Source organism: Myotis myotis, unplaced genomic scaffold (assembly GCF_014108235.1).
Source record: "Myotis myotis isolate mMyoMyo1 unplaced genomic scaffold, mMyoMyo1.p scaffold_m19_p_3, whole genome shotgun sequence".
Taxonomy (NCBI): domain Eukaryota; kingdom Metazoa; phylum Chordata; class Mammalia; order Chiroptera; family Vespertilionidae; genus Myotis; species Myotis myotis.
This window is the reverse complement of record NW_023416335.1, coordinates 103,643,632-103,787,810: the sequence shown is the minus strand read 5'-3', so window position 1 is coordinate 103,787,810 and position 144,179 is coordinate 103,643,632. Positions and strand designations below refer to the sequence as shown.

The 144,179-nt window shown below is 41.5% G+C and overlaps 2 protein-coding genes across 8 annotated transcripts; one reads left to right on the top strand and one right to left on the bottom strand.

Annotated features, from left to right (window-relative positions):
- Positions 1-40,837: 40,837 nt before the first annotated feature.
- On the bottom strand, positions 40,838-72,904 carry NHLRC3 (NHL repeat containing 3). 3 transcript variants are annotated; one of them, XM_036297801.1, is made up of 7 exons: positions 72,564-72,900; positions 71,587-71,739; positions 71,140-71,287; positions 48,916-49,116; positions 44,757-44,848; positions 42,342-42,454; positions 40,838-41,237 (listed from the first exon to the last, which is right to left on the bottom strand). In XM_036297801.1, exons 1-7 carry the CDS (start codon positions 72,645-72,647, stop codon positions 41,006-41,008), a joined length of 1,023 nt encoding a protein of 340 aa, XP_036153694.1. In that variant the 5' UTR covers positions 72,648-72,900; the 3' UTR covers positions 40,838-41,005. The 3 variants fall into 3 exon arrangements, with proteins under 3 accessions (XP_036153694.1, XP_036153695.1, XP_036153696.1); XM_036297802.1 differs by having other exon boundaries at positions 71,200-71,287; XM_036297803.1 differs by lacking the exon at positions 48,916-49,116 and having other exon boundaries at positions 72,564-72,904.
- Positions 72,905-73,122: 218 nt separating this feature from the next.
- PROSER1 (proline and serine rich 1) lies at positions 73,123-142,825 on the top strand. Of its 5 annotated transcripts, none has more exons than XM_036297796.1 (13): positions 73,123-74,060; positions 76,952-77,017; positions 81,013-81,081; positions 85,422-85,516; positions 86,492-86,585; positions 94,835-94,945; positions 100,824-100,907; positions 102,261-102,339; positions 102,917-103,012; positions 119,750-119,794; positions 138,553-140,329; positions 140,810-140,960; positions 141,512-142,825. In XM_036297796.1, the coding sequence occupies exons 1-13, from the start codon at positions 74,016-74,018 to the stop codon at positions 141,632-141,634; spliced, it is 2,835 nt and encodes a 944-aa protein (XP_036153689.1). In that variant the 5' UTR covers positions 73,123-74,015; the 3' UTR covers positions 141,635-142,825. The 5 variants fall into 5 exon arrangements, with proteins under 5 accessions (XP_036153689.1, XP_036153690.1, XP_036153691.1 ...); XM_036297797.1 differs by lacking the exon at positions 73,123-74,060 and adding an exon at positions 77,797-77,951; XM_036297798.1 differs by lacking the exons at positions 73,123-74,060; positions 76,952-77,017 and having other exon boundaries at positions 81,017-81,085.
- The last annotated feature ends 1,354 nt before the right edge of the window (positions 142,826-144,179 follow it).

Below are 144,179 nucleotides of genomic sequence, written 5' to 3'. Positions count from 1 at the left end.
TCGCCCTGTGGCTCTGTGTGTGACAGGGGGCGGGGCCACAACCTCCTTATCTGCCCTGCTCTGTTCATGACAGGGGAAGGCGCCGCAACCCCCTGATCCGCCCTGCTCTGTGTGTGACAGGGTGCGGCGCCCCAACCCCCTGATCCGCCCTGCTCTGTGTGTGACAGGGGCAGTGCCCCAACTCCCCTATCGGCCCTACTCTGTGAGTGACAGTGGGGAGCTCCTCAACCCCCTGATTGGCCCTGCTCTGTGCGTGACAGGGTACGGAACCCCAACCCCCCTGATGGGCCGTGCTCTGTGAGTGACAGGGGACAGCGCCCCAACCCCCTGATCGGCCCCGCTCTGTGCATGATAGGGGGTGGCGCCGCAACCTCCCCATCAACCCTGCCTTGAGTGTGACAGGGGGCGGTGTCCCAACCCCCAATCGTCCCTACCCTGAGCGTGACTGAGGGTGGCATCGCAACTCCCGATCCGCCCTGCTCTGTGCATAACAGGGGGTGGCGCCCCAACTTCCCAATCAGCCCTGCTCTGAGCCTGACCAGGGGCTGCACCTAGGGATTGGGCCTGCCCTCTGCCACCCAGGAGCAGGCCTAAGCCAGCAGGTCGTTATCTCCTGAGGGGTCCCAGACTGCGAGAGGGCACAGGCTGGGCTGAGGGCCCCCCCCCCCCCAGAGTGCACAAATTTTTGTGCACCGGGCCTCTAGTGAATTTATAAAAGTCTTAGGATACAAAATTAATATGCAGAAATAGGTGGCATTTCAGAGAGGAAGGGAGAGGGAGAGATAGAAATATCAATGACAAGAGACAATCTTTGATCATCTGCTTCTTGCATGCCCTTTACTGGGGATGGAACCCACAACCTGAGCATGTGCCCTAACTAAGAATTGAACCGTGACCTCCTGGTTCATGGGTGCAAATGCAACCACTGAGCCACACCAGCCAGGGTAGCATGGCATATTTTACATCCTATATAATAAAAGCCTAATATGCTAAGTGTCTGGTAGTCCAGTCGTCCGTTCAACCAATCAAAGCATAATATGCTAATGATATGCTGAGGCTGCTCAACCACTCACTATGATGTGCACCGACCACCAGGGGGTGTGCGCGGAACATGACGGGTGTCGGCAGCAGGCGGCAGAGCACAGAACATGGTGGGCATCAGCTGTGGCGGGATGGTGGAGCAGGTGAGCAGGGTGCCAGCCACACCAAGGAGGGGCGCTGGTTGCTGTCATCCAAGTGAGCCTCTGATGGTTACTGAAAATTTGTTGCTCCCACGTGCCGCGGTCCCGCCTGACACTGGCACCTGCTGCTGGTGCCAGAGCCGCCACTCGCACCTGTTGCCAGTGCCCAGCGCTGGTCCTGATTGCTCGGCACCATCAGCAGGTGTGAGCGGCAGCTGCCAGCCCCCATCGTCCCTCAGGGCTTTTCCAACTCCCCCTGCTACCGAGGGGTGATCAGGGCCAGAAGCCACCGCTTGCACCCACTGATGGCGCTGAGTGATCGGGACCTGCAGCGGGTGCGAGCGGCAGCTCCAGTGCCAGCTGCGGGTGCTAGTGGGGCCGTAGCCGGCAGCAAGTGCGAGAGGCTGCTGCTGGCCCAGATTGACCCTCAGGAGCAGGGGGAGTTGGAGAAGCCTTGAGGGGCGATGGGGGCTGGCAGCTGCCGCTCACACCCGCTGATGGTGCTGAGCGATCAGGACCGGCGCCAGGCACCAGTAGCAGGAGCAAGCGATGACTCTGGCACTGGCAGCAGGTGCCAGAGCTGGGCAGGACCGCGGTGCGTGAGAGCAATGAATTTTCAGTAACTACCAGAGGCCTGCCCCGATAACAGCAACCGACACCCTGCCTTGGTTTGGAATCCCCCCTCACCTGCTCCACCATTCTGCCGCGGCCAATGCCCGCGATGTTCTGCACTCTGCCACCTGCTGCCAACGCCCACCATGGTCTGTGTGTGCCCACTGGTGGTCACACACATCATAGTGACCTGTTGCTTGGTCGTTCAGTTGTTCCACCATTTGGTCTATTTGCATATTAGGGTTTTATATATATATAGACTAAAGGCCTGGTGCACGAAATTCGTACACTGGAGGGGGGTCCAGTGCCCAGCGTGCCCCCTCTCACATACTGGGAGCCCTCAGGGGATGTCCTACTGATGGCTTAGGCCCACTCCCTGCTCCCCTTGGGGAGCGGGCCAGTCACCGCTGTCGAGTGTTTCCTTCCACAACCCGCGTGGAGTAGGGTTCAGTACCTGAAAGAGGAGCCGCACAACAAATGAGAGAAAAAGACACGAGATAATTTTGCAATATTGGAGGTCCAGGTGGGCAAGTCCAACTCAAGGAGAGGGACTTCCTCCGTGCTCAGGCCTCACCAAGCTTTTATTGATCTGGGATGCACCCATAGCATAGCCCTTAGGCAGGTGACCCCCTAGTAACAAGCAGACTAGCCCATCAGCAAGGATTTACATAATAATAAATGGGGGAGTAGTTTCAGCTACCACTGTCTGGACAAACAGAGGTGGCGCCTAGCTCCGGGCTTTGCTAGGGCTTCAAAGGCACCCAGCCTTCCGGGGGTTTCGGGGAGTTCTCTGTCTATGCTTATCAGATAGTGAAGGCAATAAACAGTTTCCCACACACTGCAGCCACCAAGGTGTTTTCATCAACCCAGACTCCAGCCCCTTTACTATGAAAAAATGACAACTTTCTTTAGGCATTTTCAAGATGTGTCTTTCATAGGATATGACATTTCTTTCTCTTTTTTTTTTTTTTTTTATCCTCACCTGAGGATATGTTTCCATTGATTTTTAGAGGATGTAGAATAGAAAGGGAAAGACAGAGAGAAACATCAAAGTGAGAGAAACACTTTGATTGATTGCCTCCTGCATGAGCCCTGACCTGGGCCCCAGCCAGGGAGGAGCCTGCAACCTAAGTACATGCCCTTGGTCAGAATTGAACCCAGACCCTGCGGTCGGAAGGCCAAGGCATTATCCACTGAGCCAAACCAGCTAGGGCAGGATATGACATTTCTTAGCCCTCCAGCAGCGGACCTTTGTTTTTTTCTCCAGGAGTGTGGTGAAAAACCCTAGATCACCTTTTTGGATTCATATTACCCAAGTTACTAAGAATATTACCAGTGATATACAGGGAGCTTAACCAATGAGGGTAAGAAAAGGTGTTTCCTCTGTAGTTCACTCCGATTGCCTGCTCGGCCCCTGCCCAGACCTAAAGCCAATGGCCAAGGCTTAGGCCTAGGCAGGGGCCCCCAAGCTCCCTCCAATCACCGGCTCTGCACCTGCCCAGGCCTAAAGCCTCGGGGCCTGGGCAGGGACCCCCAGACCCTCCGATCGCCAGCTCTGCCCTTGCCAGGCCTAAAGCCTCTAACTGAGGCTTTAGGCTTGGACAGGGTCCCCCTCAGCTCCAACCGCAGGCGCAGCCCTGCCCAGGACCCCCTGGCTCAGGCCCTTCCTAGGCTGCTCAGGGCCCACACGGGGCCTACTTTGGAGTGACCTGGATGCCGATGATGTTCCCGGGATCCAGGCCGCTGGGTGCCTACTTATGCAAATTAACCGCCATCTTTGTTGGGTTAATTTGCATACTCAGGTGGGCATAGCAGAGTGCCACCAATTTCCATGTTTCTCTTTTATTAGTGTAGATTCTTGGAGTGTTTTCTTATTTAATCAAATGTGAACACAAGAAATAATATAACATATAACTTATCCGTTTACAGTTTTCTCACCCAAACCTCACACAGGTACAGTCAGAGCATTCTTCTCAGTCATATTCTGATTTTTGGGCTTTCAGCATTATTTTCACTATCCTTTCTTTTTTCTCTGTTCTCAGCACCTTTTATTTACTATTCTTTCTCTTTGTGGTCTCTCTTTTTTTATTCTTTCCATTTCATCTGTTTCTTTCGGTTTCTCTATTTACTCAGTTCAATCTTTGTTGTCAGTTGTATTTTCATTTCCTGTTATGTTTTCACTTTGTTCTGTTTTTTATGTTCTGTCTGTTCCCATCTGTTATTTTTCTTTGTTGTTGCTATTATCATTTTTCTCTCCTTTTTCTGTTTCTCCTATTCCGTTTTGTTCTTGAGTTATATATCATACTTTTATTTTCTCTCTCTCTCTCTCTTTTTTTTTTGTTGTTAATCCTCATTCAAGGATATTGTTTCCATTGATTTTATAGAGAACTAGAGGCCAGTGCACAAAAATTTGTGCACTCGGGGGTGGGGGGGGTCCCTCAGCACGGCCTGTGCCCTCTCGCAGTCTGGGACCCCTTGGGAGATGTCCACCTGCTGGCTTAGGCTTGCTCCATCCCTCTGGCAGCCTGGGAGCCCTTGGGGGATGTCCATTTGCCAGCGGGGAGCAGGCCTAAACTGCAGTTGGACATCCTTATTGCTGCTGAGGAGGCGGGAGAGGCTCCTACCACCGCCGCTGTGCTGGCAGCCATCAGCCTGGCTTGTGGCTGAGCAGAGCTCCCCCTGTGGGAGTGCACTGACAACCAGGGGGAAGCTCCTGCATTGAGGGTCTTCCCCCTGGTGGTCAGCGTGTGTTATAGTGACCAGTCATTCCCAGTGGTTCTACTGTTAGTGTCAATTTGCATATTACCCTTTTATTATATAGGATAGAGGCCTGGTGCACGGGTGAGGGCCGGCTGGTTTGCCCTGAAGGGTGTCCTAGATCAGGGTGGGGGTCCTGCTGGGGTGCCTGGCCAGCCTGGGTGAGGGGCTGAGGGCCATTTTCAGGCTGGCCACACCCCAGGGTGGGGGTCCCCACTGGGATGCCTGGCCAGCTTGGGTGAGGGCCTGATGGCTGTTTGCAGGCTGGGAAAGCCCTCCAGTGGGGACCCTCACCCCATGGGGGTGTGGCAAGCCTGGGTGAGGGACTGAGGGCTGTTTTCAGGCTGCCCACACCCCCTTCAGGGTGGGGGTTCCCACTGGAGTGCCTGGCCAGCCTGGGTGACGGGCTGATGGCTGTTTTCAGGCTGGTCAAGCCCCCCAGTGGGGACCCTCATCCCATGGGGGTGTGGGTCCCTACTTTGGTGCCTGGCCAGCCTAGGTGAGGGGCTGAGGACTGTTTTCAGGCTGCCCACACCTCCTGCAGGGTGGGGGTTTCCACTGGGGTGCCTGGCTAGCCTGTGTGAGGGGCTGAGGGCTGTCTTTAGGCTAGCCACAGCCCCATCAGGGTGGGGGGGTCCACTGAGGTTCCTGGCCAGCCTGGGTGAGGGGCTGATAGCCATTTTCAGGCTGGCCATGCCCCCTGGCAACCCAAGCTCCAGCCTCTCCTTTTTTCCTGTTTTTCAGCAGGTATCTGGGATTTATTTATCTTCTATAATTGAAACTTTGTAGCCTTGAGTGGAGGCCAGGTCGGCTGGAAGCCTTGGTTGCCAGGCTCCCAGCCCCTCCTTGAGAAGAGGCCACAGCAGGATGGAAGCAGGTATCTGGGATTTATTTATCTTCTATAATTGAAACTTTGTAGCCTTGAGCAGAGCCCAGGCCCAGCCAGGGAAGGTGGGAAGCTTGGCTTCCTCCATCGCTGGGGCAACCCAAGCCTCCTGCTCACTCCAACTCCATGGCCGCTGCCATATTTTGTGACAGAGTGATGGTTAATTTGCATATTGCTCTTTTATTAGATAGGATGGAAGGTAGAAGGAGAGAGAAATATCAGTGTGAGAGAAACACATCAATTAGTTGACTCCTCATCAACCCTAGTTGGGCTGAGGACTGAGCCTGCAATTGAGTGAAATTACATGCCCTTGACTGAAATAAACCCAGGATCCTTCATTCTGCAGGCTGATGCTCTAACCAATGAACCAAAGCAGCTTGGGTCTTTTATCTTTATTCCTTGTTTCTTCTGTACTTGTTTTTCCTTTGCTGCATTCATTTTATGCTCTCTTTTTAGTCTTTATTTTTGTTTTCTCTCTACTTGTTTTATTTTGCTCTCTCATTTTTTCTCTTTTGCATTTTTATTTTTTTGAAGTTTTTTTTTCTGTTTTGTCTGTTTGTTCAAATGTTCTCATCATTCTGATTTTGTTTTTGTTTTCTTCTTTCTGTTCTTGTATCTTCTTGGTATCTTCATTCTCTCTTCTGTTCTCTCTCTTGTTGCTTTATTCTCAAAGTATTCTCTCCTCTTTTTTGTTTATTTTCTGTGTTATTTTTAGTTCTCCATTTGTTCATTTTCAGTTTCTGTTTTATTCATTTTCTCCTTATTCTCTCAATTTTTTTCTCTGTTCTGACTGTTACTTTTGTTATATCTCTTCACTCTGTACTTTTTGAAATAATGTTTTATGTCTTCTCTTTCCCCTGTTTAATATGTTCTTTTCATTTTGCTCTATTAGTTTTCTCTGTAGCCCATTTTCTTTGTTCTTTCCATTTTCTGTTTTTTCCTTTTTCTTTGGTTTCTTTTTGCCTTTGATCTGTTGCTTTGCTTTATTTACTGTTTCTCTTTGATATTTTCATTTTTTTCTGTTTCCTTATTGTCTTTATCCACTTTGTTCTCATTTTATCAGTCTGATTTCTTCTCTTTCTGATCTTCCATTTTCCATGTTCTTTACATTTTGTCTATTGTCTTTGTTCTGTACATTTTTCTGTTCTCTGTTCACTCTTTTTCTTTGTTCATATCACTTTCTAAGTTTTCTCTTTTCTCTATTTCTTCTTTATTCCTTGAATTTTCTCATGTCCGTTTATTTAAAAAAGGTTCTTTATTTATAGTGAGATAGGGAGGGAGAAGGATATATGTAGAGAAAAAAAAATGATGTAAGAGTGAAACAAGAATAAGGTTCCTCCTGCATGTCCTATTTGAGGCATGGAACCCACAACAAGGGCATGTGCACTGACTGGGAATCAAATTGGTAGCTTTTTAGTGCATGGTACTATCCTAACAAAGTAAGCTACACAGACCAGGCCTGTACTCTCCATTTATTATGTTCTCTCCATTATTTTATTTTTTTTTTTGTCCTCTCATTCCTCTCTGTTCTCTATTATACTTTTCTCTATTCTTAATTTTTTGATTTCTCCTTTTACTATATTTTACTTTCTTCTTTCTAGTTTCATTCTATTTAAATTGTTGTTGTTCTCTTTTTTCTTAATTGTTTTTGTGTTCTTAGTTCTGTTTTTATTCTGCTTTAGCATTTTTTTGTTCTTTGTTTTTCTTGTTCTTTCTGTTCTCACTTTGATCAATTTATTTTGTTGTTTACTTTGATTTTTCAATCCATTACCTTTTTATATGTATGCCATCTGCTTTTTCTCCAGTTGTTCTCACTGCTTTTTCTCTCCATATTCTCTTCATTCATTCTGTTTTCTCTTCTTATTCTCCAGACCTATTTTCTCTGTTCTCTTTGTTCTATATTTTCTGTCCATCCTGTTATCTGCTTTTACAATTTTCCTTGTTCATACAGTTTTTTTCTTGTTCTCTCCATTTTCTCTCTTACCTTCTTTTTTCTTTCCATGTTTGCTCTAATTTTTCTTTGTTCTCTACATTTTCCTTGTTCTTTGCGCTTTCTCTTTTGATTCTTCACATTTTGTCCAATTTCCCTGATCTTTCAATTCTGATTTGCTGCTTCAATTTTCTTAATTTGCTCTATTTTCTGTTATTTTTTTGTTCTGTGTTTTCTTAGTACTTACTGTCCTCTCCGTTTTTTGTTTCTTTTTCCTTCTCTTCTTTTCTCTGTTGCTAATTTTTCTATTTGGTCTGTTCATTTTCTTCTTTTCTTGTACTAATTCTTTTCTTCTTGTTGTCTTTGTTTACTTTGTTCTTACATGTTATTCTTTGTTTACACTTCATTCATTTTGTTTTCCACATTTCTTGTTACTTAATTTTCTCTGGTCTCTGCATCCTTTGTTTTCTCCTTTTCCCCATGGTTTTATTAAATTTTCTCTTTTTCCTCTTGTTGTCTCCATTTTCTGTTTTCTTTTTTATTCTCTCCATTACATTGGTTCTCATTTTGGTTCTGTTTAATTCATCCTTTGTTCTGTTTTCATTATTGTTTCTCCATTTTCTCTTTTATTGATTTCCCTTTTTATCATGTAATGGAAATGTTTAATTTTTAAATTTATTTTTAATCTTAATTGTTGAAAAAGTATTACATATCTCATTTTTTTCACCATTGGCCTCCTACAAACCACCCAACCACCAGCACTAGGCCTTCATCACACCACTGTCTACATCCATTGGTTATGCATGTATGCATAAAAGGTGTTTGGTTGATGACCTCCAACTCACCCACCCTCCTCCGCCTTTCTTCCGTGATTCCACATACTGTCCCATGCTTACAGGTCTGCATCCAGTCTGTTCATCAGTTTATTTTGTTATTTAGATTCGATATGAGTGGGATCATGTGATACTTGTCTTTGACTTATTTCACTTAGCATGATACTCTTCATGTACTTCCATGCTGTTTTAAAGGGTGAAAGATTCTTTTTCTTGCTGCATAGTATTCCAAGGTATAAATGTACCACAGCTTTTTTATCCACTCATCTCCTGAAGGGCACTTGGGCTGTTTCCAGATCTTACCTATTGTAAATTCTGCTTCTAAGAACATATGGGTGCATACATTCTTTCTGATTTGTGTTTCAGATTTTTTAGGATATATTCCTAGAAGTGGGATCACTGGGTCAAATGACTCTTCCATATTTAATTTCTTGAGGAAACTCCATACTGTTTTCCATAATGGCTGCACCAGTCTGCATTCCCCAAAACAGTGTCCTATGGTTCCCTTTTGTCCACACTCTCACCAGCACATGTCATTTGTTGATTTATTGTGATAGGCATTCTGACAGGTGTGAGGTGGTACCTCACTGTTTTTTTTTTGCTTGTATCTCTCTGATGATCAGTGACTTTGAGCATTATGTCATGTCTCCTGGCCATCTGTATGTCCACTTTGGAAAAGTGTCTTATGCCAATGTCATATCTGATAAGGGCCTAATCTCCAAAATTTATAGGTAACTCATACAACTTAACAAAAGGAAGATAAACAATACAATCAAAAAATGGGCAAAGGACCTAAACAGACACCTTTCAAAAGAGGACATTCAGAAAGCCAAGAGACATATGAAAACATGCTCAAAGTCACTAATCATCCGAGAGATGCAAATCAAAACAACAATGAGGTACCATCTCACACCTGTCAGACTGGCCATCATCAACAAATCAACAAACGACAGGTGCTGGAGAGGATGTGGAGAAAAAGGAACACTTGTGCACTGCTGGTGGGAATGCAGACTGGTGCAGCCACTATGGAAGACAGTATGGTTTCCTCAAAAAACTAAAAATGGAACTCCCATTTGACCCTGTGATCCCACTTCTAGGAATATATCCCAAGAACCAGAAACACCAATCAGAAAGGATATATGCACCCCTATGTTCATAGCAGCACAATTCACCATAGCTAAGATCTGGAAACAGCCTAAGTGCCCATCAGTAGATGAATGGATTAGAAAACTGTGGTACATCTACACGATGGAATACTATGGTGCTCTAAAAAGGAAGGAACTCTTATCATTTGCAATGGCATGGATGGAACTGGAGAGCATTATGCTAAGTGAAATAAGCCAGTCAATGAAGGAAAAATACCACATGATCTCACTCATTCATGGATAATAGAGACCATTATAAACTTTTGAACAATAAAAAAAAGAAAAAAAAAAGTGTCTTAGATCCTTTCCCTATTTTTGAATTGGATTCTGTTCCTTCTGTTCAGTTTTATGAGTTCCTTGTGTATTTTGAATATTAACTCTTTTTCAAATGTATCATTGCGAAGTATGTTCTTCCATACAATGGGCTCCCTTTTTGTTTTGTTGATGATTACTTTGGTTGTGCAGAAGATTTTATTTGGATGTAATCTGATTTGTTTATTTTAACCTTAGTTTTCTTTGCTGTAAGAGATGTGTCCATAAACAATGTTATGAGAGATGTCTGAGATTTTGCTGTCAATGATTTCTTCTAGGATTTTTATGGTTTCGGAACTTACATTTAGGTCTTTTATCCATTTTGAGTTTATTCTTGTGTATGAAGTAAGTTGGTGGTCCAGTTTCATTTTTCTTCATGTATGTCTCCAATTTTTCCAACACCATTTTACATTTTTATTTAAATAATTCTTTATTGTTGAAAGTATTACATATGTCCCCCCCCCTTTTTTAAAAATATATTTTATTGATTTTTTACAGAGAGGAAGGGAGAGGGATAGAGAGTTAGAAACATCAATGAGAGAGAAACATCGATCAGCTGCCTCTTGCACACTCCCTACTGGGGATGTGCCCACAACCAAGGTACGTGCCCGCAACCAAGGTACATTCCCTTGGCCATAATTGAACCTGGGACCCTTGAGTCTGTAGGCTGATGCTCTATCCACTGAGCCAAAGTGGTTAGGGCCCCCCTCCTTTTTTTACCCATTGATCCCCTTCAGCCCATGCCTGCTGCTGGCCCAGGCCTCAAAGGCACATTATCTGTGGCCATGGGCCATGCATATATGCATACAAGGTTTACTAGTATGGTTGATTACTTCCCACCCTCCCATCCACTCCTGCCTTCCCTCCGATATTCTGCACTCTATTCTATGCTTCCATGTCTCTGGACCCATTTTGTTGATCAGTTTATTTTCTTACTTAGATTCCACATGACAGTAAGATCATGTGATACTTCTTACTCTGACTGACTTATTTTAATTAGCATGATACTCTCCAGGTCCCTCCATGCTGTTTTAAAGGATAAGATATTCTTCTTTTTTACTGCTGCATAGTATTCCATGGTATAAATGTACCACAGCTTTTTTATCCACTCATCTACTAATGGGCACTTGGGAAATTTCCAGATCTTAGCTATTATAAATTGTGCTGCTATGAACTTAGAGGTGCATACATTCTTTCTGATTGGTTTTGGGTTTCTTAGAAGTGTGATCACTGGGTCAAATGGAAGTTACATATTTAATTGAGGAAACTCCATTCTGCTTTACACAGTGGCTGTACCCATCTGCTACACACCAGCAGTGCAGGAGCGTTCCATTTTCCCCACATCCTTGCCAGCATTTGCATTTGTTGATGGTAGCCATTCTAATAGGTGTAATGTGATATCTCTTTGTCATTTAATTTGCAGTCTCTGATGATCAGTGACTTTGAGCATTGTTTTATATGTCTCTTGGACATGTCTATGTGCAATTTGAAGTGTATATTTAGTTCCTTTAGAAATTTTTAAATTGGATTATCTGTCTTCCTTCTGTTAAGTTGTAAGAGTTCCTTATGTGTTTTAAATATTAACCTTTTACCAGATGTATCATTGCCAGATTCGTTCTCCCATACATTGGGATCCCTTATTGATCTATATGACTGTTCTTGTGCCAGTACAAGACTGTTTTGATTACAATGGCTTTGTAGTATAACTTGGAATCTGGTATTCTGATTCTTCCAACTTTGCTCTTCTTTCTCAAGATTGCTGAAGTTGTTCTGGGACTTTTTTGTTCTATATAAATTTTTGGAGTATTTGTTCTAGATCTGTGAATTTTACTGTTGGTATTTTAATAGGGATTGCACTGAATCTGTAGATTGCCACTGGTAGTATGATTATTTTAATGATGTTTATTCTACCAATCCATGAACCTGGAATATTCTTCCAGTTGTTTATACTTTCTTCTATCACTTTTTTCAACATCCTATAGATTTCAACATCCTATAGTACAGGTCTTTTAACTCTTTGGTTAAGCTTACTTTTAAGTATCTTAATTAATTTTGTTGTAATGGTAAATGGGATTTTTTTAGTTTCTCTTTCAGATAATTCATTATTGGTGTATAAAAAAGCAATTGATTTATGGGTGTCGATTTTGTATCCTGCTACATTGCCAAAGTCATTTATTAAATCTAGTTTTTTTTTGTGTGTGGAGTCTTTAGGGTTTTCTATGTACAGTATCATGTCGATGGTGAATAGTGAGTTTTACTTCCTCCTTTCCAATTAGGATGTCTTTTATAACTTCTACTCATCTGATCACTATGGCTAGCAATTCTAGTACTATGTCAAAGAGGAGTGGTGAAAGTGGGCATCCCTGTCTTGTTCCTGTTTTAAGAGTAAATGGTTATAATTTTTGACCATTAAATAGTATGTTTGTTGTATAGTTATGTATGGTCTTTATCATGTTGAGATATGTTCTATCTATTCCCACTATGCTTAGTTTTTATCAAAAATGATTTCAGATTTTATTGAATGCTTTCTCTGCATCAGTGATATGATCATGTGATTTTAATCTTCCAATTTGTTTATGTATCAGATTTATTGATTTGTGAGTATTTTACCAGCCTTGCATTCCCACAATTAATCCCACATGGTGTATGATGGTTTTAATATATTGCTGGATCTGATTTGCAAATATTCTGTTGAGGATTTTAGCATTTATGTCCATCAGGGATATCTGCCTGAAATTATCTTTCTTTCTAGGGTTTGTATCTGGTTTTGGATTAGGGTAATGCTGGCCTCATAGAAAGTGGTTGGAAGTTCTTTCTACTGAATTTTGGGAATAGTTTGGGGAAGATAGATGTTAGTTTTTCTTTGAATGTTTGGTAAAACCCTGTGAAGCCATCTGGACGTGGACTTTTGTTTGCTGGGAGTTTTTTGATTGCTACTTTTATTTCATCAGTTGCTATTGGCCTTTTCAGATATTCTGATTCTACCTGATTCAGATTTTGGGAGATTGAATTTTTCTAGGAAATTGTGCATTTCATCCACATTATTCAGCTTGTTGGCATATAGTTGTTCATAGTATTTTCTCACAATCTTTTGTATTTCTGTGGTTCCAGTGGTTACTTCTCCACTTTTGTTTCTGATTTTCTTTATTTGGGTACTGTCTCTTTGTTTCTTGATGAGTCTGGCTAACAGTTCATCAATCTTGATTATTATTTCAAAGAACCAGCTCTCGGTGTCATTGAATTGTTTTGTTTTGTTAATTTAGTCTCTAAGTCATGTATTTCTATCCTAATCTTCATTATTTCACTAGAGACCCGGTACATGGACTTGTGCATGGGTGGGGGGGAGGGGGGGGCGGGGGGCTGGCGACAACCCCTCAGCATGGGCTGTACCTTCTTGCAATCCAGAATCACTCAGGGGACATAGCAGTGCACCAAGCAGCAGGTGGCCAGGGAGGTTTCTGAGATGGGGCCGGGTGCTGCTCACGCTCATCCCGGCCCACTGCGACTGCCTCCACTGCTTGGTAGTGCTGCCACAGTCAGCAGAGGCTGCCACTGTTGCGGCTGCGCTCGCCAGCCATGAGCCCAGCTCCTGGCTGATCAGCACATCCGCACCAACCACCAAGGGGCAGCTTCATAGCGACTGGCTGACTGGTCATTCTGGTTGTTTGGTCGGTCATAATGGTCACTTAGGCTTTTATATATTTAGATTCCTTCTACTTAGTCTGGGTATTTCTTTTTCTTCTCTTTCTAGTTTAAGTTGTAGGATTACATAGTTTATTAATTTCTCTTGTTTTTTGAGGTAGGCCTGTAGTGCTACGTACTTCCCTTTCAGAACTGCTTTTGCTATGTCCAAGGTATTTTGGGTTGCTGTGTGTTTATTTTCATTTGATTACAGGAAGTTTTGAATTTCTTAATCTCATTGGAAAACCATTCATTGTTTAATAGCATGCTATTGAGCCTCCGTGTGTTTGAATATTTTTCTTTTCTTTTCGTTTTCTTTTTTTTTTTTTTCTGGTTTAGAGATTCTTTCTTTATTTTTTTATTTTATTTTTTTAGTAAATCTTTATTGTTGAGATTATTACATTTGTTCCTCTTTTTTTCCCCCATAGCTCCCCTCAACCCAGTTCCCACGCCACCCTCTGCCCTTACCCCTCCCCCCCCCCCGCCCCACTGTCCTCATCCCTAGGTGCACAATTTTTGTCCAGTCTCTTCCCGCATCTCCCACACCCCTTTCCCCACCAAGAATAGTCAGTCCATTCCCTTTCTATGTCCCTGATTCTATTATAATCACCAGTTCATTCTGTTCATCAGATTATTTATTCACTTGATTCTTAGATTCACTTGTTGATAGATGCACATTTGTTGTTCATAATTAGTATCTTTACCTTTTTCTTCTTCTTCCTCTTCTTAAAGGATACCTTTCAGCATTTCATATAATACTGGTTTGGTGGTGATGAAGTCCTTTAGCTTTTCCTTATCTGTGAAGCTCTTTATCTGACCTTCAATCCTGAATGATAGCTTTGCTGGATAAAGTAATCTCGGTTGTAGGTTCTTGGCATTCATCACTTTGAATATTTCTTGCCACTCTCTTCTGGCCTGCAAAGTTTCTGTTGAGAAATCAGCTGACAGTCGTATGGGTATTCCGTTGTAGGTAACTGAGTTTCTTTCTCTTGCTGCTTTTAAGATTCTCTCTTTGTCTTTTGCTCTTGGCATTTTAATTATGATGTATCTTGGTGTGGTCCTCTTTGGATTCCTTTTGTTTGGGGTTCTCTGCGCTTCCTGGACTTGGAAGTCTATTTCTTTCACCAGGTAGGGGAAGTTTTCTGTCATTATTTCTTCAAATAGGTTTTCAATATCTTGCTCTCTCTCATCTTCTGGCACCCCTATAATTCTGATGTTGGTACACTTGAAGCTCTCCCAGAGGTTCCTTACACTATCTTCGTATTTTCAGATTCTTTTTTCATTTTGCTTTTCTGGTTGGGTGTTTTTTGCTTCTTCGTATTTCAAATCATTGACTTGATTCTTGCAATCCTCTAGTCTGCTGTTGGAACTCTGTATAATATTCTTTATTTCAGTCAGTGTATGCTTAATTTCTAGTTGGTCCTTTATCACAACCTCGAGGGTCTCATTAGATTTCTTGTAGGTCTCATTAAGTTTATTGGCAGTTTCTAGAAAATTCTTGAAAAACCTTAAAAGTGTGGTTTTGAACTCTATATCCAGTAGTTTGCATTCCTCCATTTCTGTCATTTGTGTCCTTTTTCTTTGTCTCTGCATTTTTTATGCTTCCCTGTGTGGATAAAGTGTTTTTCTGTGCTAAGTGTCCTCTAGGGTCCAGTGGTTCAGCCTCCCCAATTACCTGAGGAGGACACGCTTGGTGCACCCCTTGTGGTCTTTGTGCACAGTCTTGTTGTAGTTAAGCCTTGATTGTTGTAGGTATCACTGGGAGGAATTGACCTCCAGGCCAATTGGCTGTGAGAATCAGCTGTTTCTGCAGTAGGAGAATTTCTGTGCTGGAGACACCCCTCCGGGGTAAGACTTGCTTCAATGGGTCTTTGGTGTTCACTGAGTCTGCCCCCTGAGTATGTCCTTTATGGTTCCATGGAACTGCAAACTGGATGGTCCCACTCTGACCTCTGGTTACACTGGCTCCTGGATCTCTAGGGAGGTGCTAATCTAGCCTCTGCCTTTGGCTATCCAGCAAAAACCTCTCTGCAGGGCTTGGGCAGGGCGGGGCTAGCAGTTATGGCTGCTCTCAGAGGCTCCACTTCTCAGTGTCTCGGAAATAGCTGCAAGCCCCTCTGAGAGAAAGGTGCCCTCAAGTTCCCACCAATGCCAGACAGTCCCGCTTCTCCCGTATGAGTCTGGGTCCCCAGAGACTCGCCCGGAACTGGAGCTCAGAGCCTGAGACTCTCTCCGGATTGAAAATGACAGCCACGCCCTCAGCCGCCAGTCCACTCCGTGTGCGCCTCTGTACCTTAGTATTTTACTTCCCGGCTTGTAGCTTTTTTTTTTTAATTAAATCTTTATTGTTCAGATTATTACATTTGTTCCTCTTTTTTCCCCCCCATAACTCCCCTCCTCCCAGTTCCCACCCCACCCTCCGCCCTCACTCCCCACCCACTGTCCTCATCCATAGGTGCACGATTTTTGTCCAGTCTCTTCCCGCATCTCCCACACCCCTTTCCCCCCCAAGAATGGTCAGTCCATTCCCTTTCTATGTCCCTGATTCTATTATAATCACCAGTTCATTCTGTTCATCAGATTATTTATTCACTTGATTCTTAGATTCACTTGTTGATAGATGCATATTTGTTGTTCATAATTTGTATCTTTACCTTTTTCTTCCTCTTTCTCTTCTTAAAGGATACCTTTCAGCATTTCATATAATCCTGGTTTGGTGGTGATGAAGTCCTTTAGCTTTTCCTTACCTGTGAAGCTCTTTATCTGACCTTCAATTCTGAATGATAGCTTTGCTGGATAAAGTAATCTTGGTTGTAGGTTCTTGGTATTCATCACTTTGAATATTTCTTGCCACTCCCTCCTGGCCTGCAAAGTTTCTGTTGAGAAATCAGCTGACAGTCGTATGGGTATACCCTTGTAGGTAACTGAGTTTCTTTCTCTTGCTGTTTTTAAGATTCTCTCTTTGTCTTTTGCTCTTGGCATTTTAATTATGATGTGTCTTGGTGTGGTCCTCTTTGGATTCCTTTTGTTTGGGGTTCTCCGCGCTTCTTGGACCTGTAAGTCCATTTCTTTCACCAGGTGGGGGAAGTTTTCTGTCATTATTTCTTCAAATAGGTTTTCAATATCTTGCTCTCTCTCATCTTCTGGCACCCCTATAATTCTGATGTTGGTACGCTTGAAGCTGTCCCAGAGGCTCCTTACACTATCCTCACATTTTTGGATTCTTTTTTCATTTTGCTTTTCCAGTTGGGTGTTTTTTGCTTCCTCGCATTTCAAATCATTGACTTGATTCTTGCGCTCCTCTGGTCTGCTGTCGGGAGTCTGTATAATATTCGTTATTTCAGTCCGTGTATGCTTAATTTCTAGTTGGTTCCCCAATATAAGATCGAGGGTCTCATTAGTTTTCTTGTAGATCTCATTAAGTTTATCGGCGGCTTCTAAACAGTTCTTGAGAGACCTTAAAAGTGTGGTTCTGAACTCTATATCTTCCATTGACAATTTTGTCCTGTTTCTTTGTCTCCGCATTTTTTATGCTTTCTTGGTGCACCCCCTAGTGGTCTTTGTGCACAGTCTTATAGTTAAACCTTGATTGTTGTAGCTAATACCAGGGAGGGTTTGACCTCCAGGCCAAGTGGCTATGAGAATCAGCTGTGTCTGCAGTGAGAGAACTTCTGTCCTCTAGGGAGGTGCTAATCTAGCCTTTGCCTGAGGCTATCCGGCAAATGCCTCTGTGCAGGGCTTGGGCGGGGCGGGTCGCGCAGGATCAACAGGGTGGGCTGGAGAGAGCAGTTATGGCGGCTCTCAGTCCTGTCCCCAGGGGCTCTGCCTCTCTGAGTCCCAGCACCCGCTGCAAACCTTGGAGAGAAAGCTGCACTCGCTCTGACCGAAGCCAGACAGTCCCGCTTCTCCCGTTTGAGTCTGGGTCCCTAAAGACTCGCCCGTATCTGGAGCTCAGAGTCTGCGACTCCCTCCGGATTGAAAACAGATTGAAAACGCCAACCGCGCCCTCCGCCGCCAGCCCGCTCCACGCACTCTGCACCTCAGAATTTGACTTCAGCACTGCGCCTCCTCTGAGTGTCCGTATGCATTTCTCTTTTCTCCTAGTTTAGGACTTCCACTCAGCCAGCGTTCCTGTGGTTCTGGGAGATGTCCGTTCCGTTTTTTAGTTTCACTTTTGAAGTAGTTGTTCAAGGCAGCAAACTCCGGCGTTAACCTATGCCGCCATCTTGGTTCTCTCCGGCCTGTAGCTTTTGATGAGAGTCAAGTGTCAGCCTTATGGGAGCTCCTCTGTGGGTAAGTTTGCTTTTCTATTGCTGCCTTTAATTTTTTTGGCATTTTAATTATTATGTGTCTAAGTGTGGGCCTGTTTAGGTTCTTCCTGCTTGGGACTCTATGTGCCTCCTAAACGTGTTTGAATATTTCCTTTACCAGGTTAGGGAAGTTTTCTGCCATTATTTCTTCAAACTCATTCTCTATCCCTTTCTCACTTTCTGCTTCTTCTGGCTCACCTACTATTTGAATATTGTTATGTTTCATGTTGTTCCACAGCTCACTTAAGCTGTCCTCCTGTTTTTTAATTGTTTTTTCTTTTTGGTTCTCTGATTATTTTTTCAAACCTATCTTCTAATTTACTGATTCGACCCTCTGTTTCCTTCCCCTCATTTGCTGTGTATTTCTTCCAATATGTTCTTTATGTGTGCTATGTCTTTATTTTTGTTTTCACAGTTACTATATCTTTTCTAATGCTGCTGAGCATCTTTACCATCTTTATACTGAACTACATATCAGATAAATTTCTTATCTCCATTTCATTTATCTCTTCTGGAGAATTCTCTTGTTCTTTCTTTCTGAGGTTATTTGTTTGTCTCCTCATTTTGGGTGACTATTTGGGTTTGTGGCTATGTATTAGGTAGATATGCCAGGTCTCTCAATCTCTAGTGCAGGACAGTGTCAACTGTTGTTTCGTTTCTTAATAACTAGATCAGGCAAAGTCTCAAATCCTGCAGAGACCACATTTGCCTACAGACTGATAGGTTTCTGTCTTGAATAACCCTCAGGTAACCATCCACACGTGAGATGAGAGTTTTTCAACAGGGTGAGGCAGTTACTTCTAACTGGAGATTGTTATTCTGTCTCTTAATCAGCCTCAGAATCTCTGCACCATGGGGCAAGGTATTTTCCAACATGGTGTGTAAACTGTCTCCCCTCTAGACAAAGCCGCCTGTATAACAAATGTCTGCGTCAGAAAGATGACCTCCACAGTGTAAGGTAATGACAACACAGGAAACTGGGGTTTCTCCCTTCTGAGCCCCAGAAGCCCTAATCCTGGCTTCTAATCACAGACCTCCAGTCCACTCTACACTACCTCTGCCAGAACACAGGTGAGCAGCTCTACAGGGAATTTTATGTGTTGGCCCTTTAAAAGGGTGCCTGCATTTTCTGCCATCTCTCCCAGGCAGACATCAACTCTGTTGCTTTTCATAGCCAGATGTTGTGTTGGTACACTTCCCAGTTTGATTTCAGAGAGGAAGGGTGAGGGAGAGAAAAATCAATGATGAGAATTATTAATCAGCTGCCTCCTACAACCCTCCTACTGGGGCTGGAACCAGCAACCCAGGCATGTGTCCTTGACCAGAATAGAACTTGGGATTCTTCAATCAGCAGCTGACACTCTATCCACTGAGCTAAACCAGCTAGGTCACCCGTCATTTCTGGTGCTCTTTCCTGGGGAGGGGGGGCAGGGGGGGAGAGGGTGGCCCAGGTTGAGGATTAGATCCCAGAGTTCTCAGTGGCAATCCCCCACAGCTAAGATATCTCTTTGGAACTTCAGTTGCTGTCTGTGGGAGCCTGGCCAGCCCTTTTGTGCCTCCAACCCTCCTGCCAGTATCTATGCAATCTGCATTTTCAATCTTTACTTTTCATGTTTCTCTCCAGGGAGTTTTCAGTTGATTATTAAGGAAGTTTTTCTGTATTTTAGTTGTAATTGCAGTTTTGTCCTGGGAGCATGTCCACGCTGCATCCACTTATTATGCCACCATTTTAAGTCTCATATTTTCTCCATTCTCTTTTTGCCCCCCCCCTGATCTGCACTTTTATCTCTGTTCTCCATTCTCTTTTGAAAATCATTTTCTTTTTGTCTCCATTCTCTCTGATCATTTTTTCTCTGTACTCTCTGTTCTTTTTTCTTTGATCTATGTCATTTTTTTTACTCTTTCCTCTTCATTTTCTCTGTTCTTGTACCTCTTCTATTTTCTCTCTATATTTTTCTACTTATTCTGTTTGAATTCTCTTTGTTCTCTCTGATTTCTCTCTACTCTCTCCATTTCCTATGTTCTTTCTTTTTTCTCTTAGTTCTCTCCATTTTCTTGGCTTCCGCTGTTTTAACTTTACCCTGTACCCTGTTTTCTCTTAACTTTACCCTGTTCTCTGTTTTCTCTTTTTTATATATTCTCTTTGTCCTTTTTGCTTTATTCTGTTCTCTGTAGTTTCAGTTTTCTTTCTGTAAGGTTTTTTTCCTTCACATCTTTGAACTCACCATTTCATTTGTTCTCTTTTTACTCTTTGTCACATGTTTCCTTGTTTTAGTCTTTGTTTTATCCATTCTGTTTTTCTCCATTCTCTGTTCTTATTAATTTTACCATTTACTCTATTCCATTTATTCTGTTTGTTTTGCTTTTACTTTTCATTTTTGTTCTCTCAGTTTTCTCTGTGCAGTTTCTCTCACTTCATTTTCTCCATTTTTTTCTCTGCTTTTTAGTTTTGTTTCTCTTTTTTTCTTTGTACTTTCAATTTTCTTATTTGTTCTCCTGGTTTTCTCTTTCCTGTGTTTTCTTTTCATTGTTCAATTTTCTAGGTTAATCATATTTTACCACTTTGTTCTCTACATTTTCTGTTATCTTTGTCCTTTTCTTAAAAAAATTTATTCATTTTTTAGAGATAGGTTGGGAGACAGAAACATTGATGAGAAACATCAATTGGCTGCCTTTAGCATGGGTTGCAACACAGATCAAGCCCCAAAGATAAGCATGTGCCCCAACTGGGAATCAAACTGGTGAGCAATTCAGCAACACTGAGACCTTTGTTCTCTTTTAGTATTCTCATTTCACTTTGCTGTATATTCATTCTTTCCATTTGCTTTCTTCCCTCTACTCTTCTAGAATTCTGTTATCAAAGTACTCTTTGTTTTCTTTATTCTTTCTGTTTTCTTTTCCATTTTCTTTGCTCTGTTTTCTCTCATCCCTCAGGTCTTTGTTCATATTTTCTTGTTCATTGCTCACTGTTTACAATTTTCTCTCATCCCTTGTTATTTGTTCATTGTTTACCATTTTCTCTTTTCTTTCTGTTATATTATTTTTCAATTTTTTCCTCTTATTTATTCTTAATCTGTTTTATGTTTTTTTTCTTCCTGTTCTTATTGTTCCTTCCAGTTTGTAGCTCTATTCTGTTTTTTTCCTTTGCCATTTTTCCTGTATTCTGATTATTTTTTGTTCTGCTACTTGTTTTTCTCATTATTCTTTATTGTTGTTTCTTTTTTGTTATATTTTTATATTCTTTGTTCTCTTATTTTTTTCTATTTGTTCCCTCCATTTGCTTTGATTTTTTTATTTCTCCTTGTTCTTTGTAATCTGTATTTTTTTTCTGGAGATTTTCCTCTGTCCTATCTCTGTTTTCTCCATTCTCACCATCTTCCATGTTTCATCTATTGTCTTTTTGTATTATGCAATTCCCCATTGCTTGTTTTTATTTTTTTGGTTTCATTTGCTATTTTTAATGATCCCTGCATTTTCTCAGTTCTCTCCTTGATCTTGGTTCTCATTGCTACCTCTGTTCCTTCTGTGTTCTCTCAATTTTGTATGTTCTATGTGTTTCTCCATTTTCTCTCATATTCCTTTATTGTCTTGTTCTTTGTTCTCTTAATTTTCCGTATTCATTTTGTTCTCTCTATATTTTCTCTATTTTAGTTGATTTCTCTGTTGTATTTTCTTATCTCCATTTACTCTTGGATTTTTCTCTCCACTTTTTATGTTTTCACTTTTATCTATTCTCAATTTAATGTGTCCATTATCTCAATTATCTTTGGGAAATACTTTTTCTTTTCTTTATATTCTCTCCATTTTTTGTTCCGTTTGTTTTCTGTTCACACTGGTACTTTTTAAAAAATTAATTAATTTATATACTTTTTACTATTACATAGGTGTCCTCATCCCCCCATTACTGCCCCTCCCGCCAAACTCCCCACTTATGCCCTCATCCACCTGTTGGTTAGGCTTATATGCATGCTCTCCTCCTTACCCCCACCCCCCCTACCTCCTCTCTGAGGGTTGGTGGTCTGATTGATGCTTCTCTCTCTGGATCTGTTTTTGTTCATCAGTTTATGTTGTTCATTATATTCCACAAGTGAGTGAGATCATGTTATATTTATCTTTCTCTGACTGGCTTATTTCATTAGCATAATGCTCTCCAGTTCCATTCATGTTTTTGGAAATGGTAAGAATTCCTTCTTTTTTACCGCAGCATAGTATTCCATTGTGTAGATGTACCAGTTTTTTAATCCACTCATCTGCTGATGGACACTTAGGCTGCCTCCAAATCTTAGCTATGGTGAATTGTGCTGCTATGAACATAGGGGTGCATATATACTTTGTTATTGGTGTTTCCAGCTTCTTGGGTTATATTACTAGAAGTGGGATCACAGGGTCAAATGAGAGTTCAATTTTTAGTTTTTTGAGGAAACTCCATACTGTTCTACACAGTGACTGTACCAGTTTGCATTTCCACCAGCAGTGCAAAAGGGTTCCTTTTTCTCCGTATCCTCAACAGCACTTGTCGTTTCTTAAGTTGTTAATGATAGCCATTCTGACAGGTGTGATACCGCATTGTTGTTTTGTTTCTCTTGGATAATTAGTGACTGAGCATGTTTTCATATGTCTCTTGGCCTTCTGTCTTCTTTCGAAAAGTACCTATTTAGGTCCGTTGCCCATTTTTGGATTGGATTGTTCATCTTCCTTTTGTTAAGTTGTATGAGTTCCCTATAAATGTTGGAGATTAAACCCATATTGGTGATAACACTGGAAAATACATTCTCCCATGCAGTGGGCTTTCTTGTTGTTTTGTTGATGGTTTCCTTTGCTGTTCAAAAGCTTTTTATTTTGATGTAGTTCCATTTGTTTATTTTTGCTTTAGTTTCCATTGCCCTAGGAGCATTATCAGTGAAGAAATTGCTTCGCCATATGTCTGAAATTTAGTTGAGGACCAGTGAATTGACTCTGTTTCTTATCATGTGCGTCTGGGATCCCTGACTCCAAGTGCATTCACACTAAGAGCCAATGACTCCAATTCTTGGTGCATGTGCACACAGGGACCCTGATTCTCAGCATGAGGCAACATGAAGCAACAGAGACTCTGATACTGAATTCTTGGTGCGGGCACAGGGGAATTCTGACTCCTGGCACATGCTAGGGGACTCGTGCATGTATCTGACCATCAAAAATTAATAAATGAATTCGGCAATGTAGCAGGATACAAAATTAATGCTAAGAAATCTATGGCATTTCTTTAAACCAATAGTGAACTTACAGAAAGACAGACTAAAAAAGTAATCCCATTTACCATCGCACTAAAAAAATTAAGATACCTAGGAATAAACTTACCTAAGGTGATAAAAGACCTATATGCAGAAAACTACAGGACACTGAATAAAGAGATAGAGGAAGACATAAACAGGAATAAACCCATATGGCATGTATCTGACCATGTATCCCTCCCTACCTTCCTGCTGGTCACCATCTTCTTTCTTCCCTCACTCTGCTCTTTTTAATTGTACTATTTACTTTGTTCTGTATTTCCGCTTTTCACGCTGTTCTATTATTTTTTTTTACCTTGTATTCTCCAATTTTCATCTTCATTCTATTGTTTTCCTCCTCTTTTTCTTGTGTCTTTCTTTTGCATTTTGTTCTATGGGATTATTCTGTTCTTTTATCCCTCTATTTTCTCCTTTTTCATTTTGTTCTATTTTCTCCTCTCTCTGTTTGCTCATTTCATTGTCTATGTTTCCTATTTTATTTTCATATTTTCTAATTGTTCTCACCAGGTTTTTGCTATTAGGGATCAAATCAGCAACTGGGCATGTGCTCTGATAGGGAATCCAACCAGCGATCTCTTGATGCATGGGACAATGCTCAACCGAACAACATCAGTCAGGGCTTTTTTTTTTTTTTTTTTAGTTTTCTCTTTATTCTTTCTTTTCTCCATATCTTTTTCCCTTTGTACTTTTTTCTCTTTTACCATTTTTATTCTCTCTACTCTTTATGCTTATTGTTCTGTTCTTTCTTATTACTATTTTCTTGTAATTTCTCTCTTTGTTGTCATTTTTCTCTTATTATATTTTCTTTGTTCTTTTAGTGCTCTCTAGTCTCTTCTTTGTTCTGTTTTCTTTTTCTGTTTTTCTGTTCTCGGTGCTTGTTTGGTTCTGTTTTCTTCATTTTTTTTTTTTTTTGGTATTCTTTGATCTTTATATTTTCTCAGTTTTTTTTTTGTACTATCAGTATTCTTTCCTCTATATTTTCCATTTGTTGTTCAAAATTTCTATGTTCCTTTTTTTATTCATTTCCATGTATTTTTTTACTTCTTTTTGTTTCTTATATTATTTTCTTAGTTTCTTTTTCATTTTCTTCATTTATTGTTCTCTATTTTTTGTTCTCTTATTTCTGTTCTCATATTATGCTTTGTTCTGTCTACTTTTCTTTCTTTTTTTGTTTTGCCTTTGTTCTCTACATTTCCATTTTGCACCCTCTGTTTTAACTGTTGCTTTTTTCATACTTTTCTAATTTCTTTAGGTTCTCCCTTCTCATTGTTCTCTCTGCTTTCTCTGCTCATTTATTTTTTTTTGTCCCCTCCCTTTTCTCTGGTTTCTATTTAATATTCTTCCCTTTTTTGTTTTCCCTTTATCACTCCTCCTAATTTTTTTCTTTGTTCTCTACAATTTCTCTGTTCTCTTCATTGTCTTGGTTCACTTATTTCCTGGTTCCTTTCCATTTTTTGTTTTTTCTCTTTGTATTATTTTTATTGCTTCTTTCTTGATTGCTCTATTTTTCCCTTTGTTCTTTTATTTTCTGCTATTACCATTTTCATTAGTTCTCTTTGTTCCCATTTTTCTTTGATGTTTTGATCTTTTTGTTACCATTTTGGTTTTTCTTTTTTTGTCCTTTCAATTTGTTGTCATCTACATTTTCTCTATGTTTCTGTTTCTTTATACCTGTTTCCTCCTACTTGTTTTGCCTTTTTTCCTTGAATTTTCATAGTTTTTTGCTGTTTTTGTTGTTTCCATTTACACAAGTTCTCTTTATGTTCTCTATGTTATTTCTGCTTTTTCTTTATCCTATCCATTTGCCTTTTTCTGGATTCTCTTTGCCATCTCCATTTTGCTATTGTCTGTTCTTCTTTTGCTCTTCCCCTTTCCTGTGTTCTCTCCATTTTTTTTTTCTGGTTGGTTTTTCTTTCTTTTCCCCAATTTCACAACTTTCTCCATTCACTCTTTGGGCTGTCCATTTATTGGTCTCTTCTTTTTTCTGTTCTTCAATTTCTTAATTTTCTCATTGTTCTCTTTGATTTTCTATGCTTTTTATTCTGTCCAGTTTTCCTTGAGCTCTCTTTATTCATTCTCCCTTGTTTTCCCTATTGTCTTTGTTCTTTGTTTCGTCCATGTACTCTTTTCTGCTCCCTATTCTGTTTTCTCCATTTTTCTCTACTCCATACTTGTCATTTTCCCTGCTCTCTTTTTTCTGATTTCTGATCTTTGTTCATCTATTCTGATATTTTTGTTGTATTAATTTTTGTTTCCTATGTTGCATTTTCCTGTTTTCTATTTTTGTTTCCTCTTTCTTCTGTATTTTTCTGTTCTCTTTGTAATGGTTTGCTCAATTCTATTCCTTCCTTTTTCTGTTTTCTGTCCCATGTTCTCTTTTTGCTACCTCCATTCTCTCTGTTCTGGTTTCCCTTAGTTTTTTCCTTTCTTTTAGTTTTTTTTCTTCTATAGTTTTCTGTTGTCTCTTTAACTCATTCCTTTTGTGCTTTGTTCTCATTATTGCACTTTTTTTTTCTGTGTTCATTTTTAGTTCTCAATTTCTATTTTGTTTCTTATTTTTTGTATTGTTTCTTTTTCAGTTGTGTTCTGTCCATTTTCTCTATTCTCACTTACTTTGTTCCTTTAGTTTTTTCAATTCTGTTCTTTTGATTGTTTTCTTTATTTGTACTTTCTTATTTGTATTCTCTTCTTATGTTCTTATATCATAGACTAATTACTTATTGAGAATGTTTCACTCTTCAAAGAAATTCATAAGTGAACCCAGTATGTGGAATGCTGGAATCTTATAAATACTAGTATAGAAAAACAATGAGTTTTACAGGAAAAACATGAAGGTTCATTCAATACATATTAAGTAAGTATAGTCTCATGTGAAAACAGTTTGCCACAATACTGCTTGGTATGATTAATTCTAATAGTGTCCTAACACTTCACTGCACTTTTTACAAAGTACAGAGCTCACTGAAACACTAAATCTAAGCTGTTCTAAATAGTTTTCTGGTGGCATTCAGAACTATATTGATTATAAGTTATGTCATTGATCATTACATACATCATCTATTGGGAATGTGCTTGACTCTTTCAAGAAATACACAAGTCAACTTGTGAAATGCTTGTTTTTTGGTGAAACTTTAAAATATAATGCCAATTACAGCAGGAGCACGTTGGAACATTCATTACATAGTGTGTTTCATTTAGAAATTACAGTCTGTTTTATAAAATGTGGTACAAAAAATTCTGAGTGTTCTAACACAATTACAGATTATACAAAATGGGCAACCTAGTGAAACACTAAATCTGGACTGTTCTAGATGGAATTTGCTAGTAGCACTAACAAATGTATTGAATATAGGTTATATCATTGACTAATACATGGATTATCTATTAAATATTTTTCACTCTTTGAAGATATACACAGATGAAACCATTGTGTGGTGTGCTGTAATCTTCTATTAAATATTATAATGCCATTAAATAGAAGTGTATATTGAAACATTCATTACATTATTAGTATGGGTTTCATTTAGTATTTAAAATCTGTGCTTGAAACTGTTTGCCAAAATTCTAATTGGTACAAATGAAGTCTAAGCATGATCAAATATAATGTGCATGCAAAGCTCATTGAATCACTAAAACTGTATTGTTTTAGACAGTTTGCTAGTTACTTTCACAAGTGTTTTGATTATGATTTATGTCAAACATTAATATATGAATTATCTCATTGGAATATTTTTAACTCTGAAGGAATACACAGGAGCACTTGGTGCTTGGAATGCTGGTTTCTTCAGTAAAATATAATGCCCAATAGAAGATAACTGCATCACACTCAGTTGACCCGTGTTTTTTCAAACGTGAAACATATTCTCAATAGGTAATGAATGTATTAGTCAATGACAATGTATAATCAATACATTTGTAAATGCTATTAGCAGACTGTATGTAAAACACTTTAATATTAGTGTTTTAATGAGGTTCCCATTGTGTAAAAATTGTAGTGAAGTGTTTGAACAATCTTAGATAGATTTGTACAAAGCAGGATTTTGGCAAACTTTTCTTAGCACAGACTACATTCACCTGCATATTTCTTCAAAGAGTGAAAGATAGTCCCATTAGGTAATGCATATGAGTTTTTGACATAAGGTATAATTAGTACATTTGTAAACTCTACTCACAAACTTGGACTAGAACACTTTAGTTGTAGTGTTTCAGTGAACTGGACATTGTTTAAAACCTGTAGTGAAATGTTTGATTGCTCTTACTCTTAAACTTGTATTAAACAGGAATTTGGCAAACTTTTTATCACAGACTATATTTGACAAATGAAATTTTTACTAATTATGTAATGAATGCTTCAACATGATCCATTAGTAAAATGCATTATATTATAACTAGAGGCCCAGTGCATGAAATTCGAGCACGGGGGTGGGGGTGTCTCTCAGCTCTGCCTGCACCCTCTCCGATCTGGGACCTCTTGAGGGATGTCCGACTGCCCGTTAAGGCCTGATCCCACTAAGATCGGACATCCCTCTCACAGTCCAGAACTGCTGGCTCCCAACTACTCATCTACCTGCCTGCCTGATTGCCCCGAACCACTACCCTGCCAGCCTGATCAATGCCTAACTGCTTCCTTGTCAGCCCGATTGCCCCTAACTGCCCTCCCTGCTGGCCTGGTCACCCTTAACTGTCCTGCCCTGCAGGCCTAGTTGCCCCCAATTGCCCTCCCCTGCAGGGCTGGTACCACTCCCCCAACTGCTCTCCCCTGCAGACCGGGGCCCCCCTCCCCCCAACTGACCTCCCCTGCCAGCCTGGTCACCCCAAACTGCCCTCCCCTGCCAGCGGGTCACCCATAACTGCTCTCCTCTTTCAGCCTGGTGGCCCCAACTGCCCTCCCCTGCCAGCCTGGTCACCCGTAACTGCTATCCTCTCTCTGACCGGTGGCCCCAATTGCCCTCCCCTGCCGGCCTGGTTGCCCCCACCTGCCCTCCCCTGCTGGCCTGGTAACCCCAACCTGCCCTCCCCTGCTGGCCCGGTTGCCTCCAACAGCCCTCCCCTGCAGGCCTGGTCACCCCTAACTGCCCTCCCCTGCAGGCCTGCCCGCCTCTAACTGCCCGCCCCTGCAGATCTGGTTGCTCTTAACTGCCCTCCCTGGCAGGCCTGGTCCCTCCGAACTGCCCACCCCTGCCAGCCTGATCGCCCACAGCTGCCCTCCCCTGCTGGCCATCTTTGACCACATGGGAGCGGCCATCCTGTGTGTTGGATGGTCAATTTGCATAATACTCTTTTATTAGCTAATATATTTCCCAGAAAATACTAGCATTCCAAATACTAGGTTCACCTGTTTATTTATTCAATTCAAAGAGTGAAACATGTTCTCAATATATAATTATTACATAACTTATAATTAAAATATATGTAAATGCTACTAACAAATTCTGTTTAGAAAAGTCTAGTTTAGTGTTACAATGAGCTTCATATTTTGTAAAAACTGCTATGAAGTGTTAGAACACTCTTACAATTAATTTGTACAAAGCGATATTTTGTCAAATTCTGTTTTGCTCAGACTATAATAACTAATAACTAAATGAAACTCCTGTGTAATGAATGTTCCAAAATGCTCCCCCAGTAAATAAAATTGTTTGTAATATTTCAAACAAGATACCAGTATCCACACACTAAGTTGTCTTAAGTATTTTTTCAAAGAATGGAACATATTACCAATTGGCAATGCATGTAATAGTCAAAAACAATATGTAATGAATGTTCCAACATAATCTCCTAGTAAATGGAATCCTATCTAATAATAGAGAAACATGGCAATTAACCGTAACTTCGCTACCCTTCCCATTGGCTAATCAGCGAGGTATGCAAATTAATCACCAGCCAAGATGGCGGTTAACCGCCAACAAAGATTGCAGCTAATTTGCATACTGCAGGCAGGGCAGGAAAGCGCAATCCCACCTGCCCCGCTGCCATCCGGGCCTACTATTTGCGACCCGGGTGGTAGGAAGCCCATATGGGAACACACCCAGGGCTGGGGGTGGAAGCCCAGTGATCGGCCACCGGCCACACCCACAAACGGCCCTCCAGCGGGGATCCCTGGACAGGTGCTAATGCACTGATCTGCCACTGGCCACGCCCACAAACGGCCCTCCAGTGGGGATCCACAGCCTACAGGTGCTAATGCACCGATCTGCCACTGGCCATGCCCACAAATGGCCCTGGGAGGGGATCCCCGGCCGACAGGTGCTAATGCACCGATCTGTCACAGGTCATGCCCACAAACGGCCCTCCAGGGGGAATCCCCAGCTGAACAGTGCTAATGCACCCATCTGTCACTTGCCACGCCCACAAAAAGCCCTCCAGCGGGGATTCCTGGCTGACAGGTGCTAATGCACCAATCTGCCACTGACCACACCCACAAATGGCCCTCCAGGGGGATCCCCGGCTGAACGGTGCTAATGTACCGATCTGCCACTGGCCACGCCCACAAATGGCCCTGGGGGGGGGATCCCCGGCTGACAGGTGCTAATGCACCGATCTGTCACTGGCCATGCCCACAAATGGCCCTCTGGGGGGATTCCCGGCTGACAGGTGCTAATGCACCGATCTGTCACTGGCCATGCCCACAAACGGCCCTCCAGCGGGGATCCCCATACTTCCCGGGGTTGGCGTCAGGCAGCTCAGAGCAGAGTGTGAACTATCCCCGCTGGTAGCTGCTTGCTCATTCACTTACTCCCTCATTCATTCACTCATTCACTCACTCATTATTCACTCAGCAAACCCTCTCAGGTCCATGGCACCAGGCCAGGCACTGAAGTTGAAGCAGGATAAGACAGAGCTATGTCCTCAAGATGTTAGTAATTCAGTAGGGCGAAGCAGGCACATGAACGAGGCAGTTGTATGCAGATGCAGTGTACTGGGTTCTGTGAGGGCTGTAACTAACACCGACTTTGTTCACTTGATAAATTGGGGCCTCAGGAGCCAGGCTGCCCAAGCCTGTAGGCCTGTGCCTAGGCCAGGAGTGGCCAGGGTGCAGGTTGGGCTGAGGGGTCTGGCCCCACTCCTCACCCTCACCCCCGAGTGCACAAATTTTTGTGCACCGGGCTACTAGTTATGTTATAATACTAAAGGACCGGTGCACGAATTTGTGCACCAGTGGGGTACCTCGGCCTGGCCTGGAGGTTAGGGCCGAAACTGGTTCTTCGACATCCCCTGAGGGGTCCCAGATTGGAAGAAGGTGAAGGCCAGGCCGAAGGACCCCACTGGTGTACAACTGGGGCCAGGGAGGGATGTGGGAGTTTGGTCAGACGGGGAGGTACTGCGGGAGGGCTATAGGGTGTGTCCAGCCGGTCTCGCTCAGTCCCGATGGCCAGACCCTGGCAGCAAGCCAACCTACCAGTGGGAGCATTTGCCCCTGGTGGTCAGTGCACATCACAGTGACTGGTCGACCGGTCGACTATCTGCCTCTGGTGGTCAGTGCATGTCAGAGCGATCAGTTGAGTGGTCTTAGCATATCATTATGCTTTGACTGGTTGAATGGCCAACTGGATGCTTAGCATATTAGGCTTTTATTATATGGGATCCCATAGGAGATGCCAGCATTCCACACACTCAATTCACTTATGTATTTGTTAAAGAGTGAAAAATATACAAAAAAGGTAATGCATGCATTAGTCTATGACATAAATAATCAAGACAGTGAAAAAGATATCTATAAGAGGCCAGTTGTAGTGATTCAATGTGCTGAGCACTGTGTAAAACATGGAGTGAAGTTTTGAACACTTAAAATTAATTCATATGATGTAAGATGTTGGCACACTGTTTTTAGCACAGACTAAAATTCCTGAATGAATCCCTATGCTCATATTCTAACATACTTTCCCAATAAATGGCATTATACTATAATATTTCACTGAAAATACCAGCATTCCACATATTATGTTCACTTGTGTATTTCTTCAAGAGTAAAACATTCCCAATATTTAATGTATGTATTGGTTTATGGCATCACATTTAATCAACACATTTGTAAACATTACTAGAAAACTCTGCATTCATGCTGTCACAAAGGGTAAAGTTCCTTTTATTTCACAACCACATAGTTATCCATTGTGTAAATGTACTTTAGATATATTATCCACTTTACTGATAGGCACTTGAGCTATTTCCAGACAGATCTTGGATATTGGAAATAATGCTGCTATGAACATAGGGATGTATATTCTTTCTGAATGGTGTTTTGGGATTCTTAGTATATATTCCCAGAAGTGGGGTCATTAGGTCAAATAGCTTGAACACAGAATAGGATTTCCTGTTGGTAGATTTACCTTCCTAACTGCATCAAGGTATGATCCAAGCATCAGAAAAATGTGAGTTCCTTGAGGTCTGGAAAGCAGACACTAGTCATAGTAAGTGTTGAGGAAAGTCAAGGCTCAATATTTTTCACATGCTATACAATTTACAGTAAAACACTATGATAAAGAGGAAGGATGAAAGAAGGGAAAGGGAAGAATGATCTAAAAGATCAAAACATGGCAAGGTTTTATAAGAATATAGAATAACTTACAACAAACTGAAAAAATGGTCTTAATTGAAAAGCAAATATTCAGACCACAGTGGTAAAAAAACAAAAAACAAAAGAGATGTAGAAATAAAAAGGCAGGAAATTATTCATTTTAGTAGCTCAGTGTTTGGCACACATCTATCTAATAAAAGCCCAGCGACCATTGATGTGGGGAACCAATATAGGGTTGAGCCTTGGACTGACCTGCTGGCAAAGTCACAAACAAGTCCCAGCTTAGAGGGCTTGGTCCTCTTAACATATTTAGGCTTGACCTTATAACACTCCCTGGATCTTATCTTAATCAACATCTTCAGAACATTTCACCTCAAAGATAAAGAATATACATTCTACTCAAGTGTACACGGGACATTTTCAAAGATAGACCACATATTAGGACACAGGGAAAGTCTCTCCAAATTCAAGAAGATAGAAATCATATTGAGCATCTTCACAGACCACATTGGCATAATATTAGAAATAAACTACAATAAAAACAATTAAAATAATCAAACACTTGGAAGCTGATTAGCATGCATGCTATTAAACAATGATTGGATTACCAATGAGAACAAAGAAGAAATTAAAACCATTATGGAAACGAATGACAATGAAAACATAACAATCCAAAATCTATGGGACAAAGTGAAAGCAGTCCTGAGAGGGAAGTTTATAGGTCTACAGGCCTACCTCAAAAAAAAAAAAGAAAAAATGGTAATAAATCATGTAAATCTACAACACAAAGAATTAGAAAGAGAGCAACAAGAAAAGGCCAGAGTGAGCAGAAGGAAGGAGATAATAAAGATTAGAGCAGAAATAAATGATATAGAGACCAAAAAAATCAATACAAAAGATCAATGAAAGCAAGAGAGCTGATTCTTTGAAAGGATAAACAAGATTGATGAACCTCTAGCCAGGCTCACCAAGAAGCAAAGAGAGAGGACCCAAATAAACAAAACCAGAAATGAAAGAGAAGAAATAACAACAGACCCCACAGAAATACAAAGGACTGTTAAAAAAATACTATGAACAACTCTATTCCAACAAAATAGACAACCTAGACCAGCGCGGTTCTCAACCTGTGGGTCCTGACCCATTTGGAGGTCGAATGACCCTTTCACAGGGGTCGCCTAAGACCATCGGAAAACACATATATAATTACATATTGTTTATAGTAGCAAAATTAATTATGAAGTAGCAACGAAAATAATTTTGTGGTTGGGGGTCACCACAACATGAGGAACTGTATTAAAGGGCCGCAGCATTAGGAAGGTTGAGAACCACTGACCTAGGGGAAATGGACATATTCCTAGAAAAATACCACCTTCCAAATTTCAATCAGGAAGATTCTAAAAATCTCAATAGGCCAATAACTATGGAGGAAACTGAAGCAGTCATCAAAAAGCCTCCAGGAAAAAAAAGCCCAGGGCCAGGCAACTTCACAGGGGAGTTCTTCCAAACATTCAAGGAATAACTAAAACCTATCCTCCTCAGGCTATTCCAAAAAATTCAAGAGGAAGCTCATTATATGAAGCCAGCATTACCCTAATACCGAAAACCAGATTAAGACAACACAATGAAAGAGAATTACAGGCCAATATCCCTCATGAACATAGATGCCAAAATCCTCAACAAAATGCTAGCAAAGCAGATCCAGCATTAAATCAGAAGGATCATACACCATGACCAAGTAGGATTTATCCCAGGGATGCAAGGATGGTACAATATCCGCAAATCACTAAATGTGATACATCACACAAACTGAGAGATAAAATCACATAGTCATATCAATTGACTCAGAAAAAGCATTTGACAAAATCCAACACCTTTTCTTGATAAAAAACTTCAGCAAAATGAGAATAGAGAGATCATACCTCAACATAATAAAAGCGTATGACAAACCTATAGCCAACATCATACTAAATGTGCAAAAACTAAAACCAGTTCACCTGAGAACAGGAATGAGACAGGGATGCCCATTTTCACCAATCCTGTTCAACATAGTCCTGGAAGTGCTAGCTATAGCAATTAGACAAGAAAAAGAAATAAAAGGTACCCAAATTGAAAAAGAAGACGTAAAACTGTCATTATTCGCAAATGACATGATACTGTACATAGAAAACCCTAAAGATTCCATCAGAAAATTATTAGACTTAATAAATGAGTTTGACAATGTAGCAGGATATAAAATGAATGCCAGGAAATCTATGGCATTTTTGTACACCAATAGTGAACTTACAGAAAGAGAGATTAAAAAAAACAATCCCATTTACCATCGCACCAAAAAAATTAAGATACCTAAGAATAGAAATGGATTCTGGGAGAGAAACCAAGATGGCGGCATAGGTAAACACTGGAGTAAGCTGCCTCGAACAACCACTTCAAAAATACAACTAAAAGACGGAATGGACATCACCCAGAACCACAGGAAGGCTGGCTGAGGGGAAATTCTTCAACTGGAAGGAAAGAGAACAGCATACGAGACTCAGAGGAGGCGCAGTGCAGAAAATACAAAGGTGCGGAGGTAGACGCAGAGCTAGCTGGTAGCTGAGGCGCGATTGTCGTTTTCAATCGGGAGGGAGTCTCAGATTCTGAGCTCCAGTTCTGGGTGAGTCTCTAGGGCCCCGACTCAAATGAGAGAAGCGGGACTGTTTGGCATCGGTCGGAACGCGAGGGCAGCTTTCTCTCCGAGGTTTGCAGCGGTTGCTGGGACTCTGAGAGGCAGAGCCTCTGGGGACGGGACTGAGAGCAGCCATAACTGCTCCCTCCACCTGCTCTGTAGATCCTGTGCGACCCGCCCCACCCAAGCCCTGCGCAGAGCCATTTGCCAGATAGCCTCAGGCAAAGGCTAGATTAGCACCTCCCTAGAGAACAGAAGTTTTCCCACTGCAGACACAGCTGATTCTCACAGCCAGTTGGCCTGGAGGTCAAATCCCCCTAGTATTAACTACAACAATCAAGGCTTAACTACAACAAGACTGTGCACAAAGACCACTAGGGGGTGCACCAAGAAAGCATAAAAAATGCGGAGACAAAGAAACAGGGCAAAAGTGTCAATGGAGGATATTGAGTTCAGAACCACACTTTTAAGGTTTTTCAAGAACTGTCTAGAAGCTGCCGATAAAGTTATTGAGATCTACAAGAAATCTAATGAGACCCTCGATGTTATGATAAAGAACCAACTAGAAATTAAGCATACACGGACTGAAATAACGAATACTATACAGACTCCCAACAGCAGACCAGAGGAGCGCAAGAATCAAGGCAAAGATTTGAAATGCGAAGAAGCAAAAATCACCCAACCAGAAAAGCAAAATGAAAAAAGAATCTGAAAATACGAAGATAGTGTAAGGAACCTCTGGGACAGCTTTAAGCGTTCCAACATCAGAATTATAGGGGTGCCAGAAGATGAGAGAGAGCAAGATATTGAAAACCTATTTGAAGAAATAATGACAGAAAACTTCCCCTACCTGGTGAAAGAAATAGACTTCCAAGTCCAGGAAGCACAGGGAACCCCAAACAAAAGGAATCCAACGAGGACCACACCAAGACACATCATAATTAAAATGCCAAGAGCAAAAGACAAAGAGAGACTCTTAAGAGCACCAAGAGAAAGAAACTCAGTTACCTACAAGGGAGTACCCATACGACTGTCAGCTGATTTCTCAACAGAAACTTTGCAGGCCAGAAGGGAGTGGCAAGAAATATTCAAAGTGATGAATACCAAGAACCTACAACCAAGATTACTTTATCCAGCAAAGCTATCATTCAGAATTGAAGGTCAGATAAAGAGCTTCACAGATAAGGAAAAGCTAAAGGAGTTCATCACCACCAAACCAGGATTATATGAAATGCTGAAAGGTATCCTTTAAGAAGAAGAGGAAGAAGAAGAAAAAGGTAAAGATACTAATTATGAACAACAAATATGCATCTATCAACAAGTGAATCTAAGAATCAAGTAAATAAATAATCTGATGAACAGAATGAACTGGTGATTATAATAGAATCAGGGACATAGAAAGGGAATGGACTGACTATTCTTGGTGGGGAAAGGGGTGTGGGAGATGCGGGAAGAGACTGGACAAAAATTGTGCACCTAGGGATGAGGACAGTGGGGGGGTAAGGGCAGAGGGTGGGGTGGGAACTGGGTTGAGGGGAGCTATGGGGGGGAAAAAAGAGGAACAAATGTAATAATCTGAACAATAAAGATTTAATAAAATAAATAAATAAATAAAAATTTAAAAAAAGATACCTAAGAATAAACTTAAGGAGGTAAAATACCTGTACTCGGAAAACTACAGGAAACTGAAAAAAGAGATAGAGGAAGACATAAACAGATAGAAAAACATACCGTGTTCATGGATTGGTAGAATCAACATCATCAAAATGTCCATATTACCCAAAGCAATCTATAGATTCAAGGTAATCCCCATTAAAATCCCAAAGGCATATGCCACAGACTTAGAACGAACTCTCCAAAAATTCATCTGGAATAAAAAAAAGACTGAATAGCTGCAGCAATCCTGAGAAAGAAGAGCAAAGTAGGAGGGATCTTAATACCAAATATCAAGCTGTATTACAAAGCCACTGTTCTCAAAACTGCCTGGTACTGGCACAAGAACAGACATATAGACCAATGGAATAGAATAGAGAATCCAGAAATCGACCCAAACCACTATGTTCAATTAATATTTGACGACGATTCAAGAACATACAATGGAGTCAAGACAATCTCTTTAATAAATGGTGTTGGGAAAATTGGACAGATACATTCAGAAAACATGAAACTAGGCCACCAAGTCACACCAAGTCATACACAAAAATAAACTCAAAATGGATAAGGACTTAAACATAAGATGTGAAACCATAAAAATATTAGAGCAATCCATAGGCAGCAAAATCTTGGACTAGTGCTGAAGCAATATTTTTACCAATACAGCTCTAGTGGAATGGAAACTAAAGAGAAAATAAACAAATGGTACTACAACAAAATAAAAAGCTTCTGTACAGCAAAAGAAACCATCAACAAAACAACAAGAAAGCCCACTGCATGAGAGTACATATTTCCCAATATTATCTCTGATAAAGGTTTAATCTCCAACATTTACAGGGAACTCATACAACTTAACAAAAGGAAGATAAACAATCCAATCAAAAAATGGGCAACAGCCTTAAATAGACCCTTCTCCAAAGTGGCTATACAGATGGCCACGAGAGATATGAAAAAATGCTCAACGTCACTGATCATCAGAGAGATGCAAATCAAAACACAATGCGGTACCATTTCACACCTGTCAGAATGGATATCATCAACAAATCAACAAATGACAAGTGCTGGCGAAGATTCATAGAAAAAGGAATCCTTGTGCACTGCTGGTGGGAATGCAGACTGGTGCAGCCACTGTGGAGAGCAGTATGGAGTTTCATCAAAAAAATAAAAATGGAACTCCCATTTGATCCAGTGATCCCACTTCTAGGAATATATCCCAAGAAACTAGCAACACCAATCAGAAAGGATATATGGACCCCTATGTTCATAGCAGCACAATTTACCACAGCTAAGATTTGCAAACAGCCTAAATACCCATCAGCAGATGAGTGGATTAAAAAACTGTGGTACATCTACACCAGTGATGGTGAACCTATGAAACACGTGTCAGAGGTGACACGTGAACTCATTTTGGGTGACACGTATCGACAGAGACAAAAAATTGCATAATTCAAATATTTGTCTCTCGCAACGGCCAGAGTTGGGCATCACTCGAGTAATATTATTACTCACGTTACTCATGATCAATAATGCAATTCTAAAACCGGATGTAAACATGTACATCGGTGTTGCATAGCAAAGATACATAGTGAAAACATCCAAGATACATTGTTGCAATATTGACATTAATAGAAAAAGGTTAAGAATTGCACTATAAAGAGATTAATCTTTACTCATGAAATTTTATTTTTACTCCAGTGACAAAATGCCCAGTTCTGGAAACGGCCTCATTATTGTCAACATGTGCCTCGGGTAAGCTTCCTGTGTGTTCGGGTGCATTCGGCAAACTGACGCACTTGATTGCCATGTTTGTTAGGAGACAGGAGTGGGAGGGTTAGAAGAAAAAGATATACAGTGCAACAGTGCTTGACGAGATATTCTGCGTGTCGGATAGTTGATTACAGCACCATACATTTGTTGGTTATACATACTATCTTTGAATTGTTCTGCACCAGGAGTCAGTGCAACAACACCGCAAAAAGTTAATAGGTAAGAAACCCATCAACCTTTTATAAAAAATGCCGTGATTTATACTTATTTATTTTTGCAGCCTTGTGATGGAGAATCGAAAAAATAAAAAAGCAAGACTGAATGATAAAGGAAGTGGAAGTAGCAGTAGCCGCTGACCCTTTCAAGACATATGAACCGAGATGTACGTACGGGACTGTCGACAGAAACAACAGATCATTGTGCATACTGTGTAATAAAACGGTAGTAAGCAGAACGTGGAATGTAAAGACACATTTTGAAACTAATCATTGTCAGCTCTTGAAAAAAAGTATCGATGAAAGGAAGGAATACATTTCTAGGCAGCTACACCTCTATAAAAGTCAATCAAATTCCATCATTAAATCTGTAAGATGCTCTACAAATTTAACATCAGCAAGTTACTGTATTGCTCACTCCATACCTCAGCATGGAAAAGCCCTCAGTGACGGAGAATTTATTAAGGAAACATTTCTAAGATGTGCACCAGCTCTATTTCAAGATATGAAAAATAAAGATGATATTATTAAAAGATTTTCTGAGTTACCACTCAGTAGAAATACTATCAAAGATAGAATAATAGATCTTAACAAAGATGTACAACATCAATTAAAAAAAGACTTAAATAGTTCTAAATATTTTTTGATTTCTCTTGATCAAACTGCTGATGTCACATCAAATGGCTCGGTTGGCCATTATTGCTAGATATTCTGGTGGTCTCACAATGAGAGAAGAGTTGATAAAGTTAGAATCAGTGCCAAGAAGTACATCAGGAAACGAAATATGTAAGGTTGTTATAAAAACATTCAGTGACCTAAACACTGATATCTCTAAAATTGTGTCAGTCACGACAGATGGGCACCAAATATGGTGGGAAAAAATGTGGGATTCCTGAAATTGTTTATGGAAGCTATCAGACATCCACTTGTACCTTTTCATTGCATTATCCATCAGGAGGTGTTGTGTGCCAAATCGGGATTCTCAGAATTGAATGATTTAATGTCAGTTGTTAACAAAAATTGTGAATTTTATAGCTTCTCAACCCCTTCACAAGCGAGAATTTTCTGCACTTTTACAGGAAGTTGATTCAACCTACAGTGGACTACTGATGTTCAATAATGTGAGATGGCTGAGTTGAGGTAAAGTACTTAGCGATTTGTGGAGTGCTTTGAAGAAATTACAGTATTTATTGAGAATAAGGATCTGGCAAACTTTCCTCAGATCAATGATCATAAGTGGGTCAGCAATTTGATGTTTTTTACAGATCTCTCTGTTCATATGAATGAACTGAACTTAAAATTACAAGGTTTTGGCAAAAGTATTGACATTATGTTTGGAAACATCAAATCTTTTGAAAGTAAACTTAAAATTTTCAAGCGAGATAGTGAAACTAAAACTTATAAGTATTTTCCTCAGATAAAAAAGTATTTCGAGAAGGCCACTACAACGAGTGTAATGGAGTCCATACTTATGTACCAGAATATAATAAACTCGTTATTTGAAGGTTCAGCAAAAGATTCGACCAATTTAGAAGCCTAGAACAGACCATTAAAATAATTAAGTATCCGGATGTAGTTGTTTACAGTACTTTGGAATTAAAGGATTTCCAATGGATGCAAATTGACAATTTAGAGATGCAACTTGCAGATTTTCAAGGTAGCATTTGGACTCATGTATTTGTCGACTTAAGGTCGATACTTGAAAATCTGGAACGAAATTGTTTGAATAATGAAGAAGAGCGCAACTAAAAACAAGAAATTTTGAGTGCTTGGAACAGAGTACCTGACACTTTTAGCGACATAAAAAATCTAACAATTTTTTCATCAACATATTTTTGTGAGACTTTGTTCTCAGCATTAAATAATATTAAAACGAACAAAAGAAACCGGCTAACAGATGAAGTTAGTGGCGCTTGCTTGGCCTGGAAGTGCACCAAGTATGAACCTGCAATCGAAGAATTAGCAGACAAACTTCAGCACCAAAAAAATCACTAATTTCTAGTTTTTGTACCATTTGATTATCATTGTTTTTATTATTATTTTTTCCTAAATGTACATTGTTTTTGTTCATTTTATACATATTTTTTGGTTGATTTTTCTTTGTTAAACGGCATTTAAATATATAAAATAAATATCAAAAATATAAATAATTTTTTTACTATGGTTGCAAATATCAAAAAAAAATTATGAATATTTCTGTATGTGACACGGCACCAGAGTTAAGTTAGGGTTTTTCAAAATTTTGACATGCCGAGCTCAAAAGGTTCGCCATCACTGATCTACACAATGGAATACAACGCTGCAGTAAAAAAGAAGGAATTCTTACCATTTGCAATAGCATAGATGGAACTGGAGAGCATTATGCTAAGTGAAATCAGCCAGTTAGAGAAAGATAAGTATCATATGATCTCACTCATTTGTGGAATATAATGAACAACATAAACTGATGAATAAAAACAGATCCAGAGACAGAGAAGCATCAATCAGACCATCAAACCTCAGAGGGAAGGTAGGGGCGGGTGGGGGTAGGGGGAGAGATCAACCAAAGGACTTGTATGCATGCATATAAGCCTAACCAATGGACACAGACACCAGGGGGGTGAGGGCATAAGTGGGGTGTGGGGGGTGGGCAATGGAGGGATAAGGACACATATGTAATACCTTAAAAAAGAAAAAAGAGCCAAGAAGACATACATCTGCCCTTAAACAAAGGAACTTCAGCGACAACCCACTTGGGGCCACTCCCTGCTATAGGGAGTCTGTCTATTTCTCAATAAACTTTGCTTCCACTTACCTTCTTTGTCCGCGAACTCATTCTTTGATTCTGCAAGACAACGAGCCTGGATCCGACCACAGCACTTTCACTTGATCTTTTAAGCAGTTCATTTTATATAATGTGAACTAACTGGAGTTTTGTAGTCTTCACGTAAAATTCATAAATTATCCGAAAGACCCATTTTTTATTTTTGTTTCTCCCCCATCTCCCAAGGATAATTACTTTATCAGGACAAAGAACTAGGTTTCCACTTTAGTCCCTCTTTTGACCCCATGTTTTTTAGAGTTACATTTGTTTCTCAAGTCACAAGAATGGTTGACACAACATAAAATTCTTAATGACTTTATAAAAACAAATTTTGTGATACTAGATTGGGTAAAAATAAAAACATGAATTATTGCACTTGAACATTACTTAACAGTGAATTTGAGAATCTGAACCTTCACTTGAAAGATCTCCAGGGAGAGATACATAATAAATGGAATTATAGGAAATTAGCTTTTCAAAGGGACATATTTTTGTACTTGTTTTGCTCCAATTTCTGCTACATATATTGCTCCAGTCTTTCCACTGACGTCTAAGAGATGAGGTAAAACTTGATCTGCTAGTTGGATTGAGCTTATCACAGAACAGTAGCCAATGCTTCCCACTGGGGGTGCTGCCACAAATAAGAGCCTGCTAAGATTCAGCTGGGCTACAATCAAATATTTCCCATCAGGAGTAAATCTAAAGAGAACACATTTGACATAACAAATTAATGTAAAATTATCATGAATGTTTATTTTCTCAACATTTTTATCCCCACCAGTGCTAAACAGCAGGTACCTACTTGCTGAAGGCTTTTATTTCCCCCAAATAATTTTATTAGCTCTCTGGTTGATAAATTATTTGTAGCACATTTTGTAGATTCATAATATGCTGAATTAGTTTTTACCTGCTCCCAATATTTTTTTTAATGTAACATACACACAAACATATACACAACAATAAAAAGAGCAAAAAGCACAACATTTCACATATGAATATATATAACAAACTGCTTACTAAATTGATTGATTTGTTTACTTATTTTATAACTATTGAGTTCCTAGTGTGCCTGTAGTATTCTAGGTGCCAAGAATATGGCTGTGAGCAATAAACCCAAATCTCTACTCTCTTGACTTTTATTCTAGTGGGAGAATAAACAAAGAAACAAATAGAGCTAAAACAGAATGACAAGTAATTAAAGAGGCCATGATAAAACTTTAAGAAGGGTCAAGGGATACAGAGTGATCAGGAAAAGGGGTGTATTTTATTAAGGGTTTAAAAGCAGGGACCAGTGGCACGGGAGAATCACTGAAAACAAGAATCAGAAGGACTCACAGAGAGGCCAGATTGAATGTTAAAGGGTTCTTTAAAAGAGAATTTTAAATTGACCTAATTCTATTAATGTGGGAAGAAGAGGTTTGTGAAGGTAGACATAGCCAAAGATTAGCTTAAATTAATTAAAAAAAATAACATTATCATAGTTCTATACAAAATTAAATAAAGAATCTATGTTAGGCTACAGAATCAACATTTTCACTTTCAATCTGTTTAAAAATTGACCAAACCCATCTCAAGGAAAATCTCTAGAAGAGGTCCAGCATATATTTGGGTCACACAGTGCACTGGGAATATAACTACCTGGAATTTAAAAAATGATTATATGTTTTCTGTGTACTGGTTTCCCTCCCCCCCTTTTCCCTGATTAAAATTAACAATAAATATTTTAAACTTTCAGCTAGCTTTTCAGGGAACCTAGCATAAAGCAAATAAAATAAGCATTTTCAAATAAAAGGGAACAATTACCTGACTGAAGAAGGTCCCTCTTCTGTGAAACAATTATTCCATGCTCCTAACCACACTCCAGTGTCTTTATCAAATACTTGAATTCTTTTATTTCCTCGGTCAGCAACCCATACCTGAGAAACCAAAAAAGAAAGAAAATTTTTGCTGGAAAAGATCTATATCATAATGAAAAGAAAGATAAAAGGGGAGAGGATAGAATGAATGTTTACTTTTATTAATTTCACATACATTATTTAATTCAGTACTTAGAGGTCCCCAAATAAGGTTATTAAAAACCCCATTTCAGATAGGAAATTAAAATTCAGAAAGGTTAAATATCATGAAGTGATCTTACGTAAGTGGGAGAACCACTTATGGCCATCTATGTTAAACCAAAGCCTATAATGCTATGTCTGCTATACTAAACATTTGAATAACTAAAAAACAGTGTACTCAAATATAATGCAGATGATTTGAAGATACTGAAGCAACAGCATTCATTCATTACTCTAATATTCACTGTCACTGAGTACTGCCAACTTGTTGGTTCCTGGGCCAGGTAATAAACAAAGAAAGGAAAGTATTTTTGCTCCTCGGGAGCTCAGCCTACAGGAAAGCCAGGTATTCATTCATACTGCACTATCATTAAACCTTTACCTGTTATTTACCAAGTTATGTCCAAAATGCTGAACCATTTAAAGAGGAAGCTTGTGAGATTTTAATTACAAACAAAGAATGAAAGTAGGCTAACAATAGGTTTAATTTAGATTTTAGACTGCAATATGTTATTAAAGAAACTTTTGTTATACAACAAGAAGGTACATTCTAGTATTCTACATGATGTATGCAACCCACGGCATATGTACAGTGAAACCATTTTTAATAACACTTGGCGAGGGTTGTAGAGCTATAAAGAATGGCCTAGAAGGGTGGTCCAACCCAACTGACCTCTACCTCTCCACTTCAGGATCTTCAGATTTCTGGGATTTGTGGATTCGGGGACTATTTTTTCAGGGTAACCCTGATTATATCTTTATCAATGTGTATTAAGTTTTGGTAGCCACTGAATTAATCTCCAATCAGAAACAAAGAATCATTGCATCACTTGAGAAAGGTTGTTGATCCCTAAATAAGGTAATTGATTTGGGGATTACAGTCTTAGGTTAATGACCAAGGAGGAAATACAGTTTAGTCCCTAGGATTGAGATCAAATATGCAGAAATAACTCTTTCATTCTCCAAGTCCTCTCAAAAAAACATTTCTCATCATGGTGAATTTACCTGGGCTTTTGTCTTGCATGCTCAGAAATCTGATGTTCTTATCCCATGAGGACAAGTTAGTTCCAACTTTCTAGTTCCCAAATAACATACCAAGGTCACATGTTCAATTATCTTTCTACCTATGATAGAAAATACTTGAAAATTTTTATGATCAAAACATTCTTACTTTGTCAAATAGGAAACCAAATCATAATCCAGAAGGCTGCTTACTGAGCAAAGAATAAGTGGAAATGGATTAAATTTCTAATTGCATGAAGCAAAGATAGTCTGATGCATCCATTGTGCACCAAGACATTTAGTCATTTAAGAAATAGGCATAAGATGACTACTACCTACTAGGCACTAAGATATAAAACAAAAGAAATTCATATGTACCCTCATACTGCCTACACTCTATTAGGGGAGACAATTAAATCATTCTATTATAGTTACTATAATGGGGAAGTACCATCTACTATAGGAAACCAGAAAAAGAAACTAATGATAACACTTTGGGTTAGGGTTTGGTTATAGAAAGGTAACCCCAAGAATTAATATGCATGTTGAAAGGTGTGCAAAAGCAAAAGAGTGATAGTTGTTAGGGGTGAAAAAAAGGAAACAAATTACAATTTGTTCCCTAGACAGAGTACAGCTAGTAAAAATAAAAGTTTGAAAAAAATAAAATAAAAGTTTGGCCAGGTGGCTCTCTTTTCAAGCTTCCAAGATTAACCTATTCTATCTGTTTTTTGACCAATACATTCTGGGAGTAACTTTAATTCTAGAATTAAAAATATATTTAAATACTCATAGTAGTTTTCCTAGTAGGAGAGCAACTTTTTTTTTTTTAGATCAGGTAACATTCCTTATATTCTGTTACATTATGTGTTCCTTTTACCCTTTAAGTGAATAGAAAATCTATTTTGCTCATTTCTAAATATTTGGAAACTACTTTCATTATAGGACTCAAATACTTATAAGAGAATATGTTTGGTATACGCAGTCTCAGAAGTATTGTCAAGACATACTAGGATAAATACATCCATATCCACATCTATAATATACATGCATATCCAGATGTCCAGACATGAACAGGTGCATTAAGATCCATATGTACACTTAGACACACACAAACACCCTCAGACACACAGTTCCAGATACAATGACACTGAATTTTTACCCGGCCAGATGAATCAACTGTAACACTGTGAGGTATGTTGAATTTAGCAGGCCCTGTCCCATTTTCTCCATGCAACCAAAGCATCAGGAAATCTATAAATGATAAACATATATGGTCAGGGCAACATATCATAGAGAATATCTTATGCATTTGCATGTTATATTTTATGTCATAGGATGCAGACAAACTTTTCAATTATAACCCCACTAGAGGCCCAGTGCATGAAATTTGTACACGGGAGGGGGGTGTCCCTCAGCCTGGCCTGGACCCTCTCCAATCCGGGACCCCTCGGGGGATGTCCCAACTGCCCTCTCGCAATCTGGGACTGCTGGCTCCTAACCACTCGCCTGCCTGCCTGCTTCATCGCCCCTAACTGCCCTCCCCTGCTGGCCTGGCCACCCTCTAAATGCCCCTCTGCCAGCCTGGTCGCCTCCTAACTGCCCCCCTGCCGGCCTGGTCCCCCCCAACTGCTCTCCTACCAGCCTGACCGCCCCTAACCGTTTCTGCCCCCACTGCCATGGCTTTGTCCGGAAGGCTGTCTGGTCTAATTATCATAGTACCCTTTTATTAGTATAGATTCCTTCCTTTCTCTTTATATACCCACTAGAGGCCCGTGCACGAGATTTGTGCATGGCGGGGGGGGGGGGGGGGAGGGATGTCCTTCAGCCTGGCCTGTGCCCTCTCGCAGTCCAGGACCCCTTGGGGGATGTCTGACTGCTGATCGGGCCTAAGCTGGCAGTCAGACATCCCTCTCACAGTCCGGGACCCCTCGCTCCTTACCACCCGCGGCAGCAGACATGGGAGAGGCTCCCGTCACCGCTCCTGCACTCGCCAGCCGTGAGCCCAGCTTCTGGCTGAGCGCACTCCCCCTGTGGGAGTACACTGACCACCAGGGGGCAGTTCCTGCATTGAGCATTTGCCCCTGGCGGTCAGTGTGTATCATAGTGACCGGTCGTTCTGCCATCCAGTTGATTTGCATATTATGCTTTAATTATGTAGGATTTGCCTAATTCTTATGGTTTACAAAAAAAATTTGTTTCAAGCAATTAATTTATTTCTTTAATGGTTCTCTACATGTGAATTTTTCATCACTCATAAACATTTAGGGTTCATGTCAACCTCTTCCTTCAACTGGTTCTGCTTGCCAACTAACCTGTTCTTTGGTTTTACCATTCTTCTGAGCTCAAATATTCACATTATGTTTCTATAGTCTATCTCATTTACTACCCTGTAGTCTGTTACATTGTGGCCCCCTGAAAAGATATGATCAAGTCCCAACCTCCAGTACTTATGAATGTGATCTTACTAGAAACAGGGTCTTGGCAGAAATAGTTAAGTTAGGAATTTTGAGACAAGATGATCCTGGATTTAGGGTGCATCTTAAATCCAATAGGAGAGGAAGACTTGAGATATAGACACACACAGTAAAGAAGGCCATGTAAACACAGATGCAGAGACTGAGTGATGCTGTCACAAGTCAAAAAAGTGTTTGGAACCACCAGAAGCTGGAAGAGGCAAGGAAGGATTCTCCCCTGGTGCCTTTAAAGGGAGAATGACCCGCCTTAAAGATTTCAAACTCTGGATTCCCAAACCACGAGCAAATAAATTTCTGTTTAAGCCATCCAATTTTAGTGATTTATTGCAGCACCCACAAGAAGTTAATGCACCCATATTAAATCCATCTCTGAAATTTGTTTCTTTCTTTCATAGAAATTTTCAGATTCTTACTTTAGCTCCACCTCACCTTCCTTCAACTATCACCAACCAAATTCAGTTACTAGGTGATAAATTAACTACATAGCTTCCACATGACAGAACTTACCACAAATATATCCTGATGTAGTATTGTATCTTATAAAAATTTGTTTCTATAGCATCACTTTTCTACTAAAAAACAGCAATGGGTCTTTTTCTTCTAAGATTTTACTTATTGAATTACAGAGACAGAGAGCGGGAGAAAGAAAGAGGAACACAGGGGGAGAGAAACATCGATTTGTAGTTCCACTTATTTATGTGTTCATTGGTTGCTTCTTTTATGTACCCTGCCAGGGATCAAACCCTCAACCTTGGGGTATCGAGCTGACAGTTTAACCAACTGAGCTACCCAGCCAGGGCCACAAAGACTCTTTATAGGCAAATCAAGGCTTCAAATCCTTAGAGGAGAGACTGTTCCATGACATGACCACTGCCAGACCATGAGCTAGATCTGGCCCAGATTGTTTCTCATAAATCCCCTCAGAGACTGTCTGATCTACCCCTCTCCTATGCTCAAAGGCATGCTGGTTCCTGGAATAGGCGGTTGCTCTGACCATGGCAAGCTTGCAAGGCCTTTTCCTCTTGGTAACCCTATTCATTCTGGCCTTTTCTATATAACTAGAGGCCTGTTGCACAAAGAGATTCATGCAATAGGCCTTCCTTTCCCCTGGCTGCTGTCACCGGTTTGCCTTTGGCACCTGGGGTCCAGGCCTTTGCTCTGGCCGAGTTCTGACCGGAGCTGGCCCCGAAGCCATGAGGCTTCGCTGCTCTGCCGGCCCGGGAGCCTTGAGGCCTCGCTGCTCCGCCGGCCCCAGAAACGTCAGGCCTCGCTGCTCCGCCAGCCCCGGAAACGTCAGGCCTCACTGCTCCGCCAGCCCCGGAACCATCAGGCCTCGCTGCTCCACCAGCCCCGGAAACGTCAGGCCTCGCTGCTCCACCAGCCCCGGAAACATCAGGCCTCGCTGCTCCGCCGGCCCCGGAGCCGTGAGGCCTCGCTGCTCCGCCGGCCCCAGGCCGTCAGGCTTTGCTCCACTGCTTCAGCTTACATATGCAAATTAACCGCCATCTTTGTTGGTGGTTAATTTGCATATCACGCTGATTAGCTGATGGGAGGTGTAGCAAAGGTACAGTCAATTACCATGTTTGTCTATTATTAGATAGGATTCTTTAGCACCTAACATGCAGCTTGAAGGATATGCATATCTTCTTGCTGCCTTCCCTGGGATGTGCCTCCTATGTAAGTTCCCTCAGTAAACTCTATCTATAATGCTGGGATGTCAGCTGCTTTTTTTTGATGTTTTTTGGCCCTAGTTAAATTTTCCCAACATAAGCTCTCAAAGATATCCAAAAATCTTATTTTCAACTCTTTATAAAATGCATCTTAAAGATCCTTTCCTAAAGAAGATCTACTATCATCATCTGAAGACTTTGTGTAATAAAGGCTTGTGAATGGTCCTCCTATCCCGCTCTTATCCTCCCATTGAACCCAGCTTAGTGCAAGAACTATTTCCTTCTTGAATTCTATCCTAATTCTCTAGTCAATATAATTTCTCCTCCTAATCTTTTTTAAAAAATTTTATTAATATGATTAACAATCAATACCACACAGTAACATTTAACTGTTTTCTTTTTAATAAACCTGCACCTAACATACTACTGAGGATGCAGAGCAGGGAATTCAATAAAACACTTGCTGATTGCCTGGGCAGTGTAGCTTGATGTTTAGAGTGTCAGCTAGCTCACTGAAGGGTCGCGGGTGGATTCCCAGTCAAAGGCACATACCTCAATGGCAGGTTCATTCACGGCCCTGGCAAGGGTGCGTGCTGGAGGCAACCAATCAATGTCTCACATCGATGTTTTTTTTTCCTTCCTTCCTTCCTTCTTTCCTCCCTTCCTTCCTTCCTTCCTTCCTTCCTTCCTTCCTTCTTTCCTTCCTTCCTTTTTCTTTCTTTCTCTCTCTCCCCCTCCCCCCCAAGCCCTTCCACTCTATCTAAAAGCAATGAAAAAATATCCTCGGGTGAGGATTAAAAACACACACACAAAAAAACACTTGCTGATCAATCAAGTTTCACTATAGCTCTGGAATGTCAGGTTTCTGAACTCTCAATCCTTAACTGGATAGAATAACCATTTATTTCTTCAGCCCACTATAAGGTCTCATACTGCCTCTAGTTCATTTCAAAGGAAACATCTAGCTTTTGGTGAAGAACAAGCAAATCTATTATCAGAATCATTCATTATTGGCCATCCCACACATCTGTTCTGATTTTTTCCTGGTAATACATTTGAGCCCTTTACAGACTCATATTCAATAGTTACAACATTATTATCAAGTATTAAACAAATTAAATACAACTTGTTAAATAATGTTCTTATATAATACCATTAAAATTAAGCCATGTACCTTGGGACAACTTGATCAATCTGTTATTCAATCCTCCATCTCCATCCACAATGTAAATATCTCCTGTGTCCTCTACATATAATTCTGCAGGGTTATCAAACTGCAGGGGATTCAAACCAGTGCCTTTTTTGCCTGGGGTACCCAAGACTTGAACAAGATCACCAAGGGAACTATATTTTTTAATAGTATGACCAAAGGATCCTATAAAAACAGGAATGCAAATAAAGACATTTCACAAATACAACCACTTTACAAACATGTTTTTCAAATACAGTTGACCTTTGAACAATGAAGCAGGGGAAGGTATGTTAGAGGCACTGACCCCTGCCCAGCTGAAAACCACATATAACTTTTAACACCCCCAAAACTTTAACTACTAATAGCCCACTGCTGACTAGAAGTTACTGAAAGCTTAGATAGTCAATTAACACATGTATGCTATGTGTATTATACAATGTATTCTTACAATAAAGCTAAATAAATGGAAATGTGCCCTGGCCAGTGTGGCTCAGTTAGTTGGAGCATCGTCCTGTGCACCAAATAGTCACAGGTTTGATTCCCAGTCAGGGCACATACCCGGGTTGTGGGTTCCATCCCCAGGTCAGGATGCGTAAGGGAGGCAACCAATCAGTTTCTCTCTCATGATATCTCTCTCTCTCTCCCTTTCTCTCCTTCTCTCCCCCACTCCCTTGCTATTTCTGAAATCAATAAAAAATGTAAAAGAGAGATAGTAAACATAAAAAAGGACATAAAAAAGACCCAGTCAGAAATGAAGAATACAGTATCTGAAATGAAAAATACACTACAAGGAATCAACAGTAGGTTAGATGAAGCAGAAGACTGAGTCAGTGATTTGGAAGATTAGGTAACAGAAAGCACCCAATAAAAAGAACATACAGTGATAAAAAAAGGAATTTAAGAAAATGAGGATAGTTTAAGGGACCTCTGGAACAATATGAAGCATGACAACACTCGCCTTATAGGAATACCCAGAGAAGAAAAGAGAGAACAAGAGATTGAGAACCCATTTGAAGAAATAATGACTGATGCCAAAACCGGTTTGGCTCAGTTTCGGCCTGCGGACTGAAGGGTCCCGGGTTCGATTCCGGTCAAGGGCATGTACCTGGGTTGCGGGCACTTCCCCGGTGGGGGATGTGCAGGAGGCAGCTGATTGATGTTTCTCTCTCATCGATGTTTCTAACTCTCTATCTCTCTCTCTTCCTCTCTGTAAAAAATCAATAAAATATATTTAAAAAAAAAAAAAAAAGAAATAATGACTGAAAGCTTCCCTAACCTGGTAAAGTAAGAAGACATGCAAGTCCAGGAAGTGCAGAGAGTTCAACACAAGATGACTCCAAAGGGGTGCACACATATTAAAATGGCAAAGGTTGGAGGAGAAAATGTTGGCTGACTAGGCAGATCTGTAGTGTACCCTGTCACAAGGCCAGACTGGAAATACAACTAAATTAGAGAACATTCACTTGGAATTACCAACTGAGGTCCAGCTGAGTTCGAGACATATAAAAGGACAGAAAACACCTGGAGATGAGTAGGAAGGGCGAGGTCTTGAGAGGAGCTGACCCAGCTTACAGGAGTGACATGGCAGCAGGGTGGAAGGCCAAGTGAGGAGAGATCTCTGTTCCCTCAGAAGATATAAGCCTGAAACCCACTCTGAGCTCCACAGCCCAGAGCACTTGAGTCGAGATCAGTGGCCCATGTAACATCCAGCCATGAAAGGTAGCAGGATTGCTGGCCAGGGTGCAGTCTGGAGCTGGTAGATGGGAATAAGTCAGACAGAAAGCTGCAGTTTCATTTTTATTTTATTTTTTTAAAAACACAGAGCACAGGAGTTTACAGCTACTCACCGAAGGCTTTGGTGCAGGGAGGGAGATGTGGAGGAGGTGCCTAAGGAGAGGCTGGGGTGGGAAGCATTGAGGAGAGATGTGAAAAAGCAGCACCCAGGAGTATTTGGTCATAGGCCCCAAAACAAAAGAGCCATTTTTCCTGAGAGGAGCTAGCTACTCCCAGTAGCAACAGGGCAAGAAAAGAAAAAAAAAACCCCTCCCTAGGTGATACAGCCTGTCCCACCCTCATGAGCCCTGCATGCCACACCCTGCATTTTGAGCTTTTCAAAGGAAACAAAAACAGAGGCCAAGTCAAAGGATTTGAACAGTTTCAGGAGCAGTAGTGACTGGATTGGGGAGGGGCCGTCTGCTCCACTATCCTGCGAACCAGACAGGTGGTACCCTTTCCCTGAACGGGAGAGCTGATAAAAAATACAGGTTTCCAGCCAAACTCACTGGTCTCCATACAAGGACCTCTGTCTAGCTGAGGGCAGAGTAATAATTTGGGCCACTCATGGAGTGGTAGCTCTGGGACAGGGAAACACACCCATGCCATTCCCAGAAAGCTAAACAGCACCTCCCCCACATTAAAGTCCTTTCAGTAACAGACTTTTGAGTGGTTAAGATTGACAGCTAGCTAGCAGGCACAGGCGGGCAAAGGTAGAGCCTTGGGAACCAGCCCTGGGCCCCATGCTGCTAACAAACCTACATTAAAGGGCAGATTGGCCCCTCCAGCATGCAGCCAAGGCCAGTAGAGACAGACACAAAATGTTGGATCGGTGAATCGCTTGGAGTTTCTAACAGGTTGCTGAAAGCCAAAGGAGGATAGTTTCTGACAGCGGTTAGCACCTAAGTACCTCACAGGAAGCCCAGAATTGGCAGAGAGAAGAATAGGATCTAAAGGGAGCTCCCATGGGACACTAAACTCTGAAACAAATGCCACTTCATCACTTTCTTTGTAATACATTTTTATTTTTTATAGCCATATGAATATATTTTCTTTCAAGAAAAAGAATTTTAAATATAATAAAGTTACATGTAATAAACATTAATATTTCATGAAAAACAACCTCCCTAAAGATGCCTTTTTAAAATATATTTTTACTAGAGGCCCAGTGCACAAAATTTGTTAACGGGGGTGGGGGTGGGGGTGGGGTCCTTCACCTGGCCTGCACCCTCTCGCAATCCAGGACACCTCGGGACCTTTCAGTCCACAGGTCAATGCTCTATCCACTGAGCCAAACCGGTTAGGGCTGGGTCATGTTTTCTTATCCATTCAGCTACTCTATGCCTTTTTATTGGACCTCTTAAGCCATTTACAGAATCTGAGACAGGAACAGAGAACATGTTTGAAGAAATAATGGCAGAAAATTTTCCTAACCTGGTGAAGAAAAAAGGTCACTCAAGTTCATGAAACACAGAGTCCCAAACAAAATGAACACTATAGGCATAAAGAGTAAGAATGGCACCAAATAAGTACCTATCAATAATAACCTTAAATGTAAATGGCTTAAGAGGTCCAATAAAAAGGCATAGAGTAGCTGAATGGATAAGAAAACATGACCCATATATATACTATCTACAAGACACTCACCTCAGAACAGACTCACACAGAATGAAAGGATGGAAACAAACTTTCTAGGCAAATGGAAATGAAAAAAAAGGTATGTGGTAGCAATACTCATATCTGACCAAATAAACTCAAAATGAATGCCATAATAAGAGAAAACAATCATAATACTAAAGGGATCGATACAACAAGAGGATATAACTCTGGGAAACATACATGAACCCAATACAGGAGCATCCAAATATATAAAAAACTTCTGAAAGATTACTAAGGAGAGAGTCATAGAAGAAGACTTCAACACCCCACTGACATCACTGGATAGATCTTTTAGACAAAAAATCAACAATGATCATAAATGACACACTAGATTACATGGAATTGACATTTATAGAACATTTCACCATGAAGCTACACAATATACATTCTTCTCAGTGACATATGAGACATTTTCAAAGACAGACCACATGTTAGGACAGAAAGTCTCTACAAGTTCTAGAAGACTGAAATCATATCAAGCATCTTCTCAGGTCACAACGGCATGAAATGAAAACATTAAAATAAGAATACTCAAAAATAGTCAAACACATGGATGCTAAACAGCATGTTATTAAACAATGAATGAGTTACCAATGAGATCAAGAAATGAATAAAAAACTTCCTGGAAAAAAATGAAAATGAACACAAAACACCCCAAATCTCTGGGACACAGTGAAAGCAGTCCTGAGAGGGAAGATCGTAATAATACAGGCCTACCTTAAGAAATAAGAAAAAGGACTAATAAACTATCTTATCCTACAACTAAATGAATTAGAAAGAGTCCAACAAGAAAAGCCCAGAGTAAGTACAAAGAAGGAAATAATAAAGATCAGAGGTGAAAGAAATGAGACTAAAAAAATACAAAAGATCAACAAAATGAAGCGCTGCTTCTTTGAAAAGATAAATAAAACTGATGAACCTTTAGCCAGACTCATTAACAAACAAAGACACAGCACCCAAATAGATAAAATCAGAAATGAAAGAGGTAAAGTAAAAACTGACCCCACAGAAATACAAAGGATTATAAAAAAAAATACTAGAATAACTATATTCCCATTACCTGGAAAACCGGGACAAAATGGACTCACACCAAGAAAAAATACAATCTTCCAAAACTTAATCAGGAAGGATCAGAAAACCTGAAAAGGCCCATAACTACTGATGAATTTAAAGCAGTAATAAAAACAAACAAACAAACAAAAAACCAAAAAACAAACAAACAAACAAACACAAACTCCCAGCAAACAAAAGACTCAGTATGGATGGCCTCACAGGGTTTACCAAACATTCAAAGAACTAACACCTATCCTTCTCAAACTATTTCAAAATATCCAAGATGAAGAAGCACTTCCAAGATCTATTTACCAGGCTACCATTAGCCTAAACCAGATAAAGATACTACAAAAAAAGAGAATTAGAGGCCAATATTCCTGATGAACACAGATGCTAAAACCCTCAACAAAATATTAGCAAATCGGATCCAGGAATACATTAAAAAGATCATACACCATGACTAAGTGGGATTTATTCTGGGAATGCAGGGCTGGTACAATCTTCCCAAATCAATAAATATGATACATCACATAAACAAATTGGAAGATAAAAATGACATAATCATATCAATTGATGTCAGAAAAAGCATTCGATAAAATCCAACACCCATTTTTGATAAAAACTCTCAGTAAAGTGGGAATAGAGGGATCATACCTCAACATAATAAAGGCCATATTTGACAAACCTAAGCCAACATCATACTCAACAGGCATAAACTAAAACCATTTCCCCTAAGAACAGGAACAAGACAGGGATGTCCGCTTTCATCACTATTATTCAATATAGTACTAAAAGTACTAGCCATAGCGATCAGACTAGAAGAAAAAAACAAAAGGTATTCAAATTTAAAAGGAAGTAAAACTGTCATTATTCACAGATGATATAATAGTGTACAAAGAAAATCCTAAAGACTCCACCAAAAACTATTAGACTTAATAAATGAATTCGGCAATATAGCAGGATACAAAATAACACCCAGAAATTGATGGCATTTTTATACAGCAATAATGAATTATCAGAAACAGAAACTAAAAAAAATCCCATTTCCCATTGCAACAACAAAATAATATTAAGATACTTAGGAATAAACTTAACAAAGGAGGAAAATGACCAGTACTCGTAAATCTACATGACACAGATAAAAGAGACAGAGGAAGATATAAACCAGTGGAAGACGATACTGTGTTTATGGATTGGTAAACTCAACATCATTAAAATGGTCATACGACCCAAAGCAATCTATACATTCAATGCAAACCCTATTAAAATATCAACGGCACCAACTTACACCATACACAAAAATAAACTCAAAATGGATAAAGGACTTAAATGTACGACAGGAAACCATAAAAATTCTGGAAGAATCCAAAGGCAACAAAATCTCAGACATATGCCGAAGCAATTTCTTCACTGATACAGCTCCTAGGACACTTGAAACTAAAGAGAAAATGAACAAATGGGACTACATCAAAATAAAAAGCTTCTGCACAGCAAAAGAAACCATCAACAAAACAACGAGAAAACCCACTGTGTGGGAAAACATATTTGCCAATGTCATATCTGATAAGGGCCTAATCTCCAAAATTTATAGGGAACTCATACAACTTAACAAAAGGAAGATAAACAATCCAATCAAAAAATGGGCAAAGGACCTAAATAGAAACCTTTCAAAAGAGGACATTCAGAAAGCCAAGAGACATGAAAACATGCTCAAAGTCACTAATCATCCGAGAGATGCAAATCAAAACAACAATGAGGTACCATCTCACACCTGTCAGACTGGCTATCATCAACAAATCAACAAACGACAAGTGCTGGAGAGGATGTGGAGAAAAAGGAACACTTGTGCACTGCTGGTGGGAATGCAGACTGGTGCAGCCACTATGGAAGACAGTATGGAGTTTCCCCAAAAAGTGAAAATGGAACTCCCATTTGACCCTGTGATCCCACTTCTAGGAATATATCCCAAGAAACCAGAAACACCAATCAGAAAGGATATATGCACCTCTATGTTCATAGCAGCACAATTCACCATAGCTAAGATCTGGAAACAGCCTAAGTGCCCATCAGTAGATGAATGGATTAGAAAACTGTGGTACATCTACACGATGGAATACTATGCTGCTCTAAAAAGGAAGGAACTCTTACCATTTGCAACAGCATGGATGGAGCTGGAGAGCATTATGCTAAGTGAAATAAGCCAGTCAATGAAGGAAAAATACCACATGATCTCACTCATTCATGGATAATAGAGACCATTATAAACTTTTGAACAATAATAGATACAGAGGCAGAGCTGCCTCAAACAGATTGTCAAACTGCAGCAGGAAGGCCGGGGAGGGTTGGGGGGCAGGAGGTAGGGGGGTAAGAGATCAACCAAAGGACTTGTATGCATGCATATAAGCAAAACCAATGGACATAAGACACTGGGGGATAGGGGAGGCTAGGGGACTGCCTAGGGCGGGGGGGGGGGGGGGGGGAGGGGAATGGACACATATGTAATACCCTTTGTAATACTTTAAGCAATAAAATAAAAAAATAAATAAAAACGAAATAACTGAAAAAAAAAAAATAGACCCCGAATTGCCACAGCAATCCTGAGAAAGAAGAACAAAGTTGGAGGGATCACAATACTAGATATCAAGCTATATTACCAAGCCACGGTTCTCAAAACTGCCTGGTACTGGCACACGAACAGACATATAGACCAATGGAACAGAACAGAGAACCCAAAAATCGACCCAAGCCATTATGCTCAATTAATATTTGACAAAGGAGACAAGAACATACAATGGAGTCAAGACAGTCTCTTCAATAAATGGTGCTGGGAAATTTGGTTAGATACACGCAAAAAAAAAAAAAAAATGAAACTAGATCACCAACTTATACCATACACAAAAATAAACTCAAAATGATTAAAGGACTTAAATGTAAGATGGGAAACCATAAAAATCCTACAAGACTCCATAGGCATCAAAATATCAGACATATGTCATAGCAATATCTTTATAGACATAGCTCAGTGATGGCGAACCTTTTGAGCTCAGCGTGTCAGCATTTTGAAAAACCCTAACTTAACTCTGGTGCCGTCCCACATACAGAAATTGTTTGATATTTGCAACCATAGTAAAACAAAGACTTATATTTTTGATATTTATTTTATATATTTAAATGCCATTTAACAAAGAAAAATCAACCAAAAAAAATGAGTTCGCGTGTCACCTCTGACATGCCTGTCATAGGTTTGCCATCACTGTCCTAGGGCAATGGAAACTAAGGAGAAAATAAACAAATGGGACTACAGCAAAATAAAAAGCTTCTGCACAGCAAAAGAAACCATCAACAAAATAACAAGAAAGCCCACTGCATGGGAGAACATATTTGCCAATGATATTTCCGATAAGGGTTTAATCTCCAAAATTTACAGAGAACTCATACAACAAAAGGAAGATAAACAATCCAATCAAAAAATGGGCAAAGGACCTAAATAGACACTTTTCGCAAAAGGACTTATAGAAGGCCTAGAGACATATGAAAACATGCTCAAAGTCACTAATCATCCGAGAGATGCAAATCAAAACAACAATGAGGTACCATCTCACACCTGTCAGACTGGCTATCATCAACAAATCAACAAACGACAAGTGCTGGAGAGGATGTGGAGAAAAAGGAACACTTGTGCACTGCTGGTGGGAATGCAGACTGGTGCAGCCACTGTGGAAGACAGTATGGAGTTTCCTCAAAAAACTGAAAATGGAACTCCCATTTGACCCTGCGATCCCACTTCTAGGAATATATCCCAAGAACCAGAAACACCAATCAGAAAGGATATATGCACCTCTATGTTCATAGCAGCACAATTCACCATAGCTAAGATCTGGAAACAGCCTAAGTGCCCATCAGTAGATGAATGGATTAGAAAACTGTGGTACATCTACACGATGGAATACTATGCTGCTCTAAAAAGGAAGGAACTCTTACCATTTGCAACAGCATGGATGGAACTGGAGAGCATTATGCTAAGTGAAATAAGCCAGTCAATGAAGGAAAAATACCACATGATCTCACTCATTCATGGATAATAGAGACCATTATAAACTTTTGAACAATAATAGATACAGAGGCAGAGCTGCCTCAGATTGTCAAACTGCAGCGGGAAGGCCAGGGAGGGTTGGGGGGCAGGAGGTAGGGGAGTAAGAGATCAACTAAAGGACTTGTATGCATGCATATAAGCATAACCAATGGACATAAGACACTGGGGGATAGGGGAGGCTAGGGGACTGTCTAGGGCGGGGGGATAAAATGGACACATATATAATACCCTTTGTAATACTTTAAGCAATAAATAAAAAAATAAAATAAAATATCAACGGCATATTTCACAGATCTAGAACACACAATATGGAACCAAAAGAAACCCCCAAAGAGCCACTGTAATCTTGAGAAAGAAGAACAAAGTTGGAGAGATCACAAACCAGATATCAAGTCATACTACAAAGTCACTGTCCTCATAATAGCCTGGTAATGGCAGAAGAACAGGCATATAGACCAATGGAACAGAACAGAGATCCCAGAAATTGACCCAAGCCATTATGTTCAGTTAATATTTGACAAAGGAGGCAAGAGCATATAATGGAGTAAAGACAGTCTCTTCAATAAATGGTGCTGGGATAATTGGAAAGGTACATACAAAAAAATGAAACTTGACCATGAACTTACACCATAAACAAGAATAAACTCAAAATGGAAGATCCAAGATGGCTACCGATGGGACGGCAGGCTGCAAGATAATGTGTGAGAGAATGAAAGGAGAGTGCGTGGACATGCAGGGACTGTCTGTATTTGTGAGAGAGGGACAGCTATATTACACAGCACTGTTGGGGACTGGCAGACCAGGCTCCCCTGGCTGGATAGCCTCTACTGCTGCTGAAATCTCCTTTGGAGCGGATGGCTCTGCCATAGAGACCACACCATCTTGAAGGGGAGACTGGCTGTGACTGGAACCCAGCCTTACCTTCAAACGGGAAAACCTTGGACACCTCCCAGAACTCTATAACCAGAATGCCCAGGGACCAGCTGCCTCAGCTGTGAACACACAAACACCAGGACTCCAGCCTCCCCAACTGCGAGCACCTAAAAAGTCTGTTCAGGGTGAGACAAAGAGGCGCCGAATATGCAGACAGGCCCTGCACTTTCTCACAGAGCAGATAGAAGGAACAGCTGAATCGAACAACACCTACTCAGAATTTGCGAATTAAACACAGCTGGTGAGGCAATCTGTGGACAGAAAGGTCAGATATCGCCTAGAGCCGTGGTCGGCAAACCGTGGCTCACGAGCCACATGCGACTCTTTGGTCCCTTGACTGTGGCTCTTCCACAAAATACCACGTGCAGGCATGCACATACAGTGCAATTGAAACTTCGTGGCCCATGCGCAGAAGTTGGTATTTTGTGGAAGAGCCACACTCAAGGGGCCAAAGAGCCGCATGTGGCTTGCGAGCAGCGGTTTACCGAGCCGCAATTTGCCAACCATTGACCTAGAGAAATCTCTGCCTCCTCAGATTCATCTGGGTGTTTGTTGTTTGAATAATTGTACTTTACATTTTTTGAATTAGTTGTTCTTTATTGTTTGCATTCATCTCTGGGTGTTTGCTGTTTGCATTTTTTGGATTAGTTGTTGTTTTATTGGAGTTTTCTCCATATATACATATGTATTTTTTCCCCTTATTTTTTCTTCTCCTTCTTTTCTCTCTTTCATTTTTTCCTTTTCTCAATTTCATTTTTGCACTCTTTTCTATCCCCTAATTCTCTTTTCTCTGGTGGTCACCTTTTTATTTATTTATTTTTTAAATATATTTTATTGATTTTTTACAGAGAGGAAGGGAGAGAGATAGAGAGTTAGAAACATCGATGAGAGAGAAACATCGATCAGCTGCCTCCTGCACATCCCCCACTGGGGAAGTGCCCACAACCCAGGTACATGCCCTTGACCGGAATCGAACCCGGGACCTTTCAGTCCACAGGCCGACGCTCTATCCACTGAGCCAAACCGGTTTCGGCTGGTGGTCACCTTTATTTGGGGTGATTAGAATTGTGAATATGTTTGTCTTTGGTGCCCTGTGCATTGTGTCTTGTTGTGTTGTATTTTGTGCCTTTAAGTCAAAGCAGGTGAGAGAGAGCTACATAACTAGAGACCCTGAAAGGAGCGATCATGGGGAGACAAAGAAACAGCCTGCATAAGAAAGAAAAAGAGAAATCACCAGAAACGGAAGTAAACAAAATGGAGAAAGCAATATGTCAGAGAAAGAATTCAGAGCAATGGTCATAAAGACACTGCAAAGGTTGGAAGACAAATTCAACAATATGTGTAAAAACCAAAAGTAAATGAAGGAAAACGAAGAAGAAATGAAAAATGACATTGCTGCAATAAAGAACTCAACAGAAAGCATCAAAAGTAGACTAGAAGAAGCAGAGGACCGCATCAGTGAGCTAGAAGATAAAGTAGGAAAAAAATACCCAAGCATAGCAGCATCTAGGAAAAAAAAAACTTGAAAAACAGGAGGAGCACCTAAGGGAACTTGAGGACAACCCGAAACGAAACAACATCCGCATAATGGAGGTGCCAGAAGGAGAGGAAACTAAGCAAGGAATAGAAACCCTGTTTGAAGAAATATTGACAGAAAACTTCCCTGATATCAGGAAGAAAAAACTCACACAAGTCCAAGAAGCTCAGAGTCCCAAATAAGATGAACCCCAAAAGACTGACAACAAGACATATTATAATTAAACTAGAGGCCCAGTGCACAAATATTTGTGCACTTGGGGGGGGAAGGGAGTCTCTCAGCCCGGCCTGCGCCCATTTGCAGTCCAGGAGCCCTTGGGGGATGTCCACCTGTCGACCTAGGACCACTCCCCGGGGGATCAAGCCTAAGCTTGCAGTCAGACATCCTTCTGGCAGCCAGGGAGCCCTCGGGGGATGTCCGACTAAAAGGCTTAGGCCCCCAAGGGAGCTGTGATGAGGAAGCTGGGGTGACAGAGGAGCCATGCTGCCCTGCCCGGCCGCCCTGGGTTGAGTTGCACACAGGACACCCGCCGCCCCGGGTGACAGATAGCAGGCCTGGATGGCGGCAGGGCAAGCAGGATGGTGCTGTCCCGCCCCACTGCCCCGGGTGGCAAATGGCAGGCCCAGATGGCGGAGGGGCAGGCGGGATGGCGCTGACCCGCACTGTCTGCAGTATGCAAATAAGCCGCTATCTTTGTTGGCGGTTAATTTGCATATCTTGCTGATTAGCCAATGGGAGGCATAGTGAAGGTACGGTCAATTACCATGTTTGCCTATTATTTCATAATTAAATTAGGAAACAGCAATGACAAAGTGAGAATCTTAAAGGCTGCCAGAGAGAGACAGAAAGTTACCTACAAAGGATCTTCCATCACACTATCGACTGATTTCTCAACAGAAACACATCAGGCCAGAAGTGTATGGAATGAAATATACAAAGTCATGCAAAGCAAGGGTCTGAGTCCAAGAATACTGTACCCAGCAAGGCTATCAATCAAAATTGAGGATGAAATCAGGAGCTTCACAGACAAAAAATGACCGAGAGAGTTTATGACTACCAAACCAGTAATGTAAGAAATGCTAAAGGGTCTGCTGTAAAAAGAAATAGTAAGGGAAGAAGGAAAACAGGCATAAAAAATAAAAATGGCAACAAACAAGTACCTATCAATTATAACTTTAAATGTGAATAGATTAAATGTTCCAATCAAAAGACATAGGGTAGATGAGTGGGAAAACATGACCCATATATCTGTTGTCTACAGGAAACACATCTCAGAACACACGACTCACAGAGACTGATGGTGAAGGGATAGAAAAAGGTTTTTCAGGCAAATGAAAATGAAAAAAAAAAAGCTGGGGTAGCAATACTTATATCTGACAAATTAGACCTCAAAGTGAAGGCCATAACAAGAAATAAGGAAGGCCACTTCATAATACTAAAGGGAGCAATTCAACAAGAAGATATAACTCTGGGAAACATATATGCACCCAATACAGGAGCACCCAAATACATAAATAAACTTCTGGAGGATATCAAGGGAGACACTGACAGCAATACACTCATAGTAGGGGACTTTAATACTCCACTACCACCACTGGACAAATCCTCTAAACAAAAAGCCAGCAAAGAAACATCATCCTAAATGACTTCCTAGATCAGATGATATTAACTGACATCTTCAGAACATTTCACCCCAAAGCCGCAGAATATACATTCTTTTCAAGTGCACATAGGTCATTTTCAAAGACAGAAAATATTGGAACAGAGGCAACGTCCCTTCAAATACAAGAAGATAGAAATCATATCAAGCATCTTCTCAGATCACAAAGGCAGAAAACTAGAAATCAAATACAATAAAAAAACAAACACCTAGAGGCTGAACAGCATGCTATTAAACAATGATTGGGTTACCAATGAGATCAAAGAAGAAATTAAAAACATCCTGGAAATGAATGACAATGAAAACACAATAATCCAAAATCTATGGGACACAGTGAAAGCAGTCTTGAGAGGGACGTTCATAGCTCTATAGGCCTACCTGAAAAAAACAACAAAAAATGGTAATAAATTATCTAATCCTACAACTCAAAGCTTTAGAAAGAGAGCAACAATAAAAGTCTTGCATAAGCAGAAGGAAGGAAATAATAAAGATCAGAGTGGAGATAAATGACATAGAGACCAAAAAACAAAAAACAAAAAACACAATATAAAAGATAAACAAAACCAAGACCTGGTTCTTTGAAAGGATAAACAAGATTGATGAACCTCTAGCCAGGTTCACCAAGAAGCAAAGAGAGAGGACCCAAATAAACAATATCAGAAATGAAAGAGGTGAAATAACAACCGATCCCAGAGAAATAAAAACAACTATGAAAAAATACTATGAACAATTCTATTCCAACAAAATGGACAACCTAGACGAAATGGACATATTCTTAGAAAAATACAAGCTCCCAAAACTCAATCAAGAAGAATCAAAAAACCTGAATAGGACGGTAACTTCCGAAAAAATTGAAGGAGTGATCAAAAGTCTTCCAGCAAACAAAAGCCCTGGTCCAGACAGCTTTACAGGAGAGTTCTACGAAGCATTCAAAGAAAAACTAAAACCTATCCTCCTCAGACTATTCCAAAACACTCAAGCAGAAGGCACATTTCCAAGCTTTTCTTAGAAGCCAGCATTACCCTACATTCAAAAACGAGACAAATACTCCACAAAGAAAGAGAATTACAGGCCAATATCCCTGATGAACATAGATGCCAAAATTCTCAACAAAATCCTAGCAAATCGGATCCATCATTACATTAGAAAGATCATATACCATGATCAAGTGGGATTTATTCCAGGGATGCAAGGCTGGTACAATATTCACAAATCGATACATGTAATATATCACATAAAAAATCTGAGAGAAAAAAATCACAGTCATATCAATTGATGCATGAAAAGCATTTGACAAAATCCAACACCCTTTGTTGGTAAAAACTCTCAGCAAAGTGGGAATAGAGGGATCATACCTCAACATAACAAAAGCCTTATATGACAAACCTACAGCCAACACCATACTCAATGGGCAAAAACTAAACTCATTACCCCTAAGAACAGGAACACGACATGGATGCTAACTTTCACACTCTTGTTCGATATAGTATTGGAAGTGCTAGCCATAGCGATCAGACAAGAAGAAATGAAAGGTACCCAAATTAGAAAAGAAGAAGTAAAACTGTCTTTATTTGCAGACAACATGATACTATACATAGAAAATTCCAAAGACTCCATCAAAAAACTACTAGACTTAACAAATGAATTTGGCAATGTAGCAAGATACAAAATTAACACTCAGAAATCTATGGCCTTATTATATACCAATAATGAACTCACAGGAAGAGAAACGAAAAAAAACAATCCCATTTACCATTGCACCAAAAAAATTAAGTTACCTAGGAATAAACTTAATCAAGGACGTAAAAGAACTGTACTTGTAAAACTACAGGACATTGAAAAAAGAGATAAAGGAAGACACAAACAAATGGAAGAACATACCATGTTCATGGATTGGTAGAATCAACATCATTAAAATGTCCCTACTACCCAAAGCATCTACAGTTTCAATGCAATCCCAATTAAAATACCAATGGCCTATTTCAAAGATCTAGAACAAACTCTCCAAAATTCATCTGGAATAAAAATAGACCCCACTCTCGAAATCACTTTTAAGTGCGATAGAGATGCCGTATAGCCTCAGAGGCCAACCCCAGGACACTGCCACCCAGAGGCTGAGCCACAAACTGACTCTTTGCTAAACACAAAATAAGGCAGTCTGGGAAACAAATACGGCCTGCTTTAAAATAAGGACTGTGGTTTACAACACAGAGGAACAGTGTATCGCAGGGAAACTCAACACTCTCCTGAATACCTGACAGGACTAAAGGCGACCCAGACTGAAGAATAGAAGAACCGAAGGACTTTCACTACTGCAATTTTTTTTTTTTCACCTTTTAACTAAGAAACCAATTTTTTCCCTTTTTTTCTTCTTCTTTTTTTCTTTTTATTTTTCTTTCTTTCTTCTTTTTTCCATCACCTGATTTTACCCTTTTAATTACTGCCTTCTTATTTTTAACCAGTATTATTACTGCTACCATTTTACCATTTTTTAAAGTGCCATTTTATTTTCTCTTTATTTTATTTTGGGATTAGTGTACTCCATTCTATTTTCATCGTTATATTATTGGTTGTTTCTAGCTTGCATCCATCTAAAGGGAGCTGTTGCTGGAATTTGTTGGGATTAGTGGCAGTTCTACAGGAGTATTCTCCTCATATAAAAAGTCTCTTCCACTCTTCCACTTCAGTCTCTCTTTTCGCTCTTTTTTTTTCTTTTCTTTTCTCGCTTTTATTTTCCCCCCTCCTTTTTCCCAATTTCATTTTTGCACTCCTTTTTTTGGTCCCTACTTTTCTTTTCTTTTTTCTCTTTTATCTTCCTTCTTCCATATCCCCTAATTCTCTTAATTCGGGCGGTCACCTTTATTTGGGGTTATTAATATCGTGAATATATTTGTGTTTAGTGCCTGGTACGTGGTGCCTTGTTGTGTTGTATTTTGTGCCTTTAAATCAACGCAGCAGATCCAAGCAACAGCATCCTCCAAAGCACCAAACCCTCTGCTGAGGAACAGCAGCTGTATGTGAAACCTCCCCCACCAGCCAGAAGAGCCATCACAGCTGTGAACAGCACCCACCAGAGGAGCTGCTGCCAACTGAAGAGCAGCTGCTACCGCCACGGCCCGAAGAGCAACCACAGACCAAGGAGTCACTGCCACCCAGGGAGCAGCTACTGAACAACTCAAAATCTAGATATGTCAGTGAGATCAAACATGGGTAGACAAAGAAACCCCCAAAGGAAAGAGAAGGAGGACTCTCCAGAAAAGCAGCTAAGTAATACAGAGGCATGCAACATGACAGAAAAAGAATTCAGAATAAGGGTCCTAGAGTGCATAAACCGGATGGAGGAAAAAATCGACAACCTCTGCAAGAAGCAAGAAGAAACAGATGAAAAAAATCAATAACATATGGAAGAAGCTAGAAGAAACAGATGAAAAAATCAACAACTTAAGTAAGACCCAAGAAGAAATGAAGAGTGATATAGCTGCAATGAAGAACACCATTGAAAGTATCAACAGTAGACTAGGAGAAGCGGAGGACCGATTTGTGAATTAGAAGACAAGGAAGCAAAACACACGCAAAATGTACTGCAATTGGAGAAAAAAATTAAAAGACAGGAGGAGAGCCTAAGGGAGCTTTGGGACAACTTGAAACGAAACAACATACGAATAATAGGGGTACCAGAACAACAGAAAGATGAACAAGGATTAGAAAACCTATTAGAAGAAATAATATCAGAAAACATCCCTGAGGTGGGGAAGAAAAAAGTCACACAAGCCCAGAGAGTCCCAAACAAGGTGAACCCGAAAAGACCCACACCAAGACACATCATAATTACCATGGCAAATGTTCAGGACAAACAGAGAATCTTAAAGGCTGCAAGAGAGAGACGGAAAGTTACATACAAGGGATCTCCCATTAGATTATCAAATGATTTCTCAACAGAAACACATCAGGCCAGAAAAGAATGGATGGAAATTTACAAAGTGATGCAAAGCAAAGGAATGAATCCAAGAATACTCTATCCAGCAAGGCTATCATTCAAACTTGAAGGGGAGATAAGAAGCTTCACAGACAAAAAAAGGCTAAGGGAGTTTATCACCACTAAGCCAGCAATGCAAGGAATGCTAAAGGGACTGGTATAAAAATAAGAAACATAAAGCTCAGAAAGAAAACAGCCACACAAAAAGAGAAATGGCTACAAACAAGTACCTTTCAATAATAACTTTAAACGTAAACGGACTAAATGCTCCAAACAAAAGACATCGAGTGGCTGAATGGATAAGAAAACATGACCCATACATCTGCTGTCTACAAGAAACCCACCTCATTAGAAGGGACTCACACAGACTGAAAGTGAAAGGATGGAAAAATATCTTTCAGGCTAATGGAAAGGAAAAGAAAGCTGGGGTAGCAATACTTATATCGGACAAAATAGACCTCAAAGTGAAGGCCATAACAAGAGATAAGGAAGGCCACTTCATAATACTAAAGGGATCAATACAACAAGAAGATATAACCCTGGTAAACATATATGCACCCAATGCAGGAGCACCCAAATTCATATAAAAACTCCTGGAAGATATCAAAGGAGAGATCGACGACAATACAATCATAGTAGGGGACTTTAATACACCACTGACAGCACTGGATAAGCCCTCTAGACAAACAATCAGCAAACATACAGCAATCCTAAATGACTCACTAGATCAGATGGACTTAATAGACATCTTCAGAACACTTCACCCCAAAGCCAGGGAATATACATTCTACTCAAATGCTCATAAGACATATTCAAAAATAGACCATATATTGGGTCACAAGCAAAGTATCCCCAAATTCAAGAAGACTGAAATCATAAAAAGCGTCTTCGCAGACCACGATGGCATAATATTAGAAATAAACTACAATAAAAACAACCCAAAATACTCAAACACTTGGAAGCTGAATAGCATGCTATTAAATATTGATTGGGTTACCAATGAAATCAAAGAAGAAATTCAGAACATCCTGGAAACTAATGACAATGAAAACACAACAATCCAAAACCTATGGGACACAATGAAAGCAGTCCTAAGAGGGAAGTTTATAGCTCTACAGGCCTATCTCAAAAAACAAGAAAAAATGGTAGTAAATCATCTAACTCTACAACTCAAAGAATTAGAAAGAGAGCAACAAGAAAACCCCAGAGTGAGCAGAAGGAAGGAGATAATAAAGATTAGAGCAGAAATAAATGACATAGAGACCAAAAAAACAATACAGAAAATCAATGAAACCAAGAGCTGGTTCTTTGAAAGGATAAACAAGATTGACAAGCCTCTAGCCAGACTCACCAAGAAGCAAAGAGAGAGGACCCAAATAAAAATCGGAAATGATAGAGGCGAAATAACAACAGACCCCACAGAAATACAAATGATTGTTAAAAAATACTATGGACAGCTCTACTCCAACAACTAGACAACCTGGAAGAAATGGACAAATTCCTAGAAAAATACAACATTCCAAAACTCAATCAGGAAGAATCTAAAAATCTCAACAGGCCAATAACTATGGAAGAAATTGAAGCAGTCATCAAAAAGCTTCCATCAAACAAAAGCCCAGGACCAGACGGCTTCACAGGGGAGTTTTACCAAACATTCAAGGAAGTACCTAAAACCTATCCTCCTCAGACTATCTACAAAAAATCCAAGAGGAAGGAACACTTCTAAGCTCATTCTATGAAGCCAACATCACCCTAATCCCAAAACCAGGTAAAGACAACACAATGAAAGAGAATTACAGGCCAATATCCCTCATGAACATAGATGCCAAAATCCTCAACAAAATCTTAGCAAATTGGATCCAGCAGTACATCAGAAAGATCATACACCATGACCAAGTAGGATTTATCCCAGGGATGCAAGGATGGTACAATATCCGCAAATCAATAAACGTGATACATCACATAAACAAATTGAAAGAAAAAAACCACATGGTCATATCAATTGATGCAGAAAAAGCATTTGACAAAATTCAACACCCATTTTTGATAAAAACTCTCAGCAAGGTGGGAGTACAAGGATCATACCTCAACATAATAAAAGCCATATATGACAGGCCCACAGCCAACATCATACTCAATGGACAAAAACTAACACCATTTCCCCTAAGAACAGGAACAAGACAGGGATGCCCACTCTCACTACTCCTGTTCAACATAGTACTGGAAGTGTTAGCCATTGCAATTCGGCAAGAAGAAGAAATAAAAGGCATCCAAATTGGAAAAGAGGAAGTAAAACTGTCCTTATGGCCGACGACATGATATTAAACATACAAAACCCTAGAGACTCCATCAAAAAGCTACTAGACTTAATACATGAATTTGGCAATGTAGCAGGATACAAAATTAACCCCAAGAAATCTGAGGCATTTCTATACACCAATAGTGAACTTTCAGAAAGAGAGATTATAAAAACAATCCCGTTTACCATCGCACCAAAAAAATTAAGCTACCTAGGAATAAACTTAACTAAAGAGGTAAAAGACCTCTCCTCAGAAAACTACAGGACATTGAAAAAAGATATAGAGGAAGACATAAACAGATGGAAGAACATACCGTGTTCATGGATTGGTAGAATCAACATCATTAAAATGTCCATACTACCCAAAGCAATATATAAATTCAACGCACTTCCCATTAAAATACCAACGGCATACTTCAGAGATCTAGAACGAACTCTCCAAAAATTCATCTGGAATAAAAAAAGACCCCGAATAGCTGCAGCAATCCTGAAAAAGACCAAAGTAGGTGGGATCTCAATACCAGATATCAAGTTGTATTACAAAGCCACTGTTCTCAAAACTGCCTGGTACTGGCACAAGAATAGGCATATAGATCAATGGAATAGAATAGAGAGCCCAGAAATCGGCCCGAACCAATATGCTCAATTAATATTTGACAAAGGAGGCAAGAACATACAATGGAGCCAAGATAGTCTCTTCAATAAATGGTGTTGGGAAAATTGGACAGATATATGCAAGAAAATGAAACTATACCACCAACTTACACCATACACAAAAATAAACTCAAAATGGATAAAGGACTTAAATGTACGACAGGAAACCATAAAAATTCTGGAAGAATCCAAAGGCAACAAAATCTCAGACATATGCCGAAGCAATTTCTTCACTGATACAGCTCCTAGGACACTTGAAACTAAAGAGAAAATGAACAAATGGGACTACATCAAAATAAAAAGCTTCTGCACAGCAAAAGAAACCATCAACAAAACAACGAGAAAACCCACTGTGTGGGAAAACATATTTGCCAATGTCATATCTGATAAGGGCCTAATCTCCAAAATTTATAGGGAACTCATACAACTTAACAAAAGGAAGATAAACAATCCAATCAAAAAATGGGCAAAGGACCTAAATAGAAACCTTTCAAAAGAGGACATTCAGAAAGCCAAGAGACATATGAAAACATGCTCAAAGTCACTAATCATCCGAGAGATGCAAATCAAAACAACAATGAGGTACCATCTCACACCTGTCAGACTGGCTATCATCAACAAATCAACAAACGACAAGTGCTGGAGAGGATGTGGAGAAAAAGGAACACTTGTGCACTGCTGGTGGGAATGCAGACTGGTGCAGCCACTATGGAAGACAGTATGGAGTTTCCTTAAAAAACTGAAAATGGACCTCCCATTTGACCCTGTGATCCCACTTCTAGGAATATATCCCAAGAAACCAGAAACACCAATCAGAAAGGATATATGCACCCCTATGTTCATAGCAGCACAATTCACCATAGCTAAGATCTGGAAACAGCCCAAGTGCCCATCAGTAGATGAATGGATTAGAAAACTGTGGTACATCTACACGATGGAATACTATGCTGCTCTAAAAAGGAAGGAACTCTTACCATTTGCAACAGCATGGATGGAACTGGAGAGCATTATGCTAAGTGAAATAAGCCAGTCAATGAAGGAAAAATACCACATGATCTCACTCATTCATGGATAATAGAGACCATTATAAACTTTTGAACAATAATAGATACAGAGGCAGAGCTGCCTCAAACAGATTGTCAAACTGCAGCGGGAAGGCCGGGGAGGGTTGGGGGGCAGGAGGTAAGGGGGTAAGAGATCAACTAAAGGACTTGTATGCATGCATATAAGCATAACCAATGGACATAGGACACTGGGGGATAGGGGAGGCTAGGGGACTGTCTAGGGCGGGGGGATAAAATGGACACATATATAATACCCTTTGTAATACTTTAAGCAATAAATTAAAAAAAATATATGCAAATAAAAAAAAAAATAAATGTCCCTAATATTTCCCCTTAAAAAAAAAAAAAGAAAAAAAAAGAAAAGAAAAGCCGTGGTGCGCACACACACACACACACATACACACACACACACACTGAAATATTACTGGGCCATAAAAAAGAATGAAATCCTACCATTTGCAATAGCATGAATGGATATATTATAGAGGGTATTATGCACAGTCAAATAAGTCAATGAGAGAAAGACAGATACCATATGATTTCACTTATATATGGAATCTAAAGAACAGAATAAAGGAAGAAACAAAACTGAAACAGACTCATAGACACAGAGCTCGAACTGGTGTTTTCTAGAGTGGAGGGGGACTGGGGGACTGGGTTAAAGAAGTGAAGGAGTTGGAGGGGCAATGGGGGGATAACCACACATTTGTAATACCTTAATCAATAAAATAAATAAATAAATAAATAAATAAATAAAAATAAGTAAATAAATTTAAAAAAAGTGAAAGAATTAAGAACTACAAATTGTTAGTTACAGAATAGTCACCGGATGTAAAGTACAGCACAGGGAATATAGTCAATAATATTGCGATGACTATGTATGGTGCCAGGTGGGTACTGTAAATATCAGGATGAACAATTTTTAATGTATATGATTGTCTAATCACTATGCTGTACACCTGATATCAATACAAAATAATACTAAAAGTAAACTTCAATTGAAAAAATATAATATACATTTTAAAAAGGCTCCTATAAAGTTAAAGGAAAGGTGATAATAATGATAGCCTCCTTGTTAAATGTCTTAATTCTACAGAAGTACGATACATTTATATAATACGTGATTTCATAATTACATTTGGCAACTCTGATTTTAAAACATGGAAACAAGAACATGGGAAAAGTGCCCTAGCTGGTTTGGTTCAGTGCATAGAGGGATGGCCTGTAGACCAAAGAGTCCCGGGTTTGAGCCCAATCAAGGACATGTACCTTTGTTGCAGGCTCCTCTCTGGCCTGGGCCCTGGTCGGCTCATGCAGGAGGCAACCAATGAATGTGTTTCTCTCACAATGGTATTTCTCTCTGTCTTTACCTCTCTTTTCCACTCGCTCTAAAAAATCAATGGAAAAATATCCTCGAGTGGGGATTAAAAAGAAAAGAAAGAAAAAGAACATGGGCAAAGATATAATTTTTAACAAGCTAATTTAATAGATGCTAGTACACATACCATTTCCTACATCCGTAATCCAAATGGATTGTTCATACAGTGTACTGGCTGCAAACATACCATGAGGTGTGTCAACTGTGTAATTCCAAGCTCGTAGGAAATATCCATCCTCTGTGAACACTAGTACCTTTTGGATGTTATCCCCTCTCTGAAGGTATACAAAAATAATTGCTTAGATAAAGTCAGTTTTAAGGAAGTAATCTTTATTTTGGGAGAGAGAAACAAAAAGTAAAGTTAATCAAAGAATGTTGTTAACATTTACAAACTCAGCTTCAACACCTAACACAGTATCTATCAAATTCAAAGTCATATATTCACTTCAAAGCAATTAAAAAAAACAAATTCCATAACTGGCATGATGTAAACATATATGACTTAGTACAATAAAACAGGCTGTTGCTCCTTTTGTATTCATGTGCTGTTTTTTAAAATCCCCATTTTACTTACTTGGGCTATGTAAAGTAGTCCGTTCAGGGAGTCAACTGCAACACAAAATGTTGCTCCAGTAAAGTACTCTGAATGCTTAGGCCAACCCACATCCAGCTTGTAAAGAATTTCCTCACTTCTCCAGGAAATTTGAAAAATAAACTCTCTTAAAACCTTAAATAAAGTCAGAAGATTAAGATTCAGTTTACAGTCTAGGTTGAAAAAGCAAAAAAAAGTTTACTTTCTAAGCATACCTTGACACCTCTATCCACAGACGTCAGAAATGTTTGGGAAGGAATGGTCTTACACTTTTAAAGACCAAGTCGACCAAAATACAAATCTGTAAAGTCTTTGAGGCTGTAGTGGTAGGTGAGAAAGAAGAGAATACACCATATACAGATGCTCCTCGATTTACATCCCGATAAGTCCATCATAATTTAAAAAATGTATTACTATAGGTAACCTATCGCTCATAACCTAGCCTACTTTAAACGTGCTCAGAACACACATTATCCTATAGTTGGGCAATTATCTTGAGTTTCATCTCACGAAGCCTGTCTTTTCTCACCAGAAGACACAGGTATGTGTTTATAAACATGATGGGATCCGAAAATACAATATCTCCCCACCCCCTCAAAAAAGCTGACAACACAGTGTATAGCATCAACTGTTTGTCTTCCTGATCGTGTGGCTGAGACCTGTCTAGCATCAGGAAAGAGTAGCAGGCTTGCATAGTGCTAGCCCGTGGAAGTACTGTCTACTGAATGGTATCGCCTTTGCACTACCCCACAGTAGAAAAATAATAAGTTAGGAACCCTCTGTACAAACATTTTAAAACTAAGAGACAAGACAACACTTCGGGGTTCCGCTCAACCACCCTCACCCACACCCCGTTTGAGAGAAACTAGTGCACCACCTCCATTGCAGAGGGAAGCATCGCCTCCCAAAAGTGCTATCCAGACCACAAGCATAAATTTCTTCTTCACTATTCAACTCACCGAAGAGCCAGAAAAGCGCGAATGTAAAATCAGAAATGCAAGGAAAAAGACAGTGCAGCCCGCGCACAGCCAGAATCTCGCCATGACGAAACAGGAAGCGCGACGAGGAGCTTCTGCCGGCGTTAGGAGGCTGAGACAGCCTCAGGTCCACTCGGTTCTTTGCAGCACACAGACTGCCCGGCCTCCGGACTCAGGCTCCTATCGCCAACCTCCCTTCCTCCACGCTTGGGGTTTGAGAACAGGGAAGGAGCACAGAGTGGGCGAAAGACTGTTAGCACTCGACCTGGGATTCTGGAGCTTTCCTGCGTCCCCGCCTCCATGTCACGTGCCCTGGGGCTGACCCAGTGACCAATCCAACCCCGCCCCTCTGGGAAAGCGGTCCTACGCTGAAGACATCTTCTGTCTGCCAAGATAAGGGCGCCCATATCTCTGCCATAACGACTGACGATCCTGTTTTTGAAATTAAGATTGACCAATCAGAAGCTAGCACACACAAACCCAAGATATAGGGTGTGGCCCTCAAAAAATGGCTTCCAGGTTGTGCGAAGGGTGTCATCTGCATCTGATTCTGAGGAATTCAGGCACACGTCACGGATACCTATGTTCCCACACAAGGACCCCTCCATTGGCTTTCAGGAAAGAGTGGCCTAAACTAGCGGCACAGCATTGAGTTTGCTCGCGTGCGGCGGTTTCGTTGCAGGCCCAGTAGAGCCGGTGGGAGCTGTAAGGGTAATCGGGAAGGGCTCCTGGCCGCGTGGTTACTGCGGGGTTCCGGAGTCACCCTGCCCGAAACCGTGCCTCTCTTCGCTCGGCTCCCGGGGCTCTCCTGCCGCCGGCCCGCTCCCTGAAGCTGAGGCAGTTGGTAACAAAGAGCCTGCCAGCCTTCCGCTACCCGGGCTGCGCGAACCCAAGTGTCCTTCGGAGCTGCTGGAATGAGCGCGAGCTGGGCCGCGAGTCGAGGTTCGCGGTGGTGAGGGCCGTGGGCTGGAGTGTTTGTGCGGGCGGAGAGGCCGGTACCTCTCCTCGCCGCCCGCGTGACTCGGGGCTCGGGGGACTGCTCTCCCTGCGGCTTCACCCGGGAAAGCGGCTTCGAGGCCTTCCCCCTGCGGCACCGGCCCTTCGGCTGCCCGGAACCACGCTCAGCTCTGGCTGCAGAAACCCGGGTTTCCCAACGGTGCTCAGAAAGGACCCGGCTCTTCTCCAAAGTGTCCTGAAGCTTTGTGTGAAAAGCTGGGGAAGCCTGATGCTTTTTAAAAAATAAATAAAAAGTCTTTGTAAGTCTCCATTTTTTAGAATTTTTTTCAGAGTTTTAAGTAGTCTACCTCTTCTCATCCTTTCTCCTGCTCCTGACGTCTTTTTCCTCCTCAACTATAAACATTTTTACCTCAGAGCTGACGAACGTTTTGTAATTGAAAGTATAACTGTTAAAACCACGTCGAGAGAGTAGTCAAGATGGACAAAAAGTCCTTTGAAATGGTGCTGGATGAAATTAGAAAGGTAATTACATTTTATTCTTTAAATCATTTTATAAGCTACGAATTCTCATGGTTTATTCTCGTTGAGCTACTGTGCAGATTGTATAAAATACGGGTTTTAGGATTGCAAAATTGGTTGGAATTTTAATCAATATATAGTGTAGGACCTTATGTCTTGATACATTTCACGGCTCTGTACTTTTGGATTTACTGTGACTTACTATTTCTGAACCGATTTCCTCATCTTTCTGTAACATAAGACATTGAAATCTAGAGCAAATGTGTAGAACATTCCTTTAGTAGTGGTTGTTATTACCATGACTGATTTTTAAAATCTGAGAATTGGCACACGGCCTGACAAAATTTGTGCCTTAATGAAAAGTGTGCTATTAAGTTTAAAGTCATACCCTTAGGAATGGGCTTCAATAACTTGAATTCCAAAACTTTTTTCTCTTGCTTTCCAAGTTTTTGCTCCTTTTTGAGACCATTGTATATAGCCTACTTCCCAGAATGAATCAGACAGCAAAAAAAAATTGAAATTTAGCCTTGAGCATAACTACTTCAAACCCAGAAATAACAGTTTGCCTAAGTAGAATTAGAGGTACTTCCTGTAACATTCTCATTCCAATAGAGGGTCCATTGCTTACAACTCCCAGGCAGTTATCTCCATATTTCCATACCTTTAAGACCCTTGGTTGACTTGGAAAGATTTGTTACTGTGTGCTCTGGTGCTTGTTATTTGTTTCAGCTTATGAAATTATTAATTAAATTGCCTGTGGATATGCTGTTTTTCTTTATTATCTATAAAGCAAAATGTTGTTTTTCGTCATTCTTTATAACTCATTTTTCTTTTTCCAATTTGCATGTGAGGTGAAATTTACATATTCGGCAATATTGAATCTTCTTTTTTGAATGAAATTTCTGATTTCACAAACCCAGTTTGTCCAAATAAGATTTGCAATAAAGTATCAGCTTGCTAACTCTATATTTAGAATTTGCCACAATTTGTTCATGAGCTGGTATTTAACTACTGTTTATGAGAAAATAATTTATGCATTGAGGTAGACCAGTAGATTTCTACTGTTGGAAGCTATAGGGTGCTTTGCATATTCTCTCCCTCCTAAGTTGTGAAAAGATCATACAGTAAATACTAATGAGGGGAATAACAAGTTTCTCAAAGGTGGAATTCATGTTCACACAAGATAGCAACTTAAGTCATTGTTTCTGGTTTGCAATCAAGATGTCTTTGCTGTCTATGCCAAATAATTAGATGCGACAATATTGTCTTAGTCCATTAAAATGGGATAAAAATATAGGCATATCTAAATATGAGAATTACTATTGGTTTTTTAAAGTTACTCTCAGACTTTGTAAATGTAAGTCAGTTTAAACCAGGTAATCTCTTCCTGAGTGTCACCTTAGGTTTATAGGTAATAATGACTGTCACTACAGTGGTAAGAGAGAAAGGCATGTACAAAGACATTAGGAAAGAAAGGTAGTAGGGGGAAAGGCAATGTTAAATTTGCTCTTCAAACAGAAAGTAAGAATAGTACTGTGAGTACCTACTATGTAAGCCTGTTTTTAGCAGTTTCTCCATGCACTGTATGCACTATTTGACTTGAACCTGCTAACAATCCATGAGGTGTAGGTAAGAACTATACTCTTTATCTCACAGATGGCAAACCTAGTCTTTGTGAGGTTAGCTAGTTAGCTCAGTTATCCAGATGGGAAGGGGGAAGGGTGGAAGGGTGTTGTGGTCCAGTATTCAAACTAAGGCAGTCTAACTCCACAGTGCTATGCTGTTGTGCCTGGTGATACAGCCATGCCTCTGGGGTACTGATGAAAAAATTGAGACATGTTTTGGCATCAACAAAATCTAGGGTTTTGTCCAGAAACTTGCTTTTGACTGTGTTCAGTAATGATAATGATAATCAAACTCCCAAGCGTACATTATCCAGAATGCCATTTCTCTCCCTCCCCATTTCAATAAAAATTAGACCTTGGATGTTTTTCTTACTTGATTGGCCATAGTATTTTCTACTAGCAAAAAGATATGTGAAAAGTACAAATACCATTGTTTTATAGTAAAAGCAAAGGGATTAGTTAACTTTTAGTGACTAATAGTTACTGAGTTATGGTAATCTAGTGTTTTCATCTATAAACTCTGAAAATAGTCGCAAAGAGAGCTTATCTGATTTCAATCAGCTCTAGATAATGCTGGTCGAGGCCACTGGACTTCCCTCTGAATTTCCCATTGATAGATGCCACATGAGGATAGGAACCATCTCTTACTGAATACCTATTTTATGTCAGATCTATTATTGACTATTTTAATCATAACTCTGAAGTGAGTAATGAATGCTATTCCATTTTATGGGTAAGGAGGCGCTCAGGATAATTAAAATTCCTCTCAAAAGCCACACTGCCAGTTTTTGGCAGGTGCATAGGTTGAATTCAGAATCTTCTAGCTACTTGGGTTCTCATATCCCCACAGAAAGATTGAGAGCCTTGACATAATAGGTGCTGAATAAATAATTAACACATGGGTAATATCTGATACACTTAATCTTCTTAAAAATGACAACTTGGTTGAATTTGGGATGTTTAGAAAATCTAATTACATTTACTAGTACATAAATTCTATGTATAATTTCTATTAATGTCAAATCCTATCTGTTATAATTCCTTTTTTTGTAGGAGTGAGTAGGGAGGCCCAGAAAGTTTTCCTACTGTCTCAGTGTACCCCTTGAAGCATGGAACCTGGAAAGATAGAATGTCATGTCACCACAGTGACTTTAGCTGACTCTGCATGCTGGGCTGAAGATTTCCACTGTTTGAGTAGCTTAGATATTTTTGCTGTATACATATTACTCTTCTGCTTACATATAATAATGCTGTTTTTCTTTTTCTTAGGCTGTTTTGACAGAATACAAATTAAAAGCAATTGAATATGTGCATGGATATTTCTCTAGTGAACAGGTATTCCTCTATTTGTTTAATCAAATGTCTTTTTCTTTCTTTTTTTTTCACATGATGTTCTGGTTAATGTCTATTTACCTGCTGGTCAAGTCAGAATTGCTTTTATGTTGTTGCTATATTTATTAAGGAACTTCAGAAGCTTTCAGTTTTAGTAGAAAACTTTACAGAATTTATAGCTTGGGTATTTTATAAACATACCCTCTTTCACCACAATATGCTAACATGATTTTAAAATGCAGTGTTTAAAAAAAAAATCAGTTCAAAGTGTTTGTCATTCTGGACACAATATCATAAATAAATTTATAAACTTCTAGTCATAAATATACTCAAGCTTGGGTTGCATTTTTAAGTTAATTGCAAAATTCACTGCATATTATAAAAGAAAACTTGAATAAGTTGTGAAATATTTTTTATATGAACCCACTAAGTAAAAATTTTAGCAATAAGAAAAAAAAATACACTGTCTAATAAGTAATTTCTATAACTGCCAGAAGACCAATGATAGTTTAGTAAAAATGTTTTACCTAACTTTAGGGAGAGTTTGCTAATTTTAAAAATATGCATGCATGTATATACATACACATACATTGAAAGTCCAGATTCCTGAAGAACATTTAGAAAATACTTGATAGAAAACTAGGGCAAAAATAGAAATGTACATCTGGAGAACGATTGTCGGAAAGGATTAGAGCATAAATAAGGTAGACAATGTATGTAGTATCTATAGATTGAGTTAGTAAATGTTCCAACTTTTCATCTGTTTCTCAACATGTTCAAAGCGTGAAGCTTGAAGCTTAAGCCTGTAGAAGTTTTGCCTCCTAAATTCTAAAAAGCTACGTTAAGACTTGCATGTGTTGCTGCCTATTTAATGAGTGTTTTCGGCCATTATTTTTGAAAATTTAAATGTTTTGGAAAGATTTACAGCTTTTCATAGGTAATAGCTTTTCTTCTTTTTTTTGCATATGCATATGTGAAATTTTGTAGAAAACTTCTCTTAGTGGTTGTTCCACTTTGCTAAAGTCATTGAAAATTTTATTAAGCCACTTTCTAAGGCTACTTTGTATAGTAAAGATTTTTCTTCCTATATCAGACATGATACGTATGGTTTTATGACTGGTAAAGTGCCAGGTAGTACTTACTGTAAGTAAAAACATTACTATAAAGTAAAGACATATACTCTTAACAAATTATTTTCAATTTTTGTATCTCTTTATAAGGAGTAAAAAGTAGTTTTATTCTTCTGCTCATACCACATTGAGACCATAATATATTTTCAGGAACTCATCTATATATATAAAGAGCTGGGATCCATAACACTGGAAGTCAGTGCTGGGTTGCCATGGCGACCCAGTACTGACTGCCGAGGGGGCTGCAGATTAGGCCTACAGAGAGGCAGGGTCTGATCTGCAGCCTCAGTGGCAGCTGTTGACCAGCCATTGCCTCTCTCTTTCTCTCCCAGCTTCACCAGCAGCTGCACCTCTGTTTCTCTCGGGGCCTCCCTGGGGCTGCTGATCAACCCCGCCTCTTTGATCAGGCCCAGAGATAGGTCCAGAGATGCTGACTGGCATAGAAACTGACCAATCAGAACCTAATCTGGGTGAACTGTGAAGGCAGAACATAAGGTGGGGGCTGAGGAGGGTTTTTAAGAGCAACAGCTGTTTGATGTAAGGTGTAAGAAAGCGGTTCAATTTTTTAATGACCGCTTTGGCAGTGTAGTGCATATGGTTGGCTGTCAGTCCAGATATAGGGATTATGTGTTTTTGTCTGCCAAGAGCATCTCCTCCTGCTAAAAAAGGCTTCCCCCCGCCCCCATTTAAGCAATCCTATCCTATATAATCTATCTATACTAATAATTTATACTAATAAAAGGGTAATATGCTAATTAGACTGGGTCAACTGGCCACCTTCCAGATGTCCAACTTCCTTCCAGACAAAGCCATGGTGGTGGGTGCTGAGGCAGAAGCAGTTAGGGGCGATTAGGCCGGCAGGGGAGGGCAGTTGAGGGCGATCAGGCGGGCAGGCAGAGGGGTTAGGAGCAATCACGCAGGCAGGCAGGTGAGCGGTTAGAAGCCAGCAGTCCCACATTGCAAGAGGGATGTCCGACCACCGGTTTAGGCCCGATTCCTGTGGGATCGGACCTAAACTGGTGGTCAGACATCCCCCAAGGGGTCCCCGATTGGAGAGGGTGCAGGATGGGCTGAGGGCACCGGGCGTGAATTTCGTGCACCGGGCTACTAGTAGTAATATAATTCATTAACCCAGATTTTATTACCCTCTCTTCCTTAGTCCTTCCCCCCGCGCCCCCCCCCCCCCCCCCCCCCCGCCGAGTGTCTTGGGGCATTTAACCAGGGTTGTAGTGACCATATAGAGACTGTAATATTCTGATCTTGATGCTCTGCTCACCTCTTACTAGCTATCTCACAATATTACCCTCATTTGTTTGAAATTCACTAGTGATGGCGGATGAGAAAGCCTCCTTCAAAGTGATCTACCATTTAGAAGCTGTTGGAGTAATTCCTGGTGATTCTTACATTTTTTAGGGAATAGATCTCTGATATAAATATGAATATTATGCCCTCCAGATTCAAGTAATAGAGTCGAAGTTAGTGGACCTACCCTAAACCACACCACTGAATACCCTTTTGTGATTGACTAAGACTGATCTGCATTAAATTTTTAAATATTTCCATTCATAATATATCATAATATATCATTATTGTCCCAGTGCACAGATTCGTGCACATTGAAAGGAAATTAATTTGAAGAAATATTTTAATATTGCTATTCGCGTCTTGCTAATGAAAAGAAAATAGGATTCTCACGAGTCTCCTATGTATCTACTCCAGGAATTCTGTGAGGATCAAATGAGATGAGGCACAAGAAAATGCTTCACAAACCTTTGGTTAAACTGTAAAATGTTTGCACTTGGCTATAAAGCAAGTCGGGTTCCTGGGCTGAGGAAACTCCAAGGATGCTAGTCGCTAGGGAGAGGAACCTGGGCGTTGCTACATGACATCATTACCTGGCGCCCACAGCTGTCATTGCTGGGCTGGGCTGTGGGCCCATTTTGTGCCATGGGGTCTTGGCAGTGTTGGCTGCGATTTGGTGGGGTGTCGCTTCAGGGTGGTGGCGGGGCCTGTGTCCCACTTAGGGGAAGCCGAATGAGTGTTGGTTTGTTGGCGCTACTTCTGTGGTGCCGTTTATTTTTAAATGGCCAGTGTGTGTCATGGCAGTTCCTGCGTTGAGCATCTGCCCCCTGGTGGTCAGGGCACGTTATAGCTACTGGTCGAATGGATGGACACTTAGCCTTTTATATGTATAGATATCCAAAAGCTGACATTTTGTCTCTATCTAGTACTTTTCCAACCTTCCTTTTCTTTATGTACTTTAGTTTTTCTATCTATAATAATAAAAGTGTAATATGCTAATTAGACTGGGCATCCTTCTGGACCAAACTGCTGTGGGCTGGGGCAGAGGCAGAGGTAGAGGCCGATGCCCCAGCCACCACAGCAGAGGCAGAGGCCCCTGGGTCACCATGGCGGGCAGGGGCCAAGGCAGAGGCAGAGGCCCCCCGCTGCCTAGGGAGCCAGGGGCCAAGCCCCATGCACAAATTTCTTGCATTGGGCCTCTAGTATCTTATATTGTTCTTTATTTCTAAACCAGTGCTTTTCAAGACTTTCTGTGATGATGGGAAAGTTCTCTGTCTTTACTATCCATTATGGTAGCTACCAGCGTCATATGGTTATTGAGAACTTTAAAATATGTCTTATACCAGTGAGGAACTGAATTTTTTATTTGATTTTATTTCAGTTAATGTGAAGTAGCTGCATGTGGTTATTCTATTAACACAGTCTAAACTCTGGTGCCATGCTTACTCCTCATCATCTGAGCCCATGCAGAACATTTTGAATAGTAATTGAAAATACTGAAATAAACCTTGCAGAAAATTTTGCAAACACATTGTCATTAGAGCTAAATTACTTATTTACTTTCAGGTGGTTGAATTACTGAGATATTTCTCCTGGGCTGAGCCTCAGTTGAAAGCAATGAAAGCATTACAACATGTAAGTAAGTTATTTTTCCTTAGAATATAGAATTTAAGTATTTTGGATTCTCCCCTAATTTTCTATAATTCATCTCAAGTTGTAATTTGTATTTTTAAAAAGTGATCCTACATTGTATTTTACTTTTATTATTCAAAATAACTTAAGAAATTAAAATTTCTCAGTATAAATTTAAATCATGTATACTATACTATTAAATTATACACCATTATTCTAAGATCAAATACCATAGAGTCTTAATTGGCTGATTGGAGGAGAAAATGTTTATCAGTAAGCAAACATAGGATTTGAATTTCTAAGTATTTTATGCACTTTCTTCTACTTTTAGATATCTTCACACTTGTAGTCAAATGGTTTTAAACTTACATTCTTTGGACCAATACTGTCCAAATGAACTTTTAGCCATGGTAGAAATGTTTTATAACTGCAGTATCTATATCCTATCTAATAATAGAGAAACATGGTAATTAGCCATACCTCCGCTACCCTTCCCATTGGCTAATCAGGGCGATATGCAAATTAACTGCCAGCCAAGATGGCGGCTGGCAGCCAGGCAGCTTGAAGCGAACAGGAGGCTCGCTTGCTTCAGTGACGGAGGAAGCAAGGTTCCCCACCTGCCTTGCCGGCCTCTGAGCTTGCCGTTTAAGAAACATTGTTACAAATATAGAAGCTAAACAAAACCCCAGAAACCTGCTTTCAGCCAGCCAGGCTTCAGCCAGCAGGAACGCAACATTGTTTCAATTATAGAACAAACGCAGATCCCTGCTTTCAGCCAGCCGGGATCTCAGAGCTGGAGTGAGCAGGACCGCAACAGTGTTACAATTATAGAACCCAAACAAACCAGATACCTGCTTTCAGCAGCCGAGGCCTCAGAGCTGGAGCCAAGCCTCAGAGCTAAAGCTGGCCCAGAATAAAAAAAAAGAAAAAAAGGACAGGTTGGGTGCTTCAGTCACCCGCCAGCCTGAAAACGGCCCTCAGCCCCTCACCCAGACTGGCCAGGCCCCCAGTGGGGACCCCCACCCTGATCCAGGATGCCCTTCAGGGCAAACCAGCCAGCCCCCACCCGTGCACCAGGCCTCTATCCTATATGGTAAAAAGGTAATATGCCTCCCAACACCGGAATCAGCGGAGCAGCGAGGCCTCCTAGCACCGGGATCAGCGGAGCCGCGAGGCCTTCCGGCACCGGGATCAGCGTGACAGGGGGCAGCGACCAAACCCCCTGATCGCCCTATGGCTCTGTGTGTGACAGGGGGCGGAGCCATAAACTCTCTATCCGCCCTGCTCTGTTCGTGACAGGGGAAGGCGCCCCAACCCCCTGATCGGCCCTGCTCTGTGCCTGATAGGGGGGAGCTCCCCAACCCCCTGATCACCCTGCGGCTCTGTGTGTGACAGGGTGAGGTGCCCCAACCCCCCCCCCTCCACGGGCCCTGCTCTGTGTGTGACGGGGGAGAGCCATAACCTCCCCATCGGCCCTGCCCTGAGTGTGACAGTGGCGGCACCCCAACCCTCTGATCGGCCCTGCTCTGTGTATGACGGGGCGGTGCCCCAACTCCCCTATCGGCCCTACTCGGTGAGTGACAGGGGTGAGCTCCTCAGCCCCCTGATCGGCCCTGCTCTCTGCATGACAGGGTACGGAGCTCCAACCCCCCTGATGGGCCCTGCTCTGTGCGTGAGGGGGCAGTGCCCCACCCCATGATCGGCCCTGCTCTGTGCATGACGGGGTGGTGCTGCAACCTCCCTATCGACCCTGCCTTGAGTGTGACAGGGGGCGGTGCCCCAACCCCCGAATCGGCCCTACCCTGAGCGTGACTAGGTGGCATCGCAACCTCCCGATCTGCCCTGCTCTGTGCATGACAGGGGGCAGCGCCCCAACTCCCAGTCGGCCCTGCTCTGAGCCCGACCAGGGGCTGCACCTAGGGATTGGGCCTGCCCTCTGCCACCTGGGAGCAGGCCTAAGCCAGCAGGTCGTTATCTCCCAAGGGGTCCCAGACTTCGAGAGGGCACAGGCTGGGCTGAGGGACCCTCCCCCACCCCACCCCCCCAAGTGCACAAATTTTTGTGCACCGGGCCTCTAGTATATATATAAAAGCCAAGCAACCAGAATGATGGAACGACTGGAACGACTCGTCACTATGACGCGCACTGCAGGGGCCTACCTGCCCAATCAGGGCCCCAATCAGCCCCCTCCAACCTCCTGCGGCCCCTCCCCTCCACAAATCTGCCCCCCGATCAGCCCCCACCACTCCAATTGGGGCGCGGGTCCGGCCGGCCAACCTCCCGATTCCCCTCCCCACTGCTGGCCCAGTCCCGATCAGCTCCCATTGGGGCGGGCCAGCGGGACCCCACCCGTGCACGAATTTTTGTACCGGGCCTTTAGTCTAGTATAATAACCACTGGCTACATTTGGCTTGGAGTACTTAAAATCTGGCTAGGCTGTCTGAGGAACTATATATTTTTTTATTTAATTTAAATAGGCGCAGGTACCTAATGTCTACTGTGTGGACTGCACAGTTCTACAGCCTAGATTAATAGAGGCATCTAAATTTAGACAAGATCTATAATAATAAAAGCGTAATATGCTTATTAGGTCAACCTTCCGGACAAAGCTGGGGCTGCGAGGGAAGCCCAGGTCCAGGTGCTGGAGGGAAGCCAGTGCCGGTAGCTAGGGGAAAGAAGACCTATTCTTGCACGAATTTCGCACATCTGGCCTCTAGTTTAGCTATATAGGAAGTTTTTTGTAGAGTACCAGGCATGGGTAGCTTTAAGGAAATCTGTAGATCCTTAACTTCCTAAACTAATTTGCCTAAGAAAATGCCTGCATCTGTTAGTGCTTCCTTTTTTTAACAATTGTTTTTTTTTCTACTTTATAAAAAAGTGGTTATCTCACCCAGCTACCGATCTTCTAGGGATGAAGATCTTTCCCCAAGGGCCAAGGAGACAATGCAATCTCCTAAGAGGGAGAGCAAGGCAAGAGTTTCTGTAAGAAATACTGTCGAGGACCTTGCTTATTTTATTAATTTTATTAACAAACTCATCACATAGCTCTGAGGCCTGCTCACTTATTTACTTACTTTAGAATTAAAAATCAGAGGTGAGAAGGTTAGCACAGGCACAACTTAATGATTTTATTTGAATTAAATTAAGCCCAACCTTTTCTGACAAAGTCTGAAATACTGACTTTGACGATTAGGTTACATAATACATTTTCATATATGAGTTCCAAGGTTTTTACAAATATATAATCTATATATACAAAAGCCTAAGAGACCATTATGACTGAACGACTGGAACGACCACACGACCAGTCGCCATGGCATGCACTGACCACCAGGGGGCAGACGCTCCATGCAGGAGCTGCTCCCTGGTGGTCAGTGGGCTCCCACAGCCAACCTCCCACGGTCCCTCCCTCCAGTCCGCCAGCCTCCCTGATAGGCCTTGATTGCTCGCCAGGCCGAGGGACCCCACCTTTGTATGAATTCGTGCACTGGGCCTCTAGTAAACTTATAAATAAGGAAATCAATCTTTTACAAATATTTACACTTCTGGTAATTTTTTAGATGTCAATTTAAAAACATGCAAAGGGATATATAATTTTACCAATTCTTTTGGTGGTACATGAATAAAAATATTTAAAAATTACTGATCCAAATTTAGGAATCTGTTGGGTGTTGATTTTAAGTGATCTTACATTGGCTTTGCTTTGGATTTCCTCCACTGTTAACATAAATCTTTAAATTGGCCAAATCTTCTACCTGCTCTTCAAAAACAAGGAACCTTGTTCAAATAAAAGTTATGTAATATTCCATATAAACTTGGGGTGCCACAATGCACATTAACATAAGACTTAAGAGAGTTCTGCAGTAAAGAACCTGTTAGTCCATCTTTTTCTAACTGGCCTGACTGTAGAACTCATTTTTAGTAACTCTGAATAGCACCATGGACCTCATTTTAGGAAGTGCCGATGATGGTTTACCTTGTACTTTAAGAAATGTAGTTTTTCCTAACTTTTTGAGAAATATATCTCCCATATTTGTAAATATCCTTTTTAGCCAACCTTTCTGAGGAAAGTAGTACATGTAAATTATTTTTTCTATAGATGAACACATTGAGAAATATGGATTAAAAAAGAGCACATAGGAGAACTTAGATCTTATCTTCATTTGAAGTAATTACATTGAAAGGCGAAGATTAATTCCGATACTAGTTAGGGCTTTTGAGAAAGCAGTTTTCACCTCAGATATTTATATTATAAACATTAACTAGTTATTCATTCCCCCAAATGGCATTTTCTGGCTTGAAAATTTCTCATGTTCAAATTAAAATTATTTTTATATTAATAGAAAATGGTGGCTGTTCACCCAGCAGAAGTGGTCAATATACTCAACTGTTTCACCTTCAGTAAAGACAAACTACATGCTCTTGAACTATTAGCTTCGTAAGTATTTCTTTTTTTTTTTTACTTCATTGGAGAAAATTTGGAGAATTTTTTTAAGTGTCTTTCAGTGTTTGTTAATCTCTCAGAATTATATTAGTAATTGGAACTCTATAAAATCCATGAAAGGATAATGCTGAATTCTTATATCAAAATACCTAGTGTGCTTACTATATATGATTATAATTTACAAAATAACGGGGCTTATCAAGTTTAATTATTTTGGTTTATCTGTATATTAATGACTTGCTTTGCCTCCCTACTGTGAATAACTTGAAAGGCTCATTGATAAAGTCATAGGATTTATAGTTAGATAGATTCTACCACATTCTGATAACTTTTTTTTGGCTTTATATGTACTTATTCTTCCTGAATCTTATTTTCCTCAATTGTAAAAATAAGGACCTCACGTACTTAATAGGGTGTGTGAACTTTAAATACTATAAGGTATGCAAAAGCACCTAGCACAGCATTTAATACATGATTATAATGAATATAAGCCCAAAGAGAAAAGGACTCTCCCCTTCTTCATAAATGAAAAAGTCTCTAAGATGTTTATTTATAGCACTTGGATTTTTAAATCCCTTATATATTTATAAAACACAAAACTTAGCATAAGGTAAAACTTCATCTTTAGATCAATCATGATTATTATGCATTTAACACATGGGCTTGTTTTATTGTAATAGCTCTCCTAGCACTCACTGAGAGGGTATATTTTCAAGAATCTCAAAATAGTGAATTTTATGTATAGCATTACTTTGTTACTTTGAGGTAGCCAGAAAAACCTCAGTTAGTATATTTACCATCTTTATATAACATGTTATTTATATTCACCAATTAATTAATCACACTTTTCTCTCTCTGTCATGGACAAAAGCTTACTCAGATATATTTCTGTGGTAAACAAGAGGCCAACAGGCCTTTGTATCCTGTCCAGTTTCTTAAATGAAAAGCTAAATTGTATTTCTTTTGTAGAAACATTGTTGATGCACAGAATTCTCGTCCCATTGAAGATTTATTCAGGATAAATATGTATGAGAAGAAACGGTGTAAGAGAGTACTTGAACAGGTAATTTTCTCAAGATTGCTATATAAATGGTACCTTGGTTTTATTGAATGTTGATAAAGAAAAAAGTTCTAATCTTTTTCCTATATTAACTTTGATGAATAACCTGACTGCTGCCATGTGATGGGTTAATGATGACATTCCTGCAGAGTATGCAGAAATAGAGCTGAGTGAAAGGGACACTGGAGGATGAAGAGATAGCTTGAAAATGAGAAGCCAGTTGGCCACTCAGCTTGAGCCTCATGGGGTATTTATTCTCGGTTCCTTGATAGCTTTACCATGGTTCCATGCTTTTGTCTTTAATTTTTTCTATTTAGGAACTTGGTTATTTGAATTTGCTTTGTCATTAAACTTATATTAATCAAATTCATAATAGATAAATAAGAAAGCAAAATCCCAGTTTATTAATTTAAAACCTCTTGGAGTGTGAAAAGTGGTAGTTGTCCAAGCCTAGAAAACTTGATTTGTCATATAAGGTAGTGATTTCTTAGGATTTTGATGACTGGAAACTGAATTAGTAATTAGAAGGCTAGGCCTTACAGCCCAATCATTAATCCTGACACCCTTTACTAAGCTCAGGGAGAGTAGAGACCTTTGCCTTAGTCATAAATTACTGTAGCACAAGCAATATGTAAGCCCACATTTTTTGTTGTTGTTAATACTCACCTGAGGATATTTTTTCCCATTGATTTTTAGAGAGAGTAGAAGGGAAGGGGAGAGACAGAGAGAGAAACGTCTATGTGAGAGAGACACAATGTTGCCTTCTTGCACACACTTGCCTGGGGCCGGGATCTGAAACTGAGGTACGTGCCCTTGACCAGAATTGAACCTGGGACCCTTCAGTCTGCAGTCCAATACTTGAAGCGATGAGCCAAACTGGCAAGGGCAATGGTCGGCAAACCGCAGCTCGCGAGCCATATGCGGCTCTTTGGCCCCTTGAGTGTGGCTCTTCCACAAAATACCATGTGTTGGCATGCACGTACAGTGCGATTGAAAATTCGTGGCCCATGCGCAGAAGTCGGTTTTCGGCCTAGGCGAGTCTATTTTGAAGAAGTGGCGTTAGAAGAAGTGGGGGGTGTCGGTAGGTCGGGCAACGGGAGATACAGCGCCGGCGGGCCGGGGATACGCAGCCGGGGAGGCTCGCGCGATTCATGCACTGCACGAGTTGAGTGAGCCAGTCAGTCAGCAGTCTCATTGTGGAGTGGTTAGTGCTAGTTGCGTCCGCAAATTACGCGCAGGTGACAAAAGTACCTACCTGAAGCATAAAGTTACCTGTATTTTTCCAACCAGCTGCAAATCCTATAGGTATTTTTGTTATCAATTTAAGAATTGTAATTATTTTGTGTTGGTGGCTTTATTATTATAAAATGAAACATTTTTTTTAGGTGCCCTGTTTGACATGGCTACAAAGAAGAAGCAAACTACCTATATAGTTTAAGTTTAAAAAATTTGGCTCTCAAAAGAAATTTCATTCATTGTGCTGTTGATATTTGGCTCTGTTGACTAATGAGTTTGCTGACCACTGGGCTAGGGCCTATGCCCACATTTTAATACTTTTTTTTTTTCAATTACAGTTGACATGTAATATATTAGTTTGAGGTGTACACCCCAGTGATTAATTATATAATTTACAAGTGATCATCCTACTAGAACTCATACCCATATGACGCCAGATATAGTTATTCAAATATTATTGACTATACTCTTTTTTAAAAAATATATATTTTATTGATTTTTTTACAGAGAGGAAGGGAGAGGGATAGAGTTTTAGAAACATCGATGAGAGAGAAACATCGTTCAGCTGCCTCCTGCACACCCCCTACTGGGGATGTGCCCGCAACCAAGGTACATGCCCTTGACCTGAATCGAACCTGGGACACTGAGCCAAACTGGTTAGGGCTTGACTATACTCTTTATTCTGAACTTTACATCCACATGATTATTCTGTAACATCCAATTTGTACTTCTAAATCCCTTCACCTTTTATACCCATCTTCCCAGTCTCCTTCCTATCTGGCAGCTGTCAAAAATGCTCTCTATATCTATGAATTTGTTTTTGTTCTGCTTGTTCATTTATTTTGTTTTTTAGATTCACTTGTTGATAAATATATACTCATTGTCAATTATTGTTCATATGTGTTATCTTTTTTTTCTTCTTCTTAAAGAAAATGCTTTAACATTTCATATAATACTGGTTTGGTTGTGACTAACACCTTTAGTCTGGGAAGCTCTTTATATGTTCTTTGATTCTAAATTGATAGCTTTGCTGAGTAGAGTGATCTTGGTTTACATGTAGTAAACCCTCGATTTTGCTGACCTTGATTTAACACACTTTGGATTTAACAGACAAAATTTCCAGTTCGTATGTCATATGTGAAAATTAACACCCTGTTAATTTTTAAATGCTTTTAACCAAAGTTTGCTTATAATTAAATTAACGGGTTATTTTTTTGTTATTAATTCACTATTACTTTTATAAATTTTAGTGAATAGGTCATATGTTGGGGAAAAAAACAACACTGTAGTAATTTCACTGACATAAATATTACATATCCAGAACTATAATCCAAGAGTCACTGCCTGTAAACAATGTTTGGTGAGTGATGAGAATGTGATCACACCACATCATATGGGATAATTGGTTCTGTTGTCTTATGGTATGACTGTTGGCAGCAGTTTTAAGTCCTGCTGGCTGATGTTCATTTTTGTGTTAAGCCATGTCCCAGTCATGTGCATTTGTTTACTAACAGTGACTGGTGAATGCACACTTTTACTAGACCTATTCAGTATAAATTTAAAATTATTGTAGTACATATAGAAAACTTTTCTTTGAAATTAAACTTTCCATAAATACTTAATTTTAATTACACAAATGTTTCTACGTAAGTAAAAATAGGTCAACTAATTTGTCAATTTTTTAACATATGCATTCATAAAAGCTACTTTATTATATAACATACTTTCAGTTTTAATGGACACCTCCTCACCTGAATTAGTCTGTTATATTGAGGTTTTACTGTAGGTTCTTGCTTTTCATTGCTTTGAATATTTCTTGCCATTCTCTCTGGCCTGCAAAATTTCTGTTGTGAAATCAGCTGACAGTCTTATGGGAGCTCCCTTGTAGGTAACTATCTAATCCTTTTCTCTTCATGGTTTCAAGATTCTTTCTTTGTCTTTAATCTTTTGCATTTTAATTATGATGTGTATTGGTGTGGGTGTCTTTGAGTTCATCTTGTTTGGGACTCTCTGTGCTTTCTAGACTTGTACATCTATTTCCTTCACCAGGTTAGGTAAGTTTTCTGTCATTTTTTTTTCTTCAAATAGGTTTTCAATTTCTTGCTCTCTCTCTTCTCCTTCTAATACCCCCATGACGCAATGTTGGTACACTTGAAGTTGTGCCAGAGACTCTTTACACTATTACTGGAAAGGAGTCCAGCCTGGAGCAGCTCTTCCTAGGGCTGGCTGGTAGTGTGTGGGTTCTGGATTTTGTACAGAAAAGATTTCATAATACAAGTTCAGGTGATTTTCAGAGTACATTTATTAAAGTTAGCGACAGAAGGAAGGAAGGGCTTAGGCTAGAAGAAGCAATAGGAGAACCTAGGAGGGGCTGCTTTGGCTCTCTAGAAATGTTATAGGAAATAAATGTCTGGGCTGGGCTGGTGTCAGCTCACTGGAAAGTCAAAGAGAGGGGTCCTTGGAAACAGGTTCCCAGGGTTTGCCTGGGATTAGCTGCTTCTGCCCATTGCTCCCCTGGTTGTAAGTCTTGTGGGGTCCATTACAGTTTAGTTGATGCATGCCTATGGGGGAAAAAGAAGGTTTGAAAGGGAAAGATGTGGTTATGCTTCTGGGAAGGAGAGCATGTGCTAGGACCTTTGTTTTGATGGTGTAAGGCTGGGAGTTTAGAAAAGTCTTAGGGGAGGGTCTCAATAGAGTATTCATCAGCTTTTTCTATTCTTTTCAGGGTCATGGTTGCCATTGATTGTTCAGCACCAGGGCAGAGTCTCATTAGTCATTGCAGCTGGTCCTGGCCTTGCCCAACTGGCTTTGCTGCTTTTCTGGGACTGGAACTGAAAAATAACTGAAGTCTAGATGTTATCTCTAGGAAGGTGACCTTTTGTATCTGGCTATAAATTGCTTGGCCAGTTTGTTCAGCTATCTTTGCCAGTTTCTTCATTCCACTTGCCACGGAATTTTCTGTGCTTCTTACTATTCTTCCTCAACTCTATCTTCAGTTGGTTTGGATCCTTTTTTTTCTTTTTGCTGTTCTGATTGAGTGTTTTTGCTTCTTTATTTTCCAAATTGCTGATTTGATTCCCAGCTTCATCTGCTGTACTGTTAATTCCTTGTAAGTTATTCTTTATTTCAGTTAGTATATCCTTCATTTCTGACTGGTTTCTATGTTCTTTTTCATGATGTTGAAAAAGAATTTCTTTTTTTTTTTTTAAATATATTTTATTGATCTTTCACAGAGAGGAAGGGAGAGAGACAGAGAGCTAGAAACATCAATGAGAGAGAAACATCGATCAGCCGCCTCCTGCACATCCCCCACCGGGGATATGCCCGCAACCCAGGCACATGCCCCCGACCGGAATCGAACCTGGGACCCCCCAGTCCGCAGGCCGATGCCCCATCCACTGAGCCAAACCGGTTTCGGCGAAAAAGAATTTCTATATACAATATAGGATTTTCTATATACAATATCATGTTATCTGCAAATATATATATATATTTTTTCCTAATTACCCTGGCTAAAACCTCCAGTACAAGTTCAATAGAAATGGTGAGAGTAAACATCCTTGTCTTCTTTCTGATCTTTAAAAGAATGTATCTACTTCACTAAGTTCTGTGAAGCTCTTACTCAATAAGTTCCTTTAGCATCCTTATAACCATTGTTTTGAATTATGTGTCTGGTAGTTTGCTTGCCTCCCTTTCATTTAGTTCTTATTTCGGAAATTTCTCCTTTTTCATTTGGAACCTGTTTCTTTGTCGCCACATTTTGTCTGCTTCCCTGTGTTTGTTTCTGTGTATTAGGTAGAGCTGCTACATCTCCTGGACTTGGTAGAGTGACTTTGTCCTGTAGGGCCCTGGCTCAGCCTCCCCAGTCATAGGAGCTGGGTGTTCCAGCTGCACCCCTGTGTGTGCTGTGTGCACTGTCCTGCTGTAGTGGAGCCATGAATGCTATTGGTGTCATTGGAAGGAATTGGCTTCGAGTAACTTCTGTGACTATAATGGCGTTGATCCTACAGAGCAGGACTTGCTTCACTGGGGCTTTGGTATTCCCTGAGTCTGCAACTCAGTGTGCTCTTGTATAGATGGTAGGGAGGTAATCTGGTGTGATCTGAAACTGTGCACCGGGTACACTGACTTTGGGGCCTCCCAGGAAGAGCAAGGTCAGTTAATACATGTTCCTTGCCTGGGGCTACCAAGTTATGTGCAGATGGCTGCTACTTGTCTTGGGATTGGAGGTGCCCAGGAAAGGCCAAGCTGCAAACCAAGTCCAGTAGCCACTAGTGGTTGGCCTCGGGCCACTTAGCAAGAGGTACTGCATATACATAAGCCAGATGCTGCTTGTTTGACAGGTTTTAGGAAAGTCTGAAGCATGAGGCAAGAGAGACCATTTGTATGGAAAAGCCACTGGAAATGTCTTGGATGGGCCCACAATTGGGTGCGGTGGGGTCTCAGGGGATCACTAGGTTAGGGCAGACAGTGTTAGCTAGGTTGATGGAGACTCAGATATGGTGCCCACCTGCTGGCTCTGTTTGGAGAGAGGGAATGTCTTAGAAAAAGGAACAGTGGCCTCTGCCAGTACTTCTTTTCTGGCAGAAAGCTAACCCTTCAGTTCTCGGCCTGATACTAAACAGTTCAGTTCCTCCCCATATGTTTCTGGTTCCTTTCAAGCTGCTTCCCCCAGCACTAGAACTCAGAGGGAGTGAGTTGGAGTAAGTCCATGGACAAGCCCTTTAAGAAGAACTGCCTGGGACTCCAGCAGCCCTCCTTCTCACTCAGCCACAATTCCCACTGGTTTTTACAGCCAGAAGTTATGAGGACTTCTCTTTATGTGAGCCCATATTTCTTTTTACTTTAAATCAATTCTTTATTGTTCAGATTATTACAGTTGTTCCTCTATTTTCCCCACATAGCTCCCCTCCACCCGGTTCCCACCCCACCTTCTACCCTTTACCCCCACCCCACTGTCCTCATCCATAGGTAATTTTAGATTGCAAAGGGCCAGGCCTTTCATATGCAAAAGCCTCTGCTCACAGCTTGGGTGGGGCGGGGTCTCAGGTAATCAACAGGGCGGAGTCAACAGCTATGGCTGATCCTCAGTCCTACCCTAAGAGGACCTGCGTCTCAATGTCCTGGTAATCACTGCAAGCACCTCTGAGAGAAAGCTGCCCTCGAGTTCCGACGGATGCCACACAGTCCAGTTTCTCCCCGTATGAGCCTGGGTCCCCAGAGACTCTCCCGTAACTGGAGTTCAGAGACTTCGGGAGCTTGAGACTCCCTCCCGATTGCAAAAGACAACCGTGTCCTCAGTTGCCAGCCCTTTCCACGTGTGCCTCCGTACCTCTGCACTTTACTTCCACACCTCCTCTGAGTCTCAGTGTGTTTTTCTCTTTCCTTCTAGTTGTAGAATTTCCACTCAGCCAGCCTTCCTGTGGTTCTGGATGATGTCCGTTTTGTCTTTTAGTTGTATTTTTGAAGTGGTTGTGCGAGGCAGCAATTTCCGGTGTTTATGCCGCCATCTTGTTTTTCCCTAGCCCATATTTCTTTCATAAGTTCTTCATTGGTTTCCTTGACTAAGTTATATAAGGCATCAAACATTTTCTGCTGTAGTTTTTTTTCCTAATAAAACATTCTGATTATGTCATTTCTTTCTCAGAAATAATCTGGGTCTGAGTGTTCTGTATCATTGTACAGTGTTTCTGGAAGGTTAAGTTGAAGAGCCTTTAAAATGTTCACATCTTTAACCCACAAATGCTATTTAGAAATTTATTCTGTGGCAATAAATAGAAAAGTACAAATTAATATATAAGGGCATTTATCCTGTACTAGTCATAATATTTCCAAATTGAGATGATTTTTAGGATTGGGATATTAGTAGTAGGCTGAATTATATAGCTAATGATATGTGTGAATGAATTTATAAAACTACTGTATCTCTACAACAATATATAGCGTATCATACATATTTTTAAATAGAACTATTTATACATAACTTGATATTCCTATAACATAGTATAAATCTAATGGAATGTATGTCACCTAATACGTATTTTTCATTTACTTAATAAGTATTTATTGATCAGTAGCTCAATATGTGTTAAGCATCATTTTAGAAGCTGGGGATAAAATATTAAACCAGAACAAAATCCCATCCCTCAATATATATCAAAGTTATGTAACATTAAATTGAACACTCTGTTTTTTTTAACATTACAGCTCTTTAGAAACCCCATGCCCCATGTTATTTGTTTCTGTTTCCTCCTTTAAGTTATAAACTTCTTCAGAATGGAAACCATGTTTCTTTCATCTAAGTCAGTTGTTCTCAACCTGTGGGTCGTGACCTCTTTGGGGGTTGAACGACCCTTTCATAGGGGTCGCCTAAGACCATTGGAAAACACATATATAATTACATATTTTTTTGTGATTAATCAGTATGCTTTAATTATGTTCAATTTGTAACAATGTAAATACATCCTGCATATCAGATATTTACATTACGATTCATAACAGTAGCAAAATTACAGTTATGAAGTAGCAATGAAAATAATTTTATGGTTGGGGGTCACCACAACATGAGGAACTGTATTAAAGGGTTGCATCATTGGGAAGGTCGAGAACCACTGATCTAAGTGATCTCCTTGCCTTGTCTGTAACATGAGGTTGATGATTATAGAGTTGGACAATGTTATTTCTTGGTCATTGGAGAAATGGAACATATTCAATAGTAAATGGACATTTTTACACATACTTTACAAAATGCATTGTGAAGATATCTTTGAGTCTTAGTTGTGACATTAAAAACTTTATGTTACCATTTTAATAACTCCATTTAAATAAAGTGATTTTTACTTACTAATTTTGGTCATGTTTACCGTTGTAAGTGCTGATTGTTATAAGAACAGATTGAATGGGATGCTGTTCTTTAATTCATGTTTTTCAGCAGGACTTTCCAAAGTCCAGGATACTTAATTTTATAAGTTTATTTGTGTGGGTTTTTTTTACCACTCTCCTTTTTTATTTTACAGGCTTTCAAAGGAGGCTGCAAAGCTCCGCATGCTATGATATCTTCCTGTGGAACAATTCCAGGAAATCCATATCCCAAAGGAAAACCTAGTCGCATAAATGGAATTTTCCCAGTAAGCATACTTTTATAGCTATATTTGAAACTTCTTGTGGCTAAATATTAAATATAGCATAGTTATGATATTTAAAGAAAATGCCAGTTGATGAGGCTTCTACAAAGAAAAGGAATTTTGTTATGTCAGCAACTTATTTCATATATTGAAAGTTGATATATAAACTACATTAAAGTATGTTTGAGCTGGGGACACAGAGGGGTCAGGAAACCTCCCTGGAGGTCGGGTGGTAGGTATGATGGCGGATCCATCCGACCTGCTGTCTGCCAATAGCCGCCTCTTTGCGGAGAATGGGAGAACAAAGGGAGGGGGCGATTCTGCAAACCACAGAGGGAATCCAGGGTCCCACGTACTCTGCCCCACCCGCTGTCACTGGCTGTGAGGGCACTGCAGCAGCCAACCAGCCTCATCTGCCCCCCCACCCCCACTAACACACAAACACACCTACTGGTCGCAGACATAGGGAGCGCCCTTTCTGAGGGGAGATGCCCACCAGGTATAAAGAAAGTATGCAGAAGGCGCTCAGCGAGAAGTCCCCATGGGTTGTGTTTGTACCTTCATGCTGTCCCCCACCCCCACCCCTCAAAGCAATGCCGAAGGAAGCCTGATTCAGGAACACCCCCCTGTTGACCACCCACATGGGAAAAGAGCGTGTGATAAACGTGTCCCCCAGACGCCTGAATCCACCTCAAAAGGAAGACCCTACGGACCCGGAGCAGGAGTAGGAAGATGGGGACTGAGACAGAAGGTCTGGGAAAAGCAGGGCTGCCCCACCTGGTTTCCGTCCCCCTCTGTGTGTGAAGCGCCTGCACCGCCACCCTTGGACAGAGGCCTGCGAAGGAGTGAAGAACTGTGGCTGTGCCTATGACTGCGCTCGGCCTGCCTTCGTGGATAAGCAGGAAACATATTTATGTGCCAGAATCTAAAACCATCTTTATGGGTAACAGAGCAAATAATGCAAGACCCACACGTGTTTCTAAACAGGAGTCTGTCTCGCTGCGTGTGAACCCAGATCGAAGGCCTGCTCTCCACCGAGGAGGCTGCAAAGGCTGCTCCTCTCTCCAACAAAGGCAACCTAGAGGTTTAAAGGGAAAAGGAGATATAAATAAAACAAAATAGCAAGAAGCTCTGAAGCCACTGCTGTCAAATCCTCCGCGTGGTGGTGACATCAGAGCCTGTCTCCCCGCGCTTGGGGCTCAGACAGCCAAGCCGCTGACACCTGCCTCATCTACCCATGGCCACTTTCAACCTCCCGCCAGCTCCTGGAGCTGGTGGGCTTGCAGATGGAGGCTTCTGTGTTAAAGCAACCCTGTTGGTGGAGCACAGACATGTGTTGGCTTTTTAGTGAGAAGCCATAGCATCCCTTCATAAACATGTTTTTAACTATTCTGAGGTCATGCTCCCCGCCTTGGTGACTCTCAAATAGGCCTCAGCGATTCCACTTGCCCGATGCCAAGATTGACCCGGGTTTCACGGAGACGGAACCCACAGCCTGGAACAGACCGGGAGAAAAAAGCAGGGTCTGATCGCAGCTCCATGGCAGTCAGTGTTGAGTCAGTGTGGTGGCAGTCAGTCCTGCAGTCATTGAACATGGGGTCAATTAACATTAAGTGACCTAGGATCAATTAATATCTCTTTGAGAGGAGTTGAGAATATAAAGTACAGTGTAGAGCAATTACTTATATTATTTCACATAGAACTCTTTTCAACTAAGATATTTTTCTTTATTTAAAATGTATCTTTATTGTTGAAAGTATTACAGATGTCCTTTTGTTTTAGTTTTTTTTTTCCCCATTAATCTCCACCCTGCACCCACCCCTTCTAGGCCTTAGCCAGACTACTGTCTGTGTCCATGGGCTATTCCTATCAAATACATAAAAATTTAGAAAGATTTAGAGAAAATAAAATAAAAGATATGCCAGGTAAATATTGAACAGAAGCGCTGAAGTTGCTGCATGAGTACTTGCAGCCTTGAAGCCAAAACACAACTCATGAGATAAAGTTAGTCATTGTAACATAACAAAAGGTTTCTTTCACTAAAGAGATAAGATGGCTCCCAATACTTATACACATAATAGAACAGTGTATGGGTTTAGAATGAGCCTCACCAAGATGTGTCTCAGTGGTATGCAGATTTTTGAGCTAAGGGCAATTATAGCTTCAGGCTCAAGTGAAAATTCTGCCCCTCCCTTTAACTACCTAAAAAAAATTGAATTAGAGGCCTTGCCCATAATAAGACATTATCCTATATAACAAAAGGCTAATATGCAAATCGACAGAACAGCAGAATCACTGGTTGCTACAACAAGCACTGACCACCATGGGGCAGATGCTCAATGCAGGAGCTGTCCCCTGGTGGTCAGTATGCTCCGCAGGGGGAGCGCCGCTCAGCCAGAAGCTGGGCTCATGGCTGGCTAGCGCAGCAGCGGTGATGGGCGCCTCTCCCGCCTCCACGGCAGCACTAAGGATGTCAGACTGATGGCTTAGGCCTTCTCCATGGAGGTGCGAGAAGGTGCAGTTTGGGCTGAGGGACCCGCCCCCTCCATGTGCACAAATTTTGTGCACCAGTCCTCTAGTCCTATCTAATAAGAGAGAAACATGGTAATTAGCCATACGTCCGCTACCCTTCCCATTGGCTAATCAGGGCGATATGCAAATTAACTGCCAGCCAAGATGGCGGCCAGCAGCCAGGCAGCTTGAAGCTAACATGAGGCTTGCTTGCTTCAGTGACGGAGGAAACCACTGTTCCCCACCTGCCTTGCCAGCCTCTGAGCTTGCAGTTTGAAACATTGTTATAAATATAGAAGCTAAACAAAACCCCAGAAACCAGCTTTCAGCCAGCTGGGATCTCAGAGCTGGAGTTGATACAGTGTTTCGATTATAGAACCCAAACAAACCAGATACCTGCTTTCAGCAGCCTCAGAGCTAAAGCTGGCCCAGAATAAAAAAAACAGAAAGAAAAAAAGGAGCAGTTGGGAGCTTCAGTCACCCACCAGCCTGAAAATAGCCCTCAGCCCCTCACCCAGACTGGCCAGGCACCCCAGTGGGGACCTCCACCCTGATCCAGGACACCCTTCAGGGCAAACCAGCCAGCCCCCACCCATGCACCAGGTCTCTATCCTATATAGTAAAAGGGTAATATGCCTCCCAGCACCGGGATCAGTGGAGCCACGAGGCCTCCCAGCACCGGGATCAGCGGAGCCAAGAGGCCGCCTGGCATCGGGATCAGCATGACGGGGCAGCGTCCAAAACCCCTGATCGCCCTGCGGCTCTGTGTGTGACGGGGGCAAAGCCACAACCCCCCTATCCACCCTGCTCTGTTTGTGACAGGCGAAGGCGCCCCAACCCCCTGTTCAGCCCTGCTCTGTGCCTGATAGGGGGGAGCTCCCCAACCCCCTGATCGCCCTGTGGCTCTGTGTGTGACAGGGTGCGGTGCCCTAACCCGCCCCCCATCGGCCCTGCCCTGAGTGTGAGAGTGGCGGCGCCCCAACCCCCTGATCGGCCCTGCTCTGTGGGTGATAGAGGGTGGCGCCCCAACCCCCTGTGTGTGACAGGGGACGGTGCTCCAACTCCCCTATCAGCCCTACTCTGTGAGTGAAGGGGGGAGCTCCTCAACCTCCGATGGGCCCTGCTCTGTGCATGACAGGGTACGGGGCCCCAACCCCCCTGATGGGCCCTCCTCTGTGCGTGACAGGGGGCAGCACCCCAACCCCCTGATTGGCCCTGCTCTGTGCATGACAGGGTACGGAGCCCCAACCCCCCTGATGGGCCCTGCTCTGTGCATGATGGGGTGGCGCCGCAACCTCCCCATCGACCCAACCTTGAGTGTGACAGGGGGCGGTGCCCCAACCCCCCAATCGGCCTTACCCTGAGCGTGACTAGGGGTGGCATCGCAACCTCCCAATCCGCCCTGCTCTGTGCATGACTGAGGGCGGCACCCCAACTCCCCAATCGGTCCTGCTCTGAGCCCGACCAGGGGCTGCACCTAGGGATTGGGCCTGCCCTCTGCCACCCGGGAGCAGGCCTAAGCCATCAGGTCGTTATCTCCCGAGGGGTTCCAGACTGCGAGAGGGCACAGGCCGGGCTGAAGGACCCTCCCCTCCCCCCCGAGTGCACAAATTTTTGTGCACCGGGCCTCTAGTCCTCTATAATAAAAGGGTAACATGCAAATTGACCTTAACAGCAGAACGACTGGTTGCTGTGACATGCACTGACCACTAGGGGACAGACGCTCAACTCAGGAGCTGCCCTCTGGTGGTCAGTGTGCTTCCACAGTGGGAGCTCCGCTCAGCCACAAGCTGGGCTGACGGCTGTGAGCGCAGCGGCAGTGGCGGGAGCCTCTCTCACCTCCTCGGCAGTGCTAAGGATGCCTGGGGAGCGGACCTAAGCTGGCAGGTGGATCCCCCCGTCCCCCCTCCCCGAGGGCTCCCAGGCTGCCAGAGGGATGTCTGACTGCCAGCTTAGGCCCAATCCCCCAGGGAGCGAGCCTAAGCCAACAGGTGGACATCACCTGAGGGCTCCTGGACTGCGAGAGGGCGCAGGCCGGACTGAGGAACCCCCCCCCACCCCCACCCCGTGCACAAATTTTTGTGCACCAACCTCTAGTAGTATAATAAAGGCTTTGAGAAGTCTTATAAGAAAGAAACTTGTTTTTACCTCATCCACTGCTTCTAAGCTTTTTTGTAAGCTGTTTCAAAGAATGGTGTTTATTATTGTAGTGCTATAGATAAACCTAAAACTTAGTGAATTAAAACAGAAAACATTTATTATCTCATGCAGTTGCTATGAATCAGGGATCTGGGAGTGGCTTAGCTTGGTCCTGGCTCAGGGATTCTCATGAGGCTGCAGTTATCTGAAGGCTTAATTGGAGCTCCTGACTATACTTCCAAAGTGGCTCACTTACATGCCTGGCAAATTTGTGTTGGTTGTTGGCAAGAGGTCTTTGTTCTTTACCATAAGGACTTTTCCATAGTGCTGGTTGAGCACTCATGACATGGCAGCTGACTTTCACCAGGCAATCATCTAAGAGAAGATAAGTGGAATCTGTGTTGTCTTGTATGACTTAGCCTTAGAAGTCAAATGCCATCATTTCTGGAATATCTGTTTGTTGCACAGGTTAGCCCTGTTCATTCTGGAAGGGGACTGAACAGAGCATGTTGGAGGTGAGGATCACTGGGCACCATCTTGGAGGTTGGCTTCCAACCATTTAGGGACACACACTATTAGGGTGACACAGTCTAATATTCAACTTATTCTGGTCTGTTAATTATAGCAGCCTTGAGTGAGGTCTCATTTGCTCTTGTACAATATAAACTATCATGCTTAATGCTTATAGAGAACACCATTTTTTTGTCATCATGTTTCAACTGTAATACAGGTGCTCTTTGTTTCTTACATATACTATAGCATTGGAAGTCTATTTCTGGTTGCACCTGTTGTGGAGGGAAAATAATTAAAACATGCTATATCCTGTTCTCTTATTATGTGTGTACTTCTGAGGGCCCCTGTACCTGTTTTGAGGATTCTATGGCAGAGGAGTGATGAGGAACTTATCAGGGTCATGCATCCAGGGCAGGATTGAATCTGGAATCCAAGTCTTTAAATGCCTACCAGGTCCTTTTCTTCACTATAATACAGGCATTCCTCTAAGATATTGTGGGTTCAATTCCAGACTCAATAAAGGGAGTGCCACAATAAAGCAAGCCTTAATCTTTTTGTTGGTGGAGGTTTGCCTTTGATGTAAAAATTGTGATATCTGTGAAATGCAATAAAGGAAAAGTACAATAAAATGAGATATGCCTATTTAGTGAGGGTTTTTTGTTTCGTTTTTGTTTTAGGGTTTCTTAAAAGTCTCAGTTCTTTTTTTTTTTTTTAATAGGGAACCCCTTTGAAAAAAGATGGTGAAGAATGTACCAATGAAGGCAAAGGAATAGCTGCACGGATTCTTGGACCATCCAAACCAGTATGTTTAGAAAATAAATGATGAAACAGGTCATAACTCTTACATGTAGTTTTCTGTCTGTTCAAAGCATAAATTCTTTTTTTGTGTGTTGGGAAGTTCAAAGTATACTAAAATCCCTCAGGAAATGCTTTGCCTAGGACAGTATAGTATAATTAGTTAATAGTGCTAAGGACCCTTTTGAATTTAATGTTTTGTTTTAAAGTGAAAACACATAATTTGTTTTTATTTTTTTCTCCTGCCACATTTAGCTGTTCCTTTGGAGGTATAAAGTATGGAAGGTTCACTTTAACTAAGATTATGGTTTGGCCAAATTAGTATTACAAGACAGAGCAAGGAGATTAAGAATATTTTCAAGGGAGTGATAATAATTGATTGGAATATAAATTGAACAGAAGACAACCGGTGGCTTGAGGGGTCATTAAAATTGAAGTACTATAGGCCTCCACACGGCCACCTTGCAGTTCCTGCCTGTCTACCTGATAACTCCCATGGCAGTTGTTTATAGAAAAATAGTTACAGATCAGAATTTTTGCACAAGACTAGTGCATCATACAGGACTGCCATGATGAGAGCTAGAAAGAATCTGGGTCCTTTACTGTCAGTAGAGCCCTTCTGCACCAAGGATATAAGTACGCTCTCTTTAGCAGGTGAGCTTGTTCATTCATATGAGTCTCTGTCTCTCCCTCTCTCATAAAAGTACAGTATTTGGCTTAGCTTTTTAGATATCTCTGCTTCTCTAGAGACCAATTCTTTTACATTCTTTATTACTTATATAAGTTCCATCAAAGATAAAAGATTTGTGGGTTTCAAAAGGCAAAAAAGACTAAAATATGGAATTCATAATTCCAGTCTACATTTTGCTACATTTGTCAGCATGCTGAATGCTAAAGAAAACAGTGCTTTTTTTTTTTTTCTTTAAAAAGGAGAAAAGAGGGCAAGATGAATGAGTTCCTAATAAGTTAGGAGGATTTTGAAGGTTCTTGGGTAGCTTTAATTCCAAAAGCTAGTGGATTTCTTTTGTTACATAGGAAGAGGTAGGAATTCTTGATTTAAACTAGGCAGATCAGAGAGAAATTTGCTGTTTGGGATAAGATGATTTGATGCTGAAATAAAAAATAAACACCTCTGCAGCAATCTTGAGCAGGATCTACCTTTGGAATTTAATAAGAACCACATGTTTTAAAGCAAATACATTTTCCTTATTTGTGCCATGTGTTAGTCCAGTAGCACTAGCTTTGCTGGGCATTTTTAGCCTCTTAGGACTGAATATTTTGAAACAAGTTACATTTTGTTTTGCCAGCAGACTGCTTAGTTGATTTTCTTCTAACTGCTGTACTTTGCCCCCTCATTTAGCCTCCTTCAACATACAATCCACATAAACCCGTTCCTTATCCAATACCTCCATGTCGGCCACATGCAACTATTACACCAAGTAAGGAGTTCTTTCATGTTTTACACTTTTTCATTTTGCTCTTTACTTATTAAATTAAAAGTAAATGTTGGTATATGTACTTGGGAAATCTCAAGCACCTATAAAATGTTCTGTGATTTGTTAACTTTCCCACAGTCAGCTTAACTAGTGCTTTGGTCTACAACAATGCAGCAGACAATTTATTTAGGATATTTTCCTTTTGCTAAATGAATTATAGATTATTTTTAGACTTTATTTATTATCATGGGTTTTCTCTTTGATAAATCACCTTGAATCCCTTTTTGATAGTTGGTGTTCAGAGGCATCCGTAATGCACTTATAATAATTTAGGTATGGCAGGTTCTGCCTGCCATGCCATTTAGTGAGCCTGGAGTTAGCATGCAGTGTTGGAAATAAGAATCTCTAATTATCTTATTTGATCTATTTTCACCTAATCCAGTACCAAACCTTCACATAAAATGTAACTCTATTATGTTACAGTTTTAAAAATAAATTAGATAGGTGCATTAATATAGTTGAACTCCTGGCCACAAAATGATAATAAATTATATATTTTTCTATTATATTTTTATTTTAGGTGCTTATAACAATGCAGGTCTAGTACCATTAGCCAATGTCATAGCTCCTGGTGTACCTCCTCCACCTCCATATACTCCTAATCCAGCAGGAACAGGTAAACTAATGTTATGGGGTGTTCAAAATAAATAAATTATTCATACATGAATGTATACTTGGAAGGGATAGTTGTTTGAAATGGCGTGTCATAAAAGAGGGAGCACAAACTAAGAGCCAAATGATGAATCCAAGTAAGGAGTTCTTACATTTGTAAGTGTGATATGGAGATTTCCCTAGAGTACTCTTTGCCTACATGTGTGAACACGAGCAGGTTGTAGAAATAAGAATCATTTCTCATGAGCAAGAAACTTTGGCAGAAAAAGTATAATTCACTTAATGGACATTACCATTTGTGCAAATTATTTCTACCACGGGGAAGAAAGTCTTATAAGGAGGTGCTTAGAGGGGTTTAAACTCTTTCCCCAGCACTTTCCAGTTAACCTTTTTCTTGGGAACAAGAGATATGAAGTATAAATATTTTATTCTATACTAGAGGCCCAATGCACTAAAGTTCGTGCAAGAGTAGGCCTTCCTTCCCCTGGATGCACCGTTTCCCTCTGGCACCCGGGACCTGAGCTTCCCTCCTCTGGCCGCTGGCAGGCACCTGGGACCCAGGCTGGCTCCCCTTGGGCCAGCTGCAGGCACCCGGGACTCGGGCTGGCTTCCCTTGGGCCACCCGCAGGCATCAGGGACCTGGGCTGGCTTCCCTCTGGCCCTGGCATCGTCAGGAAGGATGACCAGAATGACGTCCGGAAGATGTCTGGTCTAATTAGCATATTACCCTTTTATTATTATAGATATTGCCAATCTGTTCTCCAAAAAGAGTACTAATTTATACTTGCCAATGAGAGTATGTAGTGTACAGTTTCTTCACATCTTTTCAACATGGGATATTATCTATGATTTGACTTTTGCCAGTCTAAGAAGGCTGATTTAGCTTACGTTTTCATTTGTGTCTTTTACAAAAGTTTTTTATTTTAATCAGCTATTACTTATTTGACTCTTCTGAGTTTTATTTTTTGCTCAGGAAACCCTCATCCCAACAGTATGAAAATATCATCTATATTCTCTAATTACTTTTATAGGGATTCTTTTTTAATGTGTAGCTTTTAATCCACTGCCATTTATTTTTATAAATGTTTAGGGGAGGGGTAGAACCTAATTTTTTATCTGCTTTCCCAGAGACTCAAAATTTCTTAATAGCATTTAATAAATTCTTTTTCTATTTTCCTAGCCAGAATAGTTCTGTTGATTGCAGCTGAGTACTCTGGTTAATGAGAGTTGCAAAACACTATTTTCAAAATACGTTATTTTATTTCTTGCTTTTGTTTATGGTACCTTTTACCTTTACAAGTTTTACATTTTTTTGTATAGGAAAATAGAGTCTATGAAAGAAAAGCTGGAATCGTGTTACCTTGATCCATATCTTCTTAACTCTAGATAGACCAGGTAATCTAGGTCTTGTGAGACTCTTACTTCATCTGGAATTTATAGTCATAGGGGTGATATAGAGGTTCATCTTAATTTTTTCACCCAAGATGATAGTCATTTAGGCCAGCATCATTTATTCACTAATTTATTTTCTCTACTGCTTTAAAATATCAGATTTTAGTTTTCATATACACATAGGGCTCTAATTCTGTTTTTTATTTTACTCTGTCCAATCCTATATAATAAAAGGCTAATATGCAAATTGTCCCTTCCACTGGGAGTTCGACCAGGGACAGGGCCAGCCAAACGCCCACGGCCCCTCCCCTGATCGGCCTCCCCACCCCAATCAGGGGCAGGGCCTGCCTGCCAACCTCCTGGGTCCCCTCCTACCGGCCAGCCTGGCCCGATTGGCCCCGATCAGTTCAGGCCAGCTGGACCCCACCCGTGCACAAATTGGTGTACCGAGCCTCTAGTATAGTTATATTAGGCTATAATGATGCCATATTCACTTGATTAGCAGATTTAAAGTATGTTTTGATATGTGATATAGCTAGCTTTGATTAACAATATTTTTATTTTTGTTAAATATTTTTTATTGTTGATAGTATTACAGATATCTCCCTATCCCCCGTCTCTTAATATTTTTATATTTTTAAACCATTTTTTGAAATTTATTCATTCCTCTGAACTTTAAGATCATTTTATGCAATTAAAAACAGTTGAATTTATGTGTATATAATTATATAGTAATTTTGGGAGAATTGACATTTTTATAATATTAAGTCTTATGGCCCTAACCGTTTTGGCTCAATGGATAGAGTGTCGGCCTGTGGACTCAAGGGTCCCAGGTTCGATTTCGGTCAAGGGCATGTACCTTGGTTGCGGGCACATACCTGGTAGGGAATGTGCAGGAGGCAGCAGATCGATGTTTCTCTCTCATCGATGTTTCTAGCTCTCCATCCCTCTCCCTTCCTCTCTGTAAGAAATCAATAAAATATATTTAAAAAAATATTAAGTGTTATGTATGTCCTTATAGCTTGTCAAGTGGTAGCTTTTCTCCCCCAGGGCTTATTTTCTCTCAAGAAGATTTTGTGATTTTCTTTTTCTTTTCTTTTTTATGCCTAACATCTTCATTTTATTTTATTTTTTAAAATCTTTATTGTTGAAAGTATTACATATGTCTCCTTTGACCTCAGGCAATCACCACCCTATTGTCTGCATACAAGTTCTTTGATTGTTCTCTTCCCACCCACCAACCCAACCCCACATTCCCTCTGACATTCCACAGACTATTCCATGCTTCTATGTCTCTGTATCTATTATGTTCATCAGTTTATTTTGTTCATTAGATTCCACATATGAGTGAGATCATGGGATACTTGTCTTTCTCTGACTGGCTTATTTTGCTTAGGATATACTCTCCAGATCCCTCCATGCTGTGTCAAAGGATAAGAGATCCTTATTTTATACTGCTACATACTATTCCATGGTACAAATGTACCACAGCTTTTTTATCCACTCATCTACTAAAGGCATTTGGGATGTTCCCAGATCTTAGCTATTGTAAATAGTGGATACATTCTTTTTTTAAATATATATTTTTATTGATTTCAGAGAGGAAAAAGAGAGAGAGAGAGAGAGAGAGAGAGAGAGAGAGAGAGAGAAAACATCAATGATGAGAGAGAATCATTCATCAGCTACCTCCTGCATGCCCCACACTGGGGATCAAGCCCCCAACCTGGCATGTTCCCTGACCTGGAATCGAACTATGACCTCCTGATTCATAAGTCAACACTCAATCACTGAGCCATGCTGGCCAGCCCATACAGTCTTTCTGATTGGTGTTTTGGGTTTTTTAGGATATATTCCTACAAGTGGGATCACTGGGTCAAATGGCAGATCCATATTTAATTTTTTGAGGAAACTCCACACTGTTTTCCATAATGACACACCAGTCTACATTCCCACCAGCAGTGTACTAGGGTTCCCTTTTCTCCACATCCTTGTCAGCACTTGTCACTTGTTGATTTTCTTATGGTAGCCTTTGTGAGAGGTGTGAGGTGATACCTCATTGTTGTTTTAATTTGCATCTCTTGAATGATCAGTTACTGAGCATTTTTTCATATGTCTCTTGGCATCTGTGCCTGCTTTGGAGCAGTACCTATTTAGATCCTTTGCCCATTTTTAAATTGGATTATTTGTTGTCCTTTTGTTAAGATGTATGAGTTCCTTATATAATTTGGATATTAGCCTTTTATCAGATGTATCATTGCCAAATATGTTCTCCCATACAGTGGGCTCCCTTTTCCTTTTATTGATGGTTTCTTTTGCCGTGCAGAGGCTTTTTATTTTGATGTAGTCCCAGTTGTTTATTTTCTCCTTAGTTTCCTTTGCCCTAAGAGAGCTGTTCTCAACCTGTGGGTCATGACCCCTTTGGGGTTCGAACAACCCTTTCACAGGGGTCACCTAAGACCATCGGAAAACACATATATAATTACATATTGTTTTTGTGATTAATCACTATGCTTTAATTATGTTTAATTTGCAACAATGAAAATACATCCTGCATATCAGATATTTACATTACGATTCATAACAGTAGCAAAATTACAGTTATGAAGTAGCAACGAAAATAACTTTATGGTTGGGGCTCACCACAACATGAGGAACTGTATTAAAGGGTCGCGGCATTAGGAAGGTTGAGAACCACTGCTCTAAGAGATGTATGTCCTCTTTGGAGAAATGTGTATTCAGGTCTTCTGCCATTTCTTACTTGGATTGTTTGTCTTCCTTTTTTTGAATTGTATGAGTACTTTATTTTTAAAATATATATTTCTGTTGATTTCAGAGAGGAAGGGAGAGGGAGATAAAGGTAGATACATCAATGATGAGAGAGAATCATCAATCGGCTGCCTCCTGCATGCCTGCTACTGAAGATCAAGTCCGCAAACGGGGCATGTACCCTAACAGAATTGAACTCTGACCTCCTAATTCATAGGTTGACACTCAACCACTGTGCCACACCGGATGGGCTGTATCAGTCCTTTCTATATTTTTGATATTAACCCCTTATCAGATATGTTCTCCCATACATTGTGTTCCCTTTTCTTTTCATTGTGGTTTCTTTTGCTGTGCGGATGCTTGATGTAGTCCCATTTGTTTTTTTCTCTTTAGTTTCCATTGTCTTAGAAATGTATCGGTAAACATACTGCTTTGAGAGATGTCTGAGATCTTGCTACCTATGGTTTCGTCAAGGATTTTTATGGTTTCACGACTTACATTTAAGTGTTGTATCCATTTTAAGTTTATTCTTGTGTATAGTGTAAGTTTGTGGTCTAGTTTCATCTTTTTGCATGTGTCACTCCAATTTTCCTAACACCATTTATTGAGGAGACTCTTTTCACTCCATTGTATGCTCTTGCCTCCTTTGTCAAATATTAATTGAGAGTTATGGCTTGGGTCAATTTGGGTGTCTGTTCTATTCTGTTGATCTGTTCTACTCTGTTCTATTCTACTGACCTGTTCTTGTGTCAGTACCAGGCTTTTTTTATTAGTGTGGTTTTGTAGTGTAACTTCGTATCTGGTATTGTGATCCCTCCCACTGTGTTACTCCTTCTGAAGATTGGTGCAGGAACTTGGGGTCTTTTTTGGTTCTATATGAAATTTTTTGGAGTATTTTTTCTAAATCTGTGAATTATGCCCTTGGTATTTTAATAGGGATTGCATTGAATCTGTAGATTGCTTTGGGTGGTATGGATATTTTAATGATGTCCATACCAATCATTGAACACAACATGTATATTCTTCCATTTTTTTTATGTCTTGCTCTATCTCTATCTTTTTTAAAAGTCCTGTAGTTTTCCAAGTATGTCTTCTATCTTCTTGGTTAAGTTTATTCCTTAGTATGATAAATTGGATTTTGTATTTAGTTTCTCTTCCTGAGAATTCATTATTGGTCTATAAAAATGCCATCGATTTCTGGGTTTTAATTTTTTATCCTGCTACATTCCCGAATTCATTTATCAAATCTACTAGTTTTTTTGGTGGAGTCTTTAGGGTTTTCTATGTACAATATCATGTCATCTGCAAATAATGAGAGTTTTACTTCTGCCTTTCCAATTTGGATGCCTTTTTGTTATTCTCTGATTGCTGTGGCTAGGACTTCTAGTAATAAGTTGAATAAGAGTGGTGAAAGCTGACATCCCTATCTTATTCCTGTTTTTAGGGGAAATGTTTTTAGTTTGTGCCCATTGAGTATGAAGTGGGCTGTAGATTTGTCATATATGGCCTTTATTATGTTGAGATATGATCCCTCTTCCCACTTTGCTGAGTTTTTATCAAAAAGGGTGCTGAGTATTTGACAAAGGAGGCAAGAACATACAATGGAGTAGATAGTCTCTTCAAAAAATGGTGCTGGAAAAACTGGACAAACACATGCAAAAAGATGAAACTAGACCACCAACTTAACGCCATACACAAGAATAAACTCAAGATGGATATACAACTTAAATGTAAGGCATAAAACCATAATAATCATAGAGGAGAACATAGGCAGTAAAATCTTAAACATCTCATGTAACAATATGTTCACCGATACATCTAGGGCCATGGTCGGCAAACTGTGGCTCGCAAGCCACATGCAGCTCTTTGGCCCCTTGAGTGTGGCTCTTCTTAAGCCTTAGGAGTAACCTAATTAAGTTAATAACAATGTACCTACCTATATAGTTTAAGTTTAAAAAATTTGGCTCTCAAAAGAAATTTCAATCGTTATACTGTTGATATTTGGCTCTGTTGACTAATGAGTTTACCGACCACTGAATTCTAGGGCAAAGGAAATTAATGAGAAAATAATCCAGTGGGACTGCATCAAAATAAAAAGTTTCTGCACAGCAAAATCAAGCCCATCAAAATGAAAAGGGAACCCACTGTATGGTAGAACATATTCGCCAATGATATATCTGATAAGGGGTTAATATCCAAAATATATAAAGTACTCCTACAACTCAACAAAGGAAGACAATACAATTAAAAAATGGTAGAAAACCTCAATAGATATTTCTCCAAAGAGGACATACAAATGGCCAAGAGACCTATGAAAAATGCTCAAAGTCAAGAATCATCAGAGAAATGTAGATTAAAATCACAATGAGCTATTACCTCACACCTGTCAAAATGGCTATCATCAAAAAATCAGCGAACAACAAGTGCTGGGGAGGATGTGGAGAAAAGGGAACACTGGTTCACTGCTGGTGCAGCCATTATTAAAAACAGTAAGAAGTTTCCTCAAAAAATAAAAAATGGAACTCCTGTTTGATTCAGCGATCCCACTTCTGGGAATATATTGTAAAACCCCCAAAACACCAGTGAGAAAGAACATATGCACTCCTATGTTCATAGAAGCATTATTTACAATAGCTAAGATTTGGAAACAGCCCTAGTGCCCATCAGTAGTTGAATGGACAAAAAAGTTGTAGGGCATTTACACAATGGAATACTATGCAGCTGTAAAGAAGAGGAGTCTTTTATTATTTGGGACAGCATGGATGTACCTGGAAAATACTATGCTAAGTAAAATTAGCCAATCTGAGAAAGATAAATATCACATGATCACACTTATTTATGTAATCTAATGAACAAAATGAATTGACCAACAAAATAAGACCCAAAGAATGGAGCTATGGAACAGACATACCTTGATGTGGAGTTGGGGGGACCAAAAAAGAGAAACCAAACAACTTATATACTTCCATGCATAGGCATGGACAAGGCCAATAGTGTGGTGAAGACCTGGGGGGTTTAGTAAGGGCTTGGAGAAGGGGGGCTCAAACGGTAAAAATGTGAGATATCTGTAATACTAACAATAATAAAAAATACATTTTAAGAAAAGGGTATTGAATTTTGTCAAATGCTACTTTTGCATCTATTGATATGATCATGTGATTTTTGTGTTTAAATGTGTTTATGTGATATATTAGGTTTATTGATTTGTGAATATTGTACCACCCCTCCATTCTGGGAATAAATCCCACATGGTCATGGTGTATGAGCTTTTTAATATATTGCTGGATCCGATTTGCTAATATTTTGTTGAGGATTTTGTAGCATCTGTGTTCATCAGGGATATTGGCCTGTAATTATCTTTCTTTGTAGTGTCTTTATCTGGTTTTAGAATTAGGATAACACCTATACTCGAGCTTGGAAGTGTTTCTTCATCTTGGATTTTCTGGAATAGTTTGAGGAATATAGGTGTTAGTTTTTCTCTGAATGTTTGGTAAAACTCCCCTGTGAAGCCGTTCGGACCAGGGCTTTTGTTGGGAGTTTTTTTATTACTGCTTCTATTTCATCAGTTGTTATATGGCCTATTCAGGTTTTCTGATTCTTCCTGATTTAATTTTGGAAAGTTGTATTTTTCTAAAAATTTGTCCATTTCATCCACATTCTCCAGCTTGTTGGCACATAGTTCTTCATAGTATAAATCCTTTGTATTTCTGTGGTGTCAGTTGTTACTTCTTCACTTTCTTTTCTGATATTTGAGTTCTCTGTGTTTCTTGATGAATCTGGCTAGCAGTTCATCAATCTTGTTTATCTTTTCAAAGACCTAGCTCTTGATTTCCTTGATTTTTTTTTTTTTGTATTGTTTTTTTAGTCTCTCTTTTATTTTTGCTCTAATCTTTATTATTTCCTTCCTTCTACTTACTCTGGGCTTTTCTTGTTGTTTTCTTTTTAATTTTTTAAGTTGTAGGGTTAAATAGTTTCATATTGATTTTTCTTGTTTTTTAATGTAGGTCTTAATGCTATCAACTTCCTTCTCAGGACTGCTTTTGTTGTGTCCTAGAGATTTGGGATTGTTGTGTGTTCATTTTCATTTGTTTCCAGGAACTTTTTTATTTCTTTCTTGATCTCATTGGTAACTCATTCATTGTTTAATAAAATGCTATTTAGCCTCCATGTATTTAAATGCATTTTGAGTGTTCTTACTGGAGTTGATTTTTAATTTTATTCCATTGTGATCTCTGAAGATGCTTGATCTGATTTCAGTCTTCTTGAACTTGTAGAGGCTTGTTTTGTGTCCTAACATGTGGTCTGCCTTTAAGAATGACCCATGTGTACTTGAGGAGAATGTGTATTCTTCAGCTTTGGGGTGAAATGTTCTATAAATGTCAATTAAATCCATCTCATCCAGTGTGTCCTTTAGAGTCACTGTTTCCTTGTTAATTTTTTATCTACAAGACCTATCCAGTGAATTCAGTAGAGTGTTAAAGTCCCCTACTATGACTGTATTAGTGTTGATCTCTCCCTTAATTTCTCCTAGAAGTTTTTTTAAATATATTCGGGTGGTCCTCTTTTGGGTGCATATATGTATACCAGGGTTATATCCTCTTGTTAGATCAATTCTTTTAGTATTAAAGTAGTGACTTTTAGTGTCTCTTGTGCTGGCCTTTATTTTGAAGTCTATTTTGTCAACTTTTTTTTTCCATTTCCATTCGCATGGAAATTTTTTTTTCATCTATGCATTCTCTTTCTGTGTGCATCTTTTGTGCTGAGGTAGGTATCTTGTAGCATATAAGGGTCATATTTTTGTATCCATTCAGCTACCCTGTGTCTTTTGATTGGACCATTTAAGCCATTTACATTTAAGATTATTATTGTTGGTACTTATTTCTTGCCATTTTAATTGTTTATGCCTATGTTTCTCTCTCTGTTTCTTCTCATTATAGCAGTCCTTTTACAATTCCTTTCAGGGCTGGTTTGGTGTTGCCTGGGAAGTTTTTTATTTCACCATCTATTTTGAATGATAGTCTTGTTGGATATAGTAATCTTGGTTTTAGATCCTTGCTTTTTATTACCTTGAATACTTCATGCCATTTCATTCTGGCCTCTAGAGTTTCTGATGAGAAATCAGCTGACAGCCTTATGTGACCACCTTTATAAGTAACACATAGCTTTTCTCGTGCTGCCTTTAGGATTCTCTCTGTGTTTAATTTTTTTGCATTTAAATTATGTGTCTGGGTGTGGGCCTGTTTGGCCTCTTCTTTCTTGGGAATCTCTATGTTTCTAGGACTTGTGTGTCTTTTTACTTCACCAGGTTATGGAAGTTTTCTGCCATTATTTCTTCAAACACTTTATCCCTTGCTTACTTTCTTCCCCATCTTTCTTTTCTACTATGTGAATATTGTCACATTTTCTGTTGTCCCACAGTTCCCTTAAAGTTTCCTCCTATTTTAAATTGTTTTCTTCTTTATAGTCTTTCATTAAGAGACTAGAGGACTGGTGCACGAAATTCGTGCACTTGGGAGGGCCTGCCTCAGCCCGATTGCGAGAGGGTGCAAGCCAGGCTGAGGGACACCACCAGTGCACTATCAGGGCTGGGGAGGGATGCGGGAGATTGGCCAGCCGGGGCAGGTTCCAGGGCTTGTCTGGCCTATCCCACTTAGTCCTAATCTGCCGGACCCCAGCAGCAAGGTAACCTACCAGTGGGAGCGTCTGCCCCCTGGTGGTCAATGCACATCATAGCGACTGGTCAACCGGTCGACTGTCTGCCCCCTTGTGGTCAGTGCATGTCATCGCAAGCAGTTGAGTGGCCTTAGCATATCATTAGCATTTTACGCTTTGATTGGTTGAATGGACGACCGGCCACTTAGCATATTAGGCTTTTATTATATAGGATTTTTTTTCGTACCATGTCTTCTAATTCACCTATCCATCTCTCATCTTCCCCCAATCTGTTGTGTATTCCTTCCAGTCATGTTCTTGAGCATCCTTACCATCATTATTCTGAACTCTATATCTGATAAATTTCTTATCTACATTTCAGGCTTCTGTTTTTGTTTCCCTATTTTGGTTGCCTATTTGGGTTTGTGTCTGCGTATTAGGTATATTTGCTACTGCTCTTAATCTCTAGTGCAGGATAATTTCAGACACTGTTTTTGAATGGGCCTGATTAACCTGTTTGAAGCTATCAGCAATCCACAGAATGTGGCTCCCTCTGCTGGAGCTAGGTGTCTTTGGAAATGACCAAGATGTGCACCAGAATCTGCTTTTCCTAGCCTTGGGCCCAGAAGGAGATCAGGTAAAGAATCAAAGCCTCCAGAGATCAATCTCTGCCTGCAGTCCAATTGCTTATCCTCAGGCTTTCAGCTACAGGGTAGGGTTGGGCAACTGCCTTCCCCCAGTCAAAAACCTCCTGGACAGCAAAGGTCCTCCAGAGAAAGATGTCCTCTGTGGTATGAGGGAATGACTCAGCACAGGAAACGGGTGACTGCCCTACAAGCTGCAACCCCAAAACCCCCAAGTCTGGACTCTCCTCACACTGTTCTAGTCCACTCTTCCTTCCCTCTGCCAAAGCCTACAGTGAGTGGCTGCACACAAAATTTTGTGTGTTGGCCTTTTAAGAGGGTGCCTGAATTTCCAGCCGTCTCTTGCTGGTAGACAGCAACCCTGCTGCTTTTCACAGCCAAGTGTTATGTGGCCACCCACCTCAATTGTGTTCTTGTCTGGGGAGCCCAGCTTGAGGTTTAGACCCCAGAGTTCTCAGTGGGAACCCCTCATAGCTGAGATATCCTTCCAGAACTTCAACTGCTGTCTTTAGGAGCCTAGCCAGTCCTTTCACACTTCTTACCAGTATCCATGCATTCTCCACTTTTCATCCTTGGTTATCAGGGTTCTCTCCAGCTAGTCTTCAATCGATTTTCAGGATATTTTTTCTGTATTTCAGTTGTATTTCCTCCAAGTTTGGTCCTGGGAGTGTCAGTGTCACTTGTACTTACTCCACTGCCATGTTGGTAACCTGTAGGTTTCTTAATTATAGGTTATTTGCCTTAGGTTTATTTGTAGAGATTTAAAAGTATTTTTTGTTGTTGCAATTTTAAATGAAATATTTTATTTCTAGGTACCTATTATTAGTTACCTGTTTATTTCTTAAAGGTATTTTGAGTTTCCTAAGCATAAAAAAATGTCAGCTGAGTTATACTTTATAATATTTCCTTTTACCCTGGCCTTATTGGATATTATTGCCCTAACTCATTTTTGTTTTTTATGTATGTATGTATTTTATTTATTTATTTATTTTTTTAATTAAATCTTTATTGTTCAGATTATTACATTTGTTCCTCTTTTTTTTCCCCCCATAACTCCCCTCCTCCCAGTTCCCGCCCCACCCTCCGCCCTCACTCCCCACCCACTGTCCTCATCCATAGGTACACGATTTTTGTCCAGTCTCTTCCCGCATCTCCCACACCCCTTTCCCCCCCAGGAATAGTGAGTCCATTCCCTTTCTATGTCCCTGATTCTATTATAATCAACAGTTCATTCTGTTCATCAGATTATTTATTCACTTGATTCTTAGATTCACTTGTTGATAGATGCATATTTGTTGTTCATAATTTGTATCTTTACCTTTTTCTTCCTCTTCCTCTTCTTAAAGGATACCTTTCAGCATTTCATATAATCCTGGTTTGGTGGTGATGAACTCCTTTAGCTTTTCCTTATCTGTGAAGCTCTTTATCTGACCTTCAATTCTGAATGATAGCTTTGCTGGATAAAGTAATCTTGGTTGTAGGTTCTTGGTATTCATCACTTTGAATATTTCTTGCCACTCCCTTCTGGCCTGAAAAGTTTCTGTTGAGAAATCAGCTGACAGTCGTATGGGTATTCCCTTATAGGTAACTGAGTTTCTTTCTCTTGCTGTTTTTAAGATTCTCTCTTTATCTTTTGCTCTTGGCATTTTAATGATGATGTGTCTTGGTGTGGTCCTCTTTGGATTCCTTTTGTTTGGGGTTCTCCGCGCTTCTTGGACCTGTAAGTCCATTTCTTTCACCAGGTGGGGGAAGTTTTCTGTCATTATTTCTTCAAATAGGTTTTCAATATCTTGCTCTCTCTCATCTTCTGGCACCCCTATAATTCTGATGTTGGTGCGCTTGAAGCTGTCCCAGAGGCTCCTTACACTATCCTCGCATTTTTGGATTCTTTTTTCACTTTGCTTTTCCAGTTGGGTGTTTTTTGCTTCCTCGCATTTCAAATCATTGACTTGATTCTTGCGCTCCTCTGGTCTGCTGTCGGGAGTCTGTATAATATTCGTTATTTCAGTCCGTGTATGCTTAATTTCTAGTTGGTTCCCCAATATAAGATCGAGGGTCTCATTAGTTTTCTTGTAGATCTCATTAAGTTTATCGGCGGCTTCTAAACAGTTCTTGAGAGACCTTAAAAGTGTGGTTCTGAACTCTATATCTTCCATTGACAATTTTGTCCTGTTTCTTTGTCTCAGCATTTTGTTATGCTTTCTTGGTGCACCCCCTAGTGGTCTTTGTTCGCAGTCTTATAGTTAAATCTTGATTGTTGTAGCTAATTCCAGGGAGGGTTGACCTCCAGGCCAAGTGGCTATGAGAATCAGCTGTGTCAGCAGTGAGAGAACTTCTGTCCTCTGGGGAGGTGCTAATCTAGCCTTTGCCTGAGGCTATCCGGCAAATGCCTGTGTGCAGGGCTTGGGCGGGGCGGGTCGCACAGGATCAACAGGGTGGGCCGGAGAGAGCAGTTATGGCGGCTCTCAGTCCTGTCCCCAGGGGCTCTGCCTCTCTGAGTCCCAGCACCCGCTGCAAAGCTCGGAGAGAAAGCTGCACTCGCTCTGACCAAAGCCAGACAGTCCCGCTTCTCCCGTTTGAGTCTGGGTCGCTAAAGACTCGCCCGGATCTGGAGCTCAGAGTCTGCGACTCCCTCCCGATTGAAAACGCCAACAGCACCCTCTGCCGCCAGCCCGCTCCGCGCACTCCGCATCTCAGAATTTGACTTCAGCACTGTGCCTCCTCTGAGTGTCCGTATGCGTTTCTCTTTCCTCCTAGTTGTAGGACTTCCACTCAGCCAGCGTTCCTGTGGTTCTGGGTGATGTCCCTTCTGTTTTTTGGTTTCACTTTTGAAGTAGTTGTTCAAAGCAGCAAACTCCGGCGTTAACCTATGCCGCCATCTTGGTTCTTCTTCACAAAATTATCTCATTTTTGTTTTTATTTTACAAAAATGTTTTGCTTGTATATTTATTGTGAAATATTTTGGGGATTTGTTTATTTGGTAGGTTACTTGGTTTACAAATTACATATAAATGGTTTCTGTTTATTAAGTCAATGAAGAGACTTAGGAATTTCAAACAACTGTAAAGTTAAATATTTTTTCTTATTTTCTTATTTTTTCCTTCTATTTTATTTGTATTCATTATTATTCTTGTACTAGGGGCTCAGTGCACAAATTTGTGCACTTGGAAAGGAACTGTGGGCTGCGAGGCTGTGGTGGGCAAAGGGACAGGGTCTTGGCCCATCCTCCGCGCCCCCCCCCCCCCCCAGCCTCTACCGCTGTGGCTCCTGGTCCCCTGTCTGCAGGTAGCCCCGCTCCAGCCACTACCACTCCCACGCACTGATTGGGGCTGGCGCCAGCAGCGGGTGCGAGCAAGGCCGGTGTCGTCAGCAGGTGTGAGTTGCAGCTGCTGCTCCCATCGCCCCTCAAGAGCTGGGGGAGGTGAAGAAGCCCTCAGGGGTGATCGGAGCTGGCAGCTGCCTCTCGCACCTGCTGATGGTGCCGAGTGATCAGGACTGGTGCCGGGCGTTGGCAGCCGATGCAAGCGGCGGCTCTGGAGCCGGCTGCGGGTGCAAGCGGGGCATTCGCTGGCAGAGGGTGCAAGAGGCTGCTGCCAGCCCCGATTGCCCCTCAGGAGCAGGAGCAGGGGGAGGTGAAGAAGCACTGAGGGGTGATCAGGGCCGGCAGCCACCACTTGCACCCGCTGACGGTGCCAAGCAATTGTGAGCGTTGGCTCTGGCGCCGGCTGAGAGTGCGAGTGGGGCCGGGGCCGGTGCTGTTGCCGGTGCTGGCAGGAGGTGCAAGCTCCCAGTGCAACCACGGTGCGTGGGAGCAAAGAATTTTCAGTAACCACCAGAGGCTCACCCCAATGACAGCGACTAGCACCCAGCCTTGGTCTGGCGCCCCCAGTCACCTGTTCCACCATCCCACCATGGCTGATGCCCTCCATGTTCTGCACTCTGACTCCTGCTGCTGACACCCGCCATGTTCTGCGCATACCCCATGGTGGTCAGCGCATGTCATAGCAACCGATTGTTCAGCTGTTCTGTTGTTCTGCCGTTCTGTTGTTCTATTTGCATATTAGGGTTAGGGTTTTACTAATACATGTGTAGTTAACAGTTTTTTATCTTTAAAATTTTATCTTTCATTGGTAGTGATCACCTTCATATTCTTCATGGTTGTCAGTATACAAAAACTAAAAAAAAAAGCTGTCTTATACTCCACTATTTGACTTCATATTCCATCTTTTTTATCCATTTATCTTTTGTTGGAATTCTATGCATTTTTACTTCTGTGCCTCTGAATTTATGACTTCTTACTGTTTCTTCTGTTCTTTGATTTCCTTTCCTGATATGTTCACTCCAATTTTCTTTTAATAGAAAATGTCTCAAGTGCTTTCCTCAAAAAGGGAACATATAGTGCTATAGGTGAGAAACCAATTCCAGTTCATTCTCTTTTCTTTATCAGAACCTTAGTTTCTTTCTGAAATCTTACAAATAAAAGTTCCTTATTTTTAGAGTTCAGAAATGCCTTTAATCTTGGAGTTCAGATATTTCACCAACAGGTCTAGATGTGTATCTTATAATTCTTCCTATAACTCTGTAATCCCTTTGGATAGGAAAACTCTAAGTCTTTAATGTTTAGAAAACTTTGTTTTAATTGTCCCTTTAGTTATTGGTTTTTCACCTGTTCTTTTTTCTCTGATACGCTTATTTTGTACTGTATTTGTCTAAGTCACTTATCCATGTATGATACTTGTTTTTTGTAGTATTTTTTGTAGTATTGCCATTTTCAATGAGATTTCTTTTCTTATTTTTATGTAAGTATTTAGCTGTTGGTAATATTATTTCTAATCTTCATCATTCTTTGTAGTTAGTAATTTGGAGTCACATTTTTATATCTAAAAGTATTTACCTTCTCTGCTTATATCTTATAGTTTATATGTATTCTTAACTTGTATTATAGGTTTTTAAAGTTCTTTTTCATTCTTTTATTGCATCTCCAATTGGTAGACACCATCTATCCTAGTTTTTTGTTTGTATTAAGTTCCTTAAACAAGATATGTTCTTTTTTGGCTGACCATGTCAGGGCTTGTGTGTTCCCTTTGGACCTTATGCATATCGAATTATTGGTTTCTTGGACAGTTATTGTCTAGCAATGAGAGGTAACTTTTTTTTCTGTTGTATCTTTGACCAATGGTTTGGTTAGGACGTTTCCCATGGTGGATGCAAAGGAGTGTGGTTTAGGTTATCAGTCTCATGGGCTTCAACTCAGTCCAAAGTAGTGTAGTTTTCCTTGACAGCTCCTAGCATAGAGCCTTTTTCATAACTGAGTGCAAGTGGGCAGGGCCACTTTCTTTCTGTTTGCTTGGATGATCCACATGGCTTGCAAAATTGGTTCCTCAGATGGCAGTGGATTCTGCACGCAACATCTGCCTCCCACTTCTGAGTCATTTCACTGTTGTAGGGAGTGATGCCCAGAAGTGACTGTCTGTTAGCTTAGCCAGTGACAGTGGTTCCTCTCTGCATTCCATATACAGGCTACACTTTATTTGGATGGTATATGTAGGCAATCATCTTTCCAAAAAGTGTTCTTAAATCCTACATAATAACAGCCTAATATGCTAAGTGTCCTGTCGGCCGGTCGGCCGTTCAACCAATCAAGGCGTAATATGCTTATGATAAGCTAAGACTGCTCAACTGCTTGCTATGACATGCATTGACCACCAGGGGCAGACGCTCCAACCGGTAGGTTAGCTTGCTGCTGAGGTCTGGCTGATCAGGACTGAGCAAGATGGGCCAGACATGCTCTGGAGCCCTCCCGCAGTCCTTCCCTGGCTGGCCAACCTCCCGTGTCCCTACCCGGCCCCGATCGTGCACCGGTGGGGTCCCTCGGCCTGGCTTGCATCCTCTCGCAATCTGGGACCCCTCGGGGGATGTCGAAGAGCTGGTTTCAGCCTGATCCCACAGGCCAGGCCTAGGGACACCACTGGTGCACGAATCTGTGCACCAGGCCTCTAGTATATCTATAATATGACAATGTTTATTCAAAACCTTGCAAGTGAAGGAGAAATGTGGCAGGTGGTATAGGATCAATTACTCATGATCCTATCATTCTATATATAGTTACTACTACAATTCTTACTTATGTCCTCCTCCCACCCCTCTTGGCATAAGTGATTTTTCCTAACATAGTATACATACATATCCTGGGTTTTTCTTTATTTGGCTCCAGTCGTTGATTATTATTATGGTGTTAAATAATTTGACTAAAACTTGAAATTAACTTCTTATTAATCTTTATATAGAAAATGAAGACCTTTCCAATCAGTCAAAACCCACACAAAATCAAAGTAAGTACCAAATTTGATTCAGATATAACTGATTTCTGTCTTGATTGTCTGCTCAGTTGTTATTCACAGATAACAATTTGAATTGAGTGTATTTGGAATCTTTATGCTTTAGGTAAAGTTCCTGGTTAAAGAACTTAACTGATCAGTACTTGATAAAAGAGACTTAATGTGGTGCATTTTATATATATGACATGAAATGCACATACTAACTGAATTTAAAATTAACCATATGCCTTTGTATTGTATTTGCAACGTTTTCAATGTAATCTAACTGCTAGGTGGATTATATCTACATATGCTTTACAGTACATTATAGTAGAAACCTCATTTCTTTCTGAATATAAACATATAAATGTGATAAAAACCGTTTTGAGAAAAACATGTCAGATACTACTTTAATTTAATACTTTTAATTTAAAAAAGTTTTTTTTTTACTTTTTTAATTACAGTTGACATTTAATATTAACTTTCAAGTATACAGAAGAGTGCTTAGACATTTATATAAATTTCTAGAGAACCTCCCAATAAGTTTAATACCCACCTAGCACTATAATATAATCTATATAATAAAACCCTAATATGGAAATTAACCAAACGGCGGAACATCCAGACACTATGACGCGCATTGACCACCAGGGGGCAGATGCTCAATGCAGGAGCAGCCCCCTGGTAGTCAATGCGCTCCCAAAGTGGGAGTGCCACTCAACCAGAAGCCGGGTTTACGGCTGGTGAGTGCAGTGGCAGGGGTTAGTGAGGAGCGAGGGATCCCAGACTGTGAGAGGGCACGGGTTGTGCTGAGGTTCCCCCCGCCCTCCCGGTGTAGGAATTTCGTGCACCGGGCCACTAGTAGTTATATACACACACACACACACACACACACACACACACACACACATATACATATCATGGTTATATATAACTATAATATACTAGAGGCCCGGTGCACAAAAATTTCTGCACTGGAGTGGGGGGGGGTGGTGTCCCTCAGCCCCACTTGTGCCCTCTCACAGTCTGGGACCCCTCAGGAGATAACAACCTGCTGGCTTAGGCCCACTCCAGGGTGTCAGAGGGCAGGCCAAATCCCTAGGTGCAGCCCCTGGTCGGGCTCAGAGCAGAGCCGACTGGGGAGTTGGGGCGCCGCCCCCTGTCATGCACACAGCAGGGCGGATCGGGAGGTTGCAATGCCACCCCCAGTCATGATCAGGGTAGAGCCGATTGGGGGGTTGGGGCGCCGCCCCCTGTCACACTCAAGGCAGGGTCGATGGGGAGGTTGCGGCGCCACCCCTGTCAGACACAGAGCAGGGCCGATCGGGGGTTGGGGAGCTCCCCCCTGTCACACACAGAGTAGTGCCCATAGGGGAGTTGGGGCACCGCCCCGTCACACACAGAGCAGAGCGGATCAGGGGGTTGGGGCGCCGCCCCCTGTCACCCACAGAGCAGGGCCGATCAGGGGTTTGGGGCACTCCCCCCTGTCACACTCAGGGCAGGGCCCATGGGGAGGTTGTAGCTCCACCCCGTCACACACAGAGCAGGGCCCATGGGGGGTTGGGGCGCCGCACCCTGTCACACACAGAGCAGGGCCGATCAGGGGGTTGGGGAGCCGCCCCCTCATCAGGCACAGAACAGGGCCGATCAGGAGGTTGGGGCGCCTTCCCCTGTCACGAGCAGAGCAGAGTGGATAGGGAGGTTGTGGCCCCACCCCCTGTCACACACAGAGCCACAGGGCGATCAGGGGGTTTGGGCGCTGTCCCCTGTCACGCTGTTCCGGGGGCCAGGAGGCCTCGAGGCTCCACTGATCCCAGTGCTGGGAGGCCTCACGGCTCCGCTTGACACCAGGGCAGTGAGGCCTCACTGCTCAGCTGATCCTGGTGCTAGGAGGCCTGGCTGCTCCGCTGATCCCGGTGCTAGGAGGCCTTGCGGCTCCGTTTGACACTGGGGCAGTGAGGCCTCACTGCTCCGCTGATCCCGGTGCTGGGAGGCCTCACGGCTCCACTTGACACAGGGGCAGTGAGGCCTCGCTGCTCCGCTGATCCCAGTGCTGGGAGGCCTTGCTGTTTCGCTGATCCTGGGGCGTGAGTCCTCGCGGCTCCGCTGATCCCGGTGCCGGGAGGCATATTATCCTTTTACTGTACAGGATAGAGGCCTGGTGCACGGGTGGGGGCCGGCTGGTTTGCCCTGAAGGGTGTCCTGGATCTGGGCGGGGGTCCCGCTTGGGTATCTGGCCAGCCTAGATGAGGGGATGATGGCTGTTTGCAGCTGGTCACACCCCTTCAGGGTGGGGGTCCCCACTGGGGTGCCTGACCAGTCTGGGTGAGGTGCTGAGGGCGGTTTTCAGGCTGGCGGGTGACTGAAGCTCCCAACCTCTCCTTTTTTTCTTTCTTTTTTTTGTTTTGTTCTGGGATTTATTTACCTTCTATGGCTGTCACTGGAGCTGAGAGCCAGCTTTAGCTCTGAGGCTCGGCTCCAGCTCTGAGACCTCGGCTTCTGATCTGGGTTTGTTTGGGTTCTATAATTGAAACACTGTTGCAACTCCAGCTCAGCCGGCTGGCTGAAAGCATGGGGTTTATTTACCTTCTATAATTGCAACATTGTTTCTTAGAGTGCAAACTCAGAGGCCGGCAGCGGCAGGCAGGGAACCTTGGCTTCCTCCTTCACTGGAGCAAGCATGCCTCCTGTTCGCTTCAGCTGCCTGGCTGCCGGCTGCCATCTTGGTTGGCAGTTAATTTGCATATCGCCCTGATTAGCCAATGGGAAGCATGTCGGAGGTATGGTTAATTACCATGTTTGTCTATTATTAGATAGGACTAGTGGCTCAGTGCACGAAATTCATGCACAGGGGAGGGGGTGTCCTCAGCCCGGCCTGCACACTCTCTAATCTGGGACCCCTTGAAGGATGTCCTACTGCCGGTTAATAGGGATCAGGCCTAAACTGGCAGTTGGACATCCCTCTCGCAATCCAGGACTCTTGCCTCCTAACTGCTCACCTGCCTGCCTGATTGCCCCTAACCTCTCTGCTTGCTGGCCTGCTTGCCCCCAATTGCCCCCTGCTGCCGGCCTGCTTGTCCCCAAATGCCCCTCCCGCCAGCCTGATCACCGCCAACTGCCCCCCGCTGCTGACCTGCTCACTCCCACTTTCCCTCTCCACTGGCCTGCTTTCCCCCAACTGCCCCCTGCAGGCCTGCTTACTCCAAATTGCCCCCCCTACTGTCCTGATCACCTCCAACTGACACCCACTAATGGCCTGCTTGCCCCCAACTGGCCCCACTGCTGGTCTGCTTACCCCCAAAGGTGCTATCCCCCACCACCCTGATCACCCACAACTGCCCTCCCCTCTTAGCCTCTAACTGCCTCTACCTTGGCCCCGCCACCATGGCTTTGTCCAGAAGAACGCCCCAAAGAACTCCTGGAAGGTCTCCCAGTCTAATTAGCATATTACCCTTTTATTAGTATAGATAGAGACCTGGTGCACAGGTGGGGGCCGGCTGGTTTGCCCTGAAAGGTGTCCTGGATCAGGGTGGGGGTTCCCTTGGGGCGTGGGGCGGGCTGGGTGAAGGGCCTGTGGTGGTTTTCAGGCCGGCCACGCCCCCATGGGATGAGATTCCCCACTTGGGGGTGTGGCCAGCTTGGGTGAGGTGCTGAGGGCTGTTTTCAGGCTGGCCAAGCACCCCAGCGGGGACCCTCACCCCTTGAGGGTGTGGCCAGCCTGGGTGAGGGGCTGATGGCTGTTGGCAGGATGGCCACACCCCCTTCAGTGTGGGGGTCCCCGCTGGGGTGCCTGGCTAGCCTGGGTGAGGGGCTGATGGCCGTTTTCAGGCTGGCCACACCACCGGGCTAGAAGCAGGTATCTAGGATTTATTTAACTTGAAACTTTGTAGTCTTGGTCCGGCTCAAAGCCTGGGTTGCCCCTGGCAACCGAGGCTCCCAGCCCCTCCTTGAGCAGAGGCCATGCCCGCTGGAAGTAGGTATCTGGGATATATTTATCTTCTATAATTGAAACTTTGTAGCCTGAGCAGAGCCCACGTTCGTCCAGGGCAGGCAGGAAGCTTGGCTTCCTCCATAGCCAGGGGCAACCCAAGCCTCCTGTCAACTCCAACTCTGTGGCCACCGCCATCTTGGTTGGGTTTATTTGCATACTCGCTCCTGATTGGCTGGTGGGTGTGGCTTGTGAGTGGACTGGAGGTACGGTCAATTTGCATGTTTCTCTTTTATTAGATATACTAGAGGCCCGGTGCACAAAAATTTGTGCACTCGGGGGCAGGGGGGGTCCCTCAGCCCGGCCTGTGTCCTCTCACAGTCTGGGACCCCTTGGGAGATAACGACCTGCTGGCTTAGGCCTGCTCCCGGGTGGCAGAGGGCAGACCCAATCCCTAGGTGCAGCCCCTGGTTGGGCTCAGAGTAGGGCCGATTGGGGGGTTGGGGCACCGCCCCCTGTCACGCACAGAGCAGGGCGGATCAGGGGGTTGCGATGCCACCCTCAGTCACACTCAGAGCAGGGCCGTTCAGGCGGTTGGGGCGCCGCCACTGTCACACTCAGGGCAGGGCCGATGGGGAGGTTATGGCTCTACCCCATCACACACAGAGCAGGGCCTGTGGGGTGGGGGGGGGGGTTGGGGCGCCGCACCCTGTCACACACAGAGCCGCAGGGCGATCTGGGGTTGGGGAGCTCCCCCCATCAGGCACAGAGCAGGGCCGATCAGGGGGTTGGGGTGCCTTCCCCTGTCAGGAACAGAGCAGGGCCGATAGGGAGGTTGTGGCTTCGCCCCCGTCATACACAGAGCCGCAGGGCGATCAGGGGTTTGGGAGCTGCCCCCAGTCACGCTGATCCCGGTGCCTGGAGGCCTCGCGGCTCCACTGATCCTGGTGCTGGGAGGCATATTACCCTTTTACTATATAGAATAGAGGCCTGGTGCATGGGTGGGGGCTGGCTGTTTTGCCCTAAAGGGTGTCCTGGATTAGGGTGGGGGTCCCCACTGGGGTGCCTGGCCAGCCTGGATGAGGGGATGATGGCTGTTTGCAGCTGGTCACACACCCTTCAGGGTGGGGAACCCCACTGGGGTGCCTGGCCAGTCTGGGTGAGGGGCTGAGGGCTGTTTTCAGGCTCGCGGGTGACTGAAGCTCCCAACTGCTCCTTTTTTTCTTTTTTTTTTATTCTGGGCCAGCTTTAGCTCTGAGGCTTGGCTCCAGCTCTGAGGCTTCTGCTGCTGAAAGAAGGTATCTGGTTTGTTTAGGTTCTATAATCGAAACAATGTATAACTCCAGCTCTGAGATCTCGGCTTGCTGAAAGCTGGTTTCTGGGGTTTTGTTTAGCTTCTATATTTGTTGCAATGTTTCTTAAACTGCAACCTCAGAGGCCAGCAAGGCAGGCAGGGAACATTCGAATCCTCCGTCACTGTAGCAAGCAAGCCTCACGTTAGTTTCAAGCTGCCTGGCTGCCGGCCGCCATCTTGGCTGGCAGTTAATTTGCATATTTCGCTGATTAGCCAATGGGAAGGGTAGCGGTCATATGCCAATTACCATGTTTCTCTTTTATTAGATAGGATAGTTATTACAATATTGACTATATTCCCTATGCTGTACTTTACATTCCCATGACCATTTTGTAACTGCCAATTTACAATTTTTAATCTCTTCACTTTTTCACCAAGCCCCTCAACCCTAAGGTTGTTCCTGGTATCTATGAGTTTGTTTCTGTTTTGTTTGTCCATTTGGTTTGTTTTTAGATTCTACATATAAATAAAATCATATGATATTTGTCTTTCTCCACCTGATTTATTTCACTTAACATAATACCCTCTAAGTCCATCTATTTTGTAACAAATGGTAATATTTTATTATTTTTTATGGTTGAGTAATATTCCATTGTATATATATACTAACTCTTCTTTATCCATTTTTCTGTCCATGGACACTTAGGTTCCTTCCATATCTTGACTATTGAAGATAACACTGCTGTGAATGTAGGGATACTTATATCACTTTGAGTTAGTGTTTTGGATTTCTTCAGATAAATACCCAGAGGTGGTATTGCTGGCTTATGGTAGATCGGTCTATTTTGCATTTTTTGAGGAATCTCCATACTGTTATATATAGTGCCTGCACCAATTTGCAATCCCACCAACAGTACATGAGAGTTCCCTTTTCTCCACATCCTTGCCAACACTTGTTTGTTGATTTATTGATGATAGACATTTTGACAGGAGGTAATATCTCATTGTAGTTTTAATTTGTCTTTCTCTGATGTTTAGTTACTTTGAGCATCTTAATATGTCTGCTGGCTATCAATATGTGCTTCTTGGAGAAATATCTCTTCAGGGTGATATCCTATATAATAAAGCCTAATATACAAATTGTACCCTCAACCAGGAGTTCAAGCAGGAGTTTGAGCAGGGGGTGGGGCCGCCTAGCCCATCGCCCAAGAGCCCTACCCCCGGCTGGCCCCGCCCCCGATCAGTCCCCCCATCCCCGATTGGGGGCAGTATTGGCCAGCTAACCTCCTATATCCTTTCCCCCCAGGCACCCTGTCCTGATCTCCAATTGGGGCGGGTCACCTGGACCTCACCCATGCATGAATTTGAGCACCAGGCCTCTAGTTCCTTAATAAAATTATGTAGGTTTCAGGTGTACAATTATATAATACACCATCTGTATATTATATTGTGTCTTCTGTCCATTCCAGATTGGACAGTCTAACCAGATTGTTTGTTTTAGTGCAAAGTTGTATAAGTTTCTTATATATTTTGGATATTAACCACTTATTGAATGTATCATTGGTGAATATATTCTCCCATTCAGTAGGTTGTCTTCTCATTTTATTGATTTCCTTTATAAAACTGTTTTAGTTTAATGTAGTCTAATTTTTTTGTCTTTTCTTTCTCTTACCTGAGCAGATAATATCCAAAAATATTTCTAATAGCATTGTCAAAGAATTTACTGCCTATGTTGTTTTTCTTCTAGAAGTTATATGGTTTGGGGTGTTACATTTAAGTCTTTAATTAATTTTGAGTTTATTTTCGTATATGGTGTAAGAAAGTGATCAAGGTATTTTTTTTGCATCTATGTGTTTTCCAAAACTATTTAGTGAAGAGAGTGTCTTTTCCCCATTGTATATTCTTGCCTCTTTTGTTATAGATTAATTGACCACATATATGTGGGTTTATTTCTGAGCTCCTTATTCTGATTCATTGAGCTAGGTTTTAATTTTTATACCAATACCATGCTGTTTTGATTAATATACCCTTTTGTAGTATGGTTTGATATTAAGTAGCATGATACCTTGAACTTTCTTCTTTCTCAAGATTACTTTCACTATTCTCAGTCTTTTTATTATTATACTAGTGGCCCAGTGGACGAAATTCATGCACGGGGGGAGGGGGGGGTGTCCCTCAGTCCAGCCTGCACCCTCTCCAATCTGGGACCCCTCGGGAGATAACTGGCAGTCGGACATCCCTCTCACAATCCAGAACCGCTGGCTCCTAACTGCTTGCCTGCCTGCCTGATTGCCCCTAACTGCTTCTGCCTGCCAGCCTGATCTTCCCTAACTGCTCCCCTGCTGACTTGATTGCCCCTAACCACCTCTGCCTTGGCCACAAACCCAGGACCCACAATTCCCTCCTCCAGCTGGCCACAGGCACCCTCCATCTGGTCAGCCATAGACACTCGGGACCCGGGCCAGCTTTGCCCAGGCCGGCAGCAGCCGCAGGGGATGGGCAGGTGGCTTCGCCCGGGCTGCAGCCACAGGTACTGGCGCCTGGGATCACAGAGTGGGCGGCTTCTCCGTCTCCCAGGCCACAGCCAGCTGCAGGTGCTGGTGTCCGGGACTGCTGGCAGGCGGCTTTGCCCAGGCCCGGCTTTGTCGGGAAGGACATGCGGATGGTCATCCGGAACACATGCAGTCTAATTAGCATATTACCCTTTTATTAGAATAGATCATGGTCTGTTTTTTCTTGCCATCATTAAGCATAATAACTGTTGCTTATGTATTAAAGTTCTATTCCTGCTAAGTCTAGAAGCAACCTCAGAATCCTTCTCACCATTCATCTTAAGTCTGATGCTTAGTTGATCAGAATTAATACCTGAGGTGAAGCCTCTTACTGCAGATGTATCCCAGAATGTATGGCATCATCTTTGTTTTATGATCCAGCTAATAATACATTGCCTCAATCATGTTAATCGAGGTCATTTTTCCCTTGCAGTTTCTTGTAGTAGATTACCATCTACTCCTAGGAAGTAAAACTGACTGTCTCCATGTAGATCGCAAAATAAGGCATTTTTCTCATTAATAAAATTTCATTCTTTCAGCATGAGTAATTTTGTCAACAACGTATTGAGGTAGTAACAGTTTATAACAAATTGAGTGAATTATTGTTTCAGGTACTGTGCTGTGTCATACACAGATTTCATTTTATCTTTGCAACAACTCTATACAGTAGGTACTATAATTACACAGATGAGAACACTGAGGTATAGAGAGATCAGGTAACTTGATCAGTAAAACCTGAAAGTGGCTGAGTCTCATTTCAAATCCATGAGCCATGCCATTTAACCATTACACTTCACTCAGTATTGTGCTAGAGCCTGTTCTTACTGGCTCACAAATTTTCAGGAATTTTGCAAGCTGGTTGTTAAACATGGTCATTATTAAAAAGTAAATTATATAATCTTAAAAGTGAATAAATTACATTAAAAGCAAAATTCATCACGCCTCAATTATTTACTACACTTTACTGTTCTGACTCTTGGCATTATTTATATCTTTTGGGTCTTTCTGGTAGAATATAATAGTGTATTATTGCATGTTTATCCTCAGCTCTGCATTTAGTGGCATCACATTAGCAGCTGAAATAAGCCATAGATGGAGAATTTATGCCACATAAATTGGCCGATAGTATAAATCAGAGTGTTTTTTTTCTTTGATTGAGAGCCAGTTGTTAAACATTTATTGGCACAACACTGACCACATTGGTCTTGTCAGAATGTGTTATATTATGCAGATGAAAATCTATTTAAACAGACTTGATGTTGATATTTTCAAAGATGGAAGAATTGTCCCTGTCAACTATTTTAGTTGATTCATATCTTCACTAATTTTCATCATTGCAAAGTTTTCAGTCCCCATATAATATGTCATGCCTTGTCCCTATCCCCTCCCTTTGTAGCCTTTGTTACCTTAAGGACTCTAGTTTTCCATGTATATGTTTAAGTACCAACCTTACCAGCTTAAAAATGTAAGCTTTAACACTGCTCTCTCTGATCTGTATCTTTCAGATGAAAAGTGGAGTTGGGTTGCGGCAGAGGAGAAAAATTTAGAAGGGGAATATTGGAGTAATGACTTCAGTGGGAGAAGAGGGAACCTATTTCCCGGGCCACAGGCGCTGGTGCCCTGGACCACAGGGCTGGCAGCTTCTCCGGGTGGCTGCAGCCTGGGACCTTGGGATGGGTGGCTTGTCCGTCTCCTGGGCCACAGCCAGCCGCAGGTGCTGGCGCCTGGACCGCAGATGGGCGGCTTCTCTGTGTCCCCTGAGATGCAGTGTGGGCAGCTTTTCTGGCTGGCTGCGGCCTGGGATCATGGGGCAGGTGGCTTCTTCGTCTCCTAGGCCACAGCCAGCCCCGGGCACTGGGGCCTGGCTTCTCAGTCTCCCCAAGGACATGGGCAGGCAGCTTCTCCAGTTGGCTATGGCCTAAGATCACGGGGCAGGCGGCTTCTTTGTCTCCCAGGCCGCAGCCAGCCTCAGGCACTAGGCCCAGGTTCTCTGTCTCACCTGGGATGCAGTGTGGGCGGCTTCTCTGGCTGGCTGTGGCCTGGGATCATGGGGTAGGCGGCTTCTTCATCTCCTGAGCCGAAGCCAGCCTTAGGCACTGGAGCCGGACTTCTCTGTCTCCCCTGACTTCTGCGTCTCCAACAGGCCTGGAGCGGCCAGAGCCGGATGCTTGCATGGTAGCTATGGCTGTGATGCAAGTATCCCGGCTCCTGCCTCCGCCATCTTTGTTGGGTTAATTTGCACATCACTCCTGATTGGCTGGTGGGTGCGGCTTGTGGACGTTGTGAAGGGCCAGTTAATTTGCATGTTTCTCTTTTATTATTGTAGATATTGAGATGCTCCTATATTGGGTACATATATGTTTGCCAGGGTTATGTCTACTTGTTGGATCAATCCCTTATTATTATGTAACTGGAGGCCTGGTGCATGAAATTGTGCACTGGTACGGGGAAGGGGAGTTCCCTCAGCCTGGCCTGCACCCTCTTGCGGTCTGGAAGCCCTGCAATCAATTTCCCCGCAGAGGGAGGCCCCACTCACCTTCTGCAGTGCCACCAGCCAGGTAGCCTGGGTCTCCCTCTTCAGGGCAATAGATCGTGGGGCTCCACAATCATTTGCCCCAATGAGGTAGTCCTTGCCCACATGACTGTGGCTCCACAATGGATCACTGCCACAGAGGGAGGCCCCGACCACCCACCACAGCACCGCCATGGGGTAGCCTGGGCCTCCCACTTGGGGCAATAGATTGCACCCTGCAGCAGGAGGCTCAGCCCACCCTGCCGCAGCCCACTGGTCGGTGGCCTGGGCCTCCCTCTTTGGGGTGATTGTGGAACCCCTTGATTGTTCATCCCACCAGACAGTGGCCTGGACCTCCCTCTGTGGGGTGATCATGGGGCGATGACAGGACCCCCGACCAATCGCATCACACCCGCCTTTGCTGGCCTGGCACCAGTGGGTATCATAGTGTGGTCATCCAGAGGGTCATTCCACTGTTCGGTTGATTTGCATATTATGCTTTTATTACTATAGATCACCTTCTTTGTCTCTTGTTATGGCCTTTGTTTCAAAGTTTATTTTGTCAGATGTAAGTATTGTTGCCCCTGATTATTTTTTATTTCCATTTGAATGGAAAAATTTTTCACTTTCATCCTGTGTGTGTCTTCTGTTCTGAGGTGGGTCTCTTGTAGATAGCATATATATGGGTCATGTTCTCACCCATTCAGTTACCCTATGTCTTTTGATTGGAGCATTTGATACACTTACATTTAATGTTATTATTGGTTCGAGGCCCAGTACACAAATCCGTGCATGGGTGGGGTCCCTTGGTCTGGCTGGTGATCAAGGCCTATCAGGGAGCCAGTCTGCCGGGGCAAGGGACCCCAGGAAGTTGGCTGGCCGGTTGGGGGGCTGGCCGGCCTGGGGAAGGAGCCGTGGGAAACTGGCTGGTGGGGGGGAGAGTCCACCTGAGGTTTGCCGCCCAAGGGGGCAGGGCTGCGGGAGGTTGGCCAGCACCCCCCCACCCATTGGTGTCAATTGGTGGGCCAACCGCTGGTGGCAGGCCGCAGGAGGTTGGCTGTGGGAGCTCACTGACTACCAGGGGGCAGCTACTGCGTTGAGCATCTACCCCCTTGTGGTCTGTGTGCATCATAGTGACTGGTCGTTCAATCATAACAGTCGCTTAGGCTTTTATATAGATAGACTAGAGGCCTGGTGCACGAAATTTCTGCACGTGGATGGGGGGGACCCTCAGCCCCCCCTGCACCCTCTGCAATTTGGGACCCCTACACCTTTTTCTTATCTAGCTAACCTCTTCACATTTTAAAATATTAACTGAAATACCACCTACTCTAGGAAATCCTCTTTGAACAAATCTCTTTACAATCTGTATTAAGTATTTTTCTTTAACAGCAACTTAGAGTGGATGCAGTGTACTTCTGATTCTTGCATCTGAATTTTTTCTTCTTGCTCTTGTAATAGCAAAGCTTATCCAATTTACATTTGCCCTTCAGGGGTTTATATTTGGTTCAGTTTCTAGTTGGCTCCCTGCTTTTTTTTTTAAGCAATAAATTTGGGTTGTGATAGTAAGCCTCACTTTTAATCAAGCCTGTAGGTCTCCCTATCTGAATATTTCTATAATACCTATCACTTTAGCATACCAGAGATTGTGTTCATGTATAGAAAATAACAATAAATGTCACCTGATCATTTGCTCTTCTAGTAATATTTTATAGCAAGATGTATTATCCTAGTAATTTAACTATTACAAAACTGAGGCGTGCAGAAATAAATCACATTGAACAATAAAGAATGACTCAATTATCAAAGCATAGTACACTTAGAGCCTCCCTTGTCCTGTGCCTCAGATATCATAGCACATTACACAGTTCACATGGAACTCAGTTTCCTTTAAAATAGGAAGGGATCCCATACTCATGAAGCAGCTACTTCCACATATATTTTTTTTATTTAATTCACAGCACATACTCTTTGTACTAATTGTTGGAAAATCATCCTAGCAATTGCCTCTGTTCCTCTCTATTGTTGCCTTACATTCTGATGTCATTACTGCGCTTTTATCATCCACTCACTCTAATAAGATTATGAATTCTTTAAGGGCTGGGATCATGACTTGAGCTTGTGTGTTCCCTGTCATGGTGCCTAAATAAATACTCAAATGCCATCCAGTCCAAATGACTGTGATGAGAGAGGCCCATGGTTGCTGTAGACCTCTGATTTTTATTTAAGGGGCCTCACTTATTCTGCACCTTTACAGAGGGGTGAGTAGTGGCTGAGGGAATTTGAGGAAACCCAGACAGAATTCTCCTCCTAAAAGATTTTGCTAAGCTGGCGCCCAGAACCACCGGGCATTTGTCCAATTAAAACCTGGACACACAGCAATAACCAAGGCACTGTTCTCCTACTGCTAATGCCTAGGGATCAAACCCCAGCCTGTAGGAACTCACCCCGGCTGTCAGGACCTCGCCTGGGTGGACCTGGGCTGGTGCTCCTAACTCTGGGGAGAGGAAGACTTCCCGTGGCTGCAGGCTAGAGGCCCCGGACTCCGCGCCACCTACCCGAACAGGTCCATGGTGCAGGCTCTTCAGCGGAACGGCTTCTCCGCCTGGGATCGCAGGGAGGCGTGGCCTGTTCTGTTCGCCCCGCGAGCGATCGCGGGGAGGTCTGGCCTGTTCTGTTCGTCCCTCAAGCGATTACGGGGAGGCCTGGCCTGTTCTGTTCACCCTGCATGCGATCGCGGTGAGGCCTGGCCTGTTCTGTTCGCCCCATGAGCAATCGGGGGAGGCCTGGCCTATTCACCTCATCAGCGATCGCAGAAAGGCCTGCTCTTTTCACCCTGCGAGCAATCACAGGGTGCCCTGTTCTGTTCGCCCCGCAATCGATCACGGGGAGGCCTGTTCTGTTCGCCCCGCCAGCGATGGGGGAAGGTCTGGCCTGTTCACTCCGTCAGCAATCGCAGGGAGGCCTGTTCTGTTTGCCCCGGGATCGATGCGGGAGGCCTGGCCTGGCCTGTTCGACCCGTGATGGGCGCTGGGCTGGGGGGCGTGGATCCAGGCTGCCACTTGGCACCTGTGCATGCGCAAGTGGCCCCAGGGTGGGAACATCCCCTTGGCGCCTGCGCCCGTAGGCCCAGAGTGGCCGGGGGTGTTCTGGGACCCCAGCTGCTCAGGGCCTATGCACGGGCCTACAGGCTAGGAGCAGCCTGGGTCCCGAGGATGTTCCCAGGACCCAGGCCGCTGGGCACCTGCGTATGCAAATTAACCCGCTATCTTTGCTAGGTTAATTTGCATACTCTCCTGGTTGGCTGGAGAGTGTAGCGGAGGGACGGTCAATTTATGTTTCTCTTTTATTATATAGGATAGATAGATAGATAGATAGATAGATAGATAGATAGATAGATAGATATTTATTGCTATTTTTATTCTTCAGGCCTATGTTTCTCTCTTTATATGCCTCTTTCAGCAGTCCCTTTAACATTTTTTCTTATGCTGGATTGGTGGTGATAAACTCCGTGAGCCTTTTTTTCTCTGGGAGGCTATTTTATTTTAAATTTTTTATAATAGCCTTGCTGAATAGAGTAGTCTTAGTTTCAGATCATTGCTTTTCATCATTTTGAATACTTTTTGCCATTCCCTTCTGGCCTACAGTGTTTCTGTCGAGAACTATGTTGGCAGTCTAATGAGAACTCCCTAGTAGGTGACTGACTGCCTCTCTCTTGCTGCCCTTAAAATTCTCTGTCTTTATCGTTTGCCATTTTAATATGCTGTATCTTGGGGTCATCTTGATTGAGCCTTGCTGTCCTACCTGCTTTTGTGTGACTTTTTCCTTTATCAGATTAGGGATGTTTTCTATCATTTCTTCAAACAGGTTTTCTATCCCTTGTTCACTTTACTTTCTTCTCCCTCTGGTACCCCTGTGATGCGAATGTTGTCTAGTTTCATGTTGTCCCAAAGTTACTTTTAGCTGCCCTCATGCTTTTTAATTATTCTTTTTCCTTTTGTTGCTATTTTTGAGTGATTTTTCTACCTTGTCTTCTTATTCAGTGATTTGAATTTCTGCTTCTTCTAACCTGCTGTTGATTTCTTGTAGTGTATTCTTTATTTCAGCTATGCCATTTTTCTTTTCCAACTGTTTGTTTTTCATGGGTTCTATGTCCTTTTCATGCTGTCTCTTTGTTGAGCATTCTTAAAACCATCATGTTATACTCTGTTTCTGAAAAATTGCTTGCCTCCATTTCATTTAGATCTTTTTCTGGAGATTCCTCCTGTTGTTTCATTTGGGGCCTGTTTCTTTGTTTTCCCATTGTTGCTGTTTCTTTGTGGTTTTGTTTTTTTTCCTGTGTATTTGATATGACTGCTATGTCTCCTTGTCTTGGTGAAGTGGCCTTCTTTGGTGAAGTGGCCCCCTTGACCTTCTGACGTGGGTGCAGTAGGAATATCCCGTTTGGGTTTTGTGGGCCCTCCTGTTGTATTTGGGTCTTGAATTCTGTCATCCCTTTCGTATGTGAGCTCAGCCCTCACGCTTGCTGCCTGTTTGGCTCAGCCCCAATCATGTTATGCCAACTGTTACACAGAACAAAACAAGGCTGATAGAACAAAACAAGACAAAGCAAGCCAAACCAAGAACAACATGAAAAATAAAACAAAACTAAAACATTAAAGACTAAAAGAGAAAAACAAAGCCACAAAGACCAAAAGTATTATAGGAGAGAAAAAAAACAAAAAGAAAAAGAGAGAGGATATCAAAGAAGAAAAAGAAAAGAAATAGAATAAGTATAAAAAATAAAAGTATAAAGGAAATACTAATAATTTTTAGGATAATAATAAATGAAAATATAGAATAGGTAAAGTAAAACAAGAATAGAAAGTAATAAAATAAGAAATATTAAAGATAAAGAGTAAAGGAGGAATAGAATAAAAGGAAAGAGACATAATAGATATGAACAAAAAAAGAGAAGAAAAGAAAACCTTTGGATCTGCTATTTGTGGAGCTCACTGGATTTTGCTCTGTTGTTGAATCTGGCCTGGGATGTGTTGGTTCCAGGCTTCTCAAGTGGTTCTCTGGTGCAAGCCAATGTCAGTTGCTGTCCCTGCCTGGCCCTGGGCAACCTGACAGAAGCATGACAAGGTGGATTCCCAAGTAGTGCAGTGGGAAGAGCCTCTATAGCCCAGTGGCTGCATCAGCCTCAGTTCTCACACCTTGAATGTCCCTGTTCTTAGTTGCTCTTCCTTCCTGCCAGGGCTGACTAACAGATCCTGAGTGATGGATGAATAATTACTCTGACGTGTGTTTCTGTGAACAAGAAGGCTATGGGAACCAGACAGCCCTGTTCATCTGCCTCTTTACGCTTTTATTGAAACAAAAGCTTGAACTAAAATTAACTTCTAGATACTATCAGCAGGGTAAATATCCTTGAGAAGACACATGCATCTGCAGTGTCCTTTAAGCAAGGACGTCTAAAGACTAATAAACATAAAGATTCCAGTAAAACACCCAGGGGCTCAGACTTATTTGGAAAAGTTAAGGCAGGGGTAGCTGCCTCTGGTCAGCTCCCCTGGATGCCCCAGACCTTTCAGAGATTCCTCCTTACAAACTTTCCAAACAAGTTTCATACTTCCCCACACCTTCCCCTGTAGAACTGGGCACTGTGGGTTATCCCCGTCCTAGACAGGATGGTTTAAACAGACTTATGTTGGGGGTGGTGCCTGTAGTTTATAGGAGGGATGGCTGGCACTTCCTCTCCTTTAAATGCCTCACCTCTAGGTGGCTCACTTGCACCCCCTTGCTTCCACCTCAAGCAGGAGGGGATTTAAAAATAAATAAAAATCAGCCCTGCTTTGCACTCTAATCTTTCTGTGCATCTGGCCACCTCTGGGCCGGGTCTTCACCCAGGCTTTGACCAGGCCAAATGTCAGAGTCCCCCCACACTGTCAGACCCAGCTGCACCAGTGCAAATTTCCAGCCCAGAGCCCTTCCTCCTTGCCTCAGGTTGCTGCAGGGTGGGACAGAAGCAGCTGTTCCAGACGTGGAGAAAGGGGTGCCTCCCCTGTGTTCAAAGTAGAACTGACCCCCTTTCTCCAGGGCACACTATCCAGCCCCAATCCTGCTCTCTACCAGAAGTTCTTCCAGGGAATAAAGGGTCCCTCAGATTTACTGCTAGGTGTACCAGTCAGACCCCTCTGCTGTCTCGGAGTTATACCACGTGGCCCCTCCCACAGACACAGATTGGGCCAAACTTCTGAGGTGGGATGATGGCGGGGTATCTGTTGCCAGTCTCTCCGGTGAGTCTCAGCCTTGGGCATCCCCAGCTGCACTTCTGTAGCCTCTGCAGCCAATGCCACCCGGCCACCTCCCCCCACGCCCCTAGTGCTCCTGGCTGGCTTCACAGTTGAGCCTCTGTCCAGCTCCCGATTCCAGTGACACCCAGGGCTAGGGAGCTGACAGCCCCTATCCTGGCAAATGCCACAGCCCCCAGACCCTAACTCCTGATGGCTTTCTATGTGGCTTGGTCTGGCGTGGAGATCTTCGGTGGTGGCAGCAGTGCTGCACACCTAGTCATGGCCACCCTCAGAGGCTTCCTTCAGGAAGGATTTTGTAAATCTCACAATATGGTGGGGGTTCCAAACCTTCCTGCATAATCTTTTAACAAGTTGGTTAATCACACCAAGCCTCAGATTGCATATCTATAAAATGGGCTATTAGTACCTATCTCAGAGGGTTATGTGAGGACAAATGAAATAGTGGGCATAAAGTACTTAGCACAAGATCTGACAGGTAGTGTTTTATGTTTAAGACTGAAATAGATGAGAGGAAAGTGGGGTTTATTTTTGTTTTGTTGCTTTTTAACTGCAGGTAATATGATTAATAGTATATAGCTTTTGCTTTAGTATATAAACAGAGTTTGCCTCTATAAAGAACACTATGGGACAGTTTGGTTTTACATTGCAGTCTGTCATTAACTATGTTGTCTCTGGCATGTAGTTAAATAAGATGGTGAATTCTCAAATGTTTCCCAACCAATGTTGACTTAAATAATTTTTGGTACATTACTTATAAACACAGAAATAGGTATATATTTTTTTGATTCTAGTTCTTATAAAAACAAATACCCAAAAAAGTACAAATCTATTTTCTTATTTACTCTAAATTTAAAATGATAGCTAGTCTTAGTTTTTTGAAACTAAATTACTGCTTACAATATGAAATGCTACAGGTTTAAGGCCTTTTGAGTTTAAAGTTTATATACTTATATATTATGTTTTTCAAGTTCTACCATATTTCTTTTGTAAAACTACTGTACCATATGGCACTCTTTGGCTGTCACTTAGTATAGAAATGTATTGTGTATATGCAGTTTTCCTATGATCCCTTCCCCACCCATGTTTAGCATAAATGTAACTTCATTAACATTAGCTTCCTTGTCAAAATAGTCTTTATTATGCATAGATTTTAAAATTTAAGTCTTAATCATGCAAAAATTTATCAATCTATTACTACAAAAGGAAGATTGTCTATTTACAACTAAAACAGACTTTGATGTGAGTATAGCAGCAGATAGTTGTCATTATGACATTAGCTACTTAAGCCATTTGGTACCAAATAAATCATCAGAGTTAAACATTGTCACTGAATTGATTCAGGGAAGAAACCCAAATCATCCCCAGTATTGTGTATGTTAATTATTTATAGATTTTATCAGATTAAAAATATAGAAATTTAAGAAGTCTTGGGCGTAAGTGCTTAAATGGGTTTGGGAACTGTAGTTGAGATAATCATGATGGATCCAGTGCAGTAAACACATTAAATACACACATGCCATGCACTATGCTAGGTGCTAAGGCTCTAAAGATGATATATACATGGCCTCTGTCCCTAAAGGAGCTCCTAGGACAAGCCATGTAAAGCTAGAGGTTAAGGTAGTATAGAGGAGTCAGTATGAGAAAATGCTTAAAGGAAAAAAATCTATATAGATTGATAATCTGAAATACTTAGTTCAACTCACAAAGTCTCGACAAAGAAGACTGGAGAAATTGGCATAAATCCTGGAAGGCCTTAAATGCCCCTACAAGGAAAGTGATGTCCTAAAAGCTCTTAAGACTTGTATTATTACTTTAGATAAGTGGCTTGAAAGAATTAAAGGAAAAGTTAGCACACTGACATTAATCACAATTAAAACAAATTCTTTAAATTTTGAATAATTGGGAAAATATGAAAAGAAAGTTTATTTGCTAACTGCTCAAGGCTTTATCAACTATGAGTTGAATGAGTGTTCTAAGCAGAGTCTGAGACAACTGGATCTAACAGGGCCTCATAGTGAAAATCCTGGTAATGGAATCTAGTAATATATACATTGGAATAGCCTATTATCCCTGTCATTGATTTACTTTGATATTTGTTAAATATTACAAAAAGTTTTATGCCTTTATTTTGATTTAAAATTTGACATTTCACCATGATGATAAATTTTTGCCTTTTTCCCCCCAATAGCATTTTCTGCCCCAGCAAGTCAACTCTTTTCTCCTCACGGTTCTAATCCTGCAACACCTGCAGCAACTCCTGTTCCTACTGCATCCCCTGTTAAGGCAGCAAATCATTCATCAGCATCAGCAACTGCCACAGTTTCTGGGCTGAACATGCTGAATACTATCCTTCCAGTGTTCCCAGGGCAGGTCTCCTCAACTGTTCATACACCTCAGCCATCAATGCCAAATCCAACAGTTATCAGAACCCCTTCATTGCCAGCTGTCACTTCTGTCCACAGCACAATGTCTATTCCTGTTCCTTCAGTTTTTCCTGGCCTAGTTCCACTGCCAGGTTCTGCCACTTCTACCCCGGTCCCTCAGGCCACATCTATACCTCGGGCCACTCCTACTTCCAATGAAACATTTGCTTCTACTTCTGCTTCTTTTGTTAGCCTCCCATTTTCTGCCACCTCTACTGTTGGTTCTACCAACAGCCCAAATCCTGCTTCATTGTCATCAGTTTTTACAGGTCTCCCCTTGCCCTTAACACCAACATCCCAAGGCATGTCCAACCCAAATCCTTCTGTAATTGCTGGTGGTTCTGCTCCCAGTGTTGCTTGTCCACTTGGTCTAAATAATCCTCTTCTGTCTGCGTTAAAAGGCTTTCTGACATCAAAGGATACCAATTTAATAAACTCTCCTGCTTTATCCACTGCTATTACAAGTGGGTTGTCTTCACTCTCTTCTCTTACTAATCACAACTCAGATTCTCCTGCTTTAGCCCCTAACAAGTGTTATGCCCCATCAGCTATTCCCACCCCACAGGAGTCTTCTACTCCAGGATTGGCCATGTTCCCAGGCCTTCCATCTCCTGTGGCCAACGCAACTTCCTCTCCCCCTACTTTGCCTGTCCAATCTCCTCTAGCTACTCCAAAATCAGCTTTAACTTCAGGGCCAGTTAGCTCTGGTTCCTCAGCTATCCTTTTGCATGGCCCCCATCCAAGTAACTCAGACTTGCATATTACATCTAACCCTGCTGTAACAACTATTTCTGCTACAATAAAAGCTGAACCCACAAGTCCTACTCCCTCAGCCTTTAAAGGTCCATCTCATTCTGTGAATCCCTCTCATAGCACTTTAGGTTTGTCAGGGACACTAGGTCATGCATATACTTCAACATCAGTGCCCATCAGTTTATCTACTTGCCTTAATCCTGCATTATCAGGTCTTTCCAGTTTGAGTACTCCCTTGAATGTTTCAAATCCCCTTTCTTCTATTTCCCTTCCACCACATGGTTCCTCCACTCCAATCACTCCTGTATTCACTGCTCTTCCTCCCTTTACTTCTTTGACCAGTAATTTTCCTTTGACAGGTAATCCATCTCTTAATCCACCAGTATCTCTTCCAGGGACATTAATAGTCACCTCATCTGCAACTGTCACATCCATATCTATCCCTCATCCTAGTTCTACATCAGCTATTCTCTCAGGGCTTTCTGTCTCAGCACCAGTCTCAGCAACACCTTTCCCCCTTACCTTGTCAACTGCTGTCCCCTCACTTTTTTCAGTTACTCAAGGACCTTTGCCATCTTCAAATCCATCCTACCCTGGCTTTTCTGTCTCTAACACCCCCAGTGTTACCCCTGCTCTCCCTTCATTCCCGGGGCTGCAGGCACCTTCTACAGTTGCAGCAGTCACACCACTACCTGTCACTGCTACGACCCCATCACCAGCTCCTGTCCTCCCAGGATTCGCTTCAGCTTTTAGTTCCAATTTCAACTCTGCTCTTGTTGCACAAGCCAGGTATGTGGATAGTTTAGAAATAGGATAAAATCATTCTTTACCTAACTCATAGCTCATAGTCTTATTTTTAAGTCATTCAAATTAAAGTCAATATAATTGTTCGGTGGTGCCAAATTATGTTTTTCTGGGCTGAAACTTCAGTGCTTAAGAAAATGTTTTATGACTCTTCAATCATGTTAAGGTAAATATATAAAACATGAATGCCTACTCAGATAATTTTAAGATTTGTATTTGGTAATTTATCCTGATTATAAAATCACAAAAAATAATGTCTATGCAAAACATAGACTTAATTGAATTCAGAATATAATACACTTTATAACAGAAAGTACATTTATATTAGTGAGTGGCTGACTTTTATGATTTTCTTCCAACAGAGAAATTCTAAGATTTTTTTTACATGTTAAGATAGTATTTGACAAATATAGAAGCAATAGCTTTTATGTCTTATTTTTTTTTTCTGTTTTCCTATCATTTTAGCTTATCATCTGGACTTCAAGCTGCAGGCAGTTCTGTTTTTCCAGGCCTTTTGTCCCTTCCAGGTATCCCTGGATTTTCCCAGAACCCTTCACAGTCATCCTTGCAAGAATTGCAGCGTAATGCAGCTGCACAGTCAGCATTGTTACAGCAGGTAAACAGACAATGTCCGGCATAAATAAAATGTCATATAACTTCTATAGTGATAATCTTACCATACCAATAGTGATATCCCAGCATTTGCAAAAAATGACTCTTAGCAGAATGTCTAGAGATATGATAGCTAATTCTTCCAAAATATGCAAATTATACTTGTCTTCCTTCAGAAAGGTAACTAAGGTGATAGAATATATTCATCTGTATGAATTGTTTTTCCTGCTTATATATTTGCAAATCTGAGTTTTAATATTTTACAAATAGAATATTTATACATGACTGTTAAATTCAGCTTGTCTTCTACAATTTAAGCACATTTTCTCTAGAAAACCTATTTTTAAATCATTTTAATGGCATTTCTGTGCGCCTCCACCATCAGAAGAAGTTGAACATTTCTTAAAAATTTTAGGAGACTGAGCAGACTGATATTGTCCAACTTTTTTTCTTTCTTTTCTACCTCAAATATCTATACTGTTGCATAGACAGAAGCAAGTGCAGACTTGGTGGAATTTGGCATTCTGCTAAACTGTGTGTTCTTTTTTCTATCAGGTCCATTCAGCTTCAGCTCTGGAAAGCTATCCAGCTCAGCCGGATGGGTTTCCTAGTTTTTCTTCAACGTCAGGAACACCATTCTCTTTGCAACCAGGCCTGTCCCAAAGTGGTTGGCAGTGAATATAATTTGCATTTACCTTTGGAACACCATCAGAATTGCCTAAGGACTATAGTGAACAAGCTGACAAATGTGAACTTGTCCAAAAATCAGAAAATAAGAATGAGGGTAATCCTGGGGAAATTGGGATAAGAGTTTTAAAACATGATTGCATTTTTAATGGTTTTAATTATGAACACTCCCCTTGTGTAAATATGCTGATAATGAATTGTATGGAGAATATTTAAAAAGTGTTTGGGGACTTCTCACCTCCCATCCTATGAAATTTTGCATCGTGTATGTGATTTATATAAAAAGAATACTAAAGAGGAGGTTGAACTCTTAATAGCCGAATACAGCCTTAAATCTGCTTGTATAGCGTCCACTGACAAAAGTAATAATTTGTGCCTCAGACTTATGGGTTGCATGTGGCTCTAGGGGAGTTACTACCCTTGGTATGCATGAGTGATTCCTATTAGCATCATTGGAACACAGAACCCCTTATGTATTCACAAAAGGGGACTTGAGACCCACAGTTATTTTTTAATTTCTGGTATTAATGATCATACATATACTGCTGAATTTAACTCTATATTTAAGTAAGTGAAAATGGTGCTTAATATAGACTTTAGAATGACTTTCAGGTATTTTTGACTACTTACAGAAATACAAGTAAGGCTTGTGATAATTTGCCTTCAGAACTTAATCTCAGCAATATCCAAATGAATGAGAAACATTTGAGTGACTCTTGGGCCACCTCTATTACTCATTATACTCTGGAGCTCTTGGTGAATGTTTACAATCATGGGATGTAGTATTTCTATTTGTATTTAAAGTCAAATGCTTATCTAAATTAATTACGTGACAATAGAGGAGATTTGCTCTGTTAGTAAATATGCAGTGTGTACTCTATTTAAGGATCTGTGGTAGTATAACATGATTGTATGTTATTAATTTAAGTATAATAACTGCCACATTTGGAGAGACAGAGTAGGGAGAATTATTTCCAATCCTATAATTAAGAGTGTAAACTATAGAATCTACTGTAGTACATTTCAGCATCTAGAAGTTTTACTTTTATAAAGATGGTGTTTGGAAGATGTTGCTAATGTATTTTCCTTCAACACGGGGAACAAACTTTTTAAGTATATTAATAAATATTCCTGTATGGTTAGTTTTTAACAATTTTTTTAAAATAAACTTTATGGATATAACATATTTTATAAGTGACTTATTAAATCCTTAGATGGGCTTTTTTAAGTTTTTGTATGTGTTAGAGCCAATACATAGAACATTTTTGTCCAAATTTAGTTGAAATTCAATATATACTACTGATTACTCACTTATTTAAATACTAGTGCACAAAATTCATGCACAAAATTCGTGCACTTGGGGCGGGGGTCCCCTCAGCCTCGCCCACGCCCTCTTGCAGTCCGGGAGCCCACGGGTAATGTCCTACTGACAACTTAGGCCCTCTCCCCCTAAGCCAGCAGTCGGACATCCTTAGCGCTACCACGGAGGCAGGAGAGGCTCCCACCACCGCCAGCCGTGAGGCCAGCTTCTGGCTGAGCAGCCTCCCCCTGTGGGAGCACACTGACCACCAGGGGGCAGCTCCTGCTTTGAGCGTGTGCCCCCTGGTGGTCAGTGCGCATCATAGCGACCGGTCATTCTTCTGTTCGGTCGATTTGCATATTAGCATTTTATTATATAGGATATCTTATGTAAAAGTTATATTACAACCAACACTTGAAACAGACTATACTTTTAATTATTTTCAAACAGAATGTAACCTCATAGTTTATCTGATGCCAATTGCTAGAAGTTATTTGTTATTTTTTTTCAGTCTACACTCATAAACTGTTTTTAGGATTATATGGTTTTGCTTATATATGTTGACCATTCACAAAGAAGTTACTGAATGACTAATCTTTCTGTAAAGATGCTATTGTGAGGTTTATTTCTGCTATTAGCCCCCTATTATCATAGCAAAGGGACTGTTCATTTTTTATATGTATTTCTAACATCTTACACATATTAGGGACTTAAAGATTTACATAAAAATGAAGAAAACATTTTTGGAGCTTTTGCAATTACTGGGGGACTGGTTTTATGTATCTCAATCCTATGAGATAAATAGTAGCAACCTATTTAACCAGATAAAGAAGCCAAGATGTAAGTCACACAATGAGTAAGTGGTAATTGGAACCAAACATTTACTACCAATACCAGGCTACTTGTATTACCTAGTGCTATGAAAATATGTAGAAGGGAAGGTAGTAAGTACCTTCCTGCCTGAGGGAATTCACAAAGATTTGTCAGTGACATTAAAGTCTTAAAGGATAAGGAAGAATTAACATCCTTCAAAAGGCACAAAGCATGACAAACTAGCATAGTAAAATGATCATATAACTGGATGGAGTTTGAATAAAGTTTGTGGTTTAAGTGTGGAAGAAAAAGAGGCCACATATTAAACCTAACAAGCTCAGGGACCAAAAGAAACCACATGGTGGTATGAATGTAAAAATTCCTAACTAGAAGCTGGAAGTTGGTCATGGTTAGTCATGTCCT

Coding starts and splice junctions, on each gene's coding strand:
- NHLRC3 (XM_036297801.1), bottom strand. CDS start 72,647: ATGGCGAGATTCTGGCTGTGCGCGGGCTGCACTGTCTTTTTCCTTGCA. Junction 71,740..72,563: donor CGCGCTTTTCTGGCTCTTCG/GTGAGTTGAATA, acceptor ACTTTATTTAAG/GTTTTAAGAGAGTTTATTTT. Junction 49,117..71,139: donor GATTACGGATGTAGGAAATG/GTATGTGTACTA, acceptor CTGTTTTTATAG/GATCCTTTGGTCATACTATT.
- PROSER1 (XM_036297796.1), top strand. CDS start 74,016: ATGGACAAAAAGTCCTTTGAAATGGTGCTGGATGAAATTAGAAAG. Junction 74,061..76,951: donor TGCTGGATGAAATTAGAAAG/GTAATTACATTT, acceptor TCTTTTTCTTAG/GCTGTTTTGACAGAATACAA. Junction 85,517..86,491: donor GCTCTTGAACTATTAGCTTC/GTAAGTATTTCT, acceptor TTTCTTTTGTAG/AAACATTGTTGATGCACAGA.